Raw genomic sequence first — 122,319 nt, forward strand, 5'->3', positions numbered from 1 at the left:
CCTTTTCTATTACCTCATATACTAATTTCTGGGTTTTTTATGCCCAACTCATAAATTCATTCCAATTCTGCCCATTCATTCATGTTTCATGTTACCACCATACTGATTATAACGCTCAAACGTTCTCAGGCGGAGGGAGGGATTTTACACCCACACTGACTTCTCTTCTTGAAGAAAATAGGCTTTTCAAAATCACTTTAGAGGCTATTGAGTTGTTATTAAAATTGTAATCTCAAAACCCTTCCACAAATCAACAAACAGTTGAAAGCAGAACTGGCCAATTGCAGGCAGTACTGTATCTCCACAACTGTGTTACACCTCACAGTGATAACAGTCAAAACAGTACAATCTCATGTACAGTGAGGGAAAAAAGTATTTGATCCCCTGCTGATTTTGTACGTTTGCCCACTGACAAAGAAATGATCAGTCTATAATTTTAATGGTAGGTTTATTTGAACAGTGAGAGACAGAATATCAACAAAAAAATCCAGAAAAACGCATGTCAAAAATGTTATGAATTGATTTGCATTTTAATGAGGGAAATAAGTATTTGACCCCTCTGCAAAACATGACTTAGTACTTGGTGGCAAAACCCTTGTTGGCAATCACAGAGGTCAGATGTTTCTTGTAGTTGGCCACCAGGTTTGCACACATCTCAGGAGGGATTTTGTCCCACTCCTCTTTGCAGATCTTCTTCAAGTCATTAAGGTTTCGAGGCTGACGTTTGGCAACTCGAACCTTCAGCTCCCTCCACAGATTTTCTATGGGATTAAGGTCTGGAGACTGGCTAGGCCACTCCAGGACCTTAATGTGCTTCTTCTTGAGCCACTCCTTTGTTGCCTTGGCCGTGTGTTTTGGGTCATTGTCATGCTGGAATACCCATCCACGACCCATTTTCAATACCCTGGCTGAGGGAAGGAGGTTTTCACCCAAGATTTGACGGTACATGGCCCCGTCCATCGTCCCTTTGATGCGGTGAAGTTGTCCTGTCCCTTTAGCAGAAAAACACCCCCAAAGCATAATGTTTCCACCTCCATGTTTGACGGTGGGGATGGTTTCTTGGGGTCATAGGCAGCATTCCTCCTCCTCCAAACACGGCAAGTTGGGTTGATGCCAAAGAACTCCATTTTGGTCTCATCTGACCACAACACGTTCACCCAGTTGTCCTCTGAATCATTCAGATGTTCATTGGCAAACTTCAGACGGGCATGTATATGTGCTTTCTTGAGCAGGGGGACCTTGCGGGCGCTGCAGGACTTCAGTCCTTCACGGCATAGTGTGTTACCAATTGTTTTCTTGATGACTATGGTCCCAGCTGCCTTGAGATCATTGACAAGATCCTCCTGTGTAGTTCTGGGCTGATTCCTCACCGTTCTCATGATCATTGCAACTCCACGAGGTGAGATCTTGCATGGAGCCCCAGGTTGAGGGAGATTGACAGTTCTTTTGTGTTTCTTCCATTTGCGAATAATCACAGAAACTGTTGTCACCTTCTCACCAAGCTGCTTGGCGATGGTCTTGTAGCCCATTCCAGCCTTGTGTAGGTCTACAATCTTGTCCCTGACATCCTTGGAGAGCTCTTTGGTCTTGGCCATGGTGGAGAGTTTGGAATCTGATTGATTGATTGCTTCTGTGGACAGGTATCTTTTATACAGGTAAGAAACTGAGATTAGGAGCACTCCCTTTAAGAGTGTGCTCCTAATCTCCGTTCGTTACCTGTATGAAAGACACCTGGGAGCCAGAAATCTTTTTGATTGAGAAGGGGTCAAATACTTATTTCCCTCATTAAAATGCAAATCAATTTATAACATTTTTGACATGCATTTTTCTGGATATTTTTGTTGTTATTCTGTCTCTCACTGTTCAAATAAACCTACCATTAAAATTATAGACTGATCATTTCTTTGTCAGTGGGCAAACGTACAAAATCAGCAGGGGATCAAATACTTTTTTCCCTCACTGTAAGTATAATTGGGAGGTGTTTGTACTGTTGGAGCTTTCTCACCTACAGTGACTTCAGAAAGTTTTCATACCCCTTGACTTATTCCACAGTTTGTTGTGTTACAGCCTGAATTCAAAAAGGATTAAATATATTTTTTATCTCACCCATCTACACACAATACCCCATAACGACAAAGTGAAAACGTGTTTTTAGACATTTTTGCAGATTTATTGAAAACAAAATACAGAAATATCTCATTTACATACATATTCACACGCCTGAGTCAATACATTGTAGAAGCACCTTCGGCAGTGATTACAGCTGCTAGTCTTTCTGGGTAAGTCTCTCAGAGCTTTCCTCACCTGGATAGTGCAACATATGCCCATCATTCTTTTCAAAACTCTTCAAGCTCTGTCAAATTGGTTGTTTATCGACTATTTTCAGGTCTTGCCAGGAACATTCACTGGCTTCTTGGTAAGCAACTTCAGTGTAGATTTGGCCTTGTGTTTTAGGTTATTGTCCTGCTGAAAGGTGAATTCATCTCCCAGTGTCTGGTGGAAAGCAGACTGAACCAGATTTCCACTATGATTTTGCCTGTACTTCCATTTTTTTAAATCCTGAAACACTCCCCAGTCCTTAACGATTACAAACATACCCATAACATTATGCAGCCACCACTATGCTTGAAAACATGGAGAGTGGTACTCAGTAATCTGTTGTATAGGATTTTCCCCAAACATTACACTTCATATTCAGGACAAAAAGTGAATTGCTTTGCTACATTTTTTTGCAGTATCACTTCAGTGCCTTGCTGCAAAGAGAACGTATGTTTTGGAATATTTTTATTCTGTACAGGCTTTCTTCTTTTCACTCTGTCAATTAGGTTAGTATTGTGGACTACCTACAATGTTGTTGATCCATCCTCAGTTTTCTCCTTTTACAGCCACTAAACTATTTTTATTTATTTATTTTACCTTTACTCTGTAACTGTTTTCAAGTCACCATTGGCCTCATGGTGAAATCCTTGAGTGGTTTCCTTCCTCTCCAGCAACTGAGTTAGGAACGACACCTGTAACTTTGTAGTGACTGGGTGTATTGATACACCATCCAAAGTGTAATTAATAACTTCGCCATGCTCAAAGGGATATTCAATGTCTGTTTATTGTATTTTTTTTAACCCATTTACCACTAGGTGCCCTTCTTTGCGAGGCATTGGTAAACCACCCTGATCTTTGTGGTTGAATCTATGTTTGAAATTCCCTGCTCGACTCGGGGACCTTGCAGATAATTGTATGTGTGGGGTACAGAGATGAGGTAGTCATTCAAAAATCATTTTAAACGCTATTATTGCACACAGAGTGAGTTCATGCAACGTATTATTTTACTTGAATTTTTGCTCCTGAACTTATGTAGGCTTGCCATAAAAAAGGGGTTGAATACTTATTGACTCAAGATATTTCAGCTTTTCCTTTGAATTAAATTGTAAAAATGTCTAAAAACAGTATTCCACGTTGACATTATGGGGTACTGTGTGTAGGCCCGTGACAATTTTAAAAAATGTAATCCATTTGAAATTCAGGCTGCAACACAACAAAATATGGAAAAAGTTAATGGCTGTAAATATTTTCTGAAGGCACTGTTTTCAGTATGACAGAGCTGTGATAAATCACGGTCTGAGCCCTACCAGAGTAGAGAGAGTGATTTAGACCGGGCTTCAATCTGATCCTGGGTTGTCGACAATGTGGCTTTAAAAGGCGGAGATTGCATTCAAGGTAAACAGCTGCAGATATCGGTTCAATAGGAAATTACCTTTAAATGTTGCATTGTAGACAGGCGAGGTCGGATTAAATCCCGGCATAAGTGCCCCCGTTACCTAGGATACATGTATATTTGTGTGAATAAATGTTGCTGTGTGAGTTAAGTTTATCACATATTTGATCCCAGCTGCCATGGCAGTGTGTCATTGTTCACCAGAACAATTGAGGCAGGGATCACACATAATCCCAGGGATGGTATCAAGAATACAGTACAATCCATTGTAACCAAATCTATGCAGTCCAGTAACTTCACACGAGGTGTTTAGAATACACACAGAGGTGCTCTGAGCCTAACCAACCAGCACATGTTCATTCCTTTTGTAATCTTCAAGTTTCATCTTACCTCTTTTTTAACCTCAATTGACCTTATTCATCATCTTTTGATTATTTGAACAAGAAATGACAAACCATGCATTTATCTCTCTAAACCTGTCCTGAAGTGTTCACCATCTACCTCAGGTAAAACGTCTGCAACTTCAAGTGAGGAAACATATCTGAATCTGGAATACAATTACTTTTATAGTTTTGTATCAAAACTGCATCAACACTGTATCAAAACAGCTCATAGCTGGAGGGAGGGAATAGAGCCTGGGTATCAGAAGGAGGAGAGGACACACATTCCAGGTCACAGGTCAGCACTCCTGGAGATGAGAGGATTTAGTTCTTCTGGTCACTTATCAGCACAACCACTCCTTGGTATTACAAGGGGAGAGGGTTGAATCATAACCTTTACCCCAGTTTAAACACTCCTCACCATACAGATGTGCTATCTTATTTGTCCAGTTTCTCACAGCAGGAAAATAATCCTGCAGCAACAGGAAATGTGAATTATTATGTGGATTATAATTAATGGACATTTTTCTAGAGGTTGATACATTTTTCATTCGGATAAATCAAGTTTGACATTTTAAAGTAAAAGTTACATAATTGATAAGCCTTTTTAAATCTAGAATATACTATAATTTGCATTTCCTGATGTGCAGGAAAAGGATCTGCAACATCAGAGTGATCAAATTAAGAGAGCACACCTGTACAGTATATACAGTACTGTACTGTACCTGTAATACATTGCTATTGTGACAATGATATGTAGACAGATATTCGTCCCTAGCTCTAACTTCACATCCCACCCCGGCTCAAAGCTAGCCCTAACACCAACTCTAGCTTCATGTCCACACCCCGGGCTCAATGCTAATCCTAGCCATAATCCTAACCCTAACACCAACCCTAGCTTCATGTCCACACCCCGGCTCAAACCTAACCCTAGTTATAATCCTAACCCTAACTCCAACCCTAGCTTCCACACCCCTCAGAGTAATTACCCAATTATAACAATACTGTAATGTAAAGTCTGATCAATTCCTCTGTATACCTTCAGCCCCAGTTACAGCACAGTTTAGGCCACAGCATAATTACAGGCCTCTTCTAGTGTGTCTGAGGCTGCTGGCAGGCAGTGGTGGAAAAAGTTCCCAATTGTCATACTTGAGTAAAAGTATAGATACCTTAATAGAAAGTTACTCAAATAAAAGTGAAAGTCAGCCAGTAAAATACTACTTGAGTAAAAGTATAACAGTATTTGGTTTTAAATATACTTAAGTATCAAAAGTAAATGTAATTGCTAAAATATACTTAAGTATCAAAAGTATAAATCATTTAAAATTCCTCATATTTAGCAAAGCAGACGGCACCATTTTCTTGTTTTTAAGATGTATGGATAGACAGGGGCACATTCCAACACTAAATAAAGACATTATATACAAAATATGCGTATGTGTTTAGTGAGTCCACCAGGCCAGAGGCAGTAGGGATGACCACGTGTTCTCTTGATAAGTTTGTGAATTTGACAATTTTCCTGTCCTGTTAAGCATTCCAAATGTAATGAGTACTTTTGGTTGTCAGGGAAAATGTATGGAGTAAAAAGTATATTTTCTTTAGGAATGTAGTGAAGTAAAAGTAAAAGTAGTCAGAAATATAAATAGTAAAGTACAGATACCAAAAAAACAACTTAAGTAGTACTTTAAAGTATTTTTACTTAAGTACTTTACACCACTGCTGGCAGGTCACTGTGGTACGCAGCAGCTGCAGCCACCCTCAGACTGCAGTAAGACATGGATCATTGTCCATTTATGTGTTTTGGCTCTGGCCACCTATTTTGTCTCCCCCCTCCTATTGCACAGTAAATAGAGATTTTCGCTAAGTCTGTACTGTATGTCTCAGGATTGATTAGAAGTTATCGTAAATCTCCTGTTTAGTGGATGCAGGTGAGCAACAGATCATGCTGTTCAGGAATTAGATGTGTTATCTGTCAATAGCAATAAAATGTTCTCCATATTACAGATCTGTTTGTTTCCCTCTGCACAGTATGGTCAATCAGTTCATACACACAAGCAAACGCACACAGACACACAGACACGCAGACACACAGATATGCAGACACACGGGCACGCAGACACGTAGACACGCAGACACGCAGACAAGCAGACACGTAGACACGCAGACAAACAGACACGCAGACAAGCAGACACGCAGACAAGCTGACACGTAGACACGTAGACACGCAGACAAGCAGACACGTAGACACGCAGACAAGCTGTCACGTAGACACGCAGACACGTAGACAAGCAGACAAGCTGACACGTAGACACGTAGACACGCAGACACGCAGACACGCAGACAAGCTGACACGTAGACACGCAGACACATAGACACGCAGACAAGCTGACACGTAGACACGCAGACACGTAGACACGCAGACAAGCTGACACGTAGACAAGCAGACAAGCTGACACGTAGACAAGCAGACAAGCAGACAAGCTGACACGTAGACACGCAGACACATAGACAAGCAGACAAGCTGACACGTAGACACGCAGACACGTAGACACGCAGACAAGCTGACACGTAGACAAGCAGACAAGCTGACACGTAGACAAGCAGACAAGCAGACAAGCTGACACGTAGACACGCAGACACGTAGACACGTAGACACGCAGACACGTAGACACGCAGACACGTAGACACACAGACAAGCAGACACGCAGACACGTAGACACGCAGACAAGCATACGCGCAGACGCATAGACACGCAGACAAGCAGACACGCAGACACGCAAACAAGTAAACACGTAGACAAGCAGACAAGCAGACACGTAGACACATAGACAAGCAGACACGCAGACACGTAGACACATAGACACGTAGACAAGCAGACAAGCTGACGTGCTGACACGTAGACAAGCATACGCGCAGACGCATAGACACGCAGACAAGTAAACACGTAGACAAGCAGACAAGCAGACACGCAGACACGCAAACAAGTAAACAAGTAAACAAGTAAACACGTAGACACGCAAACAAGTAAACACGTAGACACGCAAACAAGTAAACACGTAGACACAAAGACACGTAGACACAAGACACGTAGACATGTAAACACGTAGACAAGCAGACACGTAGACACGTAGACAAGCAGACACGTAGACAAGCAGACACGTAAACACAAAGACACGTATACATGTAAACACGTAGACATGCAGACACATAGACACACAGGCACAAAGCAGTGTCTGATGATGTTCCACCTCCTCCTTCGTGTCTTCATAATGGCCTCAGATGGGATGGGTGCCATGGCCTGGATTAAATGTCAGGGGAGGAATGCACAATGACAGGGTTCTGTTCTGTGTGTGGATCAGATCCTGTGTGTGTGTTTGTGTGTGTGTGTGTGTGTGTGTGTGTGTGTGTGTGTGTGTGTGTGTGTGTGTGTGTGTGTGCGTGCGTGCGTGCGTGCGTGCGTGCGTGCGTGCGTGCGTGTGTGTGTGCGTGCGTGTGTGTCAATCCCTGGCCCTGCAGCTGTAGATCAACCACACCGGTGGTATCATATTGTAGAGTTGGCTGGCATTTGGCCTTCTCTCTGATAAATGATCCACTGTACTGTGGGTCAAATACGGTACACAACTTGCTGAGACTTGAGAATGTGTTAAATATAACCTTTTGAAAAGAATAATGGATAATATTATTCCATTATAAAGGAACGCTACAGTAGAATGTAATGTAATCTTTTCTCAGTCACTACTCACTTCGGGCGCCAGTACTTGACCGTGTAGAAAGTTTACAGTAGAGACGGAGTAGTGACTTAGTTACACTACTGTATAATTATTCAACAATTATGGTGTTGTAACGGAAACTAATAACACAAAAGCCTTTTTAAAAATGAGGGGGAAAAGCTGGTCAGACTAGCAGATCTAGATGTCCCAGTGTCATGGCCAGGTAGTGTCTTACACTTATGGGACTGTTTATTCTGTGTGTCTGGGATATGACCAGCAGGATAAGACCAGCGGGATAAGACCAGCGGGATACGACCAGCGGGATAAGACCAGCGGGATACGACCAGCGGGATACGACCAGCGGGATACGACCAGCGGGATAAGACCAGCGGGATACGACCAGCGGGATAAGACCAGCGGGATACGACCAGCGGGATACGACCAGCGGGATAAGACCAGCGGGATATGACCAGCGGGATACGACCAGCGGGATAAGACCAGCGGGATACGACCAGCGGGATACGACCAGCGGGATAAGACCAGCGGGATACGACCAGCGGGATAAGACCAGCGGGATATGACCAGCGGGATACGACCAGCGGGATAAGACCAGCGGGATACGACCAGCGGGATACGACCAGCGGGATACGACCAGCGGGATACGACCAGCGGGATACGACCAGCGGGATACGACCAGCGGGATAAGACCAGCGGGATAAGACCAGCGGGATACGACCAGCGGGATACGACCAGCGGGATAAGACCAGCGGGATAAGACCAGCGGGATACGACCAGCGGGATAAGACCAGCGGGATACGACCAGCGGGATACGACCAGCGGGATAAGACCAGCGGGATAAGACCAGCGGGATACGACCAGCGGGATACGACCAGCGGGATACGACCAGCGGGATACGACCAGCGGGATAAGACCAGCGGGATAAGACCAGCGGGATACGACCAGCGGGATAAGACCAGCGGGATACGACCAGCGGGATAAGACCAGCGGGATACGACCAGCGGGATACGACCAGCGGGATAAGACCAGTGGGATACGCCCAGAGCTGTGTTCAAACATTATCAGAAATCTTTAAATACTTTGAACGTTTGCTATAGCGTGCCCACAATGCCAGATGGGCTGTGTTTCACATTTTGGGATTATTCTATTGGTTGATTAAGCCAGGGAAACTTAATCAAGCAGAGATAAAGTACTTAAAATTATTATTATTTTAAATAGTATTTAAACCCAGGTTTAGATCCCACCAGTGATCAGGTCAGTGAGGGTGCCATAAAGTATTTTATTTGGTTTGGGTTGTTCTACATGTCCACCGCTGTTCCCCTGCTGCTGTGAGCAGCTTCTCCTGATGAGGGGGGTGGGACGGTGGGAGGGCCGATCTACGTCGGGCTCTGACAGGCTGAGTACTCCCTTTGTCCGACGTGTCACAGAGAGAGTCTCAGCAGCACAGGAGGCGTGAGTGGTGGGCAGCTTCGCCATGGTAACAGCAGCAACTATGTCGTCGCCCTGGTGACAGTGTACTTTGGCGGGGGCGGCGGGGGGTGGTAAGGGGGATATACATGAGAGGCTGAACAGAAAAGGAAAGTGTGTTTGTCTGTGTGTGTTGAGTGGGTTGTGATCGTTCTTCCTTTGGGGCCTGAAAAAAGTGCACGTTCTCATAAAACGGAAAGTCCATATAGGAACTATAAATCATGTTATAAAGTTTGAATAGTGTATGACTGACGCTATGCTACCACTTGTCTGCTGACGCTATGCTTGTCATTTGTCACACACACTGAATGCACAGGAGACTCCCCAATGACCTGTTGTTGCATGTTCAGAATTGTCCCTGATAGTTTTCCAAGAAAACTGAACTTTGTCATGTATCTTCTACCTGGCCTTACTGACATCAAGTCCCACTAAGAGTGTCCCTTTCCAGACAGCAGACCCATAGGCTGGAAAGGGACATAAACAGTAGGACCACCAAAGTGACACACAGTACTTCTCCAAATGCCACATGCCTCTAAATAAATCCTATTGATAAATGAAATGTGTTCAATCAAAATGTTTTTACTACTTTATGATTGGTAAATAAAATTTAACCTACTCAATATTTTTTTACTGATTATTAGTAATTTGAGGTAGTGTGAACAGGAGTAGTGAGTAGTGTGACAGGAATAGTGTGAACAGCATTCAATATATGTGTTGGACCATTAAGTGTTGTTTGTTCCCAAACATAAATATCTCAATTGTTTTCTTCATCTTTTCTAATCTGACTGAAGATTGAGATGTAGCTAGTGGATGGACCCGGGGGACAGACAGAGGGACAGGGGGGTATTAGGGGTCTGGATTGGAGGACGTTGGGTGGGGGTATCATCTTACATCTCCCCCAGGGAAAGCCACATGACCCTGCAGAACGGGGAAGGGAGAAAAAAGATATTGGGATATTGGGCTACGGTCTGAGCACTCAATAAGAACCACATGTAGCAGGGAGGAAGTGGAGGAGGAGAGAGGGAGAGAGGAGGAGGGTGAGGCGGGCAGTGACTAAAGTCTGTCTCTGTGAGAGGAAAGAGAGTGCTGCTCTGAGCTTTCCTCACATTTTCAACAGGCTACGTGGGGGCCAGCATCTAAGAGACGAGAGAGCCCTGGGAGTGTGTGTCTGTGTGGCTAGGTCAGAAAGTGTATGTGCCTTCTCGTCTGAGGGACAAAAGAGGAGTACAGAGATCTGTCCTATAGAAACCTCATCACTGGCCGTTGGGCTCAGGACTGGAAGAGACAGAGAGGTTCTGTCATTCTGTTGGAGGAAGAGGAGCTACACTTGTGATATTTTGATTCTGATAAAGAGGGTCAGAAGAGGAGAAAGGAGACATGTCACATGCTGTCCTGAGAAGAAACTCCAGCAAGCAAGGTTTGCAGAACCTCTTGAAGTGAGTAAAAACATGAAAACAGTTTTTGGAGTATAGATAGTTTGAATAGAGAAAGAAAGTTAAGTATGCTGTTTTTCAGGTATGCTCGAGAAAAAAGGTGCTCAACTCTAGTAAATTGAGTCACAGCACTATGTTGGTAGCCTGCTAGAGTACATTGCACAAGGCAGCACTCAAGTTAATGGTTATTGTGACTGTGAGACACAAGTACTGTGACAACACAACACACATGAAAAAGGGGGCAATTTGGGCCAAAATACTGTATCTAATCTATGAATGGTCATCAATCCCAGCTCAGTTGGTGGTTGACGTGTGGACGTGAGTCGGAGCCTGTCCTCATTTAACTCAGAAAAACCTTTCCTGGCTCCGGAAAACTGCTGCTTCAATTTCTCTAAAACCCATGTTTCATCAAGAACTACAACCACTCAGAGTATGTTCTGATCTGTTATATCTAATGCATAATATTATCCCGACAGTGGTTCCTCAACTAAACGTTTTTAAGTTATGCCGTGGCCCATTGAGGTCCATTGAGGTATAGTGCCACACCATAGCACGGCATATCGTACACTATACCTTGGTATGACGCAACTTTTAATTGAGGAACCACTGTATGTTAAACCATGCTAATCCATGTATCCATATATCCCCAGTTCTGGCTAGCCAGCATCTCTTTAGTGAACATGTTTGTCAGATTGAGCTCCAGAGAGATGGATCAGTGTACTGTAGATGTCGGTCAGAGGTAGATCCCACAGCAGCTTCCACAAATCTTCTCAGAGTAGGAGTTCTGATCTAGGATCAGCACAGTTTTGCCTTCTAAATCATAATGACTAAGAGGGGGGACCTGATCCTAAATCAGCACTCCTACTCTGAGTCGCTTCATGTATACAGACCCTGGGCTTTCTCCTGTTGCTATGATTACAGGAGGGGTAATTGAATGTCCACTGCCCTGGGTCTTATCACTGTTGACAACACAACCTGGACAGGGACTGGGACTGAAGTTAATCAAATACCACTACTGACTGTTTCCTTGTTGAGATTCAATGGCCACATGGGCAGTCTGTGGTTGTATTTGATGTTTATAGAAAAGTATGGATTTCAGCAAACAAAGAAAGGCAAGCAACTTCAGAGGACAAACATAGGTACAAGGCGGGCTTTTCCTAATATATTTATTTTAAAGTATTGACCTTGGGCGAATCGATGTAGTCAGAGCTAGATTTCACAAAGCCTAGTCTCGTCTCCACGCCGTTGGTGAAGTTCATCAGAAACTTCCTTCACCATGGAGTGGAGTTTAGTCAGCTAGGTGCCTCAGTGCCTCTGTCACCACAGACAGACCTTTACATCAGATCTCCTTGGTTGTTTGTTTTTCCTCTCGAAGACTCTGGGGGACAGGGAGGGAGGGAGAAGGAGAGAGAGAGAGAGAGAGAGAAGGACAGAGATAGGGAATAAGAGAGAGAGAGAGAGAGAGAGAGAGAGAGAGAGAGAGAGAGAGAGAGAGAGAGAGAGAGAGAGAGAGAGAGAGAGAGAGAGAGAGAGAGAGAGAGAGAGAAAGAGAAAGAGAAAGAGAAAGAGAGAGAGATTATGAGATTGGTGCCCCAGGCTTTCGCTTCTGACTGAAATTGAGGCAAATTGGGGCTGTGAACTGTGTCAAAGGTGACAGGGGTGACATGGGCCACTCCCTTGTGAAAAGGGGCCACTTACGGGTGGCGGCGGCATGTTAAGTATTTCCCTTTATTTTAAATTTCCTTTCCCCCAGTGTTACTCTGAGGAAGAGAGCCAGTAGTGAAAGTAAAGTGTAGGTGGTCTGTAAACCAATAGCCTCCATTCAGTGCAGGTCCAGGATTCACTCAACATTCAGATTCAGAGTGTTTAATAGTCACATGTTCAGGGTTGCAGGTGTGATTGCAGGGCACAGTGAAAATCTTAGGCTTCCAGCTTCAACTCGCAGGACTAGTGAAATAAAATAATGAAAATGGTAATAAAACAATATAAATATCACTATAACATGAAGGGGGGGGGGGGAAATTACACAATTAAAATACGAGAGACATGAAATAGCATAGATTCCATCTATCGAGACCCATTTCAGTCTAATTACCAAACAGCTTATCAGTCGATCCAGAGCCTTCCCTGATTGATCAAACACAGAACACTGTTTGGGAAAGGGACCTTAAGACACTTCAACTGTCATGATTAACAAAAGAATAAGTGAAAGAGAGTAAATGAATGCAGCATTCGGTCTTCACTGAGAATTCAAACTTTTGTTTTGATTGTGTATTCAGAGTGTTCCAGTTTTGTCAATGGGAGAAGAAAGACAGGCTTGAGGATTTCCGATGGAGCAGAGCAGGTGTGGTTTATGAAACAGATGAGAGTTGAGACTTAGGCACTTAGGCTGCTCAGAGGGTGTAGAAAGTTAGGTGGGTAGAAGGCACTTTATCCAATGTTTTTAGGGAACAGTCATAAATACTATACAGCCAGGCCTGGGGGGGGTGCATCAGAACTGTGTGCCCACGAGACACTTGGGCTAATCCTCAGTGCAGATGTTCCCACTGGGAAAGTGGAGAGAGATGGATGACATCAGCTTCAGACAGACACTCCTCCATCCCAACCTTAGTGTCTGATAATGCCAAACCTCTCACACGCTTGTCTACATGTTCTGTTGCCTAAGATTCTTTATCAAATGAGTCCCATCCCATCATTAGAAAGTATATGACAATGCCAAACCCTTGGAAGTGTATATTATTTGTTTACTGTAACAAAAATATGGTTTACAGTTTGTTCATGATCCTTCATCCTCTTGATGTTATGTTGCCTCATATTTACTATTAAGTGAGTCAGAAATACTGATGTTAGAAGCCAAACAAATTCACATTTTAGTCTTATTATTGGTGAAAAGCACCCTTACACTAAGCAGTGAAACTGTCCCAAACTTCAGCTTCTACCAAGAGGAGGTATTTACAGTAAAACAGTAAAAAACCTCCAAGAGCGCTGTGTCGATACCAATAAAAACAAACAGAACAAAAATGGAAACAATCTCAGAAAAAGCCGGGGCCTCTAAACATGTTTTATCTGATGTTGTGCCATTCATTTGAATGGGTCAAGGAAAGAATGTGAGGTGGATCTGTTTTGAATGAAGTCAGAGAGAGACATATATAGAGACAGAGAGAGACAGAGATAAACATGGTGAGAGAAAGAGAGGGTGAGAGAGTGAGAGAGAGAAAGAGACAGAGATAGCTTTTCTCTTTTCTGTCTTCCTCATCTCTGATCCTCCATCACTCAGAGGTTTGTGATGATGTCCTTTACAAGGCATCCAGGGAAGCGTCAAGCAGAGCAAGCCTGTCTGTTTTGTGCACCCTTCTGCTAGCCTGCATTAATGCACACACACTCATACTATAGACCCACCCCACCTTGGCCTGTTCACCTTTCTGCTAGCCTGCACCAATGCACACACACTCATACTATAGACCCACCCCACCTTGGCCTTTCTGCTAGCCTGCATTAATGCACACACACTCATACTACAGACCCACCCCACCTTGGCCTGTTCACCTTTCTGCTAGCCTGCACCAATGCACACACACTCATACTACAGACCCACCCCACCTTGGCCTGTTCACCTTTCTGCTAGCCTGCACCAATGCACACACACTCATACTACAGACCCACCCCACCTTGGCCTGTTCACCTTTCTGCTAGCCTGCACCAATGCACACACACTCATACTACAGACCCACCCCACCTTGGCCTCTTCACCCTTCTGCTAGCCTGCGTCTATATTGTCTATATGTAGACTATGTGTAAATGTATATTTTGTCTGTTGCAGGCAGCACCATTTCGCAAAGATAAATTCTGGATATATTAACATTTCCTTGACAAATAAAGGCAATTCTGATTCTGATCAATACAGGCACATTAATACTACAGACCCACCCACCTCAGCCTGTGACCTCGGTGGACTAGGTGTTCTCTCTGTTTTACGATAGGGGGGAGAGATAAGAGACAGAGGAATGTGGTGGGATTTGCCAGTTGAGTGAAGGGGCAATGAACTCTGACTATGTCCCAAATGGCACCCTGTTCCCTATATAGTGAACTATGTTTGACCAGGGTTCTCCGTTGCCCTTGCCCGGGTGTGCCTTACCAAAGGTTGTCGGCTTTTGGAGGGCAGCAGGGGAAAGCAAACACGCAGGTGTTTCCCTCTCCAGAGATCACTCTCTTTAGAGCAGGAAGGGAAAGAGGTGATAGACAGACTGGCTTTCTCCTGCCTTGGTCAGTTAAGATCCTATAGGATAAGACAGACTAGTAAGATAGTGGTGGATGGATTTTATCTCTATCGGTCTCATCATGGACTTAAAACCATCAAATCCCACACAGTGAGATAAGATGAAGTGCAAATGGATTCCCTAGACCTGCTCATTGAACAGCTGTATCAGTTGAGACCAATGCCGCGTTAAGACGCTTTATGTTGGTGTTTATTATTTTGGCAGTTATTGTGTGTAATGAGCTTTGACTAAAGCCCGTAGGTAAACAAACCAAAAGGGCCCTGGGGTTCCCAGACTGTAGTAAATGAGCTGTGCTCCATTTGGGCTCTGCACGTGGGGCCAGTCGAGAGCCATAACATGGCGATTAGTGATTACTGTCTACTCTACTGGCTTACAGGGGGAGTCCAGGCAGGCCTTTGTCCATGGTAACCAGAGGAGGCTAGTGGGATGAGCTATAAGAGGACAGGCTCATTGTAATGGCTGGAATGGAATGAATGGAAGAGTCAAACGTGGTTTTCCTGTTTGATGTGTTTGATACCGTTCCATTTATTCAATTCCAGCCAATACAATGAGCCCTTCCTCCTATATCTCCTCTCACCAGCCTCCTCTGATGGCAATGCAGTCGGATTGCCTGGCAGTCACCTCCATGGTCATAGTTCATCCTCCCCAGGTGGCCGTGTGTAAACGTCTGCCATAAACACATTGCATTTCATTGAAAATGACCAGCCATTTTGGAATGACTGGAAAGTGTCATGATGATGTGGCATTCATAGTAGACTTTCATTCGTTTGAATAGAGACACATAAGGCTACAGCTGACTTGGTTTTAATCTGTAGTTCAAGTTAGGTCATGGCAGTGTGAATTGGCAAAAGCTCCTCTCAGTTAGTGACTTGTTCACCCGATTCTTGGAAAAGTAATCTCCTCAGTATCGTCAACAACATAGTATTGTGTCTGGCTGATGTAATGGCGTCCACATAGCAACTGTTCTAACTTGTTTCATGACAACCATGACATCATCCTGGACATTTTTCACAGCACCCTCTCTTCAGTGTCTGTCTGTTTGGCTTTTAATAGAGGAAGGAAACCATGTTATTATATTATCATTCAGCGAGTAGCGAAGAGCTAAACAAGTTTTCTGAACCTTTCTAACTTTAAGATAATAATGTCTCTGGTTTCCTGTGAAATACTTACTTTCTTACCTAATGCATCTCTAGTCAAGTATTACGTACAACGGTCAAGCAAAGGGTGTGTGTGTGTGTGTGTGTGTGTGTGTGTGTGTGTGTGTGTGTGTGTGTGTGTGTGTGTGTGTGTGTGTGTGTGTGTGTGTGTGTGTGTGTGTGTGTGTGTGTGTGTGTGTGTGTGTGTGTGTGTGTGTGTGTGTGTGTGTGTGTGTGTGTACATGTAAATACTACACAACAGAAGGAATATATGGCTCGGTCATAATTTTGGCTCAAATTTTCACAGTGTGGCAGGAAACCTGGTGTGTTACAGTGAGATGTTAGAGGTCGCCTCTCTGCCTGTACTCCATTGATCTTTGTGATCTCCAGGTGGCCAGTCAATCATCTTTCACAGCCAGGTGTCAAACCTAACAAGGGAGTCAGAGATGGGGAATTAACTCCCAGAGGGGTTCACATTTTGTTCCATAATCATTCAGTGCATTTGAAGGCTTTATTGCTGGGGTAGATCATGTCATTAACTTCCAGAGCAAAATTCACTCAGGCTGCCTGCAACCCGCACTTTTCTAACCAAATACAGTACATTATCATGAAACATGGTTATTGCTTGTGATCCCCTGACTGCTGTTTAGACCGTCAAACTTCTCCAAATATCTGAACCTCCAGTCTGAAACCCAGGAGTGGCCTTTTTCTGTTAAGTTTGTTGGTGGCCTATGCTCTAGGAGGAATAGAATCCCTAAGTAAGTAAGATTTGTCATGGTTCCTCAGATCCTCAAGAAGTTCTACAGCTGCACCATCGAGAGCATCTTGACTGGCTGCATCACCGCCTGGTATGGCAACTGCACCGCCCTTAACTACTGAGGGTGGTGGGGATGGCCCAGTACTGAGCCTTTAGAAAGTATTCACACCCTTTGACTTTTTCCACATTTTGTTGTGTTACATCCTGAATATAAAATGGATTCAATTGAGATTTTGTGTCACTGGCCTACACACAATACCTCCATAATGTCAAAGTGGAATTATGTTTTTAGAAATGTTTACAAATGAATTAAAAATGAAAGCTGAAATGTCTTGAGTCAATAAGTATACAACCCTTTTGTAATGGCAAGCCTAAATAAATTAATACAATTATCTGTAAGGTCCCTCAGTCGAGCAGTGCATTTCAAACTCAGATTCAATCACAAAGACCAGGGAGGTTTTCCAATGCCTTGCAAAGAAGGGCACCTATTGGTAGATGGGTAAAACATTTTTTTTTTAAATGATATTGGATATCCCTTTGAGCATGGCAAAGTGATTAATTACACTTTGGATGGTGTATCAATACACCAAGTCACTACAAAGATACAGGCATCCTTACTAACTCAGTTGCCGGAGACGAAGGAACTCAGGGATTTCATCATGGTGACTTTAAAACAGTTACAGAGTTTAATGGCTGTGAGAGGAGAAAACTGAGGATGGATCAACAATATTGTAGTTACTCCACAATACTAACCTAATTGAAAAGAAGGAAGCTTGTACAGGATATATATTCCAAAATAATAAAGCCCTAAAGTAAACCTGCAAAACATGTGGCAAAGAAATGTACTTTATGTCCTGATACAAAGCATTATGTTTGTGGTAAATCCAAAACAACACACAACTGAGTACCCCTCTTCATATTTTCAAACATGGTGGTGGCTGCATCATGCTATGGTTATGCTTGTCATAAGTTTTTTTGAGAGAGAAAAAATTGCATTTATTTTCAATGTCTTCTCAATAAACTAAAAAGTAGAAACTATTTATTTCAAAAGTATTTACATTTCTGAATGTTAAATTCAAATCACTTCCTAAATTGACTGCCTTCAATTTGAATGGAGCCCAACCTTGTGACCCACTCATTCATGTCACATCTCCCACATCCAAACTACAGTTTCTCTATTATGTTTTGTCTTGCGCTGAAGCAGCTGATATAATGATTTATATGAAGGGCTGCTTGTCAGATTTCCTGGCTGTGGAGACAGGTAGCGTAGTGGTTAAGAGTGTTGGGCCAGTAATTGAAAGGTCAGTGGTTCAATTCCTGAACTGACTAGGTGAAGAATCTGTCAATGTGCCCCTTGAGCATGGCTCTTAACCCTAAATGCTTATGTAAGTTGCTCTGGATAAGAGTATCTGCTAAAATGCAATAATACCATGGGAGTTCTATTGAAATAGTTACTTCCCCTTGTTTGCTATACATTCAGTTGTTTATGGGTTGGCTCCACTATCCTGAGGATGTGTGGTTACAAAACCCAAATATTTCCTTAAGGAAAAGCCACTAATCTCCACATGCCTCCTTTTCTCTCTCCTGCTCTCTCTATTTCTCTCCCGTTTGGTCATCTCTCTCGCTCTCTGGGTGGATAAAAATAAAGCACAGGTAAAATCCTAGAGGAAAACCTGGTTCAGTCTGCTTTCCACCAGACACCGGGAGACAAATGAACCTTTCAGCAGGACAATAACCTAAAACACAAAGCCAAATATACACTGGAGTGGAGTTGCTTACCAAGATGACATTGAATGTTCCTGGCTGACCTAGTTACAGTTGTGACTTAAATCAGCTTGAAAATATATGGCAAGACTTGAAAATGGCTGTCTAGCAATGATCAACAACGAATTTGACAGAGATTGAAGAATTTTTGCAAATATTGTTCTCAGAAACTTTCCCAGAAAAACTCACAGCTGTAATCACTGCCAAATGTGACTGTAATATATTGCTTACTTATCTAATGAATATATATGAAGTTTATTTTTCATGATTTTTATACAAATGTTAGAATTTTTCTTCCACTTTGACATTACATAGTATTTTGTGTAGATCATTGACAAAAAATTGCAATCAATTTTAATCCTACTTTGTAAAAACAATTTGGGGGGGGGGTTGGGGAGTATGAATACTTCTTGAAGGCACTGTACATATCTACCTCAAATACCTCGTACCCCTGAACATTGATATGGTATTGGTACTCCTTGTATATAGCTTCATTCTTGTGTGGTATATTTCCTCATGTGTTTTTCATTTTCTTATTTAACTGTGCATTGTTGGGAAAGAGCGTGTAAGTAAGCATTTCACTGTATTCGGTGCATGTGATAAATAAAATGTGGTTTGATAAGTAAATAAGTCGGTCAGAAAGGTGAAGCCTCTGGCAGTTCCCACTCCAGGAACTCTGCTAATCACACTCCCCTGTGACACACAACACCGACCCATCTGGTCTGGAGAGGCAGTTGTCTGTTTGTTTTCACTTTTGTGTGGAGACAACAGTGGCATGCTCAGGCTTGCTCTAGTGTGAATTACAAAGGGGCAAAACAGCCCCAAATAAATCCACTTGGCAGTCTAACTGTCGGAATCTGTCTCTTTGGCCCTGCGGCTTTTGAACATTATTCAGAGGAAGTCGAGATTAGATGTCGTTACAATTGTCAGGAAAGGCAATATAAGCCCCAATGTAAACCAGATTCTTTGGCGTGTCTTTCCTCACTGCTATTCCCCCCCACCTCCCACGGTTGCAGATCCAGAAGATAAACGGGGTGAGAAAATGGGTCTCTTAGATTAAGTTTAAACAAGGACAGATTTAGACAGTGAGTGAAAGAGGATGACAAAGAAAGAAAGGCCATCTATAATCCAGTCACCAACAGATGAATGACATCATCATCTGAGTCAGACGTTTGACTGGTGCCAAGAATGAGATAATCCCATAATGCAAATGAAAGGAAAAAGAATGATAGGGTAAGAAGTTATTAAGTCCGTCTGCCACGTCCTCTAATACCATACCAACTGGGATGGTGTGCCTGCGTTCTTGCCTCCACAATGGTTGTGTTGTGTCAACATTTTTGAGGAGACAAAGTAAAAAATTATCCTTTGTGTCTCAATTGACATATCAAATGTGTTATACATCAGTTTTTCAACCCGTCCGTGAAGTCGCCTTTCTGAAACCATGACAATACTTCCTGGTTCATCCATCACTCAGTGGTGTTGGGCACTTGGTTATCAGCTCATTTTCCCCTGGCAACCAGTTCTGATTGTGAAGAAAAACAACATTGAAAATAGTGGAACGTATCTGGGTAACCTAGATCCAGCTGTGCTCTGACCCTTTCACCCCCCTCCTCTCCCTTTCACAACACCCCATATAAAGATCCATGTAAGTGGGATGGTCTGTAAAACCCTGTGATTAGCGGTGGGGGTGTGGGGGGTGATTTTACGGACCATCCCACCTACATGGACCTTTATATGGGGTGTTGTGAAAGGGAGAGTCACTGAAGCAGATGGCCTCAGGTGGTGGTAACACACACGGCCCGGGGCCTGGGACACATTAGGGCCCTATTAGTGACCTGAGACTGCCTTAATTGACCCAGAAGCCAAATGGATGTGAGTGTTGTCATTTGACACCCTGACACACAGATGGAACCTATTGACCAGGCAGTTCTCCTGCATTCACCCATATAGACTCATACCATGGCCCTCGCTAGCTACACAGCAGAGACGTACAGCAGACAAGTCTGTACGTGCTGTAAACTATCTGCTCATTACTTTGAAAAATAGATGTCTTGAACTTCCTACATTTACTCTGAGGCTAGTACCATGGCCCCTTCGCTACAAAACAGAGAAACAGTACAGCCGACAAGTCCATAAGTGCAGTGGAATCTACTCTTCATAAATACAGAAAACTAGATGTCATGCACTTTCAGGAAACATTTAAATGTCTACATTAGTGAGGATGCACTTTAAACCCTTTTTGAATCCCAAGGGGAGTTTGGTTTGGTGTGCCGCGGAGAAAGTGGTTTAAACTGTTGTGATAAATGTGTTGTTGCAGTAAAATGCAAACATGAGTAGAACCACATGCGTGTGTATGTTTACTAGTGAGATAAACACAGGGGGATGCCGTAGACTTTCCGATGTTCTGTTGGGATGTCATCGCTCATCCGTGACGAGCTGAATGCTAGGAGGTCTGAGGCAGATGTTCTCCTGGCATTCTCTCCCAGAACTCTCCCTTCTCCAGGAATGAACAGGCCATTGTTTAGAAACATCTTCTTGGGAGAGCCCAGGACGATGACTCATGGGATCCAACCATGTCAGGCACAAAAAACTCAAAGACACATGGGGGTGAAAACCATTTCTCATTAAGGTTCTAAAGCTATAGTCTGGGATTTTGAAAGCTGTTCAATGGTCATTACAATTCTTAGTATATTTCTTCCTTAGCCTCATCTCTCAAGTGGAGGCGACCCATTTTGTTATTTTACAAATCACAGACTGTAGCTTTAAACAATATATCTTCACCCTGTCTCTCTCCCCACAGAATAACCGCCCAGAGGAGCGTCGAGGATGCAGAGGAGGTGGAGCGAGAGCGTCGGCGGAGGGCCCGGGAGTCCTTCCGCAGTATGGGCAGCAGCAGTACCTTGGGCCCTGGAGGCCCCTCACTGGACAATGGGGCCTTGGCGGAGGACGGCCTGTAAGTACCCAAGTACTATACTATGACTCATCAAGCATGATAATGGAGTTATTGAACCTTGTAGATCAGGCATGACTATTTTCCTATCATTTCTGTCCCACAACCAAACATTACTCACTGACCCACCAGGGTTGGGCTCAATTCGAATTGAAGACAGTCAATTCAGGAAACACTCTAAAATTACAATTCAATTATCAAAAAAAATGCATTTATTTTCAATGTCTTCTCAATAAACTGAAAAGTAGAAACTATTTATTTCAAAAGTATTTACATTTCTGAATGTTAAATTCAAATCACTTCCTAAATTGACTGCCTTCAATTTGAATGGAGCCCAACCTTGTGACCCACTCATTCATGTCACATCTCCCACATCCAAACTACAGTTTCTCTATTATGTTTTGTCTTGCGCTGAAGCAGCTGATATAATGATTTATATGAAGGGCTGCTTGTCAGATTTCCTGGCTGTGGAGAAAGGTAGCGTAGTGGTTAAGAGTGTTGGGCCAGTAATTGAAAGGTCAGTGGTTCAATTCCTGAACTGACTAGGTGAAGAATCTGTCAATGTGCCCCTTGAGCATGGCTCTTAACCCTAAATGCTTATGTAAGTTGCTCTGGATTAGAGTATCTGCTAAAATGCAATAAAACCATGGGAGTTCTACTGAAATAGTTACTTCCCCTTGTTTGCTATACATTCAGTTGTTTATGGGTTGGCTCCACTATCCTGAGGATGTGTGGTTACAAAACCCAAATATTTCCTTAAGGAAAAGCCACTAATCTCCACATGCCTCCTTTTCTCTCTCCTGCTCTCTCTATTTCTCTCCCGCTTGGTCATCTCTCTCGCTCTCTCCCTCTCTCTTACTCTCCCTCACACGTTCATTCTCTCACTCTATTCTCTCTCTCTCTACCTTACTGGTTGATTCACTCTCTCCATGCGAAGAAGAACACACAGCTGCATTTCTCATTACAGTACCTCAGAAGAATGTTTACTGCAGAGCGTCTTGGGAAACTACTACTATCATGGCCTTTAGCATAACTGCCACACTTTCTCCAGGGGGGAGAAGAAAGAACAAAAACAGCCCCAGATCATGACAATGCCTCCACGTTTTTAAACCGTAATGAGTGACTTGACATGAGGTAAAGTCACTACACTCAGTGTAGTCTGTAATTTTGGATTAATCATAAAACAGGCATAGTAACACTTCCAAACTGTTTCAAGGACTCACTGTTTCCTCTTTATCCATAAGGGGGATAAATTATAGATGATACAGTCGAATAATAGTTCAGAAGACCAAACATCAAAACAACCGTGAACACTGGTTTGGGGTTTGCTGTTATTTGATCTCTGTGTCGTTGACTGCGTACTGCTCTCTCAACAATGTAATTGCCAGCCGAGATTCAGACCAGGTTCCTTCCTCTTTGTTTTCAAAGTCATTACAGTAACATGACATTTCAAAGCCATTACACAAATATTCCTTTCCAACAGGTGCCTGTGGTTTGTTACCAGAGAGCTTTTGGTGTCAGAACTAACCACTTCATAACAACATCTGCATGACTAAACACCTGAAGAATCCAACCACCACAATTACTGCTCATTATTACTAATTGTCCTTTAAATATATGTTAAATATATATATATATATGTATATATATATATATATATATATATATATATATATATATATATATATAAACTACCATCTGGAAACATCAATTTACTTTAGTAGCTAACCTACTTAATTATAATTGGAATGCCTGGAGGGAGCATTCCGTTCAGCCAGCTCCTGCGAAGATGAAACAGACTTTCATTTCAGGACTGTTTTAATGAACGGGGCGGTAGAGAAAATAGAGGTGTAGAGAGAGAGAGAGAGAGAGAGAGAGAGAGAGAGAGAAAGAGAGAGAAAGAAAGGGAGAGAGAGAGAGAAAAAGGGAGAGAGAGAGAGAGAAAGAGAGAAAGGGAGAGAGAGGTGCGCTGCTAATCTGTTCATCGTTAAAGATAGAATTCTTTACTCTACCTGGTAATTGATAGAAGGTTCATGGTTTTGTTCAGCCAGGTGCAGATGTTCGGACTAACCTGTGAAGTTTAAACAGTGAAATAGTCTGTGAACAAGTAAATGTCCTGTGATCGTGTTGTATGAAAGCATGTTGTATGAAAGCACGACACTGTGTTAGTCTAGAGGCAGGTGTTGTGCAATGACTACGGTCATGCTGTATGAAAGCACAACACAGTGTTGTGTAGAGGCAGGTGTTGTGGTGAGGACAGAAAGGATGTGTGGTGATGAATGGGCACTCGACATGTCTTCTGTTCTGTATGGACCACAGCCATGTCAATATTGACCAACTTCAGGGAACGGGAGGACAGTGGTCCCTGCCGCACTTTCAATAATGTGGTCATCAAAAAAATGTAGGTAGGACAAGAGGATTTTTCAGCTTTTTCCACCAGCAAATGACTTCAAAACGTGGTAATGGCATAGTAATCCTTGCCCTGTAAGGGTAGAAAACCAAAGTGTCCTATGGTAGGGTAAGAAAATCATTTCTGTGAATGTTGACTTGATGCCAGGTGATAAAATGTGTGTTACTCACTGCACACATAAACTAGACTGGTTTGAAATGCCCCAAAAAATCTCCAAGTCCTTTGTAAAAAAAAAATGAAAAAATGAAGACAGTAAATACTGAACACAATCCCAGAATTAGGATGTTTGAAATGGCTTGTTTTCCCAGTGAAGTAGACATAAATTTGGAGGGAATGTTTGCATTGTTACTTGTCACATACATACTGTATACTTACATATATGTCACCCTTTTTTCAACTTGTCCGCTAATAACATTCCAGTTAGAAACTATAAACACAGGAGAGGAGAGCTGTTAGTGGCCTGTGTTTACTCAGCATAGGGCTTTACCACTCAGTAATGTGACTGAGTCTGTAATACAGTACCTACATGTTTCAAGCAGACCGCCATAGTTCCTGTGCCCAAGAACGCCAAAGTAACCTGTCTAACTGACTACCGCCCCGTAACACTCATGTCTGTACCCATGGAGTGCTTTGAAAGGCTGGTCATGGCTCACATCAACACCATCATCCCAGAAACCCTAGACCCACTAGACTTTGCATACCGCATCTTAGGAACACCTACATGAGAATGCTGTTAGTTGACTACAGCTCAGCGTTCAACACCATAGTGCCCCCAAAGCTCATCACTAAGCGAAGGACTATACACCTCCCTCTGCAAATGGATCCTGGACTTCCTGACGGGCTGCCCCCAGTAAGGGTAAGGGTAGGCAACACCACATCTGCGACGCTGATCCTCAACACGAGGGCCCCTCAGGGGTGCCTGCTTAATCCCCTCCTGTACTCCCTTTTCACCCATGACTGCGTGGCTACACATGACTCCAACACCATCATTAAGTTTCCTGACGACATAACGGTGGTAGGCCTGATCACTGACAATGATGAGACAGCCTACAGGGAGGAGGTCAGAGACCTGGCAGTGTGGTGCCAGGACAACAACCTCTACCTCAATGTGAGCAAGACAAAGGAGCTGATCGTGGACAACAGGAAAATGAGAGCTGAGCACACCCCCATTCTCATCGACGGGGCTGTAGTGGAGTGGGTCGAGAGCTTCAAGTTCCTTTGTGTCCACATCGCCAACAAACTGTGATGGTCCAAACACCCCAAGAAAGTTGTGAAAAGGGTATGACAACGCCTATTCCCCCTCAGGAGACTGAAAACATCTGGGTCCTCAAATCCTCCAAATGTTCAACAGCTGCACCATCAAGAGCATCCTAACCTGTTGCATCACTGCTTGGTATGGCAACTGCTCGGCATCCGACCACAAGGTTCTACAGAGAGTAGTGCGTACGGCCCAGTACATCACTGGTGCCAAGCTTCCTGCCATCCAGGACCTCTATACCAGGCGGTGTCAGAGGTAGGCCCTAAAAAGCCTCCATCCAAGTCATAGACTGTTCTCTCTGCTACTGCATGGCAAGCGGTACTGGAGTACCAAATCTGGGACCAAAAGGCTCCTTAACAGGTTCTACCTCCAAGCCATAAGACTGCTGAACAGTTTATCAAATGCTACCCGGACTATTTGCATTGATCTCCTTTTTACGCTGCTGCTGCTCGCTGTTTATTATCAATGCATAGTCACCTTACCCTTACCTACATGTACATGTATTACCCTTGTTAGAACCAAGTATTGCGTTTATTTGTTATAATTAATTGGTATTAGATTTAAAAGGTGATTGAATTGCTCCCATACTATAATGTTGTTAATGCATTTCTTCTGAAGAAATATTTCTTTAATGTATAAGTGAATAGGTTGGTTTACTTTTACGTTTAAGTTTTGACCAATAAGGTCGCTTGTTAAGCTGTGGCCAATGGGAGAGTTGACCTGGTTAACGGGAGGCCTGCGAAAAAAAGAGAGGGAGAGAGACGTTGAGAAAAGGATGGAAGTTACACTATGACCGTTGGTGAAGAAGAATTATAAAAGAAGATGATAAAAATAGAACAAAACCCATACCTACCGAGTTTTGAAGGGAAATACCGATTGTATTTTATAAGAGAGTTGTTATAATTTTGTTAAGAAAGACTGGAGGTATTGGACAGCCTTGAGGTTAGTCTAGCATCGTGTGAAACCGAATGAGTAGTGCTTGGGAAAGATTAACGAGTTCATGTTCCCATGGGATATCGGTTACTGCTAAAGAGTACTGTCTGTATTGATAGCTGTGCTTGCTGTGGATCTTGTGAGGAAACCTGCAAGGAACTGCCATACTTCACTGAGGGAATATCGACGAGTAGTGAGTAACCACAACGGTGGGGTGCTTTTGGACTTTATGTGTGTCTTCATTTTTTTGGATCTCCAACGCAGCCTACATATTAAGCAAACTTGAAATAATTTGGACATGGGTTGTGCACGACTCATTGGGGTTTATTCGTTTTATTTATTTTGATGTGGTGCTTTGAAAATGTAATAATACACATCTTGAACCTTATGTATGTTGCCTTGGAGTCATTTACTGTTTCAATTTAATTTAATGCATGGGAAAGCATATCCTTATACAATAACAGAAATCTATAATCATTCCATCCGAAGTTAACACCCTAGTTGTCATCACCTTAGATAGTTTACAATAGGGATTCTTATTGGAGATGTCCTTCTCACCTAACATCCCATGTTGTTGAGATATTCTATGTAAGTTAATATCGTGAGTCAAATTCGAGCCTGGTGAGAGGGTTACATACATATTACCTCAATTACCTTGATTAACCTGTACCCCCACACATTGACTGGGTACCGGTACCCCCTGTATATTGCCTCGTTATTGTTATTTTATTGTGTTACTTTGTATTCTATATATTATATTGTATTTGTTTTATTTAAATTTGTTTTGTATATATTTTCTTACTTACTTACAAAAAAAGTCAGTAAACCTTTCACACTAAGGTCTTCACCTTCACAATAACATTTGATTTGATTTGAGTTTGGTATTCTGTCCGAAAATGGCACCCTATCCCCTATAAAGTGCACTACTTTGACCACAGCGCTATGAGTGCACATTGTAGGGAAAAGGTTCAATTTCAGATGTAGCCTTGGTCTCACAGCATTTCTCTACATGCCTCAGATGTTGAGTTATAGAATAGGGGAGTGGAGATGACTGTAAAACTCACAGTTATCCACTTATTTTACCAAATAGGATTCCTACCATGGTCCTCACATTACTGTCTACCATGGTCCCCAGATTACTGTCTACCATGTTCCTCACAATACTGTCGACTATGGTCCCCAGATTACTGTCTACCATGGTCCCCAGATTACTGTCTACAATGGTCCCCACATTACTGTCTACCATGGTCCCCACATTACTGTCTACAATGGTCCCCACATTACTGTCTACTATGGTCCCCACATTACTGCCTAGCATGGTCCCCATATTACTGTCTACCATGGTCCCCAGATTACTGCCTAGCATGGTCCACAGATTACTTTCTACCATGGTCCCCACATTACTGTCTACCATGGTCCCCACATTACTGCCTAGCATGGTCCCCAGATTACTGTCTACCATGGTCCCCACATTACTGTCTACTATGGTCCCCACATTACTGCCTAGCATGGTCCACAGATTACTTTCTACCATGGTCCCCACATTACTGCCTACCATGGTCCCCAGATTACTGTCTACCATGGTCCCCACAATACTGTCTACCATGGTCCCCACATTAGGCTCCACCTCCTTCCCTGCAGTAAGTCACCGGCTCTTAACCTGTCTAGCCCCAGCGTTCCGCTAGCGGAACTCCTCCCACATTCCACTGAAAAGGCAGAGCGCAAAATTCAAGAAATATTTTTTAGAAATATTTAACTTTCACACATTAACAAGTCCAATACAGCAAATGAAAGATACACATCTTGTGAATCCAGTCAACATGTCCGATTTTTAAAATGTTTTACAGCGAAAACACCACATATATTTATGTTAGCTCACCACCAAATACAAAAAAGGACAGACATTTTTCACAGCACAGGTAGCATGCACGAAACCAACCAAACTAACCAAGAACCAACCAAACTAACCAAGAAACAACTTCATCAGATGACAGTCCTATAACATGTTACACAATAAATCTATGTTTTGTTCGAAAAATGTGCATATTTGAGGTATAAATCAGTTTTACATTGCAGCTACCATCACAGCTACCATCAAAAAATAGCACCGAAGCAGCCAGAGTAATTATAGAGACCAATGTGAAATACCTAAATACTCATCATAAAACATTTCTGAAAAATACATAGTGTACAGCAAATTAAAGACAAACATCTTGTGAATCCAGCCAATATTTCCGATTTTTAAGTGTTTTACAGCGAAAACACAATATAGCATTATATTAGCTTACTACAATAGCCAACCACACAACCGCATTCATTCATCAAGGCACGTTAGCGATAGCAATAGGCACGTTAGCGTTAGCGAATAAACCAGCAAAATATATTAATTTTCACTAACCTTCATAAACCTTCATCAGATGACAGTCCTATAACATCAGGTTATACATACACTTATGTTTTGTTCGAAAATGTGCATATTTAGAGCTGAAATCAGTGGTTATACATTGTGCTAACGTAGCATCTTTTTCCCAGAATGTGCGGATATTTCTATTAGACTCTCACCTATTCTGACCAAATAACTATTCATAAACATTACAAAAAAATACATGTTGTATAGGAAATGATAGATACACTAGTTCTTAATGCAATCGCAGTGTTAGAATTCTAAAAATAACTTCATTACGACATAAGGCTTACGTTATGGCGAGATAGTGCCCAAAACCTGGGCGCAAAACTAATAGTACACAGTTCGACAGATATATGAAATAGCATCATAAAATGGGTCCTACTTTTGATGAGCTTCCATCAGAATGTTGTACAAGAGGTCCTTTGTCGGGAACAATCGTTGTTTGGTTTTAGAACGTCCTTTGTCCCTCTTGAATTAGCAAGCACACTCGCCAAGTGGCGCGAAGCTCTCCTTCCTGAACAAAAGCACCCAACGCAACACGCCTAACGTCCCGAATAAATTTCAATAATCTAATAAAACTATATTGAAAAAACATACTTTACGATGATATTGTGACATGTATCAAATAAAATCAAAGCCGGAGATAGTAGTCGCCTATAACGACAGCTTTCCAGAAGGCAATTCCAGGTCCATCCTCGCGCGTTCCAGAAAACAGGAAATGGGTGACACGTCATTCCAAGAGGATTTATTCCACCTCAGACCAAGATAAACACCCCATTTCTTCTCTCACTGCCTCTTGACATCTAGTGGAAGGTGTATGACGTGCATGTATACTAATACGTATCATGCCCATTTATAGGCAGGCCCTAGAACAGAGCATCGTTTTCAGACTTTCCACTTCCTGGTCAGGAAGTTTGCTGCCAAACGAGTTCTGTTTTACTCACAGATATAATTCAAACGGTTTTAGAAACTAGAGAGTGTTTTCTATCCAATAGTAATAATATGCATATTGTACGAGCAAGAATTGAGTACGAGGCCGTTTAAATTGGGCACGATTTTCCCCCAAAATGAAAACAGCGCCCTCTGTCCTCAACAGGTTTTAAGCACTCGTTACAGAAATCACTTAATGCCGGTTGACGGAAGCTAGCTGCTCTCGACTCCCAGGTGCCAGTTCATTTGTCCAGCTGTGTTGTCTCTGGTATGGGTCTCTATAAGCCCTGTTGTCCTCGTACGCCCCTTGTCTGTCTGTCTCTCTCTCCCCTGGTATCACCGTGTATCTTTTATGCTAAAAGAACCCAGGGCTGATTCAGTGTTCCTGCCAGCTCTAATCTCAGTTAATGTTGTTCTTACTTCAGCCCACAGTTCCTCACCACTCCTCTCCCAACCCAAGTGTTTATTTGGGGAAATCAGGTGTCGACTGCCTACCATCTCACCACACGCACACACACACACACACACACACACACACACACACACACACACACACACACACACACACACACACACACACACACACACACACACACACACACACACACACACACACACACGTTAGCTTGTGGCAGTGGCTGTAGAGGAGAAACAACAACACCAGAGCCAGTCTACAAGCTGTTCCAGCTGTTTCCCTGTGTTGTGTGTGTTTCGATCTGTGCCTGATGATTTTCATAGACAGGCTCAGCAGCAGCTCCTGTCCTCATCTACACCTCTCCTTCTGTTACCCACCTCCCCTCCACTCGCTGGGCTGCTGGGAGATGGCTTTGTTAGCTGTGTGTTGGCCACGTCCGCGCTCACCGACACTGTAGTTGACATATACTGTGGCCTTTACTATAGAACCCATGTTTTATACATGTAATAAAACCCATGTTAGCATTTAGTTGGACAGTGTATACCATGTGTATCCTGTACATAATAATACAACTAATAAAACTAATGTTTGACACATACTATAGAACCAACATTGACCCATAGTATAGAACCGATGTTGACCCATATTATAGAACCCATGTTGACCCATACTATAGAACCAACATTGACCCATACTATAGAACCCATGTTGACCATATCATAGAACCCATGTTGACCCATACTATAGAACCAACATTGACCCATACTATAGAACCCATGTTGACCATATCATAGAACCCATGTTGACCATATCATAGAACCCATGTTGACCCATATTATAGAACCCATGTTGACCATATCATAGAACCCATGTTGACCCATATTATAGAACCCATGTTGACCCATATCATAGAACCCATGTTGACCCATACTATAGAACCCATGTTGACCCATACTATAGAACCCATGTTGACCCATACTATAGAACCCACGTTGACCCATACTATAGAACCCATGTTGACCCATACTATAGAACCCATATTGACCCATACTATAGAACCCATATTGACCTATGCTGTAGATCCATTGTTTGGCACTGGGATGTTTCACACCAACCAAAACACCTCTTTGGTGGTCATATTAGGAAGCTGTGGTCCTCTCTCTACCATCTGACTCAGTTTAGCTTTAAAAGATTGTAGACCTCCACAAGTTTGGTTCATCCTGGGGAGCAATTTCCAAATGCCTGAAGGTACCACGTTCATCTGTACAAACAGTAGTACGCAAGTATAAACACCATGGGACCAGGCAGCCGTAATACCGCTCAGGAAGGAGACGAGTTCTGTCTCCTAGAGATGAACATACTTTGGTGCGAAAATTGCAAATCAATCCCAGAACAACAGCAAAGGACCATGTGAAGATGCTGGAGGAAACAGGTAGAAAAGTATCTATATCCACAGTAAACAAGTCCAATATCGACATAACCTGAAAGGCCACTCAGCAAGGAAGAAGCCACTGCTCCAAAACCGCCATAAAAATGCCAGACTACGGTTTGCAACTGCACATGGGGTCAAAGATCGTACTTTTTTGAGAAATGTCCTTTGGCCTGATGAAACAAAAATAGAACTGTTTGGCCATAATGACCATCGTTATGTTTGGAGGAGAAAGGGGGAGGCTTGCAAGCTGAAGAACACCATCCCGACCGTGAAGCACGGGGGTGGCAGCATCATGTTGTGGGGGTGCTTTGCTGCAGGAGGGACTGGTGCACTTCACAAAATAGATGGCACCATGAGGAAGGAAAGGTCAAGGTATTGGAGTGGCCATCACAAAGCCCTGACCTCAATCCCATAGAACATTTGTGGGCAGAACTGAAAAAGCATGTGCGAGCAAGGAGGGCTACAAACCTGACTCAGTTACACCAGCTCTGTCAGGAGGAATGGGCCAAAATTCACCCAACTTATTGTGGGAAGCTTGTGGAAGGCTACCCGAAACGTTTGATCCAAGTTAAACAATTTCAAGGCAATGCTACCAAATACTAATTGAGTGTATGTAAACTTCTGACCCACTGGGAATGTGATGAAAGAAATAAAAGCTTAAATAAATCATTCTCTCTGCTATTATTCTGACATTTCACATTCTTAAAATAAAGTGGTGATCCTAACTGACCTAAGACAGGGAATTTTTACTAGGATTAAATGTCAGGAATTGTGAAAAACTGAGTTTAACCTTTCTAGGACACACGTTCCGCTAGCGGAACCCCTGACAACATTCCGCTGAAAAGGCAGCGCGGGAAATTCAAAAATATTTTTCAGAAATATGTAACTTTCACACATTAACAAGTCCAATACAGCAAATGAAAGATAAACATCTTGTTAATCTACCCACCATGTCCGATTAAAAAAAAAAATGCTTTACAGCGAAAACACAACATATGATTATGTTAGATCACCGCCAAGTCCAAAAAACACACAGCCATTTTCCCAGCCAAAGATAGGAGTCACAAAAAGCAGAAATAGAGATAAAATGAATCACTAACATTTGATGATCTTCATCAGATGACACTCATAGGACATCATGTTACACAATACATGTATGTTTTGTTCGATAATGTGCATATTTATATCCAAAAATCTCAGTTTACATTGGCGCCATGTTTAGAAATGCCTCCAAAATATTCTGAGAAATTGCAGAGAGCCACATAAAATAACAGAAATACTCATCATAAACTTTGATCAAAGATACATGTTTTACATAGAATTAAAGATACACTTGTTCTTAATGCAACCGCTGCGTCAGATTTCAAAAAAACTTTACGGAAAAAGCAAACCATGCAATAATCTGAGACGGCGCTCAGATAGAAACAACATTTCTCCGCCATGTTGGAGTCAACAGAAATACGAAATTACATGATAAATATTCCCTTACCTTTGATGATCTTCATCAGAATGCATTCCCAGGAATCCTAGTTCCACAATAAATTGTTGTTTTGTTCGATAATGTCCATTATTTATGTCCAAGTAGCTACTTTTGTTGGCGCGTTTAGAATGAATATCCAAAACGCTCATGCAGGTCCAGGTGAACTTCGGACGAAATCTTCAAATAGTTATATTACTGGTCGAAAAAACGTGTCAAACTAAGTATAGAATCAATCTTTAGGATGTTGTTATCATAAATATTCAATAACGTTCTAACCGGAGAATTCTTTTGTGTCTATAGAAGTAATGGAACGCAAGTCGATATCATGTGGAATGCGCATGACCAGGACCTGGCACTCTGCCAGACCACTGACTCAAACAGCTCCCATCCGGCTCAACATTACAGTAGAAGCTTCATTCAACGTTCTACAGACTGTTGACATCTAGTGGAAGGCGTAGGAAGTGCAAACAGATCCATATCCCACTGGGATTGTAATAGGCGATGAGTTGAAAATCGACCAGCCTCAGAATTCTCACTTCCTGTTTGGATTTTTTCTCAGGTTTTGCCTGCCATATGAGTTCTGTTATACTCACAGACATCATTCAAACAGTTTTAGAAACTTCAGAGTGTTTTATATCCAATAGTAATAATAATATGCATATATTAGCATCTGGGACAGAGTAGGAGGCAGTTCACTTTGGGCACACTATTCATCCAAAGTGAAAATGCTGCCCCCTATCCCTAAAAAGTTTAATGGATTTGGCTAAGGTGTATGTAAACTTTTGACTTCAACTGTACCTTAGAGAGCTATTTATAACTTGTCAGAATTGTCCAGATCTACTAGTCTATGTCAGCTCACGTTTTTTTATTAAGGTTTTTAGCCCATATTGTTGTAATTGTTTTGTCACTCAAATATCACATGAATAAACATTAGACATGGCAAAATGTATAGAATTGCAAGAAAATTTGCTTAAAATGGCAAAATGTTCTTTGGACCCCATGACAAAATGTGTAGAATTGCAGGAAATAAACTTTAAACCTGCAACATATTCTCTCCACCAACAAGCGGGGTGTGAACAGTTTGTGTCATGAACAGTGCCTGTGCCCATAGAAATAGACGTGGTGCGTGCGCACGCGCAGAGTGGTGGCGCGGGATGTTTCCCAATGCTGGAAGGGGGTCCCCGAGTGAAAAAGTTTGGGAACCCCTTGGTTAAGCAATCCTTGCATTCACATACCCCTATAGTTCTTTCATGTTATAAACTGAAGCTAACAAAGTCTACTTCCCTCTCAGACTAGCGGTGAGTTTCCAAAACATTGGTAGTACTAAGATCCCATTTCGTCCATTGCCTAACAATGGACTTAAGACGATCTTAGTGCTACAAAGGTTTTGGAAACTCAACCAAGATTAGCTCATGATGCTCATCTGAATGGTGACCTAACCTGTTCTATCTCTCCATGCTCCTCTTTGTGTCCCAGGTATGAGAGGGATCTGAAGCCCAGCAGCAGCTCTCCCTCTATGGAGGAGGACGAGGGCTTCAGTGACTGGACCCAGCGGCTGGAGAGACGCAGGCAGCAGGCCCAGCGCATGGAGGAGCTCAGTCAGGCCACAGTGGAGCAGGACCAGAGGCCCCTGAACGGTGCCGCAAAGCCCCCCACACCACATACCCTCTCTGGCTCAGCCACCCCCACCACATCCACCTCTCGCCAGCAGAGACACAAGGCAGAAGTGGAGGATGAAGAGGAGAAGAAGTGGGGAAGAAAGGAAAGTGAGAGGAAAGGGAGGGAGCGAGAGGAGAAGGTGGTTAGAGAAGAGAGGGAAAGAGAAGAGGAGGCAGAGAAACAGAGACAGGAGCAGATAAGAGTGCTGAAGAAGAGAGAGGAGAACCAAAGACCTGATGCTGGGGAGAAGGTACTCTTTAACATTACTGATTCAAAAAATATATATATATATTATAGGCAAATATGTGAATAATTAAGAAAATGTAAATTCTGAATATGATTATTCAAAAATGTATGTCGTTGAAGTAGTCAACTTTGGAGAGGTTAAATGTTTTTTGCAACTCCAGGTGAAAGAGAAGAGCAAAGAGGTGAAGGTCTCGTACACATCCAAAGTCGTCCTGCATACAGAGGCAAAGCATGGCAACGTCAACGGAGACACAGCTGGGGAGAAAGTGACATCATACATGGTCAAAACCAAATTAAGTGCTCCCAGGTAAATAATAGCGTATTATGGTATATGGATATGTCTCACCAGACCTGCTTCCAAATTCAGTTACATGGCAAGCAAATCACATCGCAATTCACATTGTAACTCCGAAATGTTTCATATTCTAAACTATCAGGATGGTGAAAACTATTAGGAGACGGAGACATCTCTTCAAATCCTCCTCCTTTATATATCCACCTTTGTTCCTCCATGCAGTCATCCTCCATCTCTCCCTCCATCTCTCCCAGGGCTGTGGTACAAATGGCAGCGGCAGAGGCTGAGGAGGAGGCCATCTTGGAAACAGAGGCCAAGCTGGAGAAGATCCGACGGAGCCATGCGGAGAAGGAAAACCAGGAGCTTGAGCAGCTCAAACACAAGCAGGTTGAGGCCGAGCAGGAGCTAGAGGAGCTGAAGAGGAGGAGGGAGGAGAGACGCCAGGTCAGGAAGGAGGAGGAGCGCAGGAGCAGAGAGGAGGAGCAACAGCGTCTAGCCAAGGAGGAGGTGATGGTCAAGTACTTTGTAGACATATTATGAAGATTAAGATACACACACAGAAATAGATTACATGGTGATGGGCATTCCGAGTCTTTTCATTGAGCCCTTCATTTAGCTCCCAAATTGCTCTTTGTTCAGTAGTGCTTAAAAATGTACTTAGAAGCATGAAAAAGTAGGAAATTGTGAATGTAAACCGTAATATCTGCCTACCATTATGTCCGATCGTGAAATGTGAGTTCAAATTAATTTTTACCTGACCAAATTATTAGATCGCCTGCCAATAAAATTACAATCATTTTTTAAAGCACTGCAAAAATGTGCATGGACCTGAATGAGGTGCTCTCCCACTATCTATTGTTCCTGTAGTGAGAATGTCCTTCAGGGAATATTTTTTACAAGTTATCTGCAGATAATCGTTGTCTGGCTCTTTCACCGATTTTAATCTCTGACGTCCACCAAAAAGATCTGTTTAAAAAGAGTTGTTCATTCACAAATGACCCATCACTATGTTAAACACATACATCACACATGCAAAATGAGCTTTAAATCAGCTAAGCAGCTATTATTATTATATGTGTTATTTTTTATTGAACCTTTATTTAACTATAGGCAAGTCAGTTAAGAACAAATTCTTATTTACAATGGCCTACCAAAAGGCAAAAGGCCTCCTGCGGGGATGGGGGCTGGGATTAAAAATAAATTATAAAAATAAATTGTAAAGCCTACGGCCATAAGATATGCAGCTGCTGAATGTAGCACTCACTAAATGAGCCACCCCTTTGCCTTATAAGCTTTCCAACAGGAGTCTATTATACATTATAATGTAGCTATTATCACATGTAGTACACTCTTAGAAAAAAAGGTGCTATCTAGAACCTAAAAGGGTTTTCAGGCTGTCCCCGTAGGATAACCTTTTGAATAACCCTGATTGGTTCCTTGTAGAACCCTTTTAGTTCCAGGTAAAACCCTTTCAGGTTCTATTGGGAAACCTTTCCACAGAAGGTTCTACACTGAACACAAAAGGGGTACCTGAAACCATAAAGGGTTCTACCTGGAACCAAACAATTTTCTCCTATGTGGACAGCCCGAAGAAACCCTTTTGGAACCCTTTTAACTAAGTGTAGACAATTGTCTTCTCTTCTTGGGCAATACTGAACCGTTGTGTCTTCATGTACAGGAGGAGAAGAGGAGGATGAAGGAGGACATAGAGAGGAGGAGGATGGAGGCAGCAGAGCGGATGAAGAGCCTCAGTACCTCCAGCGTGGACGGAGATGAGATGTTTAGCCCGCTCAGTCCCAAAGGCTCCATCTACAAGGTAGCTAACTTGTCTGTTTCCTCTGTCTATGTAGCCACGGTTTGTCGTCATTGCCCATGGTCATATATGACAAGTACTGTTCTTATGATATGATAATGAAACCTTTGTTTTCAGTATTTTTCCCCCAAAATAAATTGTTCAAAAAGACTAAAATGTGACTTTATACCATCTTTACAGCCGTTGTGTTCAGTTTTAAGCCTGTAAGTTGCATGTGTGTGTTTTAAATGTCAGAATTTGCCACAGTCTCCACCACAATGCTTGTAGTGTGATCAGGTCACACACATTTACATATGGGTTTGCGTTCTGTGTGTGCGTTTGTGTGTGTGTGTGTGTGAGACATGTGCAGCTTTGAAGTCGATCAGTATTCACTGTTTTGTGTCAATACCACCAGGTCTCTGTCTGTGTGATGTTAATTTGCTCTGACAGCATGTCTCTACGTACCTTCATTCCAGTGAATGAAAAAGGCAGAGACCATACTATGTCACAGTTTTTCAGCCCAAGGCCAAACGGTCGCTGTGACAGCCTGTGTTTACACTGTTCTGTGTTACTGTCCTTAACTCCTTCCACCTTGCTCTGTAAAAAGTAGGGTAGTAAGTCATTCACTTAGTTAATATACAGATATTCTGTATACAGATACAGATATACTGGAGGCAGGTAGCCTAGGGGTTAGATTGAATCCCCGAGCTGACAAGGTAAAAATCTGTCGTTCTGCCCCTGAACAAGCCAGTTAACTCACTGTTCCCCGGTAGGCTGTCATTGTAAATAAGAATTTGTTCTTAACTGACTTGCCTAGTTAAATAAAGGATAAATTATTATTTTTTTAAATAATAGTTTCCATGGGTTCATTTGTTTGGATTTTAGCATTTACACTGCATGGCATGTTGTGAAGTGTTGAGTATTGTACTGTACTCCTGCTTCTTGTATCATTTCATTAGACTTGTTGCCTGTCAGATACATTCCACAGGATTTATAATCCACTCAGATCTCATTAGGATATGTAGCCTAATCACATTTACTGGCTTTGTGTTCTGCCAGGAGATTCCAGTAAGGACCCTAGATAACCTTTTAGAGCTGGATGTCATTTCTAACACCCCAACCCTATGAGCTTGCTTTATGAGCCTGGCTCAACTCTGACTTTAATATATCAGTCAGATCATTGAGATAGCTAATTACATTTTTACAACCAGATGCATATATCATGTATCTCTCATCTGTCATAAATGCACTCGCTGCATGTAGCATTCAGTCGCCTTATTGTCTCCTTGACAGGCAACAAGTTCAGCTACTAATAATATTATGTTTCCATCCACTATCTCTTTAATATTATGTTTCCATCCACTATCTCTTTAATATTACTTTTCCATCCACTATCTCTTATTTTCACTTTCTAACCCGACTGTACAGGGCTATGTGGTGACGGGGTTGCTGTGGTGGTGTCCTTGGGCCTTGGTCCTTAGTGCTGTCATGAGATTTCCTCTGACCATGTGTGTAATTTTAGAGAGAGAATGAATAGAGTTTGACAGGAGAAAATACATGCTCTGTGAGTTGGGGTCGACATGCTGTGCTATTTGATTCAGGTTCAGGGCTGAACAGTGAACAGTAACATAAGGGATCCTTCTGTGTGGGAGGAACCAGAGCTTGGTGCTGGATCCTTTGAAGTATGACCTCTTTGGCAAGCAAGGGTAGAGGACAGGACATTATGACCCTGCCTCAAACTAGAACCCCTCTCATACAAATATTAGTGTTTTGATTAATGATTAACCTAAGACTTGTAATCCCAAACACATTTTCTTTACTATGATTCAGTCTGTAATGCAGTAAATACACAGATTCAAGGTAAGGAATGGGTTTTGGAAGCCTTCCCACACCCTGATTTCATTATAACTATGCCTGCAGTAAACCTTGGATTAAGGCAGAGTTAGCTTGAATCTCTCTCTGGTAATATAAACGGACAGATACAGGCAGATGGAGACGGTTGATAAAGACCAGTAGAACATTGCTCTGTTTGACTTGGAAGAGATCTCTACTGCGTCAGGCTAAATCCAGGGCTGGGATTAACATCACATTGATCATGAGAATCCCGTCTGACAATTCTAGAAGTCATGGAACACTTCACTGTTCTATTCTAATTCCAAAACAATCCCCTTCAACATACTCTTCATATTTTTCAGATCACAGAGAGAACGGAATCCTTGAACCGATCCCTAAAGAAAAGGTGAGACATTTTCACAATGAATATCTCAAAGCAAACAAACAAATTCCACACCCTATGTTGTTTAAATTGTACTCTCACATAGTTTCTTTCTAAATCTTGGTTGCAACTAGAAGTTTACCAAAGTCCCACTGGGTCCCCCTGAGCAAGCCTGGATGGAGAGGTGCTATCTATTGCAGAACAGCAGTTATCCTGGCTAAATGGCTGGTGTGTAAAAGTAAACATAGAAAAAGAGGGCCAGTGGTGACCTCTAAACCTCTCTCAGTGCATCACCTTTGTCAACCTGTGTGATATATGGCTTGGTTAACTCTGACCAGATGTGGGGGCTGGAGCCTGGGCTGGCTGGGTTCTCTCTGATGGCTGGTGAGCTATAGCTCTGGATTGTGGGACTGCGATGCGGCTCCATGCAGTCTGACCACAGTAGTCAGTTATCAGTGGTAAAAAGCTCTGAGCAGTTGGAGTAGTAGAGGCCAGGTCCGGGTGAAATTAATATGGAGAGTGTGAATGAAAACAGGGCGTAATAACGACTTTATCATCCAGGTGCAGGTTTGAGATCTGAAGAATTGAGTGTGACATCATGTCTAGGACGGGGGGAGAGTTCAGTGACATCACTAGTGACAGTTCTTTGATGTGGGTGTTACGCACCCGTGTTGATGTGTGTAAAAACACTATTAGACCAAATCAAAGCATTCTGGAGAAGAAGTTATGGGTGACAGACAGACGGCTTCCTTCGCCCCTTTACTTATAACAGCCTTCTCTCATGCAGTTAGAAAGCATGACATCATTTAGCCAAGCCAATTTGAACGTCTTTGCAGAGCAAAAGACCCTCCAAATAAAGATTTGTGGGCCGTTTATCATGTTAAAACAATCCTGCCATGCCTCAAGAAGCTATTTAATTTTCAAACTAGCCAGCCCTATCAGGCTAATGGCTCATGCCTTTCGTGGGAGTTCTCTTACTAATATAAATAGCTTTGGGAGCCATTTTGAAATGGCTGGCTGGCTGGCTGGCTGGCTGGCTGGCTGTGTGTGTGTGTGTGTGTGTGTGTGTGTGTGTGTGTGTGTGTGTGTGTGTGTGTGTGTGTGTGTGTGTGTGTGTGTGTGTTCGTGTGTGTGTGTGGGGGGGGGGGGGGGGGGGGGGGGTCCTTCACACAGGGTCCCACTGAACAAGCCTCATATTGGGCCTGATAGACAGTGTTGACAGAAGTCCATGCAAGAGGCAATGCAATCCCATCCCCTGTCTAATTGCAGTGCAGATTCAAATGAGATAGTAAAACGTTATTGTTTTTCTTCCCCCAACCATTTGTCCTCCTGTGTTGTATTTCACTCTCCTCTGACTGAGCGTCTTTATTTTGGATACAGCAACAGCTTCAAGAAGACACAGCCCCCTGTTCTCCTCGCCAAGATCGATGACAGGCTGGAGCAATACACCACCGCCATCGAGGTTAGCTCCCACCTTGTTTCTGCCCCTCACTCCGTCCCGACAGACAGAGGCCCCATTGGTAGGGGCTGTGATGAAGGCTTTCATCTGGTGACTATTCAGCCAGACTTCTCTTCCACCTTTTCTGCCTCTCTATAGGTGACACACTGTGTCAGTCTGACACATACATAATTATATTATACCTCAGCCTCAGACTCATATCAACCTTAGTAACCAGGTTTCCATCCAACCTTTTTATGCGAGTAAAGTACATGTCGGATAAAACATATCACGACAGACCTGACGGACACAGCAAATTTGTCTGCAAACTTTCCAAATGTTAACAAAACAAAATACGCTAGATAAGGTGGGATCTTTTTGTGTCTGTAAAATTAATTATGCGAGAAATGGCGGTGGAAATGCCTTTATGCGCAAATATTGATATAATAATCATATCGAAGTAAACTTGGAGTCACGCGATGATATGTTTTGTGGTCGTCCCACTCTGACTCGTTGGGAAAGCATGCAGTTTTTTGGGGCTACTGTAGAGTCAGATGAACTTCACAGTCATGAAAGTGCACAGTGATGAGCTTGATGCTCCTCTCCAATAAATATCAAGGGTCTTATTCTGGGGACATGATGATCAATGATTGACTGGAGGCTATACCTGCACTGTAGACCAGAGTGGGCACATTTGCTACATAATTCAATATTTTCTACCGACAAAACCATCAGTAGAGTTGAAAATGCGATGGAAACCCATTTGACTTGTATGTTTTATTCGGTACACGGGAATTAAACTGCAAAAAAATATTTGTATGTGCACTATGTCATCACGCACAGACTTTTATCTGCAACGTCAGTTTGATAGATACACCCCGCTGGTGGGATTTTAGAATATTTGTGTGAAAATCGGTCAACAATTGTATGGAAACCTGTCGGTATCAGTGTTCACATATCAAAGTCAGTGACGTGGCCTTAGTCAGGCCCAGTCCGTCAAACCACCTGTCTACTCTATAATTTGGGAGAGGATTGATGGGCATTTGAGGCTAGGCTGAGCTTGCTTTCTCATCTCCTGAGTGGTGCCTGAGTCATACTATAAGTACATGGGAGTAGTTGTGTGTGTGAGGCCCTCCTACTGCTCTCCCATGAAGTCCCTATTGCATCATCAGATCACTAGCATGCCATGTTTACTTTGTTTCTAGACTTTGTTACTCATTGTGTCTAACTGTGTTATGCTGTTCTTTATGCAATAGGGTGGGTCTAATCCTGAATACTGATTGGTTAAAACCGCGTTCCAGCCGGTGTCTATTCCACAAGTTACCACCGGCTAACTCCATGACGTTAAAATGCCTATTTACTCTGTTTCATCTGACTGTGCAATCCACTGTCTCATCAGCCCAGCCAAGCAATTTATGAACTTGATATCCGCTATAAAATGCATCTAGACATTATCTTACATTTCTTTTAGACTTTTTAAGCGAACAAGCTTAATAAATATGCTTTTTGATCTGGAATTCTGATATATGCAAATGGTCAATAAAGTATATTGTATCGTTCTGTTGTGTAGTACTCCCAGGAGGTCAAGGCAACCAAACAGGGCCTAACGGACATCCCCATGTCGCCTGAGCCAGTGTCCTCCAAGAAGAACTTGTTTGAGGCTGGAGAGGCCTGGAACCAGAGCCTGGCCAAAGGCACACCACCCAAGGCAAGGAAACACCCCCATAACGTTACATACACATGAATGAATAAAGTCAAAGAAGTATAAATCATTTCGCACCATCGCCAACGACTGAACATTATACACCCAACAACATAAATAGAACCTTACGGATACAAAATGTGAATGCTCTTTACATTCAGTAGCTGCCTGGAGTTGTACTGTAGACTAGAGACACAGAAATCTACCTAGCTCTTTCAAAAGACATTTACACATTGTGCAGATGTCTAATTATATCTGTCCCAATGCTACTCTCCATGCTATTGTATGGTTGTGATCTCACACCTTTGTCACAGCCCCCTCTCTCCCCGATGTTTTTAATTACTCTATCCCATTCATCGTGTGCAGGCCAGGGTTCTTTGAAATAACCAGAAAGGCATGGCAGCTTGACCCCGGGGCGAGAGGAATAACAAACAGCATGTGAGCCACGGCGGTATAGATCTGAGGCCCGTATGGCTGTTGTTTACTTTAACTCTACCACAAATGTGTGGTTTCCCCCCCATCCCGGGTATTCCATAGCATGTACAGATGTAGGATCCTAATTTGAGCCAGGTTGCTACAGCAGGAATTTTTTTTGCAGCAACAGGAAATGTGAGTTATTATGTCGATTAAAATTAATGGACATTATTGTAGGGGCTGATACATTTTTTCATAAGGGAAAATCAAGTCTGAAATGTCAAAGTAGAAATTACAAACTTCAGAAGCCTTTTTAAACCTCAAATATACTACACATTTTACATTTCCTGCATTGCTGGAAAGTTATCCTGCAACAGGGCGATCAAATTAAGATCCTACATCTGTAGCAGTAGCTGCTAACCTGCTAACGGCTTTCACCGCAGGAGTATCCCTAAAGAAAACAAACCTAAAGGCTGATGGACCAGACAGGCTAGTTTGAAAGAAGTTGAGAGAGGACAATGGAGAGTAAATTACAGGGGAGAAGTTTCATGGCAGTCTGGAGGATGCAGCCACAGAGTAGCAGTCTTGCACTACAGATGTAGGATCTTAATTTGAGCCAGTTTGTTACAGCAGGAAAATAATCCTGCAGCAACAGAAAATGTGAATTATTATGTGGATTATAATTAATGGGCATTATTGTAGGGGCTGATACATTTTTCGAAATTACAAACTTCAAAAACCTTTTTAAACCTCAAATACACTGCAAGTTAAACATTTCCTGGAAAGTTCCCCTGCAACAGGATGATCAAATTAAGATCCTACATCTGTAGCCTAATGGTGTATAACCTGGGAGTCACGCTTAAGGATGAAAATAGAGCTGCCTAATCTCTACCCAAATCTTGTGTCTGTGCTGTTATCTGTAACAGTCTGTCACAAGAAAATAAGGAATGCCTAAGGAATGGAACTGTCTTGTTGAGCGCCTGAGTGGAAATATGTGTGTGTGTGTGTGTGACAGCAGGATGCTGAGAGTCTGAAGGTGGGCGTGGCGGACATGATCACCCAGTGGGTGAAGGGGAACCCAGATGGCACCAACAGGAGCTCCCCCTCAAGACCAGCTGTAAGTCTCGCTCAGAACAGTCGTGTACAGTATATAGTGTATATGGGTATACATTTACTGTATGTGGCTCTGCATTTCACTAGTTTCATACATTACCGCCAACCTCTTCTCCGTCACTATTCTCTAGCACTGGCCTCACCTTCACAGAAGTGGCTTTTGGTTCAACAATGTAGTAAGAAGTCACACGGGGTGTCTCATCCCCTTTAGAGAGACTGAATCATCTTCATCAAAATAGAGCATCTGTGTATCTACTTCCTTTACTTTCGTTCCTCATTCGTGTTATTTCAACTGTCTTCACGTCTTCCCTTCTTAAAGTAACTGCTCTTTTCACTCTCTTTCCCTTTCCTCCCATTTTCCTTCTGAACTGTTCTACATGTAAGTGTTTGTAGTACAGCTGTGCACCAGGCATGCAGAGAATCAGTGATGTGTGCCTTATTCAAGGTTGCCATCTAGTGGGGCGTAGAGTTCTATTGTGGAGGTTCAGAACAGTGGGGGCTGCTGACGGCTCATAACAATGGCTTGAATGGAGTGGCAATTAACCATGTGTTTGACGTATGCTCCAGCCATTACCATGAGCCCGTTCTCCCCAATTAAGGTACCACCAACCTCCTGTGGTTCAGAACCAAAGCCACGAAGGTTGCTTATCTTGCATGGCTCCAAAAAACATTTTATATAAAACTCCAGAAAGCATTTGAAGAGTTGCTGTTTGGTGCTGTTTATTCCCCAGGATGTAAAAGCTGGTGACGTGATGCAGAAAAAGAACATGTGGGAGATCATTGGAGAAACATCCCCTGGGATTTCAGGAGCAGTGGCAAAGGTGAGCGTGCTCACACACACACACACACGCTCACACACACACACACACATGCATGCACACACACACATCAATACAAACGTACAGTATTTGAATATTCTGTTTCAAACTTAGTGTATAATATACTGTGGCAAATTCTCACTGTTCTAAATCAGTCTATGCTTTTCAGGGCAATGCATCTGGTAAAAAGTACAAATTTGTGATGACTGCTCATGGCAAATATGAGAAGATTCCTGTTGATGATGATGATGAAAATATGGATGAATACACCAATGGAAAAGCAGGTGAGATGACTGGGTTTAGACAACAATTATACATTTTAAAACATTAGTGTAAATACCATAATAGTCCAATAATAACTCGTATTCTCTTAGGCAAAAAAACACCTTTTTATTCTGCTGGTCCTGCGGATAAAAATAAAACATTTAAATCTACAAAATACCAGCTACAATTAAATAGCATGACTTCTATCAATAGCCCTTGATCTGCCCATTATCTTCACTACAGAATTAATTCTCTCTATTTAATTCTGTAGCTCAAGATGAACTTTCTATGTCAAACATTAACCAACATAAAAAATGTTATAATCAAACTTTTTTATTTTCTGTTTTATCAAAAATATATAGAAAATAACATTTACTGTAAACTTATGCAGCAAAATCTCAGATTCCAAAGCAGTTGAACATCACTCTGTCAATAACAGACAATGTTCTTAATCTTTTTAATATAGACATGCATGAAAGAAAAACGTAAAGCACCAACAACAAGCTGAGGAACCTACAGAAACTCAAGGTCAAATGTCACTCTCAGCTCTTGACCCTTCCGGGGCCCTCGTTTGAAAGCTGTGTATTTGAAAACTGTGTGTGTGAAACATGATATTTCAGTCTATTTTACTTTCACGTTAATCCTGCATTGATGTCGATGGGAGATTGGTGGATCTCCAGTTAGGATTCGGCCTTAGGGACTTCCTGTATACATTTGTCTTAGCGTCCGTCGTCACTGCCTTCCATATCCCACAAACCCTTCCCCTGACCTCTTATCCACCCACACCAACAGTCAAACACATCCTTCATAGAGCTGACTTGTCCCCCACAGGAGTTAGCAACCCTATTTCTCAAATAACACTCTCACTGACCTGTAGTCCAAAAAAGGGAAGGAGACTGGTATAAGCATCTGCAGGCTACTCAAACATTCTAAGAAAAAGTATCACCTGAATATCTAAAGTCTATTTGAAAGACTTATGTAAATAGCACCATTTTGGGAAATACACAGTCCTACGTCACTACTACTTTCATCCTCTCCTCTTCTTTTCATCCTTCTTTGGAAACATTTCTCTAAATGCCCCGGAGTCAAGTTTCTTCAGATACCCAAAACCTGCATCAATACAGTCTATAGGTTCTACACTCATCTGCGATTTCAAGACACATGTACTATAACTGAGAGTTTATCGTTTTTAGTAAGTGGTGTACCTAAGTAAGTACATTACACTACAGTCTCAGGACCCCTTCTGAAAAATAATCTCAGTGTCCTATCAGGGTTCAACAGTGGACAAAAAAATTAACTCAGAGATTTACATAATCTTTGTACATTTTAATCTCACGAGATGTCTAAATTCTTTTAAAACAACAAAACATTTTCCCTTGTCCTCTGATTGTCAAGGTAATATTTTCATATTATCAGAGAAAGAGACATTCACACAAATGCGAAACATAGTCAGACGACAAAACAATCAGTGCTCAAAATGCAACATGGTGCATTTATCAAGTATAAAGTTAAGACCACATTCTCTATGAGACTGTCTTAAATATTGTATCCTGTGTCAAGCCGAGAGACTATTACATGGGACCTGTACATTATGACTACCATTTCTACACCAGTGCACATAAAACATTTAACAATATAATTTTTCAAAATGTTCTTCTCAGTTTAATCTTTACCAGTCCAAAGAGACTTGGTTTAAGGACAAGTGAACCCTCTAGCTGTTCTGTTAAAGTCTTTTGGTTCCTCGTCTTTATTTTTACGCCCTATGAGACCCATCTCAAACACTGTTGAAATTTTTGTTAGTGGCCTTGACGCAGCCTCTCTTAGCCTTTTGGCATCAAACTTTGGGCTGAAAAGGAGAACAGGCAGACGATGGGCGAAGGATGGGATTTCTTTCTCTGCATCCTTTGGCTGCTCTTTTCTCTCCTCCTCACTTTTGCTGGCTTCAATTACCTGCATAATCTTCTCTTTAGTGGAGAACATATCGAAGAGAAGAGAATCCCACTTCTTCGCTGCCTTGGGAGGATCGTCAGCCGTTACGGCTGCCACCATGTCTTTAAATGACACCGTTTCATCCTTTTTCGCTTCACCTCCTTCCTGCTCAGTCACCTTCGCTGTTTCTTTTTTAGGATCTGAGTCTGCGAACATAGGTGGTTCTTCTTCCACTACCATGTGCTTCTTGAGCCGTGACCAACCACTGAGTTTAGACTTCATCATGCCCTTTGGCTTTTGGATCACTTTAAGAAGAGGTTCAGCTGCTGGGAAAGAGTCTTTCCTCTCTTCCTTCTTCTCTGTCAATGGTGTGGTTGGAGCTGATACCACCGTTTCAGGTTTGGCTTCCTGGTTATTCTTTGGTTTAGCCGGCAACAAAAGCTTCTCAGGAGATGCATTCTTTGCAAGTGGAGAAGAATTGGTTGGCTTTGTCCCTACTGGTTTAGCCTCAGAGGTTGCTTTGGTTGGCATTTTAGGCTCTGTTGATTCCTTCAACTCTTTCTGTTGCACCACACTGGCTTTAGCCACAGGAGATTCTGTTTTTGAGAAAGGCGGTATTGTCTTGCGTTGGGTTTCTGGGGTGGGTGTCTTGGGTTTTGGGTAAACTCCATAAGTTGGTGTCTTCACTGGGGTTTTAACCTCTGGTGTTGGAGATTTAGCCCATGGTCTTGTATTTGCCACAGTTTTAACCTTTGGCATTTCAGCAACAGGAGTTGATATTTTGCTGGTCACAGCTGTGGATACTCTTGTTTCTGAGACCTCTTCAGCTTGTGTAACAACAATGGTTGGAAGCGGAAGCTTAACTACTGTCGTGGATACTATGGCCTCACTTGAAATAGTTTTTTCCAGTTCTTTGGAGGATACTTCCTGGTTTGACACCTCGGGCAAAGGATGTGATTTTACAGGTAACTCTTGGGTAGGTGTTTTAGATGCTTCTAGCTCTTGTGTTGGGGATTTAGATTCCTCTTGAGTCGGCGTCTTAGACCTGGATATTCCAAATAAAGGTGAAAAACTTTGGATTCCACCATGGGCAACATATGCAGCAGGAGTCAACCCATAATAGGTATGGGTTGGTTTAGGATCCACATATGTTGGTGTCTTGGGCCTTTGAAATCCTATAGATGATACCCCAGCTGTGGGAGTCTTTGGTCTTTTATACCCTGCTGGTGGTTGTGGTCTTTGATACTCAATTGTTGGAGTCATAGGTTTATGCCCTTCATTGGTGGGAGTCTTGGGCCTTGGATACCCATCTGAGGGTGCTGTAGGTTTTGATGTTTCTTTTGTTGGCGTCTTGGGTCTTTGGTACCCATCTGTGGGTGCTGTAGGCTTTAGTGTGACAATTGTTGGAGTCTTGGGTCTTTGGTACCCATATGAGGGTGCAGCAGATTTCGGTGTGACATCTGTTGGAGTCTTGGGCCTTTGGTACCCAAATGTGGGTGCAACACTTGTTGGAGTCTTGGGTCTTTGATAGCCTAATAGATCTGTAGGGGTCTTTGGTCTGGCAGACTCAACTACAGGATTTTCGTGTCGAGGAGCCTCTGGTTTTGAAGTGTTCTGAGGAGGTGATTTAGCTGTGGGAGTCTCTTTCGACGTCACTTCCCCATTCAGAGTTCTTTCACCTAGAATAGTTGAAGGTGATTTTGAAGGGTCAGACAAAGACTGACTGGCAGCATTAGTACCAGGTGTTGGTGTGTTAGATATCTGTGCCTCTGTAGTAATGGGTGATACAGCGAATAAAAGTGGGTTGGTTCTTGATATTTCAAAAACAGGTGTTTTGGCACGGGACACATGAAATGAGGGTGTCTTAGGGCGACCTAAAGGAGTTCTTGGTGTTAAAAAATCATGAGTTGGTGTTTTAGCTCTTTTCACTTCAGATGTAGGCGTTGCACTCCTTTGGAGTCCAGGTGTCGGTGTTAAACCTCTTTTTACCCCGGATGTAGGTGTTGCACTCCTTTTGATTTCAGCTGTTGGTGTTGTAGCTCTTGTGATTTCTGATGTGGGTGTTATACTCAGAGATAATGCGTCTGCAGTGGATGTCTTTGATCCAGTATAATCATGGAGGGGGGACATAGATGCAGTATAGACCCTAATTTGAGGGACATCAAACATCGGTTTGGGTGCTTTTAGTGTAGCTTCGGTAGCTTTAAAACGTGGACTTGGACTTTTGCGGTGTATTACTACTGGGGCTATTCGCAGAGTAGGTTGTGTGGCAACAGGAGTGACTGTGACAGGAGCAACTGGAGCACTGAGTGGATGAGGTACTGAAGCAGTGACTGGAGGAGCAATTTGAGCAGCAGCTGTCGTTGTCACGTCAGGCACAGAGGACGTTTGCATAGGCGTCTTGGGTGCCAATTCATGCAAGGCTGGCCCTGGAACGGCTGACGGGTGTGTTGGAGTAAATGTGTAGAGTGGGGCCACATACTGGGGGAAGGTGGGGGCTGGAGCAGCATACAGCTGTGGGGCGAACCTTGCTGTTCCACCAAAGGTGGCTCCTCGTTGCTGCGGGTAAGGGGATGCCACATGCCGATAGATTGGCCTGACAGCAAATCTGGGGTGCTGTGTGTAGAAGGATGCCTCTGGAGTTTTGGGAGGGGTTGAGTGGTCACTGTGCTCCAAGTCAGGGCTTGCTTCATTCACAGGAGAGAGGCTTGAGTGGAAAGGGACAGGTGTCTTTGCGGTCTCAGGGGCGGCTTTTTTCTTGATTTTTTTCTCCGTTTTCTTGAGTAGTTTCTGGAGTCTAGCATTTTCCTTGCCAGGCTTGGGCAGTAGAGCTGGAGGGTACTGCTGGAAAAGCAGGCCTGGTTCATTGACATTGCTATAACTGGCAGCCATGAGCAGTTTAACCCCCTGAAAAAAATACATGACAGTGTGAGGCATATTTATTTGGTTATCAATGATACAGTAGCCTATTGTTTTAAAGGAAGAGGGGCAGTGTTCAATCAATTCAACTTCTCCTGACAGCTGCTTTCCACCCCCACCTTGGCCCATGGTATAGATCAGTGGCTGAACTATTCAATGACCATCAAGAAAATCATCAACACATAATTGGTAAACAAACACATCTGACTACTTTTTTCTTTCTTTTTCAGACCTATACCATGGTGAATATTGAAATACAAATGTTGGTGGCAAAGACTTTCTATTCAAGATGGTATGGACTTCAACAACTTTGGCCACCTTGTCAGCAAACCCTGTGAGGATATCCTGCAGTAGCACCTGTTATGAAAACAATATAATTCAGTTTATACCTTTCCTACCGCATTCAGTAGGTGACTTTTGAGAACTTCTTCAATGGTTATTTGTTGCTTTGTTTTGTTCTGTGTACTCACTTTGAGCTCCCCAGTTCAATTTAATCTTCAGACTTGTATTGGCTTACTTGTCAAAAGTATCTTTCACATATGTGTATGTATATATGAATATGTTTTTTTACTTACTTTTACTTTTCCCCCCTTCATTTTATGCCATTGACAAACATTAGGTGAATGCATTTACATGTACCGCACATGTATGTTGGAAATTATGCAGAAAGTGACATAAAACCAAAACCTAAGCTTTGAATTTGAAATGGTAACTCATGTAAATTGTTCTGGTTTGGGAAGTTTGATCACTGAGCCTGTTAATTGTAATATCATGTTTATATTTTATTTTTCTTCTGGCTGTTGTTTGAGCCCCAAGATTATCCAAACATCTTCTGAATATAGTGTTAAAGGCACAATGCGGCCGTTTTTATATCAATATTAAATCATTTCTGGGTAACAATTAAGTACCTTACTGTGATTGTTGTCAATTAAAATGGTCAAAAATAAATAAATAGCTTCTTAGCAAAGAGCAATATCTCAAGCAGGAATTTAGCTAGGACTGTCTGGGAGGGGTCCGAGTGGGAGAGGAAAACTGGAAATGAGCTGTTAATGGCAGAGAGGTTTGGAACTCTTTCTTATTGGTATATTAACTCATTTACCACCTAGGCAGACCAAAACTCCATCCCACCAAAACAGGCTGAAATTTCAGACTGCCTTTTCAAACCGCTCTTACACTAAAAGGGCATTATCATAATTTTCACAGTATTACTCCAACCTCATAGTGTGGAAATATATACAGTATAAAACACAGGAAAATGTAAAATGTCTTTAAACGCTAGGCTACACTGGGTGAGGCATATTCTCTAAGCTTTTAAGCGAGTCATTTTTTTTTGTGCATTCATAAAATATTGCATTGAAATGCCAAATGATTTTGCGGTAACTGAATCACCTGGTTACAGAACATTGATTGTGTCTATTGTATTAATAACTCTTTATCTCACACATAGTAACATTTTATCCTGCTATTTAACCATGATTCTGTTTTCAGTGCTGCACACTGGAGTTTTCCACCACCCTATTTATGTTACCAATGTAACATTTTAATCTTAAAAGACCCATCATTGTCATTTCTGCTTTTCTTGTTATTAAACCTTCATTTTTTTCTCTTACATGAAATAAAGTATTGTATACAATGACGTTTGTTTTTTATTAGCGCTTTTATCTGTCAATTTTAAGCAGCCCGACAAACGCTATCTGCAGTGGACAAAGGGAAAACTTGGAGACGAAGTGAAGTGGAAAGCGAAGGAGGGCAGTCAAATTTAACACTCCCTGCAATTAAGGCCTCACAGCTGATACTGGAAGGTTCCTTGTCCTAATTTTAGGCTGAGAGCAGAGAGGAGGGCAGCCAATCACCTGCTCCCTTCTATAAGGCTTGGTTCTGTCCTGTACAGGCAGGGTGCATCACGGTGACAGTAAATCACTGATGAGAAGGTACCTAAGGTGCAGCTTATGCATATCATCTAGAACCTGAGAGCATATATGGGTCCAATCACTGTACTGCAATCTGACACTTGTGCCTGTGGGTATACTGAACATGAGCAGTAATTAAGTGACCTATGCAAATCCACCTTTTCAAACTTGTATAAACTACAGTGCAGTTAGATACTTTTGCTTTGACACTGTGAGGTCTGACTGGCAGACACACTTGGCCTGCAACCTACAGGTTCAAGAATTAACTAAGAGTGAAAGTGAACATTGAGCATTTGACCCCAGTGATGTCACTAGTGGTCATTGTGATGTGAGGTTTTTTTATGCACAGTAAACACATTCTATAATTGTAAGATTTTGACTCATATCTATTTAAACCTTGATGACTGTAAACCTTTAAAAGTTTAAACCTTGATAGTTGTATTTAGATTTTAAAGGAATGTGATAGGCCTACAAATCAGGATATTATAGTTCTCTCGCAGCATTCCGTCTTTCACTTAAATGGTTTTTCCATGTAGGTTTGTATGTTTTTGGCCTCTACTAGTCTAACTCAAATGCAGTCCACCACTGATCATGTTTTAAAGGGCCCACTCTGCAACAGTAAGACAGACTGGACCTGCAACATGAGAGGAGGTCATCCTTTTAAGGCTCTTGTAGGTTAGGCATTTGGAGCACCTCCAAGATGCAAGTTCAAAAGAGGAAAGGGTAATAATAGCCTAGCAATAAAACCATGCATCACAATGGCTTTTTGGTGTCCACCATCTCCCAACCCCTAAAAAACATGCACATGCAGTTAGTTTATGAGTTAATCACATAATCAGTAAAGATCTAAAAATATAACATAATTGAGCTTACCAGGTTATGCTTCTTACCGTTAACCAACACACTCCCGACAGGGGAGTCCCCTTACAATGAGAAAAACAAAAAAACATTCAACTTAAAACACTTAGTAAAAGCTTGTATTTCAACAGTTAACATGCTAACACCCTGTGTTTTCATAAGTTCATAGGTTAACATATACTTGCAGGAGTATCAGAACATAAACCATTATTGTTTTAAGCATTATGATATCTCGATCCAGTTTAGATACCTGGAACGCAACACACTAAATATATTAAAACACATGCAACAGTGTGCATGCCCGTCTCTAAGCCCCACTTCCCAATTTAATGACGCTTTGACATTACATTCAAAATCCCTATGGTCAGATAGCTTTAGCCACAATGGCTACAGTATAGAGTACAACCTTTTGGGGGCTGGCTGTAAAAGCTCTACCCCCCCCCCCCCCCCCCCCCCTCCCTCCCCCCTCCTTGTCAATAGCATAAACACGTTACTACGAGCTGTCTCGACAAGTATAAAATCGTAATTGCAGTGTGTTTACCTGTGTGACTGCTACTTGGGGGTCGGCCGGCTGCTGCCTGCTTGTCCCGGCCCGGATTGTCAGAGCGGGAGGCTCATGTTGAGCACAACTATACACCCTTCCTACATATGGAAGGGCCAGTCTCCATGGCAGTCCAAAAATATAACCTGAGCCTTTTGCTCAGAATGTGCTCCGTCGTGACAGTGCGCTAGCTGCGACCGTCAGCCAGGCAGGGGGTGGCCACAGCACTTTAGATATCACCACCCCTCGCTACCGCGACCAGATGCTCCTCTGAAAAATAATATTTCAGAGTGGCGCCCCCTGCAGGAGAGCCTGAGCCATCTCAACCAGCACAGGAAGTTTAGCTCTACCAATTCTGATCAAATTGTTTGCCAATTAAAGCTGCTGGGTAGAGTAGAAAAATGGTCCACCTACTTTTTTATTTTATTTAACCTTTATTTAACTGGGCAAGTACTAAACCAGTCCAATCAAGCACCCATGACACAGGAGATGAGGAAAATTCTTATTTTTGCAATTCTGTAAGGTGCTGGTGAAGCTAGCAAATTAGAAACATTCTCAGCATGACAGGTAGTTCTTGCCCTGGTGTGAATCTAATTCACACTAATACAAGAAATGGACACCGACACATATCTTACCATCATAGCCTGTTTATGAAGTTGAATTAGACCAACAGGTCAGTCAAAATACTATTTTAAAACTGCTGAAGACCTTGATAGTTGATTCAGCAAATAATGTCAAGGGTTGAGTACAGTAACAGTTACACAGACTGTCCACAGATCCTGTCCTCCTTTGATCGGGCCATTGACATACATTGTGTTTATGTATCTATCTAAGCTCCCTGTCCCGTGGAAAAGAAACAAGTCCACCATCTGATTGCCTCACTGACGTTCCTGTCTTGTTTAACTTTTAAGTTATTTTTGCTTGCCTAACATGACGGCAAATATAGCAACAGGGCTATCTTAGCTATCCCTCTCCCAACTTAAGGCCTCCCTCCCTACCCCACAATCCATCCATCTCCTTATTGAGTGCCGGGTCTAAGACTTCGAGACATCCCACCCGCGGCCTCGCCTCTTACGGCTCCTTGGCCAATAGGGACCCCCCGTGGATCAAGTGTCACTATAACAGAAGGACATAATCAGGGTGGTAATTCTGCAGAACCTTACAGCCAGTCTCGGCCACCAGGGAGCTCATTTCTTCTGTACGCTTTTCTGAGGTAAGAGAGAGAGAGAGAGAGTGTGAGAGTGAGAGGGGTTGGAAGGAAGAGAGAGAGAGGGAGTGAGTGAGTGAGTGAGTGGGTAGAACAAGAGAAGGAGAGAGTGAGAGAGAGAGATAGAAAGATTAAGATCAAGTGCAATGTTAAGAGCTCAGGGCCCCCCTAGCTGTCTCCTTTCAAGAACAGCTAAATCGACACGTGCAAAATCACTGCCACTGTGTTAAAACACTCAGGCTTTAAAACAGTCGGCTGCTCCGTGTTGAGGTCAAGGGTGAGAAGGACCCACCCAGGGGGATAGGGACAGGTGAAAGGAACATACAGGTTTCTATAAAAGCTTCTATCTTGACTTGATCAGTAGAGGGTGGGTGTCTCTTTTTGCTTTGACATTTGGAGTTACAGTAGGCTACATTGAATAGGTGGAATGTTCTTAGAACATCATTCTTGAAAGCCACTGGACATGTAGAATGACTTGAGACAAGTGTCAATGTTATGTGTGATGAAATGTTCGTATAGGTGTGAAAGTATGGTGTTGTTGTTCTTGTTGTAGTATCTGCTATGAGCTGGTAGCTGTTGATGGATTAAGCTGTAAAAGTGACTTAAGCGGTGAAAGGGCCTTGGGTGCTACAAAGTCCCTGGGGTGAGCCCCCTCTCCAACTGGCTATCGTAAGCCTGGGATTTACAAATGGCCCTCTAAAACTTGTAGCTATGTTGTGGAGCTGATCCAACGGTTTAAGTAACAGGTAAGGCTAAGATGAGGGAATGTAAAGATATGCTCAAAGCTACCTCAATGTTAGGGTTGGGAACAGTATTGCTAGCACTATACTGGTCTTTTGTGAGATGGTAAACAGATAGCTGGACAGATATCTGGTGAATAGATATGTTTGAGTGTATGTCGCAGCAAAGTTGGAGACAGTCTCATAGAGAGAAAGGTGTGACATTTGATAGTTTATGTTATCCAGGATCCCCCGTGAACTAGGATAACATGGTGGTACATTAAGCCTTCCATACTTAGGATAAACACATAGACACTACTATCGTTACAGTGCCCATTGAACTATAGTCTGATTTGTGAAATCAAGCCAGAAATGTATAGGTATCAGAATAGGATTGGGATTTCAAGAAACAACCTTTGACTTTCCGTCTTTTACATTATCAAACAGTGTGATGTACTTTCATTATTCCGCTTTACCCCATTTTTGTTTTTCATCTATAACAAGTTAATATGTCACCATGGAATCAGAGAAAAGTGGCTGAAATGCATATGTGAGGGAGAAGTCCGCATAAGGAAATTAAATTAGAATTACTGATACTATTCCAAGAGAAAGAACCTGATCTGTGCTTTGGAAATCGGATCCTGGACATGTTTCTCAGAGACATTTGCAGCTGTCTGTTTGGGAATAGTCATGATGTGTGAGGAGGCCTCCAGGGTAGCCTTTACAAATGCAAAGGCTAATGCAATGTAAACATCCTGGTAATGTATGCTAATCAATTCAAAATGCATACTTTTCATCATATTATGATACTTTGTCTGACAAGATAACAATAAGTTGCAAAACTAAATCAGAAGCAAAAGCCCACTGTATACAGACGTCAATTCAACGTCGATTCCACGTTGGTTCAACGTAATTTAATTGAAATTGTGTGCCCAGTGGGAGGTAGCCAATGGCCTACTAAAATTGGCCTATAAGTGACAGAATGCCTTGAAAATGTTGATAAAGAACTAGGGCATCATGTTTCTAAAGATAGGCATTTCCTAGCACCTATGTTGAGGCATGGAATTTGACCAAGAGATTAAGTTAACTTGAGGGCCAGGGGAGGGGAGAGGGAGGGGAGGGGAGGGGAGGGGAGGGGAGGAAGGAGACATAAATATGTGTATGGGGGTCCCATTTATCGTCTGAGAAGCAGAATTGTGAGTGTGTTGAATTTCAGTCTTTTCCCATTTCCTAACACTAATTATAAAACAGTTCTCAAAAGGTTGTGATTCAAAAGCATGCCCTTTATAAATCCTGCACATTGTTCCTGTAACACAATTTCTCAAAAAATGTTGGTGAAATGTTATTCCATTAGGATTGGGTTCTGGTAAAGGGAGAATACATTTTAGAGCCCGGGACCATAACCCCATGCTGTAAATACTGCTAGTGACTTGAGCGTGGCCTCCTTGGTGTCTTAGTGAAAGTGTCTCTCTTTCTTCCCTTGTACCTCAGGTGCAAAGTCCACTGTCAACATGTCTGACACAGAGGAAGTGTAAGTATTGGTAACATTCGTTTTCATCCTCACGATTACCTCATCCAGATTTCCCATGCATCATGTTGTTTTGACTGCCTGAATAAACGTGCAATATCTTTTTCTATCCTTTCACAGCGAAGGTAAGTAACATTATTACTTTATTATTGCTAGGTATCATTATTGTCTCTTGTCATTATCATAGTCATTTTAAATCAGTAATTGTTCAATCGTATGCTGAATCATTCTGTATGTTTTTGAAACAACGTCTAACTGATTTCAGTCCTCTATGCAGAATAGTTTAATGCAATGGACAAACTTGGCTTCCCTCCTTGGAGTTCAAGTTGTGTTCAATACTGCCCTCTACAGCACAACAGCATGTATTGACTTTGTTTATGATACTGTGAATTTGGAGAAAGCCATGATTTAGGGATCTTTTCAATCTGTAAAGCTGAACTTCCAGTTTCAGGAATGTTTCAGAAGCCAATGTTGATAACAGGCCATGCGGTAAATTAATCCTATGCATCAAAAATTAGAATGAATTAAAGCATACCTTTAAATTATTTTCTAAATGTCAGACCACATACAGTGGGGAGAACAAGTATTTGATACACTGCCGATTTTGCAGGTTTTCCTACTTACAAAGCATGTACAGGTCTGTAATTTGTATCATAGGTACACTTCAACTGTGAGAGACGGAATCTAAAACAAAAATCCAGAAAATCACAGTGTATGATTTTTAAGTAATTAATTTGCATTTTATTGCATGACATAAGTATTTGATCACCTACCAACCAGTAAGAATTCCAGCTCTCACAGACCTGTTAGTTTTTCTTTAAGAAGTCCTCCTGTTCTCCACTCATTACCTGTATTAACTGCACCTGTTTGAACTCGTTACCTGTATAAAAGACACCTGTCCACACACTCAATCAAACAGACTCCAACCTCTCCACAATAGCCAAGACCAGAGAGCTGTGTAAGGACATCAGGGATAAAATTGTAGACCTGCACAAGGCTGGGATGGGCTACAGGACAATAGGCAAGCAGCTTGGTGAGAAGGCAACAACTGTTGGCGCAGATATTAGAAAATGGAAGAAGTTCAAGATGACGGTCAATCACCCTTGGTCTGGGGCTCCATGCAAGATCTCACCTCGTGGGGCATCAATGATCATGAGGAAGGTGAGGGATCAGCCCAGAACTACACGGCAGGATCTGGTCAATGACCTGAAGAGAGCTGGGACCACAGTCTCAAAGAAAACCATTAGTAACACACTACGCCGTCATGGATTAAAATCCTGCAGAGCACGCATGGTCCCCCTGCTCAAGCCAGCGCATGTCCAGGCCCGTCTGAAGTTTGTCAATGACCATCTGGATGATCCAGAGGAGGAATGGAAGAAGGTCATGTGGTCTGATGAGACAAAAATAGAGCTTTTTGGTCTAAACTCCACTCGCCGTGTTTGGAGGAAGAAGAAGGATGAGTACAACCCCAAGAACACCATCCCAACCGTGAAGCATGGAGGTGGAAACATCATTCTTTGGGGATGCTTTTCTGCAACGGGGACAGGACTACTGCACCGTATTGAGGGGAGGATGGATGGGGCCATGTATCGCGAGATCTTGGCCAACAACCTCTTTCCCTCAGTAAGAGCATTGAAGATGGGTCGTGGCTGGGTCTTCCAGCATGTCAACGACCTGAAACACACAGCCAGAGCAACTAAGGAGTGGCTTCGTAAGAAGCATCTCAAGGTCCTGGAGTGGCCTAGCCAGTCTCCAGACCTGAACCCAATAGAAAATCTTTGGAGGGAGCTAAAAGTCCGTATTGCCCAGCGACAGCCCCGAAACCTGAAGGATCTGGAGAAGGTCTGTATGGAGGAGTGGGCCAAAATCAATGCTGCAGTGTGTGCAAACCTGGTCAAGAACTACAGGAAACGTATGATCTCTGTAATTGCAAACAAAGGTTTCTGTACCAAATATTAAGTTCTGCTTTTCTGATGTATCAAATACTTATGTCATGCAATAAAATGCAAATTAATTACTTAAAAATAATACAATGTGATTTTCTGGATTTTTGTTTTAGATTCCGTCTCTCACAGTTGAAGTGTACCTATGATAAAAATTACAGACCTCTACATGCTTTGTAAGTAGGAAAACCTGCAAAATCAGCAGTGTATCAAATACTTGTTCTCCCCACTGTACATCTATTAGTCTGTTAGCAACAGGTCCCTGCAACTCTGTAGACCTTTCCCAGTAATACTGTCCTCCTAGTTTGTCCATATTCTGTCTGAATACAAATACATAACGTGTCTCCTCATTATGAAGGTAGATGATTCAAGCCTATTATACTACCAGGCCATGAAATGTTTTGTCTGCTCAAAAGTCTGTGAACTTGGTACCATTTGATTAGCTATGGAGGACTGTATTGTGTACGCATACAACGGATCCCTACTGTACCCATATTTACAGTATATTATATATACTAAATATTATAAACTGATATATTGGGTACAGCCGGGTTCTTTTGGTAACACTATTGTTTTACTGCTTTCTTTCTCCGAAAAAAACAAAACTCCATGGAGGCGAGGGAGAAGGTAAAAAAACAATGATGCTCAGACTACGAAGACGGTCATGTCATCTATACTAATTTGTCATTGTTTCGCTCTTGATCTTCAGTGTGTTTGAGAATGTGCGTTCAACTCATTGGATCTTCATGTAGCTCGTAGCATGTTGGATAACGCTAATGCTACCTCACTTCATCAGAATAATGCTACCTCCTCATTCAAACGCCTTACTTCATCAGACTAATGCTACCTCCTCATTCAAACGTCTCACTTCATCAGACTAATGCCTCCTCACTTCATCAGAATAATGCTACTTCCTCATTCAAACGTCTCACTTCATCAGACTAATGCTACCTCACTTCATCAGACTAATGCTACCTCCTCATTCAAACGCCTCACTTCATCAGAATAATTCTACGCCTCACTTCATCAGAATAATGCTACCTCGCTTCATCAGAATAATGCTACCTCCTCATTCAAACGCCTCTCTTCATCAGAATAATGCTACCTCCTCATTCAAACGCCTCACTTCATCAGACTAATGCTACCTCACTTGATCAGACTAATGCTATCTCCTCATTCAAACGCTTCACTTCATCAGGTCCCTGTTCATAAGATTATGTTGTTATTGTCACATACACCGGATGGGTGCAGTGAAATGTGTTGTTTTACAGGGTCAGCCATAGTAGTACGGCGCCACTGGAGCAAATTAGTGTTAAGTGCCTTGCTCAAGGGCACATCAGGAGATGTTTCACCTTGTCGGCTCGGGTATTCGAACCAGCGACCTTTCGGTTACTGGCCCAATGCTATGCTACCTGCCACCCTAAGAAGAGGGATAAGAGGCTATGATATGTCTAGTATTGCTTCTGCAGATCTAGTCATTGACAACTTAACTCTTTCTCCTGCTTGCTTTTGTCTCTGCCTCATGCAGTGCCACCTGGTGGTCACGACCATGAACTACTTTCCTCTTTCTCTAAAGAACACACCCTCTTTCTCATGCTTCCATTCATTAACCTATCCACCCCCCTTCCTCTCCCTGGTTACTCAAGGCATGTTGTGTAGCCGTAGCAGAGGACGTAGTTGAAGAGGTAGTTGAAAAGGTAGTTGAAGAGGTAGTTGAAGAAGAAGTGATAGAGGAAGAGGTAGAAGTGGCCCCAGAGGCAGAGGCAGAGGCAGCCCCAGAGCCAGAGGCAGAGGAAGCTATGTTGGCATGGGGTATTCTATCATCCTTTTAGATGCAGCAGTGCGCTCCACCTGTTACAGACAGACAGACGGACGGACGGACGGACGGACAGACAGACAGACAGACAGACAGACAGACAGACAGACAGACAGACAGACAGACAGACAGACAGACAGACAGACAGACAGACAGACAGACAGACAGACAGACAGACAGACACACACACACACACACAGACAGACAGACAGACAGACAGACAGACAGACAGACAGACCGTGTTTCTAGTGCAAACTGCTTCCTCATGGCTATAGCAATAATGTTTATTTTATTTTATAAATAGATTCTTTAGACTTCTAACCCTATAATATGATCCTTAATGTTACAAATATTTAAAAATAGTAATAATACATGTTATACATTCAAAGAGGCAGTCACGCCATTGCTGATTAATTACATATATGGCAATTGGTTGGATGTGCAAAATGTCACTTGGGTTAACTTTTGAAACTTTTGATACCTGATGTAAGTCATTATCAGTGTTTATGCCCATTTCTCTAAGAAGAGAAAACTTACCCCTGTGCTTTTACTATGACCCTGAAAAGGCATAATCTCTATTATACATGCACATGTGTTTGTTGTGACAGTTACTTGTTAACTGAATGATACTTTGAGGTGCTATTGTGTGAGATACATTTACAAATTCATAACTGTTGTTCCACAAACTGTTGAAGTGTTAAGCTAAAGTAGTTCATAGTGCTTAGCCCGACAAAGTATAATTTATATTTCAAATATGAAAGAGAGACGACATAAATGCTTGAGCGTAGGTAGACTATATTACAGTATGCAGCCTATAGTCTCATTAGTCAGCCCTTATTGCCGTTTATTTAGCTTTTATTTTCATTGCTTTCTGCATGCAGATGTCATTGAAGAGGAAGGTACGTTGATTAAAGATGAATTATCTGTGTCACTCTGGTCGGTATACAGGACTGCCTTTATATTGTCCATATCCCAGGTCTCACTATATTGGGGGAATGTCTGTTATGTAATGTCTGTCTGTCAGATCAAGGAGCACTGCGAAATTGGCCGACTCTAAACAAAATGAATATTAAGAACTGATAGGATTTAAAAAATCCATTATAAATGGTATAGTTTGGAGGGGGGGTTAAGAAAAAGGATGAAAGAATATGAAATGCTAACATTTGCTTAATAACCACTCGATATTAGCATGGTATGTACCAAACACATAACAAGAGAAATAACAAGTCGATAACTTCAAAGTCCATCTTCTAACAATGACATATGTGTTGTCTTGCTGTGGAAATTGTGTGGGGGTCAAGCCATCAACATTACACAGTTAAACCATTTCTCTTTTAAAGTAAAACACTTTGCCTGTCTTTAAGGAGTTATATTTTCAGTTTAATATTGTCATTAAATATACAAGTGGACTTTCCTTATTCTAAAACAAGACCACACTTTAGAATTAAATCCTGCACATATAAAACAAGTTTACATTCTCCAACTGTGTGTGCAAAGTTTTTTATGTTAAGTAAAAATATGTGAGATTTAGATTTCTGTCAGTTTGTGGTTATTTTTCTTTTGATTTTCAAATCACTAACGAACATTGACTACCTCAAATTAAAAGCCAGGCTACAATTAGGAATATCTACCTGCAGACCCATTTTTTTCCATTTAATGTAAAAACATCCAAGTAATGCCTGAATCTTTTTTTGCCTGAGAATTACTAATCTGCTTTTTATGCTGATGTGTGCATTTCTAACCCAATAACATGTACTTGTCTCTTCATTTCTTAATATACAGCCCAGAGGCCACAGTTCAAGTAAGTCATCTTTTCATGTAACACCTCATTTCATTGTACACATTTATATCAAGAAATATATGACTGCATAGAAAGACTGCATTCCTATTCCCAATTCCATTTCACTCTCTCGTTGAAAAATACTATATTCTTAACTGTGATAGTCAAAACGTTCAGCTGTCTTATTTTACATCGGCCTAGCACACCAGAAATCTATTTATTCAGATATATCTTCTTCTTCTTCTTATTATTATTATTTCATTGTCCTTGTTTTAGGTCAACATCATATCAAATTATAAATATGTGCATATATTTGAATACAAACAAGAAACAGCATAACATATAACATAACATAAGCAACAGAAAACAAACTAGTGGCAGTAAACAAAAAATATATATATATATATTTTGAAATTCCCTTTCAGTTCTCTGCTCTCTTACAATGTTGCATTACCCCTAACATTATTACATGATATAACCCTTTTAATAAATCACATTATTACACTTTTATTACATGCGTAAAAATAAACGTTATTTATTTTTATGCTTTAAATTTGACATAGATTCACTGTATTTTTATATTGACACTTCTCAGGGCACCAAAGATTCCTGATGGCGAGAAAGTTGACTTTGATGTAAGTAGCTATAGTCCTTCATACATCATGACCATCTGGCGACAGCTGGCTGGATAAATACCAGGGCTAATGTCAGAGATGACGACATTTTATTTCTAAAACGCTATATTTGTGGGGTTTCTTCTCATAAAAATGTTTGCTTATGGATACCTTCATGTGTATGTAAAATATTACTGTTCTCAGATTTAGATGTGGAACAAAATGGGGTTTTATGCAAATCGCTATATATCCATTGTTTAGCTGGATTGGAATGTTCGTATCCTATATATTTGACTGTGATATGTGGTTGTCTCACATAGCTATCTTTAGTCACTCTGGATAAGAGCATCTGCTAAATGACTAAAATGTCAAATGTAAATGTTTTACATACAGTTCTGTATTGAATTATTATCTTTAAAAAAATGTAATATTGATGTGACAATAGTATAATTTGTACATATTATACAAAATGTAGTTATTTGTTACATTTGACTGAGTAAAACCTAGCAGTAGTACTTATTTCTCTGACAGTGAGGCGCATATATAGCATTTGATAAAAAAACATGATTATTTGTCTCTGAAATGAATCCATCAAGTAATAGATTTTAAACAAATACATAACTGTAATTGAACAACCCTATGCCATGATTAGATAGTGAAAAAACACCAATCTCTTTCAAAATTTCTTTAAACAATAAAAGCTGATTTATCAACATTTCTGAAAATTGATATATAGCGTTTTGGAATTAAAGATGCAGAAATCGCTCCACCATTTCCTTGTTGCTAAAATTCTAATAGTTCACCTAATTTCAGTGTATGTGACCAAACAAGCAAGTTTAGCATAAAGAATCATTGTACCATCTAAACTACTGTGAAAAATATTTTCCATACCAAAAATATTGTATTTTCAGCTGTTTGCAGCTGGTGTACAAAACCGAAAGTAAAAAACGAAACTTAAGAACGGGAAGCATAGAAATAGCACACACAGAACAGATCCATCGCTTCTTAGACTTGCTTTCAATGAGAATGACAGATCTACAACACATCTTTCTATCTGAATTTGGTCAGGTCGCCCCAAAAAGTTACATATTGCAGCTTTGAACTCTTCATGTACTTAACAAGTGGATCTATTTTCCAACATTACAGGACATTCATAAGAAACGTCAGAACAAGGACCTTGTTGAGCTGCAGGGCCTGATTGATGCGCACTTTGAACATAGAAAGAAGGAGGAGGAAGAGCTCATCGCCCTCAAAGAAAGAATTGTGAGTGAGAATTTGTAAATTACATCACTCTGCATACACATAGGTCGTATTTGAAAATAGGGTGTATTTGGAAATATAAACAAGGTCGTAAATTAAAACAAGTTTTTCTTTTTGGACAAGTTCAGGTAGTCCATCCCTGTTTGCTTACATTTAGTTCCTAGTCAATACAACCCTGACAAAACGATAAGATGTTGGCCCACTGGTGGCCAAAGGTATAACAACCAACTGTGTGTGTGTGTGTGTGTCTGCAGGAGAAGCGTAGGGCTGAGAGGGCCGAGCAGAACAGGATCCGTAGTGAGAAGGAGAAGGAGCGCGCGGCGAGACGTGAGGTTTGTGTCCTCCACCAGTACCACTACTTTCCCCTCTGGGTTGTCCTCAACTATCAGCGTTCTGTCAATATGGGACATGTCCTTACAACACACATACTGACGTTGTGCTGGGATCTCTAAAACAGGAGGAGAGGCTGAAGAGGGAGGAGGCAGATGCCAAGAAGAAGGCTGATGAGGATGCGAAGAAGAAGTCTGCCCTGTCCAGCATGGGCTCCAACTACAGCAGCCATCTGCAGAAGGTGACCAGTGACTAACCGGTCTTCACAGGATGAATTTATAAAAGATAATTTACTAGTATATAACATATCATTCACAAAAAAGTATTTGTGTACATGTCGGCTCGATCTTGTAACCGCTGCCATTCATTTGTAACAGGCTGACTCAAAGAGAGGTGGGAAGAAGGAAACTGAGAGAGAGAAGAAGAAGAAGATCCTGACAGGCAGACGCAAGGTCCTGAACATCGACCATCTGAATGAAGAAAAACTGAAGTAAGAGACTGGGAAATTCCCAGTACAAGTAAAAGACTTGGGCTTTACTTTATGTACAATACTTTGTGTGTAGTGTGTTGTTTTGGCGAGGCTAAATGGGCCTATAGCGGGTATAGCCAAGCTGTACAAAACTTTTGCAACTGTCCCGTTATCTGAAATGAATGCACACTCTAAGAACACCCTTCAGCCAATCAGAATTAAGTATTCAACCACAGATATGAGTAAGGACTCTCCTCAGAGAATTTGTACATTAACTCACCAAGTCATCCTGCTTGCTCTGCTCTAGGGAGAAGGCAAAGGAGCTGCATGAATGGATGAAGACGCTGGAGTCTGAGAAGTTTGATAACATGGAGAGGCTGAAGAGGCAGAAGTATGAGGTATGTATCCGATGTCCTGGTTAAAGAAAATATAAATATACTGTACATTATCCCAGTGATACCACATACAGGACAATAAAGAATTATGGGCTGTTTATGTTAAGTCTACTCAAGAGCTGAGTTGGTATTATGACGGGCTCTGTTCTTAGAGCAGATACGTCTGGACATGACACATTACACTGTGGCAGTATGGGTGGTACTGGTATCAGCCATGACCTCATAAAAGGTCTATATGACCCGTTTTTCCTTACACTCTTAGAGACAAATATGCTATCTAGAACCTAAAAACGTTATTTGGCTGTCTCCATTGCAAGCCTTTTTTCTAAGAGTGTAGGTTTTTACAGACATTGCTAATGTAAGACACCCTGTTATATATTATAATTGCAAGATACACTGGAAAATTCCAAGTCTTACCTGAGTAAAATCAGGGATGACATTGGGCCTCTGAGTCTGTCCATCCGCCTGGTGGCCTCAGTTACGGCCTCTCAGATATGAACACAGCTCTGCTTTGATATCTCCTCCAGGTCACAACCCTGCGTAAGAGAGTGGAAGAGCTGAGTAAATTGTAAGTAGAGCTGGACAGTTGTCACAGCTCAGGTGGCTCTCCTGGCCCACCGTGGTGCATGGTCTGAAACTTTTTTGAAAAAGTTGCACATTCACACAGGAGGTGATGGAAACAGAGCAAAAGGTTCAATGATGGATCGAGGAGACAACAAAAGACACCATGGAAGACACAAAATGAAATATTACTGAGTATTGATTATATCTCACTCATTCAGGTTGAAGAGAACATTCTCTGCTATAGACAGGATAATACACATGGTATACTGACACCACCATGTCATTTTTAAAAGAGTTGCAGAGCGATATAAAGGTGTTGTCTATAGAATAGGACACCCGACTGACAGTCAATCATTGAGTTACAGAAAACATATGTCCTAAAAGCCAGTTCCCTAATCAAGTCTTTAGAAATGGTGTGTTTCCACAGGTAAGTTATTCTGTCTAGAGTTCATTCCCACTGAAAGAAGAGACAGAAACTCGCTAACTATAGCCAATTGTCTCCAACATGTCCTCGTCTCCTAAACTCTCTATCTTTGGAAGTTGGGGAGTCAATACTGACACATACACAGCTCACAGACAGTTAGCCTAACTATTCCCAATCTCTCATAGTCCTCTTTTATTAATACAAAATATTTTCCCCCTCTTTGGTAAAAAAAAACAATACTAGAATGATAATAAAACATGTAGATAAGAAACCCTACACAAAAGATCAATGTTCTCACACAGCAGCTGCATGGTGTGTCATAAAGGTTAAGCATGAAAACTCCATGATTTGTTTTGAGTGGTCTGATGTAATTGTATGTGATGTGGTTGATGATTGTCAGTTAGACCAATGTCATATTAACAATGGAACAGCATAACTTGCACATTTGTTTCCACTTTTATGTAAAGTAATTTAGATTCAAGTGAATTTAGTCAACTAAAGTCAACATAAGTCTTTATTTGTAGATAAAAATGGGCATCGATAGTCTCTTCATTGGATGTCTTACTCTGTTTCTCTCTCTTTCTGATGTATTACAGCTCTAAGAAGGGTAAAACCGTCCGCAGAAAGTAAACGGTCCCGTTCTGCTGCTTGGAGCCCAGACTGCCACTGTACTACCGGACACAGGCCTAATGCAGCAACAACAACACACACTTACGCTAAAGTCATGGCTCAGACAACTAAGTTTTACTGTTTGCTTATTCACCTAAGACGTGCCTCAGTCTACAGCACGGAGCCATTAGCTGCTGTTGTGGGAATTATCCCTCTTGCTTTCTCGCCCTGGACTGTTTGGTTCTCAGTATTTTTGTAAATAAAGTGTGACTCTTCAACTTTGTCTGTAGATGTGTTATTAACCAAACCCTCAATAAAAAAACACTATTTTTTGCAATGTAACTTTAAAGTAATTTGTTCATATTAAAAATGATTTCCACTCTAATAAAAGGCAGAATGTTGTTGTGTTTGCAAGAGTAGACCTAGATTAACTTGTGGAAAGTGTTAGCCCTATGTTAGAAGAAATATTGCATTAATATGAAGGTTTCTTCAACATCCCACCCCACCATTCTGAGGGAAAATGCTAACATTTGAAATGACATCACAATTAGATTGAATTAGATTGTAACCTAGATTGAAAGGAGCAAACACTGTTCTGGTATGTAACTATGGAGGGTGGAGAGTGGCAGTTTGAAAAAGCAATGCTTTTGTGAAAATGTTAAATACATTTTTATTATCGTATCAGTGCGCATTAAATAGGCCACAATTACATTGAAAAGTTTAAATGAAAATAGAAAATGGTTGGAAATTGTAAAAATAAATTCTAAATAAAAATGGTAAATGGTAAACAGAAAAAGCCAAATGGTAAACAAAGAATCGCAAATGCAAAGTGGAATTTCAAGTGTCCCAATTTCCCAACTACCCAATTAAGCATTTTCGCTTTTCAATTTCCATTTTAATTGTATGCAAATTTCAGGAGCGCAACTCCGCACCCCCATGTAGTAGTACATCCTAGCCATGTCAGCTCTCTTTGCATTGATTTTAGACTAGTGTAACCAACACACAGGGTGCGAACCAACCCAGGTCTCCTGCGCACCAGAAAAGCATAGACCTGCTAAGCTGAAGCCTCGGGGAGCCAATGCAACTCTTCAGGTCTCAGGCAAGGTTAGGCCTACTCATCATGCATGTGTGGAAACTGAATCACCTCAGTTACAATTCACCATCCTTTGACCTACTCCTCACAGAGACCCATCTGAGCCATGGCACAAATATGACTGGCAGGGTTAGAATAAGGTTGTTCTGCACATCAGAAGAGCAGATTAGTCCGCTAAAAGCCTATAGCCATTGCACCTTTTCAGGTATCAGGCAAGGTTACTCATCATGCAAACAACTAACCAGGAAGAAGTGGTTCTATGACCATGCACATGTAATGAGGGCAATTCCAAGGAAGCAGAATTATTTATTTTAATTTTTTACAAACCATAAAGAAATGAAAATTGTACAAAACATATTTACTTGAAGAACAGTGTAGATGTAGTTTGGTAACAGAATGATGGTTTGTGGTGTTTGTGCCGTCATACAGTTACCAAACTTTGTATCTGTACTGTTCTTCAAGTAAATATGTTTTTGTAAGTTTAACTTAAAATGAAAAATCTGAGTCTCAGCATCATTTTGTTAGCGTGGAATTGCCCATGAGTAACTTTGCCTAGTGTTCATTTTCTGCTAACCATTTGACATTTTCTGTTGACCATTTACTATTTTATTTAAAATTTCTGATAACCGTTTCAACAATTTCAATTAACCATTTTCAATATTCGCATTTCAATAGCAGAGGTGCATAAATATGGCAGCTCCAATGCACTTACCACAAATGCCTTGTTTGCTAAATTCGCTGTATTGTACATTGCTCTCCTTTTTTGTGTTTTCATTAGCACAGTATAGATGATCCCAGTTCTAACTCCATGATGACGGCCATTTTAAAAAACGAAAAAGTATAATCTGATTATTTGTTGGCGTGTTGAACCATGTCGCACGCCGTAGTTTAAAAACTGTATCAAGGGATGATAGAGGCTTTCCCCAATGACCCAAAACATGTCAAACAAAAATGTGAGGAAGATCTGGTAGAAGCTATTGATGATGATGAATGGATACAGATATGTTTGAATGCCCAGTCATGTTCATATCTTCTCAGACATAAATTACTGCAGTTTAAGGCCGTCCATAGAACATAGTGACACTGAAATACATGCACTCAGAAATGTTATTCCTCTGCTGGAGATGTAAAACACAAAAGGGGACATATTTGCATATGTTATGGTCTTGTGAAGGCTTGTTGAATTCTAGCAAAGAGCATGTACTTTTATCTCAGCATGTCTAAAGGTTCTCCCTTCTCCCTGTTTTTGTTTGCTTGGAATTGTTGATACTGGAAGAAGATCTGAAGAAACTGTGCAACCAAGCATTTATAGTGGCTAAGAAATGCATTGGCATTAATTGGAAGGTTGGTTATCCTCCCACAATGTGAAGTTATGTATTCTAGATTTGATTTATTACCAGACTAAGGGTATACTGGGCAACTTTCATAAGATCTGGATGCCTTATATGCAATGCAGAAAATAGAGAGGCAACAAAGAGACCAAAGATAACCCTGAAGGAGCTGCAAAGCTCCACAGCGGAGATTGGAGTATCTGTCCATAGGACCACTTGAAGCCGTACACTCCACAGAGCTGGGCTTTACGGAAGAGTGGCCAGAAAAAAAGCCATTGCTTAATTAAAGAAAACAATAAGAAAAGACATTTGGTGTTTGCCAAAAGGCATGTGGGAGACTCCCCTAACATATGGAAGAAGGTACTCTGGTCGAATGAGACTAAAATTGAGCTTTTTGAAATCAAGGAAAACGCTATGTCTGGCGCAAACCCAACACCTCTCATCACCCCGAGAACACCATCCCCACAGTGAAGCATGGTGGTGGCAGCATCATGCTGTGGGTATGTTTTTCATCGACAGGGACTGGGAAACTGATCAGAATTGAAGGCATGATGGATGGCGCTAAATACAGGGAAATTCTTGAGGGAAACCTGTTTCAGTCTTCAAGAGATTTGAGACTGGGACGGAGGTTCACCTTCCAGCAGGACAATGACCTTAAGCATACTGCTAAAGTAACACTCGAGTGGTTTAAGAGGAAACGTTTAAATGTCTTGGAATGGCCTATTCAAAGCCCAGACCTCAATCCAATTGAGAATTTGTGGTATAACTTAAAGATTGCTGTACACCAGCGGAACCCATCCAACTAGAAGGAGCTGGAGCAGTTTTACCTTGAAGAACGGCCAGTGGCTGGATGTGCCAAGCTTATAGAGACATACCAAAAGAGACTTGCAGCTGTAATTGCTGTAAAAGGTGGCTCTACAAAGTATTGACTTTGGGGGGGTGAATAGTTATGCACGCTCAAGTTTTTAATTTCTTTGTCTTATTACTTGTTTGTTTCACAATTAAAAAAAAATTGCATCTTCAAAGGGGTTGGCATGTTGTGTAAATCAAATTATACAAACCCCCCCCCAAAAAATCTATTTTAATTCCAGGTTGTAAGGCAACAAAAGAGGAAAAATCCCAAGGCGGGTGAATACTTTCGCAAGCCACCGTACCTATTTAGGCAATCCCTAGCTGCTGGGCTGCTGAGTCCTGGCCTTGGGGGTCTGCCGTCCTGTGGGTTGTCACTCTGGCCTTGGCTTAACACACCCGAAACCAATAATGAATGTTTCACTAAGATCCTAAAGCTGAGTGTGGTGTTTTGGGTTGGGGCTCTGCAGAGTGGTGGACTCCTAGGGACAGGATGGGGCGACCCAGCTAAATTGTGTGCAAGTAAAGTAAAAAGAGCTCTACAGTACGATTAGGCCTATTAATTATAAATTATTATATGGAGGATTTGCTGTGATTTGCTGTTTTAATGTATATTTAAGGTGTATGGGGGGGGGGTTTGTTCCCAAACCTTTCCTTTAAAAATAATTAAGGTGGGAACTGGGAAGGAAATTGTGTTGAGAGAGAGTTGAGTTATTGACTAGACTGGTGGGGGTCGGACGTGCAGGTGGCTCGGCCTGGCTGGTCTGTCTGGCTGAAATTTGATATAGAGGATGTCTTAATAAAGACAATCAGAAGTCTTTGTATTTTATCAAGAGTTGTTTATTTGTTAGGCTATTGGTTAAAAGTGCAACACAATTTTTTTCTTTAATTACCTTTGATCTAATTCAGTCTTATTAATCAGTTAAACATATTTAATAAGGATCTCATACTTAGCTTGATGACTGTGGGCATTTTTGCTTACTTTTTGTTCTAAATAAAGACAGCATATTGGACTGTGTAAAATGCAGAAAATTTGCTTTAGATGCCCAATAAATGGGAGACCCCCGCCAGGTTATGTCCCCCCACTTCTAAAACCAAAGTGGTTCCCCTGCCTACTACAGCAAGTCGACGGCGCTCGGCACATACAGCCCAGACAGTTTTGCCCATGTGCAACTATTTTTGTGACGAGATTACAGCCAGCTAGGTGTTCATCTCTCAAAAGAGCACAAGACCATGAGATTTTGCAGCAAGCCCGCCATAGTAAATTGCCTATAGATCCATTGTTATATAAGCGACCGTACTATAGGCCTATATTTCCGCTGAGTAGAGACTGTCTACTTTGCTATCGCCTTATTGGCCTAGTTGAATTATTGCTCCGGGCTTTTGATTTGCAGTACACAATCTGAACTCGTGATGACGCTACTGCTATCTCTGCTCAAACGTTCGACCCATAAGGGCCAGCGACTCACTCTGCTCACTTCTCAGCCAAAAAACACAGATGTATGTTTCCTTTCGCTTCTGTTCAAGATTTGTTTTTGCTGTCATTCACTTTTGAACAAGACAAGAAATAAAGGCAAAAACAATCATGTTAACACAGCTCATAGTACTTTTCCATTAAAGTGTATTTATTCTAATTGGTTATAATGTTTCAAAGATAGACCATTGCTATAGGTCAAATCGGACCTAATGTTGTTTTTGCATTTGACTATAGATAGCCAAACGGTCTTATTGAATAACTGATTGAAATGATAAATAGCAATGCTTTGTACATCTAGCTTGCTAAATGTCAGTCAGACACGGAATAACATGCATATGTTAAAATAGTTTTTTAGGGATAGCATCAAAAAGAAGAAAGGCTCTAGGTTTATAGGCCGAAAATATTATTCTTGGTTTATTTTTAATCTATTTTCATAACTTGTACTCCTTGCGTGCATATTTAACATACATATAAGTAACGTTTTCTTTTGGAAATTAATTCACGAATACAGATAGACCTATGGAAATGCCATAATAGAATGGAGAGAAAAACATTGTAGACTAGGCATATACTGTCAATTTATTTGTGTGAATTGAAAAAGAGGAAACCTTCGTAATCATTTAAAATGTTGTGCTACGGCTAAACAATATATGTTTTATATTAAAGCATAACATGGATTTTTGTGCAAATCTCCATTCGACATCAATGCATGATTTATGCAACAGTTAGAGTTGCACGCACGCTAGTAAGTATTCCGGCCCTGCGTTGATAGGCCTAATATCCCTTAAAATAACCTCTCTTATAAAATAATGTGTTAGACATATCAGAAGTCTTGTATTTTATCAAGAGTTGTTAATTTGTTAGGCTATTGGTTAAAGGTGCAACACAATATTTTTTATTTAATTACCTTTGATCTAATTCAGTCTTATTAATCAGTTTAACATATTTAATAAGGATCTCATACTTAGCTTGATGACTGTGGGCATTTTTGCTTACTTTTTGTTCTAAATAAAGACAGCATATTGGATTGTGTAAAAATGCAGAAAATTAGCTTTAGATGCCCAATAAATGGGGGGACCCCCGCCAGGTTATGTCCCCCCACTTCTAAAACCAAAGTGGTTCCCCTGCCTACTACAGCAAGTCGAATGTGTTAGACATATTATTTTATGGCAACAGTTTCTGTCTTGTTTGTGGGTAATTTGTGGCCTTATAAAACCCATCAGTTAGGAATACAATAAGATGTATTTAATATAGGCTATAGCCTATAACCTTCCCATCATAGTTCATGCTTTGAGACGTTAGATGTGATAGGCCTATGACATGGAGTAATAATCGAAATAATTGACATCCGATAATATGCTATTGTGTCCTGTGTTACGTTTAATTTTGTTATTAAATGTATGTGAACATTAAACTAACAACTCTTGTCCATTGATGGATTTAAATCAAAACTAAACATTACCCTATTTACAATAGGCATACTATTATTATATAATATGCTTAATTAATAGAGTATAATATGCTACAGTGTTTTTGCATTTTGAATTTCAATATTTTCTTTACCCATGTTCCTCAGGTTAAACATGCCAGGTATTAACGACACACATTCACAGTTATCTTGGCAAAATAATAGAATAAATTATGAAACATGTTTTGTATAAATAGTCATAGTCATTTATTTATAATAACATCGAAAGGCTTTCACTCATTTTAAGATGTATAAATATAAAGTTAAACATTTCTCACAACAAACAAACCAAGCGCCTCAGGCTAAATTAAATACATAAAACACTTTTTTTCGTTTTTTTTTTTTTCTTATTTACACATATACAAAAATGGTCCTCTATTGTTATAAACAATAAAAATGGCAAGGAAAGAACAAAAGATGACGATGACACACACACACACACACACACACACACACACACACACACACACACACACACACACACACACACACACACACACACACACACACACACACACACACACACACACACACACACACACACACACACACACACACACACACACACAAGTCTAAGAAAGTGGTCAAATATTTCATTTACGATTACACTTAGGCCTACATAAATAAGTCGGACATTATATCTCATAAAACGTGACCAATGGGAAGCCAATGATTGATCTTCAAGGAATTGAAACCTTTCTATTGGAAGGAATGACAGCTTTGCCATCCTGTTCTTCTACTACAGCAACATTCTGCAACTCTGTCCGTTTGCTGTTTTCTTCATTTACAGGAATCGATTCGTTTTCATGAATGTGGCCATACTATCACTGTGTTCATAGCACTTGGTAGATGGGGTCATGGGACGGCTGTGGGCAGTTGGTCTGTGACGGCACGGGTGCCCCCGTTTCGCTCAGGATAGATCCCTCTTGTGGAGAGCACGGGCTACCCTCGGAACCCTCCTGGCCTGATAACACAGTGCACGCTGACGTGTCTGTAGAGATTCTCTCCACGATGTTGGAAAGACAATCCAGGCTGGAGATGACTGCTGCGTTCTTGTTGCTTCTGGCATCAGCTGTAACAGAGGTTTAAGGAAACATCAGTCAGAGACAATATAAACTAGTAACATTGTCTACATGTGTGTCAAAAAATGTCTGTCTTGGGTCTTGTGCATTAGGGTACTGAAGGAGAGCTGCTGAATAAAACGTACTTTAAAAACCGTATAAAAACCGTATAATAAAGGTCTAGGCCTAACAAGTCACAATAATATAACACTTTAAAATAATAACTTACCATTTGTAGTCTCGGCGAAATAAGAGCTGTCATAGTTGCTTCGTCTTGCGGACGTGCACGCCGGGCCATTATAGTCCATCTGGATAAAACATGAATAAATGCAATCTAAGAATTCGATCAATAAAATAACACATTGTGTGTTCTGACAGCTTTTGGAATGATATTGAATGACATTAATATCTCAAACTATATCCCATCTCTTTTTTAACTTAGTATGTAACATTTTTTTTGTGTTGTACTATTTACCCCTTTTTCTCCACAATTTCGTGGTATCCAATTGGTAGTTCCAAAATAATATAAGAAAATAAAATCGAATGGGCCTACTAAATGTATTTATATAGACCTGCAAATAGGTTTTATTGAATAAAAACGACCGAATTCCAGTGGGGTCATGCCCATACACTGATGTCAAGATGCACCAACTCACCATTCCATCAGAGCAGTTGGACTGTGGACTGGATGCGTCAGAGTCCCCGCTATAGTGTTCCAACACAGGGTAGTAGTTCTCGCCGTCCTGGCCCCTGAGCAGAGATTGCAGAGACTCGATGTAGCTGATGGCATTTCTCAAGATCTCCACCTTGGGAAGCCTCTGATTGGGGTTGTTCGACGTGCATCTCTTCAGGTTCTCGAAGGCGTCGTTGACCTTGCCCAGCCTCCTCCTCTCCCGCATAGTAGCAGCCTTCCTCCGGTCAGAGTTTGTGGTTTTCCTCTTGCAAGCTTTACATGCCCAGAGGAGGCACCTCCCGGCTTGGTGGTGCCCGCTCGGTGCCCTGATGTGCTCGTCTTCGTTGTAATGGTGGTCGTCTGGCTTGAGGAGACCAACATGGACTAACCGGGGGTCCAGGTCCTCGAAGAAATGCATGTCGCTGTTGTTGAAGCACGGGTCGTCATAAAAGTCATCAGCAGAAGTGACAGGGAACGAAATATCCGACAACTCCATCTCACTGTCAAATTCCAAGACCAGCCTTGTAACGATTGTAATCCTGGCTCTGTATTTGTCACAAACGTTAGAGGTTACCAGAAACTTTAGGCAAAAAGTTGAACTGTAAAGGTATCCTTAGAGCAACCAAAAAACGTACAATTTGTATTCGTTTTTAGTGTAGGAATTTGGTTGTCTTTCTCAACCTGTATCCTAGTGCACCCCTTGGGTACCTGTTGCTGATGCTGTGGCTCAAACAAGCTTTTATCCCTGGTGTGAGAGTTAGGGGCGTGCTCTGCATTTCTGACAGCTCCCTGGATTGGCCAATGGTCACGCGGAGTGTGTGCGCAGGGAGGGGTTTACAACTTCATGCTACTTAGTGTACAATTTCTCGTAACTGTCTCTATAATAACATGGAATAGGATTACTTTATTTTTCCAGAAGGAACTTCAGTAACAGCATAATATTCTAGTAATAGGACTACATAGAAGTATAATAATAATACAGCTATGCACCAACATATTAAAATTGAATCTGTAAATTACATTTATGAAAGTGAATTGATTCTAATTCATTGTTCATTAATATTAGAGCTTCCTAAAATATCAGTATGACTGTATTCAAAAGAATAATAAGTATCGAACTCTCTTTTAAATTCATATAGCCCATAACCTGTCTTAATCTTTAATTATGTTATTCACAAGTTTATCTAGTGTCCCTATACAATTTGTTTTCGAAGATGGAAGTTGGCCTAATGATATCACTAATTGTCATAATTTATAGCCCTCAAATATATTCATGATCCAATGTGCAGGCTGCTTTATAATTAATCAGGCAGACCTGTTTGTTTTAAATAAAATCTACTTTTCTAAATACGAAATGCTCTCATGGCTGTAACCTCTGTTATGATCTGAAGGGATTTTTTATTTGAATATACGGGCCTACTGGAGAAAAATAGGCCACGATAAGCCTGCTACTTGAAAACCCCAATGTATTGTTATTGGTATTTATTAGGATCCCCATTAGCATCTGCAAAAGCCTCATCTACTCTTCCTGGGTTCCACATGAAACATGACATAATACATAGTACATAACATGATCAGTCAAGGAGTGAAATACATACATTTAAAACGTCATACATAGCCGACAGTACATATCAGTACATACACACAATATCTAGGTCTGGGTTAGGATCTCTAGATGGCGATAGTGAGTTGATTAAGCCAGTGATGACATCCCATGCAAAACTCCTGCAACAATCCAGAATCCTTCGACAGTCAGGAAATTGAAGTCACTACGAACACTTATATTACATTAAACACTATATGAGCCATATAGAACAAAGAGAGCTTAGAGTTTTTTTTTCAAAACTTTATTTCAAAAGTAAGACATTGTTGTAACATTGTACTGTATGTGATGAAGAGGGATAGTGAATATTTCAACAGTATATTTAAAGGCAATATGTTTTGTGGACACAAAGTGTATGAATGAGACCATTCCCAAACAATATCCCTTAATCATCAACCCAGAATTTCTAACAAATCAGTGATCTCTTTGTAACATAGTGAATACAGAAATACAGAAATACTTCACATTATAAGCCACTTATCATAGTATACTGTGAGGATTGTCAATGCAGGAGTCATCCAGAAAAAACACCAGATATTACAGTATTTGAAGTGCTTTGCCTTCAACTTTGATTGTCGCATTGTTACGTCTCAATTCATCCAAAAGCACATTTAAGACATCAAGGCTCAACTTTGCTTACGGAATACATACATGATATACTGAGGCTGTGCCCTTTTAAATGCCCAGATCAAGTACATAATACATGTATTCTTCATTTTTGGTAGTCTCTAGAACTTAAAATATTGGATTCAAGACCTTCCACCCTCTCTAACATAACCCAACCTAATTGATGTTGGTTCAACATCAATATGTTGAACCAAACATTTACAAAATAGGGAAGATATTCAAGCTTAGGAATTTGGAAGAAGTGCTATAGCTTGGTTCAGTTTACATTCTAGAATGAAGCTAGTTGTAACTAAGCCATCCCCCCTTGTTTGTTCAGTTCAGAAATCATTTCCATAGAGGACTTTGGAGTGTCTTCTACAATACATTGGTCTTACTGACTAGCAATAACACAATATAGGTGCCCAGACAAAAAAAAACACAGACATGACAGGAAAGGCTTGTTTTGTGAGTCTAACTCACCAAGTAGGCTTCTTTAATGGAAACACACACTAGTGAGTGAGTGATTCATCCACTGGAGACATTGGTCAACTCCTCCTGCAGCTGGTTGATTAGGTACTCCCCAAAGCCCCCCGAGCGGTCAATGGTGCAGCCCACTCTACGGGCGTTGGTCAGGAGGTCTCCCAGCAGTTTGACGCGGGGCACCAGTGGCCCCAGGACGCGGCTCTTGACCACGCTGGCGGAGTGCGGGTCGCTGTGCTCCTTGGACAGCTGGCTGAGCTCCACCATCACAGCCATCTCCTCCTTCCACTGGCCCAGCATCAGCTCGAGGGCTGGGATCACTGCACACACCTCCTCACAGCCTGGCCTCTGGGGGAGAATGACAGCACACACACATACAGAGACGGCCATTAGAATGCACTGACTAAGTCGCTCTGCTAAATCAGGGTTTCCCCAAAGTCGGTCCTGGGGCCCCACCGGGTGCACGTTGTGTTTTTTGCCCAAGCACTACACAGCCGATTCAAATAATTAAAGCTTGACGATGAGTTGGTTATTTGAATCAGCTGTGTAGTGTTAGGGGCAAACACCAAAACGTGCACCCAGGGGGGGCCCCAGGACCGACTTTGAGAAACCTTGTGCTAATAACCAAAATGTAGATGTTAGAACAGAAAAGCTTGCTTAATTGTCCCCCTTACTGAAGGATAACTATATATTTTTACTTTAATTCATTATTACACTACTTTAGTTTCTTAAAATCTGAAAACACTTGAATATAGCTCTCCTACTTTAACTATGATCTTTATGAAAATGAATCCATCCAAACTTTTATAAACACAGCGAAAAGCCTTTCAGACAACTTCTTTCCAAACTTCAACCAAAGTTGAAGAATTGGTTGCAGAATTGAATACAAATCGTAATAATATCAGAACTGATGAATAGACTTATTCAGGACACATCATTTGCCCTCACAGATCAATGGATAACAAGGTGTCCCAAATTGCTGATGATGGACCCCTTAGCGGTCCCACTTGGGATCGATTTGACATGACTCGTAAAACTGGAGGAGGCAGAAAGAGGACACGGCACTAAAGTGTCAACGCCACCCCGTACATCTGGAAACACAATTAATGCCTCGTCCTTCCGCCTGCACATTCATCTCCCCAATTTTCCGGAACTCAGGGGAAATGTACACCCTGACAGGCAATAGGCCTGAGCCCCAGGAAAATCTCCAGGGTTAGAGTTTAACCCCACACCCCTCTTGGCCTCAGACGTCCCTATTCTGTCCACTTACAACCCCTTATCCTTAGCACTAAGCATAGATTTCCACACAACCATTTAATGCAAAATAATTACCTGACGCATAAAAAAAAGTCACGACAGGGCTTATGGAAACAGCAAATGTTGGTACAATTTTTTAATTATGCGAGAAATGGCGGTGGAAATGGCTTTATGCGCAAATATCGATATAATAAAGTAAACTTGGAGTCACATGATATGGGCCTACCACCACAACGTGGAAAAGCATGAGACGTTTATAGCCAGATTAAATCAATTATGATGAACTTCACATGGTGGGTAAATGCACTGTGATCATGCACATTTCCAATAGTCCAAATATTGAGGGTAAGCTATTATTTGAATGCTGGTGACCGGTGCTTGGCTGCCAATTATCAAATAAAATGATCTTGCCCTTATTCATATCTCATCATATAACTAACCCCCTGTCCACTATCAGTGAGGGATATCTTGTCTTGAGAGCATGTGTCAAAACCAGATTGTGCAAGTTTGCTATTTATCACAACAGTTGGTTGTGAAAACCATCGGTAAAGTTGAAATTGAGATGACCATCCAACTTATGTTTTTTATTCCGTACATGGGAACTTAACCCCAAAAGTAATTTATGTGCACTACTTCATCACGCACAGCCTTTTATCTGCCACAAGTCAGTTTGATGGAAACTCACATCTGGTGGGAAAATGCGCTTATTGTTTTTATGCAGATTTTAGAATATCCGCATGAAAATCTGTGGCCAATTGAATGGAAACCGAGCTGGTGTGCCAATTTATTTTGCCAGAAGGAAGACAGCATGCATGCATGACCCATGCCCTACTGCACTGCCTTAAGCTAGGAGGAACCCATCCCCTCTCCCCGGCAGTGGGCACACAGAATTAGAATGAGTAGAACAGGCATCCCCATTCAGGTCAACTATGCCATAATGGGTGGACTGGTGGTTCATTATATTTCTATGAGCGGGCAGCTCTACACTGTAAAACTTTTCCCTATAAATTGACAGCAATATACTAGCACCACAGTTGCCAGTTTAATACTGTACTTTTGCTTCACAGCAGTGATGCTGTAATATCGTTTACAGTACCATTTTCCTTACTGTAAAAATTATTACAGCATTCTTGCTGTAAATTTACAGCAAGGATGCTGTAATACAGTATGTCACATATTACAGCATCCATGTGGTAAATTTACAGCAGGGATGCTGTAATATGTTTTAGAGTAAGGAAAAATCATACTGTAAACTAAATTACAGCATCACTGCTGTAAAGCAAAATTACAGTATTAAACTGGCAACTGTGGTGCCAGTATAATGCTGTAAATTTACAGGGAAATACCTACAGTAATATACAATTATTTTACAGTAGTAAGCAGCATTGCAGGTTGTCTTTTGAAGACAGCTCCCTGAAATGTAATATTGTAAGAAAAACAATGTGTACAAATATATATATTTATTCAAATTCAAAACATGAATTTCACATGAATTGCACTTTAACCACAAAGAACAACATTTGAAAAGAGCAACATTACAACTCCAGATAGGGGAGAGAAAGACAGAGAGATACAGTGATAAGAACATTGACAAATACTGGCCAATAATGTACTTCATCATATACAAACCAAGACATCAGAATAGGTCATTCTTGAAAATTCAGGATTATGTAAGAAAAAAATAAACTCTTAAAATTTTTAAAAATAATAATAATCGGAAAACAGTTGAACAGGGAGACATTTTTACAAAAAACTATAACAAGAACTGCTTGCCTGCCTGTCTTTGAGAGAGAAATGAGAGAGAGAGAGAGAGAGAGAGAGAGATCGAGAGAGGAAGGGGCTGAGAAGCACAGGCTCCGGGATGGTGCAAGCAGATCATTTAATGACCCAACCCGCATGGCAAGATTTCTGAGAGAATGAGAGATGCAAACAAGTCTCAAATAAATCTCGGTGGCGTGCAGATTATCAACCCAATCTTTGAAACTCTGATCTTCCTTAGCTCTGATACGTCAACTAGAACAAACATAGAAATAGAAAGAATAGAAAGAGAGAGATTGCTATTACTATCACTACTACTATTACTATCACTGAAAAAAAAATAAAGTTTGTGTTCATCAGGTGTGTTTATGTATTATGTTTATGTACATACATGTTGGGAGTTTTTCCACTCAAACTCGTTCAGGTCTGCGAGAAAGTGTGTAACATGTGGGTCAATAGGCAATGGCTTCCTCTGAACGACCTTTCCGGTCTTGCGGGTCACTCCTGCTTTCGCTGTGCATTTGGTTCCTTCAGGGTTTATTCGAACCAGGAACCTGCATAACCCAACATAAACTATATTAAATCAGTTGAGGCATTGAATTAATAACAATAAGAAATATCATTGCAATGTAACTAACAAATGCTAAATGTAAGTGTTGGATCAATGACTGTTCAATGCTTACCTCTGTATCAGCTCCAAGGTTGCAGAGGCCGGCTCCTGGTATTCTATGTTAAAAACATAGAAAATGCTGAAGATGACAGAGAGGGCAGCAGCAAAGTTGGACTCACTGTCCAAAACACAGACCACTCTTCCCTCGATCGACACCATCCATTTTGAGGAACCCAATAGAGTATTTCCTGAAATACACAAAAGTAAGGGTGTTAGTGTATACTTACTAGATACCTCCAGATAGCTACCAGAATAATATATATATATTCCACCTTAAATCACATAAATGTATTACCAAGCATGATCAGCCTTCGTGTGTCTGGCAAAGAAATATGCGCCTCGACATCAACCTGAGTTGCAGGGACCTAAAAATCACAAAACATACATATAAAAAATATTAAAATCATGTGTAATAGTACAATATAAACACCATTAACCAGATAAACTTTCTAGGTCTAAAAACACTATTCCTTACATCTGCCAAGAGGAGCAGAGATTCGTCCTTCTCTTTGAAGTGGGTCATCAACAAAAGAATGGCAGCAGTGGCTGTTACATGTAACCGTTGATTTCATTCAGCAGGCACAGGTTCTGTCTCCTGAACTTGGTCCCTTGGCTTTTAAAAAAGTTGACAATTCTCTTACCCTTGTTCAGGAGAGCTCGAGTCAGGCAACTGTCAATCACGATGCCATTGAGGGTATTGAAGTGGTCGCAGAGCCATAACTTGGTGAAAAAGGATGTCCTATCCATTGTTACAGATCCTATCCATTCTTCATTTTCTTTTAAGAAAAAATAAGAAAAAAAACTATTAGGCTATGCTCTGCACTCCATACCAGCACAAGAGGACAAACAAACAATTTACATAAACATTTGTATATTTTTGTACTTTATATGTATTTTTGTCATTTCCGTCCCTTTTATTGCATATGCTTCGCATCATCAAAGCATAAACCATTTATTTTGAGGGCAAACAAACTAACTATTTACAGAACCTTTTTAACCTTGTGTGTGTTTACACTCTTAGAAAAAGAGGTTTCCAAAAGGGTTCTTTGGCTGTCCCCATAGGAGAACCCTTTGAAGATCTCTTTTTGATTCCAGGTACATGTATAACCCTTTTTTGGTTCCAGGTAGAACCCCTTTGGGTACCATGTAGAACCATCTGTGGAAAGGGTTCTACATGGAACCCAGAAGAGTTCTACCTGGAACCAAAAGGGTTATACATGAACCTGGAATCAAAAAGGGATCTTCAAAGAGGTCTCCTATGGGGACAGCCAAATAACCAATATAGGTTCTAGATAGCACCTTTTTTCATAACAATTACATAAATATGTTACATTTATCAAATCAAGAGCTCACCTCTTTGGTTGAAGAACTGAAGCAATTCCCGGCACTATATTGGCGTCAAGTGATAATTTATATCCTCCGGCTGAACATAGTCAAGGTCATTAATTTTCTCCATTAACATGCTCCAACAAAGAGCTCACCATCTCGGTCTCCAACTCGGTCAATTGGTGTTTAATTGCATCTTGAAGACCCTCCATGCCTCCACTGGTTTAAGGAGAAGACTGCGTGATGCAGGGAAACAACAGAGAAATCTAACACTTTACAAACTGGTAGTGGGTAATAATTACTCAGACTATCTTCATTAACACACACATACAGTTGAAGTCGGAAGTTTACATACACCTTAACCAAATACATTTATACTCAGTTTTTCACAATTCCTGACATTTAATCCAAGTAAAAATTCCCTGTCTTAGGTCAGTTAGGATAACCACTTTATTTTAAGAATGTGAAATGTCAGAATAATAGAGAGAATGATTTATTTCAGCTTTAATTTCTTTCATCACATTCCCAGTGGGTCAGAAGTTTACATACACTCAATTAGTATTTGGTAGCATTGCCTTTAAATAGTTTAACTTGGGTCAAACGTTTTGTGCAGCCTTCCACAAGCTTCCCACAATAAGTTGGGTGAATTTTGGCCTATTCCTCCGGACAGAGCTGGTGTAACTGAGTCAGGTTTGTAGGCCTCCAATCTATAGGATTGAGGTCAGGGCCTTGTGATGGCCACTCCAATACCTTGACTTTGTTGTCCTTAAGCCATTTTGCCACAACTTTGGAAGTATGCTTGGGGTCACTGTCCATTTAGAAGACCCACTTGTGACCAAGCTTTAGCTTCCTGACTGATGTCTTGAGATGTTGCTTCAATATATCCACATCATTTTCCTTCCTCATGATGCCATCTATTTTGTGAAGTGCCACAGTCCCTCCTGCAGCAAAACACCCCCAAAACATGATGCTGCCACCCCCGTGCTTCATGGTTGGGATGGTGTTCTTTGGCTTGCAAGCATCCCCCTTTTTCCTCCAAACATAACGATGGTCATTATGACAAAACAGTTATATTTTTGTTTCATCAGACCAGAGGACATTTCTACAAAAAGTACAATCTTTGTCCCCATGTGCAGTTGCAAACCATAGTCTGCCTTTTTTATGGCGGTTTTGGAGCAGTGACTTCTTCCTTGCTGAGTGGCCTTTCAGGTTGTGTCGATATAGGACTCATTTTACTGTGGATATAGATACTTTTGTACCCGTTTCCGCCAGCATCTTCACAAGGTCCTTTGCTGTTGTTCTGGGATTGATTTGTACTTTTCGCACCAAAGTATGTTCATCTCTAGGAGACAGAATGCGTCTCCTTCCTGAGCGGTATGATGGCTACGTGGTCCCATGGTGTTTATACTTGCGTACTATTGTTTGTACAGATGTACGCGGTACCTTCAGGCGTTTGGAAATTGCTCCCAAGGATGAACCAGACTTGTGGAGGTCTACAATTTTTTTTTCTGAGGTCTTGGCTGATTTCTTTTGATTTGTGTCAGGTTTTGGCCAAGACTGTTCGGGTTTTGGTCACTAGATGTCCCCATTGCACCTTTTTTGTACCTTTTGTTTTTCTTGCTCTAATTATTGTTTGCACCTGTTGGTCATTCCCTTGTTAGTATTTAAACCCTGTGTGTTCCTCAGTTCCTTGCTCAGTGTTTGTAAGTTAGCACCCAGCCTCAGCCCAAGCCTTGTTCTTTACAGATATTTATTTTATTGGATTTTCCAGAGGTTCTCTGGTTTAGTTCTTGTGTATATTTTGAGTAGTCTTTTGAGGTTTGTTTTTTCCCTGCTGTTTTTACCACTTTGTGGAGTTTCTTTTGCATTTTGGAGGATTTCCATTTTGTGCCTCTTGGCTTTATTTTTGGACATTGTGGATTTAGTTTCTTTGCCTGAAGATTTTGTTCTTTAATTAAACCACCATCTCTAGTACTGCTGTGTCTGCCTCATCTTCTGGGTTCTGACGATTATTAGTGACTGTTTCTCGCACCGGGTCCTGACAGAAACACTGAGCCATTATAATGAACCCAGAGGCAGCCAGTACCCAGGATCTTTTTTCCATGCTGTCCCACCACGAGGGGACTGTCCAACGCCACGAAGCTGCTCTGGTTCAGCAAGAGGCCTTAATGGCTAGACATTCTCAACTTCTGTCAGAGATGCTGACTTCCATAAAGCAGATTTCGGATCGACTTTCCCCGGCAACCGCTTCTGCTCCAGTTCATCAGATTCAAGTGCCCCTGGCAGTTAACCCCCTGGCTGAACCTCGTCTACCGCCTCCCCAACGGTTCTCAGGGGATCCGAGTGTTTGTAAGGGGTTTTTCACCCAATGTTCTCTCTCCTTTGAGCTGCAACCATCGTCGTTTCCCACCGACCGGTCCAAGATAGCATATATCATCACCCTGCTGTCGGAAAAAGCCCTAGCCTGGGCTACTGATGTGTGGGATGCCCAAAGTCCCTGCTGTGCCAGCTACTCTACCTTTGTTGAAGAATTCAAGCGAGTGTTTCAAGGTCCTACCAACGGCCCTGACTCAGCCAAACAGCTCCTGACTCTCCGCCAAGGTCGGCGCAGCGTGACGGACTATGCCATCCAGTTCCGCACTGTGGCAGCAGCAAGTGGCTGGAACGACGAGGCGCTCACAGTGTGTTTTTTGAAGGGTCTTTCTGACACCATCCAAGATGAACTGGCCACTCGGGAACCACCGGACAACCTCGAGTCCCTTATCAAGTTGGCTTCACGCATAGACCAGCGTCTGAGAGAGAGAGAACTCAACCGTAGACCGCTCACCCTAGCTCCTATCGGTTCCAGCTCCGAGTCTCCACCTTTATCCTCGCTGGCTCCACCAGAACCCATGCAGGTTGGACGCATCTCCCAGGCTGAGAGAGACCGCCGGATGAGGGAGCGATGCTGTCTATATGTTATATTGTTATATTGCGGCAAACCGGGCCATTTCCGCTCCACGTGTCCCGGGCTCCAGGGAAACGCACTCTCCCGTGCAGGCCTGGGAGGACTGTAACGGGAAACATAACCTCCTCCCATCCATCCAACTCCCGCCTGCTCATTCCAGTTACCCTTTCCTGGGACGACAACGAGTTTTCTCTTCAAGCCTTGGTAGACTCTGGAGCCGCAGGTAACTTCATGGATGGGGTCTGGGCGAAAGAGAATGGCGTTCCTTCTGAACCTCTGAGTGACCCCATAAGGGTTACTACGTTGGATAGAAGCCCTTTGGGATCTGGACTTGTTACTCGTGCCACTACCCCCTTGCGACTTTCAGTTTCCCAACACCAGGAAGTGATGAACTTTCATCTGATCTCCTGTTCCGAGTTCCCTCTCGTCCTTGGTTATCCCTGGCTTCACAGCCATAACCCTCACATCGACTGGTCTGTGGGCACTATCAAGCAGTGGGGTCCTACGTGCCAAGCCACTTGTATCTTCCCGAGTTCCCCGAGTTCCCCTTCCGAGTCTCTAGAATCCATCGACCTGTCCCGAGTTCCCGAGTGTTACCATGACCTCAAACTGGTATTTAGCAAACAGAGGGCCACCAAACTACCACCCCATAGACCTTACGATTGCACCATCGACCTGTTTCCGGGGACCTGCCCTCCCAGGGGTCGGATCTTTTCCCTTTCTCCTCCCGAACGAGCTGCTATGGATACCTACATCAAGGACGCTCTGGCAGCAGGCCTCATGCGTCCATCTACCTCGCCGGCGGGAGCAGGGTTTTTCTTTGTGGCCAAGAAAGACGGTGGATTACGACCTTGCATCGACTACCGGGGACTCAATGCCATAACCGTCCGTAACCGCTACCCGCTACCCCTTATGGCCACAGCCTTTGAGCTGCTCCAGGAAGCAGTTGTCTTCACTAAGCTTGACCTGCGGAACGCATACCATCTTGTGCGGATCAAACCCGGGGACGAGTGGAAGACCGCTTTCAACACGCCTACTGGTCACTACGAATACTCGGTGATGCCCTTCGGCCTGACCAACGCTCCGGCTGTGTTCCAAGCGCTCATAAACGATGTGCTTAGGGATATGCTTAACATCTTCGTGTTTGTTTACTTGGATGACATCCTCATCTTTTCGAGCTCCCTTCAAGAACACACTAAGCATGTCAGACAAGTGCTCAAACGCCTCCTAGACAGCCATTTGTACGTTAAGCCGGAAAAGTGTGAATTCCATTCCTCTTGAGTACAATTCCTGGGATTTATAGTGGAACCCGGTCGAGTCCAGATGGACCCCAAGAAGGTAGGGGCGGTAGCAGATTGGCCCACCCCCAAGTCCGTTAAGGAAGTTCAGCGTTTCCTGGGCTTCACCAAATTTTACCGCAAGTTCATCAAGAACTTCAGCTCGGTGGCAGCCCCTCTCTCAGCTGTAACCAAGGGTGGCAACACAAGGTTTCTGTGGGGAAGAGAAGCTGAGACGGCCTTCCAAGGACTCAAGCAGCGCATCCTTTCTGCTCCCATCCTGACACTACCAACGGCGGATGAACCTTTTGTGGTGGAGGTAGACGCATCAGAGGTTGGGGTTGGAGCTGTCCTGTCTCAGAGGGGTGAAGACAAGAAGCTTCATCCTTGCGCCTTCTTCTCTCACCGGCTTACCCCGGCCGAGAGGAATTACGATGTGGGGGATCGTGAACTCCTAGCGGTTAAGATGGCATTGAAGGAATGGAGACACTGGCTCGAGGGGGCTTCTCAACCGTTTCAAGTGCTTACGGACCACAAAAATCTGGAGTATATCCAGCAGGCGAAGCGGTTGAACTCCAGACAAGCTCGATGGTCTCTTTTCTTCAGCCGATTTCAGTTTATCCTCACCTATAGACCCGGGTCGAAGAATCTCAAACCGGACGCCTTGTCACGAATCTACTCTCCTGCCATTCGAGAAGATACTGACATGACTGTCCTTCCTGCCGCTAAGATCGTGGCTCCGATCTCGTGGCAAGTGGAGGATACCGTGAAACAAGCTCAAGCCATCGAACCGGGCCCTGGAGGAGGTCCTGCTAATCGGTTGTTTGTTCCCAAGGCAGCAAGGTCCCAAGTCCTTCTGTGGGGGCACTCCTCTCGCCTCACCTGTCACCCGGGCGTAGGTCGCACCTTGGAGTTCATCCAGCGTAAGTTCTGGTGGCCCACCATAAAAGAAGACGTTGCCACTTTCGTCAAGGCCTGTTCCGTGTGCTGCCAGGGCAAATCTTCTCACCTCCGCCCTCAAGGACTCCTTCACCCTCTATCTATTCCCCACCGACCCTGGTCCCATATCTCGTTGGACTTTATTACTGGCCTTCCTCCGTCCCATGGTAATACTACGATCCTAGTCATCATCGACAGGTTTTCTAAGGCGGCCAGGTTTGTTCCCTTGACCAAATTACCTTCTGCCAAGGAAACAGCTGAGTTGGTGATTAACCATGTGTTCCGAGTCTTTGGGATTCCGCAAGATATGGTTTCCGACAGAGGTCCCCAGTTCGCCTCAAGGTTTTGGAAGGCCTCCTGCCAACTCATAGGGGCCACGGCCAGTTTATCTTCAGGGTACCATCCGGAGTCCAATGGCCAAACTGAGAGGATGAATCAGGAGCTGGAGACCACCCTCAGATGCATGGTTTCCAACAACCCGTCCACATGGTCATCCTTCATTGTTTGGGCCGAGTACGCGCACAACACCTTGTGCTCCTCCTCCACTGGTATATCCCCGCATGAGTGTCAGTTTGGCTATGCGCCTCTATTGTTCCCGGACCAGGAGGCAGAAGTCAGAGTGCCTTCAGCCTCGAGGTTCATCAGACGCTGTCGGCTTACGTGGAAGAAGGCACGTCTTAATCTTCTGCGTTCCTCTCAGCAGTACCAACGACAAGCCAACAGACGTCGCCGTCCCGGTCCTACCCTGTACCCCGGCCAGAGAGTATGGCTCTCAACTAAGAACTTACCACTACGGGTGGAGTCTCGCAAGCTGTCCCAGAGGTTCATCGGTCCCTTTAAGATTGCCAGGAGAGTCAATCCCGTTACTTTTCGCCTGCACTTACCCAGATCCCTTAAGATCAATCCAACATTTCACATTTCTTTATTAAAACCTGTTGTTTTTTCTCCCCTTATCCCGGCAGGCAGACCTCCCCCTCCGCCCCGTGTCATCGGTGGCCAGTCGGCTTATACCGTCCACCGGATACTGGATTCCCGCCGGGTGCAGCGGTCCTGGCAGTATCTGGTGGACTGGGAAGGCTACGGTCCCGAGGAGCGCTCCTGGGTTCCTGCCAAGGACATACTGGACCCTGACCTCATTCGTCAGTTCAGGACCCTCCACCCTGAGAAGGCTGGTAGGAACGTCAGGAGCCGTTCCTAGGAGGGGGATTCTGTCAGGTTTTGGCCAAGACTGTTCGGGTTTTGGTCACTAGATGTCCCCATTGCACCTTTTTTGTACCTTTTGTTTTTCTTGCTCTAATTATTGTTTGCACCTGTTGGTCATTCCCTTGTTAGTATTTAAACCCTGTGTGTTCCTCAGTTCCTTGCTCAGTGTTTGTAAGTTAGCACCCAGCCTCAGCCCAAGCCTTGTTCTTTACAGATATTTATTTTATTGGATTTTCCAGAGGTTCTCTGGTTTAGTTCTTGTGTATATTTTGAGTAGTCTTTTGAGGTTTGTTTTTTCCCTGCTGTTTTTACCACTTTGTGGAGTTTCTTTTGCATTTTGGAGGATTTCCATTTTGTGCCTCTTGGCTTTATTTTTGGACATTGTGGATTTAGTTTCTTTGCCTGAAGATTTTGTTCTTTAATTAAACCACCATCTCTAGTACTGCTGTGTCTGCCTCATCTTCTGGGTTCTGACGATTATTAGTGACTGTTTCTCGCACCGGGTCCTGACAGAAACACTGAGCCATTATAATGAACCCAGAGGCAGCCAGTACCCAGGATCTTTTTTCCATGCTGTCCCACCACGAGGGGACTGTCCAACGCCACGAAGCTGCTCTGGTTCAGCAAGAGGCCTTAATGGCTAGACATTCTCAACTTCTGTCAGAGATGCTGACTTCCATAAAGCAGATTTCGGATCGACTTTCCCCGGCAACCGCTTCTGCTCCAGTTCATCAGATTCAAGTGCCCCTGGCAGTTAACCCCCTGGCTGAACCTCGTCTACCGCCTCCCCAACGGTTCTCAGGGGATCCGAGTGTTTGTAAGGGGTTTTTCACCCAATGTTCTCTCTCCTTTGAGCTGCAACCATCGTCGTTTCCCACCGACCGGTCCAAGATAGCATATATCATCACCCTGCTGTCGGAAAAAGCCCTAGCCTGGGCTACTGATGTGTGGGATGCCCAAAGTCCCTGCTGTGCCAGCTACTCTACCTTTGTTGAAGAATTCAAGCGAGTGTTTCAAGGTCCTACCAACGGCCCTGACTCAGCCAAACAGCTCCTGACTCTCCGCCAAGGTCGGCGCAGCGTGACGGACTATGCCATCCAGTTCCGCACTGTGGCAGCAGCAAGTGGCTGGAACGACGAGGCGCTCACAGTGTGTTTTTTGAAGGGTCTTTCTGACACCATCCAAGATGAACTGGCCACTCGGGAACCACCGGACAACCTCGAGTCCCTTATCAAGTTGGCTTCACGCATAGACCAGCGTCTGAGAGAGAGAGAACTCAACCGTAGACCGCTCACCCTAGCTCCTATCGGTTCCAGCTCCGAGTCTCCACCTTTATCCTCGCTGGCTCCACCAGAACCCATGCAGGTTGGACGCATCTCCCAGGCTGAGAGAGACCGCCGGATGAGGGAGCGATGCTGTCTATATGTTATATTGTTATATTGCGGCAAACCGGGCCATTTCCGCTCCACGTGTCCCGGGCTCCAGGGAAACGCACTCTCCCGTGCAGGCCTGGGAGGACTGTAACGGGAAACATAACCTCCTCCCATCCATCCAACTCCCGCCTGCTCATTCCAGTTACCCTTTCCTGGGACGACAACGAGTTTTCTCTTCAAGCCTTGGTAGACTCTGGAGCCGCAGGTAACTTCATGGATGGGGTCTGGGCGAAAGAGAATGGCGTTCCTTCTGAACCTCTGAGTGACCCCATAAGGGTTACTACGTTGGATAGAAGCCCTTTGGGATCTGGACTTGTTACTCGTGCCACTACCCCCTTGCGACTTTCAGTTTCCCAACACCAGGAAGTGATGAACTTTCATCTGATCTCCTGTTCCGAGTTCCCTCTCGTCCTTGGTTATCCCTGGCTTCACAGCCATAACCCTCACATCGACTGGTCTGTGGGCACTATCAAGCAGTGGGGTCCTACGTGCCAAGCCACTTGTATCTTCCCGAGTTCCCCGAGTTCCCCTTCCGATTCTCTAGAATCCATCGACCTGTCCCGAGTTCCCGAGTGTTACCATGACCTCAAACTGGTATTTAGCAAACAGAGGGCCACCAAACTACCACCCCATAGACCTTACGATTGCACCATCGACCTGTTTCCGGGGACCTGCCCTCCCAGGGGTCGGATCTTTTCCCTTTCTCCTCCCGAACGAGCTGCTATGGATACCTACATCAAGGACGCTCTGGCAGCAGGCCTCATGCGTCCATCTACCTCGCCGGCGGGAGCAGGGTTTTTCTTTGTGGCCAAGAAAGACGGTGGATTACGACCTTGCATCGACTACCGGGGACTCAATGCCATAACCGTCCGTAACCGCTACCCGCTACCCCTTATGGCCACAGCCTTTGAGCTGCTCCAGGAAGCAGTTGTCTTCACTAAGCTTGACCTGCGGAACGCATACCATCTTGTGCGGATCAAACCCGGGGACGAGTGGAAGACCGCTTTCAACACGCCTACTGGACACTACGAATACTCGGTGATGCCCTTCGGCCTGACCAACGCTCCGGCTGTGTTCCAAGCGCTCATAAACGATGTGCTTAGGGATATGCTTAACATCTTCGTGTTTGTTTACTTGGATGACATCCTCATCTTTTCGAGCTCCCTTCAAGAACACACTAAGCATGTCAGACAAGTGCTCAAACGCCTCCTAGACAGCCATTTGTACGTTAAGCCGGAAAAGTGTGAATTCCATTCCTCTTGAGTACAATTCCTGGGATTTATAGTGGAACCCGGTCGAGTCCAGATGGACCCCAAGAAGGTAGGGGCGGTAGCGGATTGGCCCACCCCCAAGTCCGTTAAGGAAGTTCAGCGTTTCCTGGGCTTCACCAAATTTTACCGCAAGTTCATCAAGAACTTCAGCTCGGTGGCAGCCCCTCTCTCAGCTGTAACCAAGGGTGGCAACACAAGGTTTCTGTGGGGAAGAGAAGCTGAGACGGCCTTCCAAGGACTCAAGCAGCGCATCCTTTCTGCTCCCATCCTGACACTACCAACGGCGGATGAACCTTTTGTGGTGGAGGTAGACGCATCAGAGGTTGGGGTTGGAGCTGTCCTGTCTCAGAGGGGTGAAGACAAGAAGCTTCATCCTTGCGCCTTCTTCTCTCACCGGCTTACCCCGGCCGAGAGGAATTACGATGTGGGGGATCGTGAACTCCTAGCGGTTAAGATGGCATTGAAGGAATGGAGACACTGGCTCGAGGGGGCTTCTCAACCGTTTCAAGTGCTTACGGACCACAAAAATCTGGAGTATATCCAGCAGGCGAAGCGGTTGAACTCCAGACAAGCTCGATGGTCTCTTTTCTTCAGCCGATTTCAGTTTATCCTCACCTATAGACCCGGGTCGAAGAATCTCAAACCGGACGCCTTGTCACGAATCTACTCTCCTGCCATTCGAGAAGATACTGACATGACTGTCCTTCCTGCCGCTAAGATCGTGGCTCCGATCTCGTGGCAAGTGGAGGATACCGTGAAACAAGCTCAAGCCATCGAACCGGGCCCTGGAGGAGGTCCTGCTAATCGGTTGTTTGTTCCCAAGGCAGCAAGGTCCCAAGTCCTTCTGTGGGGGCACTCCTCTCGCCTCACCTGTCACCCGGGCGTAGGTCGCACCTTGGAGTTCATCCAGCGTAAGTTCTGGTGGCCCACCATAAAAGAAGACGTTGCCACTTTCGTCAAGGCCTGTTCCGTGTGCTGCCAGGGCAAATCTTCTCACCTCCGCCCTCAAGGACTCCTTCACCCTCTATCTATTCCCCACCGACCCTGGTCCCATATCTCGTTGGACTTTATTACTGGCCTTCCTCCGTCCCATGGTAATACTACGATCCTAGTCATCATCGACAGGTTTTCTAAGGCGGCCAGGTTTGTTCCCTTGACCAAATTACCTTCTGCCAAGGAAACAGCTGAGTTGGTGATTAACCATGTGTTCCGAGTCTTTGGGATTCCGCAAGATATGGTTTCCGACAGAGGTCCCCAGTTCGCCTCAAGGTTTTGGAAGGCCTCCTGCCAACTCATAGGGGCCACGGCCAGTTTATCTTCAGGGTACCATCCGGAGTCCAATGGCCAAACTGAGAGGATGAATCAGGAGCTGGAGACCACCCTCAGATGCATGGTTTCCAACAACCCGTCCACATGGTCATCCTTCATTGTTTGGGCCGAGTACGCGCACAACACCTTGTGCTCCTCCTCCACTGGTATATCCCCGCATGAGTGTCAGTTTGGCTATGCGCCTCTATTGTTCCCGGACCAGGAGGCAGAAGTCAGAGTGCCTTCAGCCTCGAGGTTCATCAGACGCTGTCGGCTTACGTGGAAGAAGGCACGTCTTAATCTTCTGCGTTCCTCTCAGCAGTACCAACGACAAGCCAACAGACGTCGCCGTCCCGGTCCTACCCTGTACCCCGGCCAGAGAGTATGGCTCTCAACTAAGAACTTACCACTACGGGTGGAGTCTCGCAAGCTGTCCCAGAGGTTCATCGGTCCCTTTAAGATTGCCAGGAGAGTCAATCCCGTTACTTTTCGCCTGCACTTACCCAGATCCCTTAAGATCAATCCAACATTTCACATTTCTTTATTAAAACCTGTTGTTTTTTCTCCCCTTATCCCGGCAGGCAGACCTCCCCCTCCGCCCCGTGTCATCGGTGGCCAGTCGGCTTATACCGTCCACCGGATACTGGATTCCCGCCGGGTGCAGCGGTCCTGGCAGTATCTGGTGGACTGGGAAGGCTACGGTCCCGAGGAGCGCTCCTGGGTTCCTGCCAAGGACATACTGGACCCTGACCTCATTCGTCAGTTCAGGACCCTCCACCCTGAGAAGGCTGGTAGGAACGTCAGGAGCCGTTCCTAGGAGGGGGATTCTGTCAGGTTTTGGCCAAGACTGTTCGGGTTTTGGTCACTAGATGTCCCCATTGCACCTTTTTTGTACCTTTTGTTTTTCTTGCTCTAATTATTGTTTGCACCTGTTGGTCATTCCCTTGTTAGTATTTAAACCCTGTGTGTTCCTCAGTTCCTTGCTCAGTGTTTGTAAGTTAGCACCCAGCCTCAGCCCTTGTTCTTTACAGATATTTATTTGATTGGATTTTCCAGAGGTTCTCTGGTTTAGTTCTTGTGTATATTTTGAGTAGTCTTTTGAGGTTTGTTTTTTCCCTGCTGTTTTTACCACTTTGTGGAGTTTCTTTTGCATTTTGGAGGATTTCCATTTTGTGCCTCTTGGCTTTATTTTTGGACATTGTGGATTTAGTTTCTTTGCCTGAAGATTTTGTTCTTTAATTAAACCACCATCTCTAGTACTGCTGTGTCTGCCTCATCTTCTGGGTTCTGACGATTATTAGTGACTGTTTCTCGCACCGGGTCCTGACCATTTGCCCATGATGTCAAGCAAAGAGGCACTGAGTTTGAAGGCAGGCTCTGAAATACATCCACAGGTGCTCCTCCAATTGACTCAAATTATGTCAATTAGCCTATCAGAAGCTTCTAAAGCCCTAACATAATTTTCTGGAATTTTTCAAGCTGTTTAAAGGCACAGTCAACTTAGTGTATGTAAACTTCTGACCCACTGGAATTGTAATACAGTGAATTATAAGTGAAACAATCTGTCTGTAAACAATTGTTGGAAAAATTACTTGTGTCATGAACAAAGTAGATGCCCTAACCGACTTGCCAAAACTATAGTTTGTTAACAAGAAATTTGTGGAGTGGTTGAAAAAACAGTTTTAATGATTCCAACCTAAGTGTATGTAAACTTCCGACTTCGACTGTGATTAATCAGAGAATCCTGTACAAAATTAACCCTGAGCTCGACCAGTGACACAGACTGATACACCCCAACAATTAAATGGACCTGTAATTCTGTGACCAGAATCAGTGAGATCTTTCCAAATGTGTATCTGTCATCATTTTCTCCCATTACAACAAGGCCTTTAGTGTATATTTTTGCTTTGTATACAATTTTAGACCTCTGCAGTGCTTTGCTTAATGAACCCTTTTGACTGTCCAGCTCAATGAATGGTGTTATATAATTGTTCCTCAAATTAATTCATGACACCAACAACTTCAATGCTATGTGGAAACAATTGGCCGCTGCATAAGTAATATTGGAGTAACTGGTGGCTCTCAGACAAGTTTTCTGGCACACTCCTTGAAGTAGGAGTGCTTGCTCTCAAACCTCAGTGTCCACAAACGAATGAGTCGCCCAAATTGCAGGATGAGGTCAGGGTAGTGGAACAAGTAGTGATGCTTCGGTGCAAGGGCACCCCACAAGCAAAACTGTAGTTCACAACATTTCTACGTTTTTTTTGCATGAGTAATGAATGCTTTAATATTTAGGAAACAGAAATTGCAGGATTTACACCTATACATTCCCAATAAAGCTACTTCCAGCTACGAGCCATCCTGCAATATGAAAATTACACTACCCCCCAGCCACCAAATGGCATTCACACACCAAGAGCTATCAAGCTATATGTTACTATGCAACTCATGCCAACCACACAATCTAAACAAAATAATTATACACTATAAGGCTAAATAAAATATCAGTCTGTGCCTGATGTTTCAGATATCATTAATTTAACGTTGCCTAATTAATGGTTGGATAGGATCACTTCTGAAAGATTAGCAAAAGCACGAGGAAAATTCAACTCAAGCGGAAAAAGCCACAACCATCATCCTGAATAATGCTAGCAAGCTAACCACACAATCTGAAGAAAACGAAAATAAAAGAAAACTTTAATATCCTGCAGGGTAAAATATCAGTCTGTGCCTGTTGTTGCTGAATTTATTAATATAATGGACTAATAAGGATAACAAAAGCATAGGGGGAATATTCCACTACACTTTTGCTAAATCACATGCACCCCGAGACTGAATAGAGCTAACATTAACCAGAGATATTTAGAGAAAGGTGTCCAATGGAGTTCGCCATCTGAGCTATAGCTAACGTTAGCAAGCACCATTCCCCTTTCATCTGAGAGCTTCCATTCCTCTCATTCCAACTGCAGAATCACCCAAAAAGTATACATCCCAAGGCAAAATGTCAGTCCGTGCCTGTTAACAAACTAAAGGTGTATTCGACATAGCTAAACTCTCGCTCCCTCCCTAGACGAACTGTATTTCTGTCTGGTGAAGCCTATGACCACTTCGCCACTAATAATACCATAGCGTTAGCACCATGTCATGCACCCACGGGTTAAGTAGCCTATCCAAAGAAACACACATATGGATTTCTGCACATTGTTAATACTAAAATGATTTGCTCTATAGCTACAATATCACTGATTATTTTACCAGCAAGAAAGATCAACGCAACAGACCGACATGTCAACTTGGCTATACTGTTAGCTGACAATCCAAACAAGTTAACGTTAACGAGATAGTTAGTAGCTTAGTTAAGAAAACCTGCAGGTATATAGAAGTATATAGTACAGTCATGGCCAAAAGTTGAGAATGACACAAATATTAATTTCCACAAAGTTTGCTGCTTCAGTGTCTTTCGATATTATTGTCAATTGTTACTATGGAATACTGAAGTATAATTACAAGCATTTCATAAGTGTCAAAGGCTTTTAATGACAATTACATGAAGTTGATGCAAAGAGTCAATATTTGCAGTGTTGACCCTTATTTTTCAAGACCTCTGCAACCCACCCTGGCTTGACCACAAGTTCTCAATGGGATTAAGGTCTGGGGAGTTTCCTGGCCATCGACCCAAAATATCGATGTTTTGTTTCCCGAGCCACTTAGTTATCACTTTTGCCTTATGGCAAGGTGCTCCATCATGCTGGAAAAGGCATTGTTCGTCACCAAACTGTTCCTGGATGGTTGGGAGAAGTTGCTCTCGGAGGATGTTTTGGTACCATTCTTTATTCATGGTTGTGTTCTAAGGCAAAATTGTGAGTGAGCCCACTCCCTCTGCTGAGAAGCAACCCCACACATGAATGGTCTCAGGATGCTTTACTGTTGGCATGACACAGGACTGATGGTAGCGCTCACCTTGTCTTCTCCGGACATGCTTTTTTCCGGATGCCCCAAACAATTGGAAAGGGGATTCATCAGAGAAAATGACTTTACCCCAGTCCTCAGCAGTCCAATCCCTGTACCTTTTGCAGAATATCAGTCTGTCCCTGATGTTTTTCCTGGAGAGAAGTGGCTTCTTTGCTGCCCTTCTTGACACCAGACCATCCTCCAAAAGTCTTCACCTCACTGTGCGTGCAGATGCACTCACACCTGCCTGCGCAAGCTCTGTACTGGTGGTGCCCCAATCCCACAGCTGAATCAACTTTAGGAGACGGTCCTGGCGCTTGCTGGACTTTCTTGGGCGCCCTGAAGCCTTCTTCACAACAATTGAACCGCTCTCCTTGAAGTTCTTGATGATCCGATAAATGGTTGATTTAGGTGCAATCTTACTGGCAGCAATATCCTTGCCTATGAAGCCCTTTTTGTGCAATGCAATGACGGCAATTGTTTCCTTGCAGGTAACCATGGTTGACAGAGGAAGAACAATGATTCCAAGCACCACCCTCCTTTTGAAGCTTCCAGTCTGTTATTCAAACTCAATCAGCATGACAGTGATCTCCAGCTTTGTCCTCGTCAACTCACACCTGTGTTAACGAGAGAATCACTGACATGATGTCAGCTGGTCCTTTTGTTGCAGGGCTGAAATGCAGTGGAAATGTTTTGGGGGGATTCAGTTCATTTGCATGGCAAAGAGGGACTTTGCAATTATTCTGATCACTCTTCATAACATTCTGGAGTATATGCAAATTGCCATCATACAAACTGAGGAAGCTGTAACGACTTTCGTTGGTGGAAGGAGAGGACCAAAATGCAGCGTGGTACGTATCCATAATATCTTTTAATTGAGAATGAATACAAAATACAAAAAAAGAACAAGAGAATAAATGAAAACTGACAGTCCCGTATGGTGCAAACACTGAAACGGAAAATAACTACCCACAACCCCTAGTGGGAAAACAGGCTACCTAAGTATGATTCTCAATCAGAGACAACAATCCACACCTGCCTCTGATTGAGAACCATACTAGGCCAAACACATAGAAATATAACGTACAGAACAAAACAGAAAAACAACAGAATGCCCACCCCAACTCACGCCCTGACCAAACTAAAATAAAGACATAAAAAAGGAACTAAGGTCAGAACGTGACAGCAGCAGACTGACAAATATTAATTTTCACATTCTCAAAACTTTTGGCTGTATATGGAATTAGTACATACCTAGCAGCTGCTCAAAAATATTTAGGCGACTTTTCCACAAAAATACAAAATAAAATAGCTCAAGTAGAACAGAAAGCTAATTTTCTCATGAGTCTTCCCTTACAGACCGTTTGGCGCGGAGCATCGCATTAGTGGAAATCAAGTCTGTTCTCAGGGCAGGCCTGGTTGTAGATAGGTTCGAGTCGCGTCCAGGACATTGTTAGCATTTTAGCTTTCCTAACCTTCACCTAATTATCATAACATGCTGCGTTAATTCTCGTAACCTGCTAAGAAAAGTAACTTATCCTAGTCAAAACCGGCAGACCTGCCCTGAGAACAGTCTTGGTTTCAAATATGAGATACAGCTCTCTTTCTCTCACACACACCACAGACAGTTTGGCACTGCCAACTACAGCAGTGTTCAGGTACTACTGTAAAGAAATACAGTAAGTTAGAGTAATTTTTACAGGAGGCTTACAATTAATAACAGTATTTTCAGCATTTTACCCATAATGTAATACAATCTACAGCATTTATGCTGTAAAACACATTTAAGGTATTTTACTGTGCATTCTACAGTGCATTACTGTTGAAATTACAGAAAAGTCTTACAGTGTACCTGTATGTCTTTATTACAGTACTGTCCCCCTCTGTCTGACAGGTAGTCCAGCATGGCCTCAGCCTGCGCCTGTTCCTGTTCCTGTTCCTGTTCCTGTTCCTGCTCAGAGTGCTCATGGAAGAACTCTGCCACTCTTGGCAAGGCAATGTCATCCTACTCAAATATCTTGGCCTGGAAGAGTGAATCATAGAGTAACTCCAGTGAGAATGATCCATTTACAAGTGGGTTATTGACATATATTGCTGTATTGGATGGCATACAGCTTAATTCATATTGTGACTAACTTTAAGTTACTTGGTACATTTCATCAACTCAAAGGCCTGTGCAAATATGACTAAGTATGGAAATAAATGATAAGATGAAGACTTGTAAGATTCATTGCTTGTACACATTAGTTATGCAATGTCGTGGATTGACAGTCACGATGAGCTCTAAATTAAGCAAAAAGGCACGCATTCAGGGCTCGAACCACTCAGTTTATAATTAAGCAATAAGGCCCGAGGAGATGTGGTATATGGCCAATATACCACGGCTAAAGGCTGTTCTTAGGCATGGCGCAACACGAAGTGGTATGTTGGCCATATATCACAAACCCCCGAGGTGCCTTACTGCTATTATAAACTGGTTACCAACATAATTAGAGCAGTAAAAATAAATGTTTTGTCATACCTGTGGTATGCTGTCAGCCAATCAGCATTCAGGGCTCGAACCACCTAACATAGTTCATAATGTAGACCACACCTGCTCGTGCCTTATTGCTTAAATATATGACAGAGGGTTGAAAACCTTTCAGTGATTCAGGCCATAAATTATTTTATAAAAAATGCATGCAATTTCAAATAGTATTTATAAACATCCAATTTTCCCATAGAACATTTTGTAAACAAGTAACTTGTACTTATAGCCTTTTGCTGGATGGTTAGGTCGCCCTTACCAGTGCATCAAGTCTGTAAGCAACCTCCATAAGCATTGTAGATACTCCGCACAAACTCTCCTCAACGACCGCCGGGAGGTTCTGCTTCACCCTGCTCCCGACAAATGGTCGGTGAATTTTACAGATAGGCAGGTTGGTCTTTAATCTCTTGACACTTGGTTCAGCCATGTTTAAAAATTCCCGAAGGTGGTTAGATTGTAACAAACGTTATTGCACAACTGATGAAGTCTAAAGTAGGCTAGTTCACAACTGACCTCGATTGAATGACACTATCTCCTTCCCATAAACTTGTGATAATATTTATCCTTTAATACTGTAACGATCATCGTTGGGAGAAAGAGAGGAGGACCAAGGTGCAGCGTGGTAAGTATTCATTATGCCTTTTAATGAAAACAAATACTCGAACAAAACTAACGATAAACGAGAATGAAACGAAACAGTCCTGTCTGGTGACAAACACAAAGACAGAAAATAAACACCCACGAAACACAGGTGGAAAAGGCTACCTAAGTATGATTCTCAATCGGAGACAACTAACGACACCTGCCTCTGATTGAGAATCATACCAGGCCAAACGCAAAAACCAACATAGAAAAACGAACATAGATAACCCACCCAACTCACGCCCTGACCATACAAAAACAACGAAATAACAAAAGAACTAAGGTCAGAACGTGACAAATACTAAACGAATAGCCTAATATAAACAACTACATACACTATAAGTGTTGTTTGCAGTCTTTGGTTGCGAGAGTGTAGGATAATTTAGAAATTGAGAAATCGTTTCCAGTTCAGATCCTAAATGAGAGTGAAGTGCGACGTCAATTACAAATAGTAAAATTAAACAACGATTAGTGAAAATTGTGTAATTAAAAAGTGAGCATGAACAGTGGCTAATGCATGCGAATTATGCTGGGATGGGATGTTGCGCGTCAAGGGGATGTTGCGTGTAAGTTTGGTTAGTCAAAATAAAATAAAATAGAATCACTTTATTTTTGAAAGCAGGGTATTTGCTTGAATAAGCACAGTTCTTGTATATTTTAAGTGCTGAATATAACATCTGCTTCCAACTCCCACTCTCAAACACGTAGATCCCCTGAACGCAGCTCACTTTCCAGCCCAAACTCTCAAACACATAGATCCCCTGAACGCAGCTCACGCTCCAGATCCCAATCACCTGAATTCTGATCACCTGTTCACACACCTGTATGTCATTATCACACAGTATTTAGTTCAGTTTTTGCACCCTATCATTGTGATGTATTGTTTGTTTTGTGACACACTGCCATTCGGAGCTCTGGGTTTCCCCCTAATTTGCACCTCCCGTGTATGATCGTTTTTGCCTGCCTCACTAACGACGCCTTTTGCCTGTACTTTAGCCTATCGGATTTTCTGTTATCAATTTATTACCTGATCTCTCGGATGAAGTTTACTAGCCTTTTCCCTGCCTGTACTGTTGGCTTTTTGGACCCTCTGTGTATGACCTGCCTGCCCCTGGACCCAGCTAGCTGCCTCCTCCTGTGGCCCAATACAATAAACACCTGCTGCGCCCTGCGCTTGAATCCAGCTCTCTGTCTCCCATCGTGTTCATTACACTGTATTGTTCCTGGCTTTTAGAACAATGGCATAAGCATCCCATAATCAGCCAGACATGTCAGGAACACTTTTAGACCAACAGTGCAGAATTGGACTTCCCCATAGGTCAGTGGTCCCTACCCCCTGGACACTGGCCAAATTGTAATTTTATCACCATACTGAACAGGATGCTATCATGTGAACTCAGGATTTTTTTTTTCTTCCCTTTTTCAGGACCCTGTCTTTCAAAGATAATTTGTAGAAATCCAAATAACTTCACAGATCTACATTATAAAGGGTTTAAACACTGTTTCCATGCTTGTTCAATGAATCCATAAACAATTAATGAACATGCACCTGTGGAATGATCGTTAAGACACTAACAGCTTACAGACAGTAGGCAATTAAGGTCACAGTTATGAAAACTTAGGACACTAAAGAGGTCTTTCTACTGACTCTGAAAAACACAAAAAAAAAGATGCCCAGGGTCCCAGCTCATCTGCCTGAACGTGCCTAACATGCTGAGCAGCCCGGACACGTCGCTTGCGCGAGCCTCGCAAAATAAATTTTGAAATCCATGTTATTCAATTATTGCACCCACACTGCTCGCGCGCGCCAACGAGCATCTGCGACGCCAAGGGCTAAAATAGAACTCATTCCTATTTCTGACGCAGATCGCGCTGCAAGTCCTGCCTCTCCCATCTCCTTATTGGTTTATAGAAGCAGGTACCCATGTGCCATCTCCTTATTGGTTATACCCACGTGGGTGATTGAATGTCTAACTGTTTTGCCGGTAGTTGTGGTTATACAATGAAAGTTTAGATGTGATCACCTTATAAGTTAAACTGATGAAAAAGCCTGGAAGGAGGAGAGATGACTAGAAACGATTCGGTTGGCCGTTTTATGTGTGGATTAATTGTCGGAGTAGAGGTCCTTGTGCATTTCAGGTAAAATAACAACTCAATGTTTATATCCCAGGACAAATTAGCTAGCAACAGCAAGCTAGCTAAATAGGACAAATTAACGTTAGCTAGCAAGTGCAAGCTAACTAGCTAAATTGCCATACATGTTTAATGCTTTTCGACCTGTACCCAAATTAATGTCATTGGTTCAGAGTTTGTTTAGATTTTTTAACCTGCGTGTCGTGATCGCGTTTGGTGTGGGGGGGCAAAATCAATTTATGCACGATAGCGCACGATGGTGCACGCGCGCTACAGGTTTGGGTTCTGTGTTAGGCATACTGCAAGGAGTTATGAGGAAGGCAGATGTGGCCAGGGCAATAAATTGCAATGTCCATACTGTGAGACGCCTAAGACAAAGCTACAGGGAGACAGGACGGACAGCTGATCGTCCTCGCAGTGGCAGACCACATGTAACAACACCTGCACAGGATCGGTACATCCGAACATCACACCAGCGGGACAGGTACTGCCCGAGTTACACCAGGAACGCACAATCCCTCCATCAGTGCTCAGACTGTCTGCAATAGGCTGAGAGAGGCTGGACTGAGTGCTTGTAGGCCTGTTGTAAGGCAGGTCCTCACCAGACATCACTGGCAACAACGTCACCTATGGGCACAAACCCACTGTTGCTGGACCATACAGGACTGGCAAAAAGTGCTCTTCACTGACGAGTGTGGAGGGTGGTGTGTCACAGCATCATCGGACTGAGCTTGTTGTCATTGCAGACAATCTCAACGCTGTGCGTTACAGGGAAGACATCCTCCTCCCTCATGTGGTACCCTTCCTGCAGGCTCATCCTGACATGACCCTCCAGCATGACAATACCACCAGCCATACTGCTCGTTCTGTGCGTGATTTCCTGCAAGACAGGAATGTCAGTGTTCGGCCATGGCCAGCAAAGAGCCCGGATCTCAATCCCATTGAGCACATCTGGGACGTGTTGGATCGGAAGGTGAGGGCTAGGGCCATTCCCCCCAGAAATGTCCGGGAACTTGCAGGTGCCTTAGTGGAAGAGTGGGGTAACCTCTCACAGCAAGAACTGGCAAATCTGGTGCAGTCCATGAGGAGGAGATGCACTGCAGTACTTTATGCAGCTGGTGGCCACACCAGATACTGACTGTTATTTTTGATTTTGACCCCCCCTTTGTTCAGGGACACATATTCAATCTCTGTTAGTCACATGTCTGTGGAACTTGTTCAGTTTATGTCTCAGTTGTTGAATCTTGTTATGTTCATACAAATATTTACACATGTTAAGTTTGCTGAAAATAAACGCAGTTGACAGTGAGAGGACATTTCTTTTTTTGCTGAGTTTATGTTGATCCACAAGTCGTGTCAGTGACTGCATTCATATCTTCTGGTGTTAGAGACTATTTTCTATCTTGGACCTCCCCTGCCCCGCCCCACTCCTCTCTAACACCCCTCACTCTCCTCTCCTTCGATCTTCTCTCACTTTCTCAATTTCAATTTAAGGGTCTTTATTAGCATGGGAAACATATGTTTACATTTCCAAACCAAGCAAAAGTGAAATAAACAATATATTTTTTTACAGTAAACATAACACCCACAAAAGTTCCAAAGAATAAAGTCATGTCAAATGTCATATTATGTTCAAATAGTTAAAGTACAAAAGGGAAAATAAATAAACATAAATATGGGTTGTATTTACAATGGTGTTTGTTCTTCACTGGTTGTTCTTGTGGCAATAGGTCACAAATCCTGCTGCTGTGATAGCACACTGTGCAATAGTTTTGGGAGTTTATCAAAATTGGGTTTATTTTCTGATTATTTGTGGGTCTGTGTAATCTGACTGAAATATTTATGGTTATACATTTGGCAGGTTAGGAAGTGCAGCTCACTTTCCACCTCATTTTGTGGGCAGTGCGCACATAGCCTGTCTTCTCTTGAGAGCCAGGTCTGCCTACTGCGGCCTTTCTCAATAGCAAGGCTATGTTAACTGAGACTGTACATAGTCAAAGCTTTCCTTAATTTTGGGTCAGTCACAGTGTTCAGGTATTCTAGTTTAGTGGTTAGAGCATTGGACTAGTAACCGAAAGGTTGCAAGTTCAAATCCCTGAGCTGACAAGGTACAAATCTGTCATTCTACCCCTGAACAGACAGTTAACCCACTGTTCCTAGGCTGTCATTGTAAAATAAGAATTTGTTCTTAACTGACTTGCCTAGTTATATAAAGAAATAATAAAAATAATTATGCCTCTGTGTACTCTCTGTTTAGGGCCAAATAGCATTATAATTTGCTGTTTTTTTTGTTAATTCTTTCAATGTGTCAAGTAATTAGGGCTCATAATTGGTGCAGCGGTCTAAGGCACTGCATCTCAGTGCAAGAGGCATCACTACAGTCCATGGTTTGAATCCAGGCTCTATCACATCTGGCTGTGATTGGGAGTCCAATAGGGTGGTGTCCAGTGTCGCCGGGGTAGGCCGTCATTGATAAATAAGAATTTGTTCTTAACTGACTTGTCTAGTTAAATTAAAGTGTATCTTTTTGTTTTCTCATGATTTGGTTGGGTCTAATTGTGTTGCTATCCTGGTGCTCTGTGGGGTCTTGTTTGTGTTTGTGAACAGAGCCCCAGGACCAGCTTGCTTAGGGGACTCTTCTCCAGGTTCATCTCTCTGTAGGTGATGGCTTTGTTATGGAAGGTTTGGGAATCGTTTCCTTTTAGGCGGTTGAAGAATTTTACTGCTCTTTTCTGGATGTTGATAATTAGTGGGTATCGGCCTAATTCTGTTCTGCATGCATAATTTTGTGTTTTACGTTGTACAAGGAGGATGTACATGGAGGTTGTACATGGAGGATGTACACGGAGGATGTAGACAGAAGTTGTACACGGAGGATGTACCCTTTCTTTCTTCTCCTCTCTGACTACCCCTTCTCTCCCCTCCCCCTCTTCTCCTTCCCCTCCCCCCTCTTCTCCTCCCCCCTCTCGTGTTTCAGCAGGGCCCCGTGCCACCGCTGCCTCTCGGGGCCAGATGAGTGACACGTGGGGCTGGCCGCTCCTCAGGGGCGTGCTCGGCCAGTAGGGAAGAAAGAAATGGCACTATGGAATTAGATCTTCTTTTGTTTGCTCAAACAGTTGGTCGGTTGTCAAGGAGGGCGGTCACGTGTGTTAGCGAGCAGAGGATCACAGGTTCGAGCCCGATATGGATACAGGGACGCTGGGACAGTGGAGGAAACTGTTAGCAGCATACTGACGTCCGTTATCGAATAGAGTGCCATTTTGGACATATCCAAGCCTCCAGGAAACACTTTCAATCAGTGTAAATGATATCAATCTGACAAGATTGGCATGATTTGGATTAAAGGGTACATTATGCTTTACAGTATGCCCTGATATACTGACTTATAATGAGAAAACAACATCAAATAAACAGTTTTAACTGCTGCTTTAATCATGCCTGTGGCAATGTACTATTGTTACAGACCCCCCTGGGGATTGTCCTAGGAACTCAACCCAGGCAGGGTCCCCCTACCCCCTTTGTTACTTTTAGTTTGGTCTGCTCACACACCGTGGCTTGGAACACAGGTGTGGACAGAAACTCAAGGGCACTACGTGGACACGTGTCATCGTTCATGTCCAGCTGAACTCTGTGTACAAACACAAGGCGGTACTCAAGCATAGTAACACATCTCATACCTGACCAGATTGACTATTTGTAGTTATCTGTCTATTAGCTGTTTGGGTATTCCGATTCATCATTTTATTTGTAATCTGTCATTCATCTCTGCTTGTTCTAATTGAAATGTTTCTTATTGTATGTTTTAAGTTTTTTTTTTTTTTGTAGTTATGGAGACACACACACACACACACACACACACACACACACACACACACACACACACACACACACACACACACACACACACACACACACACACACACACACACACACACACACACACACACACACACACACACACCTCTTCCCCATCTACTGTTGAATGTTCCCAGTCAGAGAACACTGGGGTCTAATCACACGTAGTGTTTGGCTAGACTGACAGTCAAGGTGTCTGTCCTCACACCTGCTGCCTGCCGTAAACACTGCTGGGGGAGGGGCGGGGTTACCCTGTCAGGCCACCACTACAACAGCAGCATTGTGCCTGGACAGCCCTGTCCACAGATTACATTACACACAGATTACCATTAGGTTACAGACTGGGCACCCAACCTGACCCCCCTCAGCTTGGACAATGCTGGTGTGGGGGGGTGCGCACACACACACACACACACACACACACACACACACACACACACACACACACACACACACACACACACACACATACATACACACACACACACACACACACACACACACACACACACACACACACACACACACACACACACACACACACACACACACACACACACACACACACACACACACACACACACACACACACACACACACACACACAGGGGCACAAAGTATGTGAGGATGGCTGCAGGGTCGTTCTTAAATATGCTTCTCTCTTATTCAGTACATTTAGTTTTTGCTTGCTTTTCTAAAGTCTACCAACCTTGCCAGAAGGCATGCCAGCTAAGATAGTTAGACAAGCTACTCTAACTAGCCTGAAAATAGCTTCTTTGTAGCTAGTTGGGAGATTAGGAACCTATCTGGGCTAGCTAAAGCCAATTCCATAAAATTGCTAGGTGGCTAGTAGAATTACAGAGAAACAAACAAACAAAAAATGTATGGGGGGACGTGCCCCCTCCCCTGTGCCCCCTATGGGCATGACAATTCTGACACGCTTAACTTCAGATTTATTAGTTCTAGACTAGGGAGTCCTAGACTAAGGTAAGTAAGGACAAACCAGTTATTCTTTGTGAAGGATGCTTCAAAGACCAGGGATGGGACAGTAATACATAAGCATTGTGTGGAGCAAGTCACCAAAACCAAACAATGGACGGAGGTAAAAGAAAATGTTCAAAGAATTTCAGTGACTTTGAAAAAACCCTCTTGAAGCGAATTGTGTCAAACCAGACAATTAACAGCATGATTCCTCAACAGAAACAAGAAAGAGAATGCCTGGATACCATTTCTGATGAATTCAATTCAAATGAAAAAGTAAACAAAAGGACGATACAACAACTTCAGGTAAGATACTATATTTATTGTTGGCCCACTTTTACAAATCAGAGTCACTTTGTTTTCTTGTGTAACACAACACAGTGGGGCCTAAATGTATTTGTGTGACAGAAATCCAACACAAACAATATCATACATAATTATTAATATCATTTATATATTGTCTTGTCTTTCTAAGGTCCTGTGAAAAACATAAAAACATACTTAAAGAAGACAAATGCTGTTGCTGGTAGGGAGCATTTCAAGACTGGTGGAGGACCCCTAGTAAGACCACAGACAGATGAGCTGGGGGACTTTTAGCCGGGATCATTGATAGCCAGCAACCCCTGGAAGATATCCCAGATGATGACCATTTGGACAGTTCAGATGGGGGACTGTTCCAATCCTCATTTGGTAGGACACATTCATTCAACATGTGTCATCCCTGGACTGCAGGGAATAAGTAATGTTGTCAGTTATCTCTTGCACTCCCTTAATAACAATTATGTAATGAACTCTTGAACTCTAAAGAGTTATCTAATGCAGCAATGTAATAATTTTCTAGAGGCAGATGTTCACCATAGCTTGGAGGGGATAAGACAGGATGAAGTTCAGCCCGCTACATCTGCAGCAGCCAGGAGGGAAGATTGTGTCACTAACCCGAGCCAGAGGATAAAGACAAAGAGGCTGAGCATGCATGACAAACGGGCCATGGAATTTCATGAGCGGAAACTAATGTATTTAAAAAAAGAGCATGATATGCAGATGTGAATCCTTCATGTTGAGTTGGCTATTAAGGAGAAACATGAAGCAGCAGCAGTACCAATGTTCTTTTCAAACCAGCACCAGATTGGTGTCCCGATCTTTCCATTTGTGATTAAAACCCTTTTTGTTACCAATCCACGGCTATTGTTTGCCTCAATCACTATCTTTGTTGTGAGAAGTACTGAATAGCAAAAACATCTCTTCAGGGTAGTCCATTTATGTCATAGTCTGCCTCAACCATGGGAACATCTGGGTCATCCTCATCTTCAATGCCCGGATCTGGGCAGCCATGCTGCTTGAGGTAATTGTGAATCACTGCTGTTGAAATTATGACAATGCAGCATCTTCTTGGTTGAAAGCGCAATGGGTTTCTGAGACACTGGAAACAACTCTTCCATACACTAAACATGCGCTCCACTACACCTCTGGTGTGGATATGAGTTTGGTTGTACCGTTGTTGCTCAGGTGCTATTGCATGAAGATAGGGGGTGAACAAGAAGTTGGTATGTGCATAACTACTGTCATCAAGTATGATTCCACTATGTTGTCCTCCTTCAAGCTGAGCATCCAAAGATGAGTTGCACCTTTTCAACATGCAACAATGTTGGAGAACTGCAATTGGGACGCACACACTTTGTACATTTATTGAGAACCAGTTTTTATGATTCCTGTACTCCTCAACATCTGCTGTAGAGGGACACTTGATAGGAATATGACATCCATCTATACAGCCAATGACTCCAGGGAAGTTCCCATATTCATAGAACTACCTTGTAGTTGGCTTAGGCAGCGTCTTTCAGTTCACATACTGTACATCATTGGAGACTTTGTGGACTATTCTGCATACAGTCGGTTCACTTACACCACACAAATCTCCTGTTTCATGATGGAAGGTTCCAGATGCCAAAAAACTCAAGGTGATCAGTGTAATATTTGTGTTGTGGAGAAATGACCAGGCAGGAGACGGGAGTACAGTTAGTTCAGTTAGTTTACAGTTTCGTTTAGTCAAACCTCTCGTGCTCTACAGTTCCCGGGCACAATAGTGCGCATGTGCATTTCCTATTAGGTGTAGTAACGTAACACTGTCGTAATACATCACCGCTTAGTAACAGCAAAGTAACTAATATAAACAGATGTAGATCCCAGATACTACAATCAGTACTTGTTAGGAAAGAGGGATGGGCCTTCCCCTAAGAGAGTCAGATGAAAGCCTTGGCTCAAGCAAACAAATTATGTCAGCTGCATTTTTTTTTGTACATATGGAAACTGATTCAATAAAAATCATTCAGTGGGTTGCTCCTGTCTATAACCGCTCTTCTGTCTGGCCTTGGTGGTGCTTTTTGATCATCAGTGAAATACTGTAGTCCAGGTAGTCAATGCCGAGGTCATCCTGGGGGCCAACATCCATTCATCTGAAGTTAAACCTGCCTCTGGACAGGTTTAATTGAAGCCTTCACTTAGATCTACATCTAATCGTCTTTCTGTAAATCAGACTTTTAAAATCTAGACCAGGGAAAGTCTGAGACTATTTTAAACCATGTCTGAGAAATACCATTTCATTTAGTCCAGTTTAAAAGTGCAATTTAGTCTAGGATCAGGCTTAATCTGTGTCCGCGAAACCGCCCCCAAATATATAGATGTGCCATCCAGGAGCAGCTCTATGTTCTGTTTGTCTTAGCTAACCTCTACTCTATGGTCTGGTAGTCTGACACTGGATGTAGTTGCCCGGCTTTCCCTCGGTTGGATTGACCATAATACTTATTGATTGTCTGGGATGGCTCAGAGTGGCTAGACTCCCCCCCCCCCCGCTCTAAGTTATAAAAACAGCCCGAAGCAGAGCTGGCCTGGCTGAACTGACTGATCTACTGGCTAACTGAACGTTGTGGCTTGGGAGGAAGGTGGTCTGAGTAACACTGTGGCTTGGGGGGAAGGTGGTCTGAGTAACACTGTGGCTTGGGGGGGAAGGTGGTCTGAGTAACACTGTGGCTTGTGGGGAAGGTGGTCTGAGTAACACTGTGGCTTGGGAGGAAGGTGGTCTGAGTAACACTGTGGCTTGGGAGGAAGGTGGTCTGAGTAACACTGTGGCTTGGGGGGGAAGGTGGTCTGAGTAACACTGTGGCTTGTGGGGGAAGGTGGTCTGAGTAACACTGTGGCTTGGGAGGAAGGTGGTCTGAGTAACACTGTGGCTTGGGGGGGAAGGTGGTCTGAGTAACACTGTGGCTTGTGGGGGAAGGTGGTCTGAGTAACACTGTGGCTTGTGGGGAAGGTGGTCTGAGTAACACTGTGGCTTGTGGGGAAGGTGGTCTGAGTAACACTGTGGCTTGTGGGGAAGGTGGTCTGAGTAACACTGTGGCTTGTGGGGAAGGTGGTCTGAGTGGTCTGAGACACTGTGGCTTGGCTCCCGAGTGGCACAGCGGTCTAAGGCACTGCATTTCAGTGCTAGAGGCATTACTACAGACACCCTGGTTTGAATCCAGGCTGTATCACAACCGGCCGTGATTGGGAGTCCCATGGGGCGGCACACAATTGACCCAGCGTCATCTGGGTTTGGCCTATGTAGGCCGTCATTGTAAATAAGAATTAGTTCTTAACTGACTTGCCTAGTTAAATAAAGGTTAAATAAAAATACAAAAATATGCTGTTTTTGTCTTCATAACGAAGGTAACAGCAACAAATCGTGATATATTTTGCTAAATTCCTATTATTGTAGCTTGTTATGATCATAAATTGTGTTGGTATTTTCTAGTCCTTCTATTGGTCAATAATTTCTGCCAATGGACTATTTTTGTCCTTGTTGATCCAAAGTGTCATGAAGGTGTAATAACCCAGACTGAGTCTCAATGTGCCAGCGGCCAGTGTCGGAATGTAGCCTTTCCATTTGCATTCCTGTCTCTCACCACAAGAGTCAAACTATAACGATGGCCAAGCACTTGCCTAATGCCTGAGGGAAACTGTAGTTCCAGAGCAGTTTTCATAAGACAGCAAACATTGCTATAGCAGGTCCATCTAACTGAATCAAGGCCCAACTCTTTTGTCATACATTGATGTTTCTCTCTCCGTGTTGTGAGAGGTAGTATGGCTGGGCTAGCCTGGTCCCATATCTGTTTTTGCTGTCTTGCAAACACCTACTGTAGGATAATTACTCAGCTCATTGGTAAGGCAGAAAGAGAGAGGGCCTCTCTAGCTACGTTCGGTGGGCAGTACACAGCTGGGAAACAGATCACTGAGGTTTGTCTTTTACCAGGGCCAGCAGCTGTCTAATAACCATAATCGGCATCGTCAACAACAGCCCTCTCCTCAGCTCAGGTCACTACTCTGCTAATTGAGGCCTATAGATGGAGGGGAGACGAATACAATGTAAATACAATTAATGTACAGCACTTTGTGACATCGGCTGATGTAAAAAGGGCTTTATAAAGTTGATTGATTAACAGTTGATTGATTAATTGATTGAATTAATGATCATGAAACACAGGAAATCTGAGCCTTTAGTTGGAACCACCATTTCATTGCCGGTACCTGATACCAGTGTCTGTCTGAAACAAGCTCTTGTTATGTGCACTTGAACTGTTTTTGCAGGGTACTCTTCAACCTTTTATGAGGCTTTTGTCGTCTTTGCAGGTTTAACGTTGTCAGCTCAACAGTCTTTTGAAAAATGTTGTTGCCCAACATGGCGTAAGGAGATAGCGGTGCAAAGAGCCTAGTAAGACCCGGACGGATGCCTTTGTGCCTGACACTATGATTACTCAGAAAGCCTCTGGAATGCTTTCCCCTCATTAGGGAGACTGATATAGTAAAAGAAGACAACAAATTAGTTAACTCCCCCCTATAACAGTTATGTATCACGTTTTAGGGAAGACCCAGATGCAGACAGTGTCGAAGTCACAAAAGTTTATTACTAGAACAGGGGGCAGGCAAAACGACAGGTCAAGGGCAAGCAGAGGTCAGTAATCCAGATCAGAGTCCAAAAGGTACAGAACGGCAGGCAGTCTCAGGGTCAGGGCAGGCAGAGGTCAATAATCCAGTGTGGTGTGACAAGCAGGCAGAATGGTCAAAACCGGGAAAACAGGAACTAGAAACAGACACGTGCAAGGGGGAAAATGCTGGTAGGCTTGACAAAAAAAACTAACTGGCAACAGACAAACAGAGAACACAGGTATAAATACACTTGGGGTAATGGGGAAGATGGACGACACCTGGAGGGAGGTGGAGACAAGCACAAAGACAGGTGAAACTGATCAGGGTGTGACATTATGGATAACATTTTCCCCAGACAAAGACTTAAAGATAGTAGCCAAAACATTTTGGCAAGGGAAATGGATTTCATTAAAGAGACAGATAAAAAAAGAAAAAAAGAATGGCCAATCCATAACCCTCAAAATTAATATCAGAGTCCAGAATGTCCCCAGAGATCCAAGTTTCAGTCAATACCAGAATGTCTGGATTCTTTTGCATAGCCCAGATCTACACTCCAGTTAAGGAAGCAGGCTCCTAATGTTCAGATGCATCAAACCAATTCCTTTACGATTTTTTAAGTCACATGGAGTATCCAACTCAAACAAGCTACGTTCAATAGTTGGTTGCAGGCCCTGTCTGGTGGTTGATATTGATATTATAAGGTGTCAGAGGAAGGCCCCAAAAATTGTCAAAGACTCCAGTCACCCATGTCATAGACTGTTCTCTCTGCTACTGCACAGCTCCTTAAGAGCGTCTACCCCCAAGCCATAAGACTGCTGAACAATTCATCAAATGGCCACCTGGACTATTTTATTTATTTTGATTTCACCTTTATTTAACCAGGTAAGCTAGTTGAGAACAAGTTCTCATTTGCAACTACGACCTGGCCTAGATAAAGCATAGCAATTCGACACATACAACAACACAGAGTTACACATGGAATAAACAAAACATACAGTCAATAAAACAGTAGAAAAATAAGTATATATACAATGTGAGCAAATGAGATGAGATAAGGGAGGTAAAGGCAAAAAAAGGCCATGGTGGCGAGGTAAATACAATATAGCAAGTATAACACTGGAATGGTATATTTGCAGTGGAAGAATGTGGAAAGTAGAAATAGAAATAATGGGGTGCAAAGGAGCAAAATAAATAAATAAATACAGTAGGGGAAGAGGTAGTTGTTTGAGCTAAATTATAGATGGGCTATGTACAGGTGCAGTAATCTGTGAGCTGCTCTGACAGCTGGTGCTTAAAGCTAGTGAGGGAGATAAGTGTTTCCGGCTTCAGAGATTTTTGCAGTTCGTTCCAGTCATTGGCAGCAGAGAACTGGAAGGAAAGACGACCAAAGGAGGAATTGGCTTTGGGGGTGACCAGTGAGATATACCTGCTGGAGCGCGTGCTACGAGTGGGTGCTGCTATGGTGACCAGTGAGCTGAGATAAGGCGGGGCTTTACCTAGCAGAGACTTGTAGATAACCTGTAGCTAGTGGGTTTGGCGACGAGTATGAAGCGAGGGCCAACCAACGAGAGCGTACAGGTCGCAATGGTGGGTAGTGTATGGGGCTTTGGTGACAAAACGGATGGCACTGTGATAGACTGCATCCAGTTTGCTGAGTAGAGTGTTGGAGGCTATTTTATAGATGACATCACCGAAGTCGAGGATCGGTAGGATGGTCAGTTTTACGACGGTATGTTTGGCAGCATGAGTGAAGGATGATTTGTTGCGATATAGGAAGCCGATTCTAGATTTAATTTTGGATTGGAGATGCTTAATATGAGTCTGGAAGGAGAGTTTACAGTCTAACCAGACACCTAGGTATTTGTAGTTGTCCAAGTATTCTAAGTCAGAGCCGTCCAGAGTAGTGATGCTGGACGGGCGAGCAGGTGCGGGCAGTGATCGGTTGAATAGCATGCATTTAGTTTTACTAGCATTTAAGAGCAGTTGGAGGCCACGGAAGGAGAGTTGTATGGCATTGAAGCCCGTCTGGAGGTTAGTTAACACAGTGTCCAAAGAGGGGCCAGAAGTATATAGAATGGTGTCGTCTGCGTAGAGGTGTATCAGAGAATCACCAGGAGCAAGAGCAACATCATTGATGTATACAGAGAAGAGAGTCGGCCCGAGGATTGAACCCTGTGGCACCCCCATAGAGACTGCCAGAGGTCCGGACAACAGGCCCTCCGATTTGACACACTGAACTCTATCAGAGAAGTAGTTGGTAAACCAGGTGAGGCAATCATTTGAGAAACCAAGGCTGTCGAGTCTGCCAATAAGAATGTGGTGATTGACAGAGTCGAAAGCCTTGGTTTCTCAAAGGTCGATGAATACGGCTGCGCAGTAATGTCTCTTATCGATGGCTGTTATGATGTCATTTAGGACCTTGAGCGTGGCTGAGGTGCACCCATGACCAGCTCTGAAACCAGATTGCATAGCGGAGAAGGTACGGTGGGATTCGAAATGGTCGGTAATCTGTTTGTTAACTTGGCTTTCGAAGACCTTAGAAAGACAGGGTAGGATAGATATAGGTCTGTAGCAGTTTGGGTCTAGAGTGTCCCCCTTTGAAGAGGGGGATGACCACGGCAGCTTTCCAATCTTTGGGAATCTCAGATGATACGAAAGAGAGGTTGAACAGGCTAGTAATAGGGGTTGCAACAATTTCGGCAGATCATTTTAGAAAGAGAGGGTCCAGATTGTTTAGCCCGGCTGATTTGTAGGGGTCCAGATTTTGCAGCTCTTTCAGAACATCAGTTATCTGGATTTGGGTGAAGGAGAAATGGTGGGGGCTTTGGCGGGTTGCTGTGGAGGGTGCCGGGCAGTTGACCGGGATAGGGGTAGCCAGGTGGAAAGCATGGCCAGTCGTAGAGAAATGCTTACTGAAATTCTCAATTTGTGATAAAGTGCGTCTAGGTGATAGGTGTAGGAGTCAGGCGCAGGAGAGCAGGGATGTCTGAGAAGCGTGTTTTTATACCAACACTGGAATGGCACAATCGAAAAGGACAACGCCCTCGTAACAGAGAACCCGTGCAAACGCACGGAGGAACAAACACAGTTCCGACACTCATACACTTACGTAACCGTGAAAACAAATAACGGTAAATCCAACCAAGCACTTCACAATAAAAGACTAATCCCGCACAAACTAGGCAGGCAACAGGTTACAATTATACACACAGAAATTAACGCAAATGAAACCAGGTGTGAAAAAGAACCAGGCGCAGACACCTAGACACAGAACAGGGCTCCGGGCAGCCGAGCGGAAATGGAGGAAAACTCGCCTCCCTGCGGACCTGGCATCCTTTCACTCCCTCCTCTCTACATTCTCCTCTTCTGTCTCTGCTGCTAAAGCCACTTTCTACCACTCTAAATTCCAAGCATCTGCCTCTAACCCTAGGAAGCTCTTTGCCACCTTCTCCTCCCTCCTGAATCCTCCTCCCCCTCCCCCCTCCTCCTCCCTCTCTGCGGATGACTTCGTCAACCATTTTGAAAAGAAGGTCGACGACATCCGATCCTCGTTTGCTAAGTCAAACGACACCGCTGGTTCTGCTCACACTGCCCTACCCTGTGCTTTGACCTCTTTCTCCCCTCTCTCTCCAGATGAAATCTCGCGTCTTGTGACGGCCGGCCGCCCAACAACCTGCCCGCTTGACCCTATCCCCTCCTCTCTTCTCCAGGCCATTTCCGGAGACCTTCTCCCTTACCTCACCTCGCTCATCAACTCATCCTTGACCGCTGGCTACGTCCCTTCCGCCTTCAAGAGAGCGAGAGTTGCACCCCTGCTGAAAAAACCTACACTCGATCCCTCCGATGTCAACAACTACAGACCAGTATCCCTTCTTTCTTTTCTCTCCAAAACTCTTGAACGTGCCGTCCTTGGCCAGCTCTCCTGCTATCTCTCTCAGAATTACCTTCTTGATCCAAATCAGTCAGGTTTCAAGACTAGTCATTCAACTGAGACTGCTCTTCTCTGTGTCACGGAGGCGCTCTGCACTGCTAAAGCTAACTCTCTCTCCTCTGCTCTCATCCTTCTAGACCTATCGGCTGCCTTTGATACTGTGAACCATCAGATCCTCCTCTCCACCCTCTCCGAGTTGGGCATCTCCGGCGCGGCCCACGCTTGGATTGCGTCCTACCTGACAGGTCGCTCCTACCAGGTGGCGTGGCGAGAATCTGTCTCCGCACCACGTGCTCTCACCACTGGTGTCCCCCAGGGCTCTGTTGTAGGCCCTCTCCTATTCTCGCTATACACCAAGTCACTTGGCTCTGTCATATCCTCACATGGTCTCTCCTATCATTGCTATGCAGACGACACACAATTAATCTTCTCCTTTCCCCCTTCTGATAACCAGGTGGCGAATCGCATCTCTGCATGTCTGGCAGACATATCAGTGTGGATGACGGATCACCACCTCAAGCTGAACCTCGGCAAGACGGAGCTGCTCTTCCTCCCGGGGAAGGACTGCCCGTTCCATGATCTCGCCATCACGGTTGACAACTCCATTGTGTCCTCCTCCCAGAGTGCTAAGAACCTTGGCGTGATCCTGGACAACACGCTGTCGTTCTCAACTAACATCAAGGCGGTGACCCGTTCCTGTAGGTTCATGCTCTACAACATTCGCAGAGTACGACCCTGCCTCACACAGGAAGCGGCGCAGGTCCTAATCCAGGCACTTGTCATCTCCCGTCTGGACTACTGCAACTCGCTGTTGGCTGGGCTCCCTGCCTGTGCCATTAAACCCCTACAACTCATCCAGAACGCCGCAGCCCGTCTGGTGTTCAACCTTCCCAAGTTCTCTCACGTCACCCCGCTCCTCCGCTCTCTCCACTGGCTTCCAGTTGAAGCTCGCATCCGCTACAAGACCATGGTGCTTGCCTACGGAGCTGTGAGGGGAACGGCACCTCCGTACCTTCAGGCTCTGATCAGGCCCTACACCCAAACAAGGGCACTGCGTTCATCCACCTCTGGCCTGCTCGCCTCCCTACCTCTGAGGAAGTACAGCTCCCGCTCAGCCCAGTCAAAACTGTTCGCTGCTCTGGCACCCCAATGGTGGAACAAACTCCCCCACGACGCCAGGTCAGCGGAGTCAATCACCACCTTCCGGAAACACCTGAAACACCACCTCTTTAAGGAATACCTAGGATAGGATAAAGTAATCCTTCTAACCCCCCCCCCCCCCCTTAAAAGAGTTAGATGCACTATTGTAAAGTGGTTGTTCCACTGGATATCATAAGGTGAATGCACCAACTTGTAAATCGCTCTGGATAAGAGCGTCTGCTAAATGACTTAAATGTAAATGTAAATGTAACCAAAGACAAAACAAACAGAAAAGGAAAAAGGGATCGGTGAGGGCTAGTAGACCAGCGACGCCGACTGCCGAGCGCCGCCCGAACAGGGAGAGGAGCCACCTTCGGTAGAAGTCGTGACACAATTATAGTGGATTTATCGGTATTTACATTGCTGCTACTCGCTGTTTATTATCTATGCATAGTCACTTTACCCCTACCTACATGTGCAAATTACCTTAAGTAACCTGTACATTGACTCTGTACTGGTACGCTCTGTATATAGCCTTACTATTGTTATTTTATTGTGTAACTTTTTATTAATTTTTTTACTTATGTTTATTTAGCAAATCTTTTTTAAACTCTATTTCTTGAACTGTATTGTTGGTTAAGGGCTTGTAAGTAAGCATTTCACGGTAAGGTCTAGGGCCTGTTGTATTCGGCGCATGTCGGCGCATGTGACAAATAACATTTGATTTGATTTGAGATTGCACAGAACTGCACCATTTGGTCTATCCCTATTAGTAATAAAGGAAGGAGTAGAGATTGGAATTACCTTGCCAACGTTAGCACCATAGGGCATGAGGCCGCAGCCAACGTCAATATGAGGAACTCTCAGAGTAACCAATGAAGGAATGTTATAAATTGACTAGGCAACATTACTACAATAATTTTCATTTTACCAGGCAAGTCAGTTAAGAACAAATTCTTATTGACAATGACGGCCTACCGCGGCCAAACCCGAACCCGGACGAAGCTGGGCCAATTGTGTGTCGCCCTATGGAACACCCAATCACGGCTGGTTGTGATACAGCCTGGAATTGATCCAGGGTCTGTAGTCATGTCTCCAGCACTGAGATGCAGTGCCTTAGATGTCTGCGCCACTCAGGAGCGAATTAATGCTGGGATGGAAGGTATCACCTGAGCGGGCCTTGGTCTTTCTCTGAGTTAATATCTTAACACGGCCTTGAAATGTGAAGGGAGGGTCCAGGTATTAACCTTGCTGTCTGTCTCTCCGACATTTGCAACATTGTTTCCATATTGAAATTCAATCTCCAGCTGTCACATCGTAATGAACGTGTCGCGAGTCGGGGCCAGACAGACAGGCTGAAAAAAAAATCTCAGACAGTCGAAATCATGAATCAGCATAACTGTTATGGATATATACAAAGAAATGTCAATAGAAAAACACAAAATGCAGCTAGCGTGTTATTCCTGCTTCAGTTTGAAGTGATTGTGTTAGCTGTGTAGTTGGCTAGATTCTCTGAACAGTGTCCTGGCAAGAGAGCAAATGTTTTATGCCAGGTGAAATCGCACATCATTATCTCATTGTTATGAATTTATCCCCCAAAAATCACTAGAAAACAGCTTAAACAAACTCAAATGCAGCTTTTTTTCTGTTATTCTGGCTGCACTGTTTAAAGTGACTGTGACTCAGTCTATAAAAAAGTGGTCAGATGAAGCAGATGCTGAACTACAGGACTGCTTTCTATCACAGACTGGAACATGTTCCGAGCTTCTTCCGATGGCATTGAGGAGTACATCACATCAGTCACTGGCTTCATCAATAAGTGCATCGAGGACGCCCTCAAAGCTCATCACTAAACTAAGGACCCTGGGACTAAACATTTCCCAGGACAACAACCTCTCCCTCAACGTGATCAAGACAAAGGAGATTATTGTGGACTACAGGGAAAGGAGGACTGAGCACACCCCCATTCTGATCGACGGGGCTGCAGTGGAGCAGGTTGAGAGCTTCAAGTTCCTTGACATCCACATCACCAACAAACTAACATGGTCCAAGACAGTCGTGAAGAGGGCACGACAAAACCTATTCACCCTCAGGAGACTGAAAAGATTTGGCATTGGTTCTCAGATCCTCAAAAGGTTTTACAGCTGCACCATCGAGAGCATCCTGACTGGTTGCATCACTGTCTGGTATGGCAACTGCTCGGCCTCCGACCGCAAGGCACTACAGAGGGTAGTGAGTACAGCCCAGTACATCACCGGGGCCAAGCTTCCTGCCATCCAGGACCTCTATACCAGGCGGTGTCAGAGGAAGGCCCTAAAAATGGTCAAAGACTTCAGCCACCATAGTCATGGACTGTTTTCTCTGCTACCGCACGGAAAACGGTACCAGAGCGCCAAGTCTAGGTCCAAGAGGCTCCTAAATAGCTTCTAACCCCAAGCCATAAGACTCCTGAATAGCTAATCATTGTCCCCCTCCCCCCTCTCTGGAACGCTGTTGCTACTCTCTGTTATTATCTATGCATAGTCACTTTAATAACTCTACCTACATGTACATATTACCTCAATTACCTCAACACCGGTGCCCTCACACATTGACATTGACCCTGTACCGGTACCCCCTGTATATAACCGCACTATTGTTATTTACTGCTGCTCTTTAATTATTTGTTACTCTTATCTCTTACTTTTTTGTTGTTGGTATTTTCTTAAAACGGCATTTTTGGTTAAGGTCTTGTAAATAAGCATTTCACTGTAAGGTCTACACCTGTTGTATTCGGCGCATGTGACAAATAAAATTTGATTTGATTTGAAGTTGGCTAGCTAGCAAGCAAGGGATAAGAAAGTTGCCAACCATCATGGCAACGGAACATTTAGAACGAACGACTTGGGTTTAAATTTAGAACAAAAAGACAACGACCGAAAAAAGGTACAAGTTTAAGTTTGTTCCACCTGATTGAGTCCGACCACAAGTCAGAGAACACTATGATGACACACCAAATGAGTTTGATGGATCATTTAAGTCTTCTTAAAACGTATGACTGCAATTCTCTTTGGATCAAAGCTCCAGCTAAACGGCATTATATTATATATTCTTCTTATGCCTCTTAAGGGAAAAGTAATCCAAAAGTAACTGAAAGTAGTAAGATTATATTATTGAATTGGGGTAATCCAAAAGTGACATACTGATTACAATTTTGGATACTAGTAACTGTAACAGATTACATTCAGAAAGTAACCTACCCAACCCTGTCGACATGAGTGGCCAAATGATCAGGAGATGCCTACTTGATCAAAGGAAACATCAAGAACCCTCCTTTAGCCATTTGTTGTAACGATTTGCATGATCATCACCTGATGAGGCCTGAAGTAAGCTTTAGAGTGATGGTATTTTATTTGGCAGACCCCATCTGTAGATCAAAGGAGATTGGTGGCACCTTAATTGGGGAGGACGGGGTCGTGGTAATGGCTGGAGCGGAATGAGTGTAATGGTATCAAATACATCAAACACATGGTTGCCATGTTTTTGATTCCATTCCATTCGCTCCGTTCCAGACATTATTATGAGCCATCCTCCCCTCAGCAGCCTCCACTGCTGTAAATTGTTTCATATCTCTCTCTAACAATTCAATTCAAAGGGCTTTATTAGCATGGGAAACATATGTTAACATTGCCTAAGCAAGTTAAATAGATAATAAACAAAAGTGAAATGAACAATCAAAAACTAACAGTGAACATAATACTCACAAGCTTCAACGGAATAGACACATTTCAAATGTCATATTATGGCTATATACAGTGTTATAATGATGTGCAAATAGTTTAAGTACAAAAAGGCTAATAAATAAACATAAATATGGGTTGTATTTACAATGGTGTTTGTTCTTCACTGGTTGCCTTTTTCTTGCGGCAATAGACCACAAATCTTGCTGCTGTGATGGCACACTGGTATTTCACCCAATAGATATGGGAGTTTATCAAAATTGGATTTGTTTTGGAATTCTTTGTGGGTCTGTGTAATCTGAGGGAAATATGTGTCTCTAATATGGTCATACATTTGGCAGGAGGTTAGGAAGTGCAGCTCACTTTCCACCTCATTTTGTGGGCAGTGTGTCAGGACTCGGTGCGAGAAACAGTCACTAAATCGGCAGAACCCAGAAGATGAGGCAGACACAGCAGTACTAGAGATGGTGGTTTAATAAAAAATAGATATCTTCCAAAATACAAAGAAAATCCACAAAGTGGTAAAAACAGCAAGGGAAAAACAAACCTCAAAAGACTAATACAAAATACAAAAGAACAAAACCAGAGAACCTCTGGAAAATCCAACAAGAGAAAAAATATATGTTCACAACAAGGCTTGGGCTGGGGCTGGGTGCTAACATACAAACACTGAGCAGGGAACTGAGGAACACACAGGGATTAAATACTAACAAGGGAACGACATACAGGTGCAAACAATAATTAGAGCAAGGGAAAAACAAAAGGTACAAAAAAGGTGCAATGGGGACATCTAGTGACAAAAAAAACCAGAACAGTCCTGGCCAAAACCTGACACAGTGTGCACATAACCTGTCTTCTCTTGAGAGCCAGGTGTGCCTACAAAGGCCTCTCTCAATAGCAAGGCCATGCTCTCTGTACATAGTCTGTACATAGTCAAAGCTTTCCTTAATTTTGGGTCAGTCACAGTGGTCAGGTATTCTGCCACTGTGTACTCTCAATGTATGGCCAAATAGCATTCCAATTTGCTCTGCTTTTTGGTAAATTCTTTCCAATGTGTCAAGTAATTATTTTGTTGTTTTCTCATTATTTGGTTGGGTCTAATTACAGTTGAAGTCGGAAGTTTACATACACTTAGGTTGGAGTCATTAAAACTCGTTTTTCAACCACTCCACACATTTCTTGTTAACAGACTATAGTTTTGGCAAGTCGGTTAGGACATCTACTTTGTGCATGACACAAGTAATTTTTCCAACAATTGTTTACAGACAGATTATTTCACTTATCATTCACTGTATCACAATTCCAGTGGGTCAGAAGTTTACATAAACTAAGTTGACTGCCTTTAAACAGCTTGGAAAATTCCAGAAAATCATTTGAGTAAATCATTTGAGTAAATTGGAGGTGTACCTGTGGATGTATTTCAAGGCCTACCTTCAAACTCAGTGCCTCTTTGCTTGATATCATGGGCAAATCAAAAGAAATCAGCCAAAACCTCAGAAAAAAAATTGTAGACCTCCACAAGTCTGGTTCATCCTTGGGATGAACAATTTCCAAACGCCTGAAGGTACCACGTTCATCTGTACAAACAATAGTACGCAAATATAAACACCATGGGAACACGCAGCAGTCATATCGCTCAGGAAGGAGACGCATTCTGTCTCCTAGAGATGAACATACTTTGGGGAGAAAAGTGCAAATCAATCCCAGAACAACAGCAAAGGACTTTGTGAAGATGCTGGAGGAAACGGGTACAAAATGATCTATATCCACAGTAAAACGAGATCTATATCGACAAAACCTGAAATGACCAT

At 42.8% G+C, this 122,319-nt stretch overlaps 4 protein-coding genes and 1 pseudogene across 6 annotated transcripts; 2 read left to right on the forward strand and 3 right to left on the reverse strand.

Annotated features, from left to right (window-relative positions):
• The first annotated feature begins 10,272 nt into the window (after window positions 1–10,272).
• Window positions 10,273–51,306, forward strand: LOC139578230 (non-muscle caldesmon-like). Of its 2 annotated transcripts, none has more exons than XM_071405570.1 (13): window positions 10,273–10,723; window positions 21,455–21,607; window positions 34,346–34,778; window positions 34,936–35,081; window positions 35,324–35,576; window positions 36,748–36,885; window positions 39,057–39,100; window positions 40,457–40,538; window positions 42,085–42,222; window positions 43,649–43,747; window positions 44,475–44,564; window positions 44,731–44,845; window positions 49,904–51,306. In XM_071405570.1, the coding sequence occupies exons 1-13, from the start codon at window positions 10,665–10,667 to the stop codon at window positions 49,924–49,926; spliced, it is 1,773 nt and encodes a 590-aa protein (XP_071261671.1). In that variant the 5' UTR covers window positions 10,273–10,664; the 3' UTR covers window positions 49,927–51,306. The 2 variants fall into 2 exon arrangements, with proteins under 2 accessions (XP_071261671.1, XP_071261670.1); XM_071405569.1 differs by having other exon boundaries at window positions 43,646–43,747; window positions 49,904–50,591.
• Window positions 46,137–53,208, reverse strand: prr33 (proline rich 33). Of its 2 annotated transcripts, XM_071405567.1 has the most exons (3): window positions 52,983–53,208; window positions 52,457–52,506; window positions 46,137–49,661 (listed from the first exon to the last, which is right to left on the reverse strand). In XM_071405567.1, the coding sequence occupies exon 3, from the start codon at window positions 49,644–49,646 to the stop codon at window positions 46,518–46,520; it is 3,129 nt and encodes a 1,042-aa protein (XP_071261668.1). In that variant the 5' UTR covers window positions 49,647–49,661; window positions 52,457–52,506; window positions 52,983–53,208; the 3' UTR covers window positions 46,137–46,517. The 2 variants fall into 2 exon arrangements, with proteins under 2 accessions (XP_071261668.1, XP_071261669.1); XM_071405568.1 differs by lacking the exon at window positions 52,457–52,506 and having other exon boundaries at window positions 52,983–53,065.
• Window positions 53,209–58,912: 5,704 nt separating this feature from the next.
• Window positions 58,913–66,918, forward strand: LOC139578231 (troponin T, fast skeletal muscle isoforms-like; the record flags this gene model as incomplete). Its single annotated transcript, XM_071405571.1, has 10 exons — window positions 58,913–59,006; window positions 61,978–61,996; window positions 62,571–62,610; window positions 63,736–63,852; window positions 64,104–64,181; window positions 64,307–64,420; window positions 64,557–64,669; window positions 64,956–65,046; window positions 65,571–65,611; window positions 66,628–66,918. Coding segments are annotated over 10 exons (741 nt in total), but the record flags the coding sequence as incomplete, so codon positions are not given.
• A 6,130-nt stretch (window positions 66,919–73,048) lies between these two features.
• On the reverse strand, window positions 73,049–75,297 carry LOC139578232 (myoblast determination protein 1 homolog 2). Its single transcript, XM_071405572.1, has 3 exons — window positions 74,576–75,297; window positions 74,149–74,227; window positions 73,049–73,930 (listed from the first exon to the last, which is right to left on the reverse strand). The coding sequence occupies exons 1-3, from the start codon at window positions 75,086–75,088 to the stop codon at window positions 73,692–73,694; spliced, it is 831 nt and encodes a 276-aa protein (XP_071261673.1). The 5' UTR covers window positions 75,089–75,297; the 3' UTR covers window positions 73,049–73,691.
• A 1,002-nt stretch (window positions 75,298–76,299) lies between these two features.
• LOC139578233 (ferritin, middle subunit-like) lies at window positions 76,300–99,575 on the reverse strand (annotated as a pseudogene).
• Window positions 99,576–122,319: the final 22,744 nt, after the last annotated feature.

The sequence above is a fragment of the Salvelinus alpinus genome, chromosome 6, assembly GCF_045679555.1.
Source record: "Salvelinus alpinus chromosome 6, SLU_Salpinus.1, whole genome shotgun sequence".
Lineage (NCBI taxonomy): Eukaryota > Metazoa > Chordata > Actinopteri > Salmoniformes > Salmonidae > Salvelinus > Salvelinus alpinus.

Bases quoted from the DNA above. Each gene is read 5' to 3' on its own strand.
- LOC139578230 (XM_071405569.1), top strand. From the start codon at position 10,665: ATGTCACATGCTGTCCTGAGAAGAAACTCCAGCAAGCAAGGTTTGCAG. The intron at 35,082-35,323 runs GTAAATAATAGC...CATCTCTCCCAG, and splicing joins ACCAAATTAAGTGCTCCCAG to GGCTGTGGTACAAATGGCAG. The intron at 43,748-44,474 runs GTAAGTCTCGCT...TTTATTCCCCAG, and splicing joins GCTCCCCCTCAAGACCAGCT to GATGTAAAAGCTGGTGACGT.
- LOC139578232 (XM_071405572.1), bottom strand. From the start codon at position 75,088: ATGGAGTTGTCGGATATTTCGTTCCCTGTCACTTCTGCTGATGACTTT. The intron at 74,228-74,575 runs GTGAGTTGGTGC...TGTTTTATCCAG, and splicing joins CCAACTGCTCTGATGGAATG to ATGGACTATAATGGCCCGGC. The intron at 73,931-74,148 runs GTAAGTTATTAT...CCTCTGTTACAG, and splicing joins TTTCGCCGAGACTACAAATG to CTGATGCCAGAAGCAACAAG.
- prr33 (XM_071405567.1), bottom strand. From the start codon at position 49,646: ATGGCTGCCAGTTATAGCAATGTCAATGAACCAGGCCTGCTTTTCCAG.